Genomic DNA, 127,302 nt, shown 5'->3' with positions numbered 1-127,302 from the left:
CTGCCTATAACATTTAATTTTTAAAAATGTTTATTAGAGGGGCACCTGGGTAGCTCAGTTAAGCGGATGACTTTGGCTTAGGTCATGATCTCACAGTGAGTTCAAGCCTCGCGTCGGGCTCTGTGTTGACAGCTCAGAGCCTGGAGCCTGCTTCGGATTCTGTGTCTCCCTCTCTTTCTGCCCCTCCCCCACTCATGCTCTCTTTGTCTCTCAAAAATGAAGAAACATTTAAAAAAAAAAGTTTATTAGAAACCTATGAAGGTCACATACTAAGCAACTACTTATATTGTGTTTGGTATTTAATGTTTGTTTATTGTCCACCCAATTGAACTAAGTTACTCTGGTTTTTCAACCCCCCTCATCCAAGACTATGCTAAGTAGATGGCAGATGCATAACATTTGTTTCTGCTAAGATTTCTATTTTGAATGACAAATTCTCATAACAAAATGGAGCAAATGATACCTGCCTGTGCTGTCTACCTCACAATGGCATTCAAATGTTCATTAAATACACGGGCCTTGAAAATGGTAAAGCACTAGAGAAGTATAAGGGAATGTATCATGTGTCATACCCTGCATATTAGCAACCTTAACTTCTGGTCAAGATGGCAGACAAGTGCAGGGTGCCTGGGTAGCTCAGTTGGTTAAGCATCTGACTTCAGCTCAGGTCATGATCTCATGGTTCATGAGTTGAAGCCCCGTGTCCGGTTCTGTGCCGACAGCTCAGAGCCTGGAGCCTGCTTTGGATTCTGTGTCTCCCTTTCTCTCTGCCCTTCCCTGGCTCATGCCCTGTCTCTCTCTCCAAAATAAACATTTTAAAAAATCCTCTTAAAGATAGCAGACAAGTGAAAACCTATCCTTCCTCCTCCAAACACACAGAAAGCCCTACTTAAACCAGCAACATTTATTTTACACATGGCTGATTAAGACGTAATGCAGGTAAAGTTCCTGATGATGGTCTAAGAGGATATCTAAAGCAGGGTACAGGAGTTGAAGGTGAGTTTAAGTATTGACAGGAACCAGAATTCTAGCATACACACTAGACAGAAGGCAACGTTACTGTGTAAGGGGCAAGAAGCCTGAAAAGTTTTGTAACAGAAAACACCTTGGCTGCTGATGAGGATAAGGAACTGGTTGTCAGCAATGGGTGGAAACAATCACTGAATCGGTCCTACAGGAGTATGGAATCTGTGGTTACACATAATTGACTTGTACAGGAACCCCCAAACCTTGAAAATGTGAAAACTGGTTTCGAACCTGCAATCACATGAAGCTCTGACCCAACCACAAACTGGCCCTGAGGTTGCCACTCGCACCCCGGGGAAGCTCTGGGATCACTACAGCAGGTAATTCCCACTAAAAGAAGCTTCCAGGCAAAAGTTACAAGATAAAATTGGAATTTTAAAAATATGAAACACAAGGGAACATCAACCTGAAAAATGGCTACTAGATGCACTTCAGGAAGAAAGAAAATGTAACATTCAGAAGTGGCATGTGGGAAACAATGGGGAGCAAAGAAATCCATAAATTGGTGGTTAACTAAGTCTTGACTGTTTAAAAAATATAAGCAAGCAACCAAAAATTTTTGCAAAAACTGGGTTCGGAAACACAGTGGTGCTAAAATGCTGGTATTAACCTTTAAGAGGAATATGATTTGGCTATTGTTGAAAGTGCTGCTATAAACATTGGGGTACAAGTGCCCCTATGCATCAGCACTCCTGTATCCTTTGGGTAAATTCCTGGCAGTGCTATTGCTGGGTCATAGGGTAGGTCTATTTTTACTTTTGGAGGAACCTCCACACTGTTTTCCAGAGCTGCACCAGTTTGCATTCCCAACAGAGCAAGAGGGTTCCTGTTTCCCCACATCCTCTCCAGCACCTATAGTCTCCTGATTTGTTCATTTTAGCCACTCTGACTGGCGTGAGGTGATATCTGAGTGTGGTTTTGATTTGTATTTCCCTGATGAAGAGCAACATTGAACATGTTTTCATGTGCCTGTTGGCCATCTGGATGTCTTCTTTAGAGAAGTGTCTATTCATGTTTTCTGCCCATTTCTTCACTGGATTGTTTTTCAAGTGTGGAATTTAGTGAGTTCTTTATAGATTTTGGATACTAGCCTTTTGTCCGATATGTCATTTGCAAATATCTTTTCCCATCCCATCGGTTGCCTTTTAGTTTTGTTGATTGTTTCCTTTGCAGTGCAGAAGCTTTTTATCTTCATGAGGTCCCAATAGTTCATTTTTGCTTTTAATTCCTTTGCTTTTGGAGATGTGTCAGGTAAGAAATTGCTGTGGCTGAGGTCAGAGAGGTTTTTTTCCTGCTTTCTTGTCTAGGGTTTTGATGGTTTCCTCACATTCAGGTCCTTTATCCATTTTGAGTTTATTTTTGTAAATGGTGTAAGAAAGTGGTCTAGTTCCATTCTTCAGCACGTTGCCGTCCAGTTCTCTGAGCACTATTTGTTAAAGAGACTATGTTTTTTCCATTGGATATTCCTTCCTGCTTTGTCAAAGATTGGCCATCCATTTGTGGGTCCAATTCTGGATTCTCTATTCCATCGGTCTATGTGTCTGTTTTTGTGCCAATACCATGCTGTCTTGTTGATTACAGCTTTGTAGTAGAGGCTAAAGTCTGGGATTGTGATGTCTCCTGCTTTGGTCTTCTTCTTCAATATTACTTTGCCTATTCGGGGTCGTTTGTGGTTCCACACAAATTTTAGGATTGCTTGTTCTAACTTCGAGAAGAATGCTGGTGCCATGTTGATTGGGATTGCATTCAGTATGTAGATTGCTTTGGGTAGTTTTGACATTTTAACAATGCTTATTCTTCCAATCCATGAGCACAGAATATTTTTCCATTTCTTTGTATCTTCTTCAATTTCCTTCATAAACTTTCTATAGTTTTCAGCATACAAATCTTTGACATCTTTGGTTAGGTTTATTCCTAGGTACTTTATGATTCTTGGTGCAATGGTGAATGGCATCAGTTTCTTTATTTGCCTTTCTGTTGCTTCATTATTAGTGTATAAGAATGCAACTGATATTTGTACATTAATTTTGTATCCTGTGACTTCGCTGAATTCATGTATCACCTAAATGTCCATGAATTGATGAATGGATAAAGAAGTTGTGGTTTATATATACAATGGAATACTACTTGGCAATGAGAAAGAATGAAATATGGCCTTTTGTAGCAATGTGGATGGAACTGGAGAGTGTTATGCTAAGTGACATAAGTCATACAGAGAGAGACAGATACCATATGTTTTCACTTTTATGTGGATCCTGAGAAACTTAACAGGAGACCATGGGGGAGGGGAAGGGGAAAAAAAAAGAGAGGGAGGAAGCCAAACCATAAGAGACTCTTAAAAACTGAGAATAAACTGAGGGTTGATGGTGGGTGGGAGGGAGGGGAAGGTAGGTGATGGACATTGGAGGGCACCTGTTGGGATGAGCACTGGGTGTTGTATGGAAACCAATTTGACAATAACTTTTATATTAAAAAAAAGTCATCACAGCTAAAAAAAAAAAAAAGGAATATGAGGCTGATTCAAAGGAAAGTTAAAAGTGTTCAAGTCGTTATTTAGGAAACTAAAGATAGTTTTATATTTAAAAAAATTATAAATTTGTGTCAGTTACTAGCTTATCACCTCTCAGCTCCAAATCAATCCGTCTTTGCCATGCTTTGATGACACAGAGACACCACTGACTTGCTTTTTTGCCTGGCTGGGAGGGGGGCTGTTGCTGTTAGGCTTTGCCAATAGAGGGCGCTGGAGAGACGCTGAAAGGCAGGAGCAAAAGGAAGGGGCTTTTGGTGCTGTTTTCCATGGCAGCTTGCTGGTTGTGGTGTGGAGGCTGTTCCGGGTCACCTAAGCACCCCTCACACTTTACCCTTGGTACATACCTTGGGGTCTGCCCCCATAACCAAGGCCTTCACTGTTTAGAACCAGCCAGCAAGTTGGTTTTGTCTTTTTCTTTTTCTTTTTTTTCCCTATAAGTGGGCTTCTTCCTATGGCCGCCAAACCTCTCCTCAAAGTTTTCAATCTCAGCCTAGTTGGAAGGCATTCTTCTAAATTTCTAAATTCCTTTCTTGTTCACTCTCCTTTATCCCTGGGGGGTAGTAGTACCTGCTTTCTCAAGTTGCTACTTTCTACCCCTTAGAGTCCTCTTTTATCCCCTTTTAGTAGTTAACTACCTTTTACTAACTAGCAATTCTTGTTTTAAATTTTTCCTGTTAGCTACTTACACAATGTGGTTTGTTTCCTGATTGGACCCTGAATGACAAAGTATATATTTAAAATGTTAAGATAATAAGTAAAATAGAGTAACAGTAGACTATCAATAGAGCTGAACTATAAAACTTCCACATCAGTAGTCAAGAAAAAGTAAAAGAGAAAAAAAAAATCAACCCCCCCAAAATAAGAAAAAAAAGCACAGAAAAATTACAAACTATAACAAACAAAAGACGATGGTCAAAAGACCTCTAAATATATTTATAATCATAATAATCCCACTATGAAAGCCTAGAATATAGAATGATGCTGGGAAAACTGGACAGCTATATACAAAAGAATGAAACCGGACCACTGCCTTATACCACACACACAAAAAAAAACCTCAAAATGGGTTAAAGACCAAAATGTGAGACCTGAAATCATCCAAGTCCTAGAAGAAAATACAGGAAGTAATCTTTTTGTCTTTGGATTTAACAACATTATTCTAGATATGTTTCCTCAGGCATGGGAAACAAACGCAAAATTAAATTACTGAGAATATGTCAAAATCAGAAGCTTTTCTTCATGACCCTGAGATCAAGATGCGAGCTGAGATCAAGAATCAGACACCTGACTGAGCCACCCAAGCACCCCAAAATAAAAGATTCTTGCACAGCAAAGGAAACCACGGACAAAACAAAAAGGCAACCCACTGAATGGGAGAACATATTTGCAAATGATATATCTGATAAAGGGTTAATATCCAAAATATAAAAATTATCTATAAACTCAACCAAAACAACATCCAAATAAAAAAATGAGCAGAGGATGCTCAAATCAGGGGTGCCTGGCTGGCTCAGTCATTAGAGCATGAGACTCTTGACTTAGGGGTCATGAGTTCAAGAACCACATTGGGTAGCGATTATTTAAAAAATAAAGATGTTCAACATTAATCATAAGGAAAATCCAAATTAAAGCCATAAGGAGACATTACCTTATAGCTATCAGAATGGCGATTATCAGAGAGAAAAGAAATAATAAGTGTTGGTAAGGATGTGGACAAAAGGGAACCCTCATCCACTGTTAATGGGAATGTAAGTTGGTACAACCACTGGGGTTTCTCAAAAAATTAAAGACAGAAATGCCATATGATCCAGTAAATCCACTATTGGGCATTTATGCAAAGAAGGTGAAAATACTAATTTGTAAAGATATATGCACCCCTATGTTTATTGCATTATTTATAATTATTAAAAGCAAAACAACAGCAATCCAAATGTCTACGATAGATAAATGGATACAGAATATGTAGTATATATACACAAAAGAGTATTACTCAGCCATAAAAACAGGTGAGGTTGTGCCATTTGAGATGTGTTGTGTCTAAAGGATATTATGCTAAGTGAAATAAATCAGGCAGAGGAAGACAAATACCATATGATTTCACTTAGATGTGGAATCTAAAAAAACAAAGGGACAAAAAAAAAAAAAAACAGCAACAGACCCATAAATAGAGAATAAACTGGTAGTTGCCAGAGTGCAGGAGTGTGGGGGGATGGGCAAAATGGGTGCAAGGGAATAGGAGGTTAAGGTTTCTAGTTAGGGAATGTATAAGTCACAGGGATAAAAGGTACAGAATAGGAAATATAATCAATGGTATTGGAAAAACATTGTATAGTGACAGAAGGCAGCTACCCTTGTGGTGAGCGTAACATATATAGTTGTATCCCGATATTGTGCCCCAGAAATTAATCTCACACTGTGTGTCAACTATACTTCCATAAAAAACAAAAAACAAAAAAACAAACAAACAAGCAACAACAACAACAAAACCTCCAGGTATATTAGAATCACTGTGAAAGACAAATATACAGCTATAAGATAACATAGGAGAATAACTTACAACTGTGACCAGGGAAAGATTCCATAAGATACAGCACTGAACTATAAAGGTGAAGACCATACATCTCCCTACTAAAATAGGGTTCTTCAGTTCATGAAACGAAACTACACTTGACCCTTGAAGAACATGGGTTTGAATGGCATCTGCAATCTACTAATATGCAGATTATTTTTTTTATAAATACAGCACAGTACTATAAATGTATATTCTCTTCCTTACGGTTTTCTTAATAACATTTTTTTTTGTCTAACTTAATTTCTTGTAAGAATACCGTATACTATATATATATAACATTAAATATGTGTTAATTGCTTACATTATTAGTAAACCTTCCTTCTGGTCAACAGTAGGCTATTAGTAGTTAAATTCTTGAGGAATCAAAAGTTATACACGGATTTTTGACTGCATGAGGGGCAGGGTAACACCCCCAGTCCCCCATGCTGTTCAAGGGTCAATTGTATAGGAAAATGGAAAGAGAATACAGAATGGTAGAAGCCATTTACTACACATTTAACTATCAAGTGGCTCATGTCCAAAATATGTAACTCTTACAAATCAAATTGAAAACACAGGTAGTCCAACAGAAAAAATGAACAAAGTACATATATAAGCACTTGTAAAAGAAATACAAATGGTCAATAAACAAAGGAAAAAATGCCTAACTTAATTAGTAATCACAGAAATAAACACTACAACCACAATAATAACTCTATACAATGGCAAAAAATTAAAAATCTGACTTACCAACAACTGGTCAAGATGTGGAAATTTGAGAACTCTCATACACTGATGGTCGGAGTATACTCTGGTACAACCGCTGTGGAAAATACTTTGGCATTTTGTCATTTTCTTCTAGAGTTGAAGGTAAGCATTCCCTGTCAAAGTTGCTACAACGTACAACCCTCAAGGCTCCACTGACATCATTACCTACAGGAATGATATCACCTCTAATTGTACAGAACACAGCCTTTGTGGCTGTGTACAGAAGTGTTTTTCCCTAGGGCCCAGCCATTTTACTTCTTAGATATTGTACACAAGTGTACACGGATGCCTACACAAGAATGTTCATAGCACCAATTTACAATAGACAAGAACAATAAACAACCCAAATATCAATTTCCAGTAGAACAAAAAAATGGACTGTATAATTTTCATAGAGGTATATCAAATAGCAATGAAAATAAATAAACTGGACCAACAGACAACAACATGGACCAATAGTACAAAAATAATATTGAAGCAAAGAACAAATATTAAAAATAATATATATGACATGATTCAGCAATTTTATACAATTGAAAAAAAGGTAAAACTCAACTATCTGGTTTAGGCATACACACAAAAATGGCAAAACTATAAAAAAACAAGGAAGTGGCAAACATAAGTCAGACTAATGATTACCCATTGGGAGAAAGGACATACAGTGGGGGCGGGGGAGCATTTTGGAGTGCTGGTGATACTCTATTTTTTATCATTCATTATACTTGACACTATGGTTTATACCACTTTTAGCATGTATTCTACTTTACAATAAAAAAGATCAGTAAAAAAATGAAAAAAAAAAGGAAAAGAAATATCCAACAACTGTTAATTAAAAGGACAAAACTGGGGGTGCCTGAGTGGCTCAGTTGGTTGAGCATCCGGCTTCCACTCAGGTCATGATCTTGAAGTTCTTGAGTTCGAGCCCCGCGTCAGGCTCTGTGCTAACAGCTCGGAGCCTGGAGCCTGCTTTGGATTCTGTGTCTCCCTCTCTCCCACTCTTCCCTGCTTGTGCTCTGTCTCTCAAAAATAAATGAAAATTAAAAAAAGTTTTTAAAAAAAGGACAAAACTGTATTCAAAGTGAAATGAATGAGTAGCAATAGAGATATTGAGAAGATATTACCAACCATGAATTTATAAGTACATGTACATAGACTTGAAATATACAAAACAGGGATGCCTGGGTGGCATCAGTTAGTCAGTGAGTGTCCAACTCCAGCTCAGGTCATGATCTCACATTTCAATGGGTTTGAGCCTTGTGTTGGGATCTGTGCTGACAGCTCAGAGCCTGAATGCTGCTTCAGATTCTGTCTCCCAGGCCCTCTGCCCCTCTCTCTGCTTGTGCACTCTCTAAAATAAAACATTAAAAAAATATATAGATATAGATATAGATATAAATTTTTGACAAATCCACAGAGAAATTTCACTATCTCCCATAAACTAACAAATCAAGCAGGTAAGAAAAAAAATTGATAGAAATGAAGTAGATTTAAACAGTATAATAGCTGGGGGGTTACTCAGTTTTCCTGCTTCGCTGGCATGGATACAGGAGCAGGAGAGCTGAAGGTCAGCTGACCTTGTACCCAGGTTGGACCTCAGTGGCTAGCACACTCGAGTTTACTCTTAAGGATTAAGTAGGGGGACCCAAAGTTCCCTCGTCCCTCAAGCACAGCAGTGTTGAGGCCACAGGACTTGGAATTCCAAGAGTCCGGGCTGCAAAGTGACAGAGACCTCACCGAGGGCCCTGGGGACAACCTGGTAGGCCACACGTGTGGGACTGCGAACTGGGAGAGATAAAATGGGTGGCATAGGCATGGAAGGGAGGGATCCCCTTCTGCAGAGAGACAAAAGGAAGAGGAAGAGAGGCTTTGGAAGTGTAGGATTGTATTTGGGGGAGAGAAAAAGCACAGACTGGGGATCAGAAAAAAACGGAGAAAGATCCAATTTCTAACTGCGGGACTCTCTCCAGACTGGGGCTGGCTGCCCTGTTTGCACACCTGGGGAGGAGGGGAGCCAGCCCCAGCCTCGATAACTAGTTCAGAGGCGCAGTCCACAGTGGGAGAAAGCGATCCTCTCCCCTGAGTGCTGTGGGAAGAAGGTATATAGGTGTTCCAAGGACGAAGATCCCTGCCTGCACTGCCAGCCAGAGACCCTTTATCGACAGGGTGAAGCAGCATTTCCCCAGTACGGGAGAGCACGGATTGGGTTCCTTTTAACACACTGGGCTTTGAATCCCAGACAAGCGCCAGGGAGGTGCGGTGGGGCCGAGCAGGGGGGTGGGGGCGCGGCTGGGCAGCCCTCTCAAGCCCAAGAAGCACTGTGCGGATGACTTGAACAAAGTGGTTTGGGACACCTGGTTGGGGTAGCAAAGACTGGGGTGTCACCATTTTTCTCCCCATCACCAATAAGGTAGGGCTTTCAGGGAACGGACAAGGGGCCACAATGTAGGCGGGACCCACCTATACCAAACCACGCCCCTCACACCTGGTAACTGTGTATCTACTGGAGCAAGATTGAGGCTGACCACACCAGACAGCCCTTCCTCCAGACCAGGGCTGCCACAGGTTCCAAGGCACTGGCAGTTTGGCATTTTCTGATTTAATTCTTGGACAATTCTCATTATATATGCATATATGTATACATATATATGTATGCATATATGTATATATACACATACACACATAAAAAATATATATAATCATATATATATATATATATTTTTTCTTCCTTTTCTCCTTGTTTCTTCCCTCCTCTAGTCTGGTCATTCTGGTCGTTGGTTTGTTTAAGCAGGCAAAATTTAATCTATTCTCTTTACACCTGTTCTAGATCTTCTTTACTTTCCTCTTTCTCTCTGGATTAAGCCATATAGTTTCTCTGCCTGGCCAATTTTCTTGTCTTTTTCCTCGCCCCATCATTTCTCTCTTTGTATGGGATCAGGCCTCTTCCACTACCATGCCCCCTTTTAAAAAAAATTTTTTTCCAGGGTTACTTCAATGAACATATCAAAGCACACCTGGTGGAAGGTCCAAACCATGCCTATAACTAGGGAGATAAAGCAACCAGAGTCACAACAACAGAGCACATGTAACACACTCCAAAAAACACCTCCTGAAGGACCATGCCCTGGACAGTGTATGACCCCCCTTTAATATAGTAGTGCGCGCAGGTGCAGGACACCTAATAAGCTTTTAAAACACATAAGGGACAGAAAACTATCCAAAATGATGAAATGGAGCAATTCTCCACAGAAGAAATTCCAGAAAGAAATGACAGCTAAAGAATTGCTCAAAACAGATACAAAGAATATATCTGATCAAGAATTTAGAATAATAGCCATAAGATTCATCACTGGGCTTGAAAAAAAGCTTACAATACAGCAGAGAATCTATTGCTGCAGAGATCAAGGAACTAAAAACTAGTCATGATGAATTAAAAAATGCTATAAATGAGGTACAAAATAAACTAGATGTGGTGACAGTGAAAATTCAAGAGGCAGAGGGGAGAATAAGTGAAATAGAAGGTAAAATTATGGAAACACATGAAGCTGAGAAAAAGAGATAAAAAAAATTCTAGGGGTGCCTGTGTGGCTCAGTTGGTTGGGTGTCCCAACTTCAGCTCAGGTCATGATCTCATGGTGTGAGTTCGAGGCCCACATTGGACTCTGTGCTGACAGCTCAGAGCATGGAGCCTGCTTTGGATTCTGTGTCTCCCTCTCTCTCTGTCCCTACCTTGCTCTCTCTCTCTCTCTCTCTCAAATAAACATTAAAAATTAAAAAAAAAAAATTTTAGATCATAAGTGAGAATTAGAGAGCTAAGTGATTCAATGAAATGTAATAATATCCGTATCACAAGAGTTCCAGAAGAAGAAGAGAGGAAAGGGGCAGAAGGTTTACTTGAACAAATTGTAACAGTGAACTTCCCCAATCCGGGGAAGAAAGCAGACATTCAAATCTAGGAGGCACAGAGAACTCCCTTCAGACATAACAGGAATAGGTCTTCTCCATGACATATCATTGTGAAACTGGCAAAATACAAAGTTAAAGAGAGAATTCTGAAAGCAGCTAGGGACAAATGGGCCTTAACCTACAAGGGTAGACACATAAGGGTAGTAGCAGATCTGTCCACTGAAATTTGGCAGGCCAGAATAGGGTGGCAGGAAATATTCAAAGTGCTGAATAGGAAAAATATGCAGCCAAGAATCCTTTATGCAATAAGGCTGTCATTCAGAATAGAAGGAGAGATAAAGGTTTTCTCAGACAACAAAAACTGAAGGAGTTCATGACCACTAAATGGGCCCTACAAGAGATCCTAAGGGGGACTATGTGAGTGGAAGGTAGCAAAGACCACAAAGGACCAGGGACATCACTACAAGCATGAAACCTACAGACAACACAATGACCCTAAATTCATATCTTTCAATAATAACACTGAATGTAAATGGACTAAATGCTGCAATCAAAAGACATAGGGTATCAGAATGGATTAAAAAAACAAGACATCTATTTGCTGTCTACAAAAGACCCATTTTAGACCTGAGGACACCTTCAGATTGAAAGTGAGGGGATGGAGAACCATCTATCATGCTACTGAAGTCAAAAGAAAGCTGGAGTAGCCATACTTATATCAGACAAACTAGATTTTAAACTAAAATCTATGCATCAAGAAGAGCTAACAATTATAAATGTTTATGTACCTAATTTGAAAGCACTCAAATATATAAATCAATCACAAACATAAGCAATCTTATTGATAAGAATTGGTAATTGCAGGGGACTTTAATACTCCACTTACAACAATGGACAAATCATCTAAGCAGAAAATCAGTAAAGAAACAATGGCCGTGAATGATATACTGGACCAGATGGACTTGACAGATATATTCAGAACTTCTCATCCAAAGCAGCAGAATACACATTCTTCTTGAGTGCACATGGAACATTCTTCAAGACAGATCACATACTGGGTCACAAAACAGCCCTCAATCAATATAATAGGATTAAGATTATATCATGTACACTTTCAGATAACAATGCTATGAAATTTGAAAAAGTTTGGAAAACCTCCAAATGCATGGAGGTTAAAGAACATCCGACTAAAGAATGAATGGGTCAACCAGGCAATTAAAGAAGAAATTTAAAAAATATGTGGAAGTAAATGAAAATGAAAACATGACAGTCCAAACCCTTTGGCACACAGCAAAGTCAGTCCTAAGAGGAAAATACATTGCAATCCAGGCCTATCTCAAACAGGAAAAATCCCAAATAGAAAATCTAACAGCACACCTAAAGGACCTAGAAGCAAAACAGTAAATAAACCCCAAGGCCAGCAGAAGAAGAGAAATAATAAAGATTAGATAAATAATCTAGATATTTAGATAAATATCTAGATATTTAGATATTTAGATAAATAAACAATACAGAATCCAAAAACAAAACAAAACAAAACAAAACACCCAGTAGAACAGATCAATGAAAGTAAGACCTGGTTTTTTGGAAAAATAAACAAATTGATAACCCCCTAGGCAGACTTTTCAAAAAGAAAAAAGGAGGACCCAAATACATAAAATCATGAATGAAACTGGGCACATCCCAACCAATCCCTCAGAAATACAAACAATTATCAGAGAATACTACAAAAAATTATATGCCAACAAACAGGACAACCTGGAAGAAATGGACAAATTCCTAGACAACCACACACTACCAAAACTCAAACAGGAAGAAATAAAAAAAAATTGAACAGACTCATAACTAGAGAAGAAATTGAATCAATTATCAAAAATCTCCCAAGAGGGGCACCTGGGTGACTCACTCAGTTAAGCTTCTCACTTCAGCTCAGGTCACAGATCTCATATTGAGTTCCAGCCCCATGTTGGGCTCTGTGCTGACAGCTCAGAGCCTGGAGCCTGCTTTGGACTCTGTGTCTCCTCCTCTCTCTGCCCCTCCCCTGCTCATGCTCTGTCTCTCTCAAAAATAAACAAACATTAAAAAAAAAAAAAAATCTCCCAACAAGTAAGAGTCCTGGGCCAGATGGCTTCCCAGGGGTATTCTACCAGACATTTAAAGCAGAGTTAATACCTATCCTTCTCAAACTGTTGTAAAAAATAGAAATGGAAGGAAAGCTTCTGGACTCATTCTATGAAGCTAGCATTACCTTGGCTCTCAAACCAGACAGAGACCCCACAAAAAAGAATTACAGGCGAATATCCCTGATGCACATGGATGTAAAAATTCTCAACAAGATACTAGCAAATCAAATTCAACAGTATATTAAAAGAATTATTCACCATGATCAAGTGGGATTCATTCTGGGCTGCAGGGCTGGTTCAATATCTGCAAATCAATCCATGTGATACATCACAATAGAAGAAAGGATACAAACCACATGATATTGTCAATAGATGCAGAAAAAGCACTTGACAAAATACAGCATCCTTTTTTAATAAAAACCCTCAAGAAAATCTGGATAGAGGGAACATACCTTAAAATCATAAAAGCCATATATTAAAAGCCCACAGCTAATATCATCCTCAATGAGGAAAAACTAAGAGCTTTCCCCCTGTGATGAGGAATACAACAGGGATGTCCACTCTCACCGCTTTTTAACATGGTGTTGGAAGTTCTAGCATCAGCAATCAGACAGAAAAATGAAATAAAAGGTATCCAAATTGGCAAAGATGAAGTCAAACTTTCACTTTCACAGATGACATGATACTCTACATGGAAAATCTGAATGACTCCACCAAAAACCTGCTAGAACTGATACATGAATTCAGCAAAGTCACATACATAAAATCAAAGTCAAATACATAAAATCAATGTACATTGATATAAAATCAATGTACATTGATATACAATCAATGTACATTGATATAAAATCAATGTACAGAAATCGGTTGCCTTTCTTATACACCAACAATGAAGCAAAAGAAAAAGAAATCAAGAAATTGATCCCATTTACAATTGCACGAAGAACCATAAAATACCTAGGAATAAACCTAACCAAAGATGTCGAAGATCTGTATGCTGAAAACTATAGAAAATTTATGAAGGAAACTGAAGAAGACACAAAGAAATGGAAAAACATTCTGTGCTCATGGGTTGGAAGAATAAGCATTGTTAAAATGTCAATACTACCCAAAGCAATCTACACATTCAATGCAATCCCAATCAAAATGGCACCAGCATTCTTCTCGAAGCTAGAACAAGCAATCCTAAAATTTGTATGGAACCACAAAATACCCTGAATAGCCAAAGTAATGTTGAAAAAGAAAACCAAAGCAGGAGGCATCACAACCCAGGACTTTAGCTTCTACTACAAAGCTGTAATCATCAAGACAGTATGGTACTGGCACAAAAACAGACACATAGATCAATGGAATTGAACAGAAAACCCAGAATTAGACTCACAAATGTATGGCCAACTAATCTTTGACAAAGCAAAAAGAGTATCCAATGGAAAAAAGACAGTCTCTTTAGCAAATGGTGCTGGGAGAACTGGACAGCAACATGCACAAGAATGAACCTAGACCACTTTCTTACACCATACACAAAAATAAACTCAAAATGGATGAAAGACCTGAATGTGAGACAGGAAACCATCAAAACCCTAGAGGAGAAAACAGGTAATAACCTCTTTGACCTCAGCCACAGCAATTTATTGCTCAACATGTCTCCAAAAGCAAGGGAATTAAAAGCAAAAATGAACTATTGAGACCTCATGAAGATAAAAAGCTTCTGCACTGCAAAGGAAACAATCAACAAAACTAAAAGGCAACCCACGCAATGGGAAAAGATATATGCAAATGACATATCAGATAAAGGGTTAGTATCAAAAATCTATAAACAACTTACTTAACTCAACACTCGAAAAACAAATAATCCAGTGAAGAAATGGGCAGAAGACATGAATAGACACTTTCCAAAGAAGACATCCAGATGGCCAACAGACACATGAAATGATGATGTCATTCATCATTAGGGCAATACAAATCAAAACCACACTGAGATACCACCTCACACTGGTCAGAGTAGCTAAAATTAACAACTCAGGAAACAATAGATGCTGGTGAAGATGTGGAGAAACGGGAACCCTCTTGCACTGTGTGGGGAATGCAAACTGGTACAGCTGCTCTGGAAAACAATGTGCAGGTTCCTCAAAAATTAAAAATTGAACTACCCTACAACCCTGCAATAGCATGCCTAGGGATTTATCCAAAGGACACAGGAATGATGATTCATAGGGACACATGTGCCCCAATGTTTATAGCAGCACTTGCAACAATAGCCAAATTATGGAAAGAGCCAAAATGTCCATCAACTAATGAATGGATAAAGAAGATGTGGTTTATATATACAATGGAATACTACTTGGCAACGAGCAAGAATGAAATCCTGCCATTTGCAGCAATGTGGATGGAACTGGAGGGTATCATGTTAAGTGACATAAGTCAGAGAAAGACAGGTATCATATGTTTTCACTCATATGTGGATCTTGAGAAACTAAATAGAAGACCATGGGGGAAGGGAAGGGAAAAAATATATAGTTACAGAGAGGGAGGGAGGCAAACCATAAGAGACTCCTAAATACAGAGAACAAACTGAGGGTTGATGGGGGGCCAGGGGAGAGGGGAAAATGGATGATGGCCATTGAGGAGGGCACTTGTTGGGATGAGCACTAGGTGTTGTATGTAAGCGATGAATCACGGGAATCTACCCCCAAAACCAAGAGCACGCTGTACACACTGTATGTTAGCCAATTTGACAACAAATTATATTAAATTAATTATTGAACTTAATTAATAAAATTAAATACAGAGAACGGAGGGTTGATGGGGGCAGGGGAGAGGGGAAAATGGGTGATGGGCATTGAGGAGGGCACCTGTTGGGATGAGCACTGGATGTTGTATGTAAGCTATGCATCATGGGAATCTACCCCCAAAACCAAGAGCACACTGTATACACCCTATGTTAGCCAACTTGACAATAAATTATATATATTAAAAAAAGTACAGGGGCGCCTGGGTGGCGCAGTCGGTTAAGCGTCCGACTTCAGCCAGGTCACGATCTCGCGGTCGGCGAGTTCGAGCCCCGCGTCGGGCTCTGGGCTGATGGCTCAGAGCCTGGAGCCTGTTTCCAATTCTGTGTCTCCCTCTCTCTCTGCCCCTCCCCCGTTCATGCTCTGTCTCTCTCTGTCTCAAAAATAAATAAATGTTAAAAAAAAAAATTTAAATAAAAAAAAAAAAGTATAATAGCCATATATATCAAATAGAGATCAGGCTTTTTTTTAAAACAACTTGTGGAATATGTATAAATTTCATCACATAAAAAGTGACAAAGAAACAACAATTTCCAAAGACCTGATACCAAAAAACAAAACATGTTCTGATTACAATGCAGTAAAATTAGAAAAAAATAATTTAAAAAAATAATAAAAAGACAACCTAAGAACCCTACACATTTTCAGACTTAATACTTCTAAACTTCCACTTTTAACCAGGATGGAGTAACAGAAACCAAATTTACCCTTCCACCTGTACCAACCAGAACCAAAACAAAACAAAGAACAGACAAAATACATGAAACAACAGTTTTCAAGACACTGGATACCAGGTATGTCCACATAACAGTCTGAACATGAATGTTTATAGCAGTTTTATTTGTAGTAGTAAAAAACTGGAAAATAACTAAAATCTCCATCACTAGGTGAATGGATAAACAAATTGTGGTATATTCATACAATGGAATACTACACAGCAATAGAAAGGAATGAACTATTAATAAATGCAACATGCAAAAATCTCGAAACAATTATGGTGAAAGAGGCCAGACAAAAAAAGGAAACAACTTTTTAAAATCAATTTTATGATTCCATTTACATGAAATCCCATAAAATGCAAACGAGTCTATAATGACAGAGAACAGATTAGTTGTTGCTTAGGGGTGGCAAGGGGCTGGGTAAATTACCAAGAGCAAAGAGAGAAGCTTTGGAGAGAGATTGATATGTTTATTATTTTGATTGTGGTGATGGGTTTCACAGGTATAGGTGCATCAAAACTTATCAAATTGTATACTTTAAATATGTTCAACCTACTAATCAATTATTCCATAATTAAAAAGTTAAAAAGGGGCTAAACACTAATTTCAGTACTTTACTTATATTTTAAATAATTAAAACTGGATAAAAGTAGATCCAACAGAGGGGGCCTCAAGTTCTTACTAGTGGCACTGTCCCATTCAGTGATCCTCCAAAAAACTCGTGAGGCCTCTGAGGAAGAGTTTGAAACTTGTTTTAAACTAAGAGCTAAGGGGCGCCTGGGTGGTTCAGTCGGATGAGCGTCCGACTTCGGCTCAGGTCATGATCTCGCGGTCCGTGAGTTTGAGCCCCGCATTGGGCTCTGTGCTGACAGCTTGGAGCCTGGAGCCTGTTTCGGATTCTGTGTCTCCCTCTCTCTGACCCTCCCCCATTCATGCTCTGTCTCTCTCTGTCTCAAAAATAAATAAACGTTAAAAAAAAACAAAAAAACAAACAAACAAAAAACCTAAGAGTCAACCAGAGATTCTTAAACTAGCTAACAAAATTTATTCACATACTTTTTAAATTATATTTTTTCATTTCAAATAACATTAGATTTCCTAGCTGCCTCACAGCAATTTCTTGGAGTGATCTAATCAGCTCAGAGTATTTACATAATTAAATATCCAATTACTTTTTCTACCCAACTCTCAAAAGACACAGGTCCTTTCACAGATTGTGGGCTCGTGTTTAGAAATGTAACTGCAGGGGTGCCTGGGTGGCTCAGTTGGTTGAGCATCTGACTTCGGCTCAGGTCACAATCTCACTGTGAGTTCAAGCCCCTCATCAGGCTCTGTGCTGACAGCTCAGAGCCTGGAGCCTGCTTCAGATTCTGCAGCCTAACAAATCAAAGAATTTTAAATCTAGAAAGAACCTAGGCCTGCTACTTATAACAGAGTGGCAAGGGATTGGTGGGGCGGGGGGGGGGGGGGGGGGAAGTAACACTGGTCCCTTAAGAAACTCAGACTGAATATTGAGAACAGAGAATAAGTAGAAGCAGCAATAAAAGCATTCTTGGTAAAATAAAATGCAGCAAGCCTCAGCCTTGTAAGAGAATATGACTCATTATATGTGAATAATGCAAATAAGTCACTGAGGACACTTACATTTGGAAATTCTTCACAAGAACTTTATTTAAGATTTCATGTCCTTATAAAAAGTACATTACATCAATATTGCAAAAAAGACACTTTGTTCAATGAGAGACTATTATCTACTCCTCTCTATTACCTCATAATTCATTTCCTAACCTAACCCAAAGATAAAACATTTTTTCCTTCTTCCTTTTCTTCCTCCAGCTTTGAAAGGTCAAGTGCCATGAAGGATATCTCAGTAGAATGTGCAATTTCCTTGCCAGGAAAGCAGTAGGTTCCTATTGACTGAATTCAAGACAGCCATTGGCAATCCTTATTCCCAGAATAAAAAAGGTCAGTAAACCCTCAATTTAAATGCAATCTTTCTATTGTTTGCAACCTGTCTCCCTGAGTTTTTCTTTTACTTACACACTATATTTTAAAACAATCTTATAAGCACTCAAGAATTCCTTAAGATTAAAGGATTTAAAGTTAACTTACCACTTTAGCTTCGCAACTATTTTCTCTATAAGAATCTCAAAGTTAACAAAAATATAGATGGGAAGACCCAATATTAAGAAGGGGATGAATTCTGAGAGTAAATACATTTTTAACCCTTGTCTTAAAGCACGATCCTACAAAATACTCAGAATGTTAAGAATGCAATTTACACAGTAAAAATAATTTGATTTGTTTTCAGTATGAAAGTATTTTTAATTTCTTTACTGCAGGTACAATGGCATCCAAGTCATCAATTTCTGTAACAGAAAAACAAGAATAAGAATAGCTTTATCTAGTGATAGGCTCAGATGAAATGACAATCTCTCTGCAAAGGAAAACCTCAAACGCAAAGGCAACACTAGCACTTTGATGCACAAGAAATTTTTATACAATAGTGGTGATAAGAGTATCACTGATTGAAACACAGATGCTTTACAGGGCATCTGTTTGTAAAAGCTACCATATACCTACAAGTATCCTCTGACTCTGATATTAATCTCATTAGCAGTGTCCTCTTATTAAGAGATCATACTGGCCACATTTGCAATATATCATTGCCTCTTTAAATCTATATAATTACATGGGTAAGCCTACATGGTGAAATCCTACGTAGAAGCTGTCTCTCTTCTGGGTACCCATCTGAGGACTTAATGATTTCTTCTCATGGAACATAGTCAGTCCTTTCCTTAATTCTACTGGACAAATTTCTCATTAGTAAGATCATTCTGAGGTCTACCTTTTAGATGAAACAACATATCTACCTAATAAAAAGTGTGAGGCTTCTCAAAGTACAAATCTCAGATGCAATGTACTGCAGAGCTTAGTCTGGTCCACCTTACCAGATAAACTAGCTCAGGTTCTTCTCTGCCAGATTCTTTGTGAATTTGGTTTCTCTTTCTAAGACTGTCTGCTTCCAACCAGCCTGTTAGAATTCAGTCTGAAAGCTCTTGGTCACTGGAGAAGCAAGGTCCTTTTCTCTCATTATCTAGACTCCAGCCCCAAAAGCCCCAGTGGGAGGTTCTCTAGATTCTGACCACTTTTTTCTACATTATTCTGCTAGGCCACTGTTTATAAATTCATTTTCTTTTATGTAAAAATGCTTCCTTAGATTCCACCTCTCTTCTTCCATGTTTAGCTGAATTTTGGTTGTTTTTCCTTTAGCCTAAATATATAGCCTATGCTATTTAAGCTCCTGACTTCACTCAGAATACTTGTCTAGATACACTTATAAAGCATCAGGATATAAAAAATATATATATGCAGATCTACAACAGATTATTTGATTCATACTTTATATCACGGTAAGGTACAAGATCAAGTTATTTCCTGAACCCCATTCTGAAATCACACTTGTTTTTTCACTACATGAGAAATCTGCCTTATAAATAAATCCCACAGAGAAGGATCTTGGTTGATATGAGAATATTCTCAGCTAATCATACCACTTATGTAAGAAAACAAAGTCCTTCTCCATATCTGGTATTCAGTACAACATTCCATAGTTCTAAATGCTTAAAATGACATCTAGTAATAATAAAAATAGTTATGTTTGCCAAACAATTTTAACTTTCCCAATGTTAAGTGTCATATGTAACTCCAGAGTTTCAACTGTGACAAAAATACAGAGTTCATCCGCAGAGAGATATGGCTTATGGAAGTAAATGATGCCACATGAACCATGCTGAGTATCATATCTAAGAGGAAGTTTCTATAGAAGGATTCTGAAATAAGTGTTACCTGTACACCGACTGAAATGTTTATTAATGATGAGAACCTCACTGTTTAACTGCTACCACAAAGCAAGAAAAATATTATTCTATGAAACAAAGCTGTTTGGAATACGAGGCAACACATTCCTATGCCTAAAACACATTCAGTCACTGTCTCCCTTGCTTCCACAGTCTACATAAAATAGGCCACAAAACTTTTACGTTTACTAGGCTAGATATTCCAGTCAGATGTTTCTTTCATTTATTCATCTTCTTACCAAATTTTAATTTACTCATTCCCTTATCTTCTACTAAACCTCATTTTCTCTTCTAATTTAAGAAATTTATTAAATGCCAGCTCTATGCCCAATGTGGGGCTTGAACTCACAACCATAAGATCAAGAGTCACAGCCGGGGCGCCTGGGTGGCGCAGTCGGTTAAGCGTCCGACTTCAGCCAGGTCACGATCTCGCGGTCCGTGAGTTCGAGTCCCGCGTCGGGCTCTGTGCTGACAGCTCAGAGCCTGGAGCCTGTTTCAGATTCTGTGTCTCCCTCTCTCTGACCCTCCCCCGTTCATCTCTGTCTCTCTCTGTCTCAAAAATAAATAAACGTTAAAAAAAAAATTAAAAAAAAAAAAAAGATCAAGAGTCACAGCCTCTACCACCTGAGCCAGCCAGGTGCCCCCTCCTCTTCTTATTCAATTTCCTATGTCAAGGAGGCATTCTTAAAAAAAAAAAAAAAAAAAAAATCTTTCAAATGAGCTATATAAAAAAAAATTAATCACTGAATAAATCACTTTAAACTTTAAAAATGTTCTTAATAGTAAGATAAATTACTTTTATAGCCATATATAATCACACTTAAGAGACTTAGAGGCACCTGGGTGGCTCAGTCAGTTAAGCATCTGACTTTGGTTCAGGTCATGATCTCTCAGTTCATGAGTTCGAGCCCTTTGTCAGGCTCTGTGCTGACAGCTCAGAGCCTGAAGCCTACTTCAGATCCTGTGTCTCCTTCTCTCTCTGCCCTACCCTTACTTGCACTCTCTCTCTCTCAAAAATGAATAAACATGAAAAAAAAATTTTATAAGATAAGAGACTTGGGTCTCTGTTTTGCCTAAAATTCCTAAATAAGTTACATTTTTTCCCTTCAAGAGATAAAACTAACAAAACTCTCAATATGACCAAAAATGCAAATATATATCTTCCCTACTATATATAGATTTATAAATGTGTCTTTCTTTATACAGATGTTTATTTTACATTACTTATCACCTGAGAAGGAAATTTAATTTGTGTATTTAAAAAACACAGTAAGTTCTATCTTAAAAAAAAAAAAAAAAAAAAAAAAAAAAAAAGAAGGAAGAAAAAAAAACAACACAAAACATCTTCCAAGATCATAAATTCTACCACGATTTCTTTTCATTAAGCCATGACAGAGTTAGGGTTAAACTGGGACCAGCCAGAGTAATGCCATTTCTCCTTTTAAGATTTCAAAACAGGGGCGCCTGGGTGGCGCAGTCGGTTAAGCGTCCGACTTCAGCCAGGTCACGGTCTCGCCCTCTGCGAGTTCGAGCCCCGCGTCAGGCTCTGGGCTGATGGCTCAGAGCCTGGAGCCTGTTTCTGGTTCTGTGTCTCCCTCTCTCTCTGCCCCTCCCCCGTTCATGCTCTGTCTCTCTCTGTCCCAAAAATAAATAAACTTTGAAAAAAAGAAACCTTTAAAAAAAAAAAAAAAAAAAAAATAAAATAAAATAAAAAAAGATTTCAAAACAAAGGCAATCCCCAGATCCTTAAAGGATATGTACCTTCTCTGTTCTGTAGACCAACCCTAACCAACTCTAACTGAAAGTTAGGAGTGTGTTTCCAGAACTGGTAGTGCTTTTTATACACTTTCTAACAAAACACTTCTAGGTACAAGCACTAATACAGTGACTAAGGAACACTCTTCCCTCCAACCCAATGATATCTTAAGACTCAAAATTTAACCACCAACAACAAAGATCTTACCTAAGATTTCAAGTAGATCATTAGTAAATGCCTGAAATGCTGGGAAAAATTCCTCATGTTCTTCCAATTTGTTGATAATGCTTTTAAAAAAAATGCACAGTTTACACTGAATTTCCAACTTAAGGTTTGCATTTGATTGACAAGAAAACATTTTCAAAATGTTAGGAAATTTCCTGCTAATTTAAATATAAATGTAATAATCATTTACTGCAATCCTTGATTTTTGAGCTCTGTGTTGACCTTTTACTACGTTTGTAGAGAAATATCTATTATCAGTGTAAACACGTGTTCCAAAGTTAAATTTATGTAACACTCCTGATGTGGAAAACTTTCCATTTAGCTCAAGGATTTTTAAGAGACCTTGCTTTTTAACGTTTTCTAAAAATGGGTTTTTATATCCAGTATTCTTTTTTTTTTTTAATTTTTTTTTAATGTTTTATTTATTTTTGAGACAGAGAGAGACAGAGCATGAACGGGGGAGGGTCAGAGAGAGGGAGACACAGAATCCGAAGCAGGCTCCAGGCTCCGAGCTGTCAGCACAGAGCCCGACATGGGGCTCGAACTCACAGACCGTGAGATCATGACCTGGGCTGAAGTCGGACGCTCAACCGACTGAACCACCCAGGCGCCCCATATATCCAGTATTCTATTCAACATTAAGAATAAGTATCAGTAGACAGTATAAATATGGGAAGGGAAAAAAGACCAATAATGAGAGCTATGCTCCTTTTAAAAGCAGCAAGTATCAGGGGCGCCTGAGTGGCTCAGTTGTTAAGCATCTGACTTCAGCTCAAGTCATGATTTCATGGTTCCTGAGTTTGAGTCCCATATCAGGTGAGCTGGAGCCCTGCTTCTCTCTCCACACCCCCTCACTCCACTTGTGCCCTCTCTCTCAAAAAATAAAAACAAACAAAAAAACCCACTTGTTTTCAGGTACCTGGGTGGTTCAGTTGGTTGAGCAGCAGCCAACTCTTGATTTCAGCTCAGGTCTTGATCTCACATTCCTGAGTTTAATCCCAGCATTGGGCTTTGCGCTCACAGCATGGAACCTGCTTCTGATCCTCTGTCTCCCTCTTTCTGCCCCTACCCCGCTCATGCTCTCCTCCCATGTCTCTCTCCTTCTCTCTCGAAAACATTTTTTTTACTGTTTATTTTTGAGTGAGAGAGAGAGAGAGAGACAGAGTGAGAGCCAGGGAGGGGCAGAGAAAGAGACAGACAGAATGGGAAGTAGGCTCCAGGCTCTGAGCTGTCAGCACAGAGCCTGATGCGGTGCTCAAACCCACAAGTCTTAAGACCATGACCTGAGCCAAAGTCAGGTGCTTAACCGACTGAGCCACGCAGGTGCCCCTCTCTCACTCTTAAAAATAAATAAAAGTTAAAAAAAAATTAAAAAAAAAAAAAAAGCATCAAGTATCAGAAAACTCAAGTGTCAGATTAGGTAAGGATTTTTCTTGGAAAACTTACATAATATATGGAATAGGTGGTTTATGTATATGTTCCTCTTCCCATATGTTACAGTACCAAATTGGGGGGAGTGGGTGGGGAGAGTTGCTTGAAGTATAGCTAGAATGTTTCAATATTTTTTTAAAAAATCAGATCTTATTTTAGAGATGACTAGCTTTAAAAAAAATCCTTAACATTTATCTTTTAATCAAATAATACACTGTTAGTGATTATTAAGTGGTCTATGGTGGTATATTAAAAATAGGACTGGTTTATATATTCTGAACACTTACATGATGTTGCTAATAAGGTCTGAATTTCTCCATATATAATTTCCCCTGGGAACAGGCTTAGAGCAGTAATGCTGGAGTCCTGACCCACCCTATATAAACTTAGAGGCCCTACAATCTATTTTTACCTTGAAAATGGTTGGTATTCTCTCCATCTATCTATAAGGTGTGAGATATTTTAGACTGTCAAATTATTTAAAAGATGCTATCCCAAACAGGAAAGGTAAATAACTTATAAAGTTTTGAAAGTCTTTAATTTCATCACTCCAAGCATTTTGGATAATATTTTGCAAACTTTTTAAAATAAATACCTTTGGAGATCTTCAGGTCCTAATACCTGCATAACCTGCTCATTCATATTCTCGTTAATCAGCCTACACAATTTTCCAACTGTGCTCACCAACACACACAACGAAGTTGAACTATCTGTAAGAAAAAAATAAGAGGGTATTTTAAAACTGAATTTTCAAAATCATTAAATCAAATACTTTATGCTTCCATTATCCTCAATTGTTTACTTAAAAAATTTTAACCTACTTTTACTTGATTTATCAGGAATAATTCTTTTTTATTTTTTTTTAACGTTTATTTATTTTTGAGACAGAGAGAGACAGAGCATGAACGGGGGAGGGTCAGAGAGAGGGAGACACAGAATCTATCAGGAATAATTCTTAAATGGGGGCCAGACAGGGCAAAGAGTCATCACCTAATTCTAAGAGTTCTTGGAGGTTTCTCACAGCATTGTTCATTTCTCCAAGCCTAGTATAAACTTCATTCATTCGAGGATAGACTCCATTTAAAGAAGGCACATCAAATAATTTTTGGAAGTGAGAAACAATAGCTTGCAAAGTTTTTAAGTTTGGTATATTGCTGTCCTGTCCAAAAGAGAAAGAGAAAGATGGTCCACGTCTTAAAATAATCCCAAGGCTTTAATAAAAACTTTAAAGAGACATAGAATTCTAGTAGAATATCAATATCTGTATCAGTATCCGTTTTTAAGATAAGATTACATTAAAATGTGAAAATTTACATAAGTATTAAGCATTACCTTTTCCTTATTTTCAACTTCTTCTAACATGGTATCTACTATAAATAACAGATCTTCAACTCTGATACCTTCATTTTCATCCTGCTTTTTTAAATTATGCCAAGGCACCAGTTCTGCAGACAGTATTTTCAAGGACTTATACAAATCCTTTATAACAAAAGAAACAACATGGTATTATTGATTTTTTTAAAAGTTTCCATAATGATAATAAAATACTGTAAAAACTTGGATTCCAAGTAACTTGTTCTGCAAGTGTCCTGCAAGACGAGCAAACATTTCTAATAAATTTTAAGTTGATAAGCTAGTGATGTCTTGCAGTACAAGTAGTATGTGACGCCAAACGTCACATCATCACAACTGAACCAATGGTCTCTCTCTCTCTCTCTCTCTCTCTCTCTCTCTCACTGAGGGATTGTGGGTGATCAGTCTCCCATGCTCGGATGCTTGGTCTCAGGCCATGGTGTTTGGCAAAAATCAGTGATTTTTCAGAACTTTGGAAGGTGCCCTCAACCAGCACTAGTGTATGTTTCGTCACTTCAAAGCACCTATGGACAGTCCTTTGCTTTTCCATACAAGAGTAAGCTTAGGAATGCATTGCTTCAATGCTAGGTCACTGAATAGGTTCCTTGTTAAAGTTGACCAAAATGAGAAAGATTCCATTTGAGCCAACAGACAGCAGTGATTCTGTTAGTGACAGTGGTATAACCCTCCTCTCTTTTGTCTCTCTCACACCAGCCACAAAGGTTTTCAAAGGTAAGTGCAGGTTAATTTATTTTTCTTTATTACTTTGTATTAGATTACAGTATTGTAATCATTTTTACATGAATATTTCTGGATTGTGGAATGAATGTTCTGAGTTTCCATGATTCCTTATGGGGAAATTTGCTTTGATATACAAGTACTTTGGATTACAAGCATGTTTCTGGGATGAATTATGCTCACAAACCAAGGTTTTACTGTAAAATTATCCAGGCAGGTTTAATATATATATATATATATATATAAAACATTGGGCTCCTGAGTGGCTCAATCGGTTAAGCATCCAACTCTTGATTTCGGCTGAGGTCATGATCTCATGATTCGTAGGATTGAGTCCTGAGTGTCAGGTTCTAGGCTGACAGCGTGGAACCTGCTTGGGATTCTCTCTCTCCTCCTCCCCAAATTGCACTCACACTTGCTCTTTCAAAAATAAACATTTAAAAAATTTTATATATATATATATATAAACAAGAATTGTGTGTATTTATATATATTTTTATATATATATACGTACATATATATATGTACATATATATATACATATATATAAAATCAAACCATCATCAGTACCTTTTTTTTTTTAATGTTTACTTTTGAGAGAGAAAGAGAGACAGCACAAGTGGGAGAGGTATAGAGAAAGAGGGAGACAGAGAATCGAAAGCAGGCTCCAGGCTCTGAGCTGTCAGCACAGAGCCTGATGCCAGGCTCAAACTCACGGACCATGAGATCATGACCTGAGGCGAAGTCAGACGCTTAACTGACTGAGCCACCCAGGCGCCCCAATCAGTACCTTTTTAAAATATCATTACCATTTTAGAAAAAGTCTGTTATATTGCTTTCTCCAGGTAAATATAGGGCTTACACAAAACATGATATATTGATGACCTCCGATCTATTGTTTTTAATTTATTTATTTTGTGAAACAGGGAGAGCACACGCAGGTAGGGGAGGGGCAGAGAGAGAGTGAGGGAGAATCCCAAGCAGGCTCTGCAAACATTTCTAATAAAATTTAAGTTGATAAGCTAGTGATGTCTTGCAATACAAGTAGTACTGTTAGGGCAGAGCCTAATTTCAGAACATTTTCATCACCCCCAAAAGCAATGTCATTCCCATTCACAGCCACTCCCCATTCTTCCCTGTCCCCAATCCCTGGGTCACTACTAATCTACTTTCTGTTTCTATGGATTTGCCTATTCTGGGCATTTCACATAAAATGGAATTATACAATAAGTGTCCTTTTGTGACAGGCTTTCCTTCACTTATGTGTTCAGGACTCATCTATTATAGCATTTATCTCCAGGCAGGTTTTTATCTTGAAAAAAATTAACTTAAAAGATTCTAAATTAAATTAATTCTAGTCTCCATGACAGCCTACTTAATCTTCTTGGCCTAGACAAATTGTCCCACTCTATTTTAATTTTTTTAATGTTTATTTATTTTTGATAGACAGCACACGTGAGTGGGGGAGGGACGGAGAGAGAGAGAGAAACAGAATCCAAGACAGACTCCAGGCTCTGAGCTGCCAGCACAGAGCCCGATGAGGGTCTTGAACTAATGAACCACGAGATCATAACCTGACCTGAAGTCAGACGCTTAACTGACTGAGCCACCCGGGCACTCCTGTCCTAATCTATTTTAAACTGTGCACAAAGGACAAAGCTACTGTAAGTTTAAAACTCTAAGACTGGTCAATTGGTAAGTAAGACTGGTAAATAAACATTTACTGAGCATCTACTATGTGCATGGCACAGTGCTTGGCCCTTTAGAGTACTGCTGTCATCTCTCCCCTCTTTGTATTCTCTCTTTCTCTCTAAAATAAACAAACAAAAAAAGGGGGGTGCCTGGGTGGTTTGGTCAGTTAAACATCAGCCTTCAGCTCAGGTCATGATCTCACAGTCCATGAGTTTGAGCCCCATGTCGGGCTCTGTGCTGGCAGCTCAGAGCCTAGAGCCTGGTTCGGATTCTGTGTCTCCCTCTCTCTCTCTCTCTCTGCGCCTCCCCTGCTTGCACTCTGTCTCTATCTCTCTCTCAAAAATAAATAATAAAACATTAAAATAAAAATACATTAATTAAATAAATTTTAAAAAAAAAGAAAGTGAAGAAATTTTTATCTTCCATGGATAGATATAATAAGTAAAAGTAGTATTGGCTGCTTTTGGACTATTAACTGCTCTACAGAATAAACAAATGTGGACAGTTTTGAAAGAAGGAAAATTATTTCAAATATGAAGAGGGAAAAAATCCCCAATTAAAACGAATGAAGAACAAAATATTACATCTGAAGAGGAATAAGGGCCAGGAAAGGCTGCAGCATGGAGACACCAAAAAGAGGAAGATGAAAGTAGAGTGGGATCTGTATAATGAAGAATATTCAACCCTTTACCTTTAGGGAAGTCAGTTGATCTGCCCACATTTCTATTATAGGAATAAGATGCTCAAATCCACAATCTTGAACAAAATCTTTATGAAAATGTTGGGCTCCTCCTTTGCTCTGTTTATGAATTATCACTGGAGCTCTTGGATTGTGAACAAGTGAATTGATGCTACTCAGCACCTTTAAAAAAAGACAATGTTTTAGTTGAAATGTCTATCATAGTCCTATCCAAGTGATTTAGGTTACAGGAGTGCTTTCTATGTTAATGTATCATCATTTTCAGAATTAATTTTGGACATTAAGAAGCTCTTTAACTGACACCTGTAATGTTTTGGAAGTACAGTAGTTGCATCAACAGAATTAAACATGTAATTCTAATGAGAACTACAGACTTCATAGAAAAGCGAAAATGCATTTCAAATGATTTAGACTTGAAAGTAGTTATGAATGACCTCTTATAATCCACACAGGGAAAAATAATCATCAATATATCCTTAGCTACAGTCTCACATTTCTCTAATTCTATCTCCTCATATTTAAGGTAATCAGATGTTTAAAGGGGTCATTTCCTGTTGTTTGTTTCATAGCTTCAATTAAAGGCCAGAGTGTAAGGACAGTGAATAATAAAGTCCCACACATTCTATACAGAAATCCTGGAAACATCATGCCAATTCTGGAAACCCCAGACCCAATTCAGAGAACTCATCCTTAATATGTTGTTCCTCTACAACCACTCAGTACCAAAATCTGTATTAATGAAGGCTCTAAAGAGAAAGAGAAACAATGTATATGTATATAAATACATCTAAAGAGATTAATTTTAAGGAATTGGCTCACACAATTATGGAAACTGAGAAGTCCCAATTTCTGTAGTAGGCAAGCTGGAGACCCAGGAGAGTCAAGGAAATACTTCTACTTTGAATGCCCACAGGCTTAAGACGCAGGAAGAGACAATGCTTTAATTTAAGTTTGAAGGCAGGAAAAAACTCATGTCCCAGCTCAAAGGCTCCCTCTTATTAACCCTTTTTGTTTTAGTCATGTCTTCAAATGACTGGATGAGACCCATTCACATTAGGGAAGGCAATCTGTTTTATCCATTCTACCAAATCAAATGTTAACCTTATCCATAAACACCCTCACATATTCATACGTGACATATTCAGAATAATCTTTAACCAAATATCTGGGCACCCCATGGCCCAGTCAAGTTGATACATAAGATGAACTATCATAAATACCCACATAATCATTACCTGGATTCAACAACTGTTAACATTTTCCCATATTTGCTCACTCTATTTTTAGCTGAATCATGTGAAGAAAATACAGACATGATAAAATTTTATCCTCAAATACTTAAGTATGCATCTCTTAAAATAGGCATATTCTCCTACAAAATCATAACACCATTGTTATATATAAGAAATTTAACAGTAACTCCCTAATATTATCAATGCCTGGAGTGAATTTTAAATATCTTAACATGTATAATCTGTGACTATACGCCCCCTGTTGACAGTTATGAGTTCTACCTTATATATCATCCAAGGAAAGGAGGAGACCCAAAATAGCACGTTTAAAGGGAAAAGAGTAGGTGTGCCTGGGTGGCTCAGTTGATTAAGCATCTGACTCTTGGTTTTGGCTCAGGTCATGATCTCACAGCTCATGAGTTCAAGCCCCACACTGGACTCTGTGCTGACAGTGCAGAGCCTGCTTGGGATTCTCTCTCTCCCATCTCTCCCTATCTGGTTTGCTTGCTCTCTCTTTCTCTCAAATAAATTTTTTAAAAAAGGGGGAGGAAAGTAATTTCCTTATTTACCACCATCAAGCCCAGATCATTTAATAAATAATTATATAAGCATAAAGACAAGATACTATTTTGATCTCGAATCTTTGTCCCTACTCATACTTCAAGCTATATTCATAGGTCTCCTGGTAATAAAACTTCAGATGTTTGGGGCGCCTGGATGGCTCCATCGGCTAAGCGTCCAACTTTGGCTCAGGTCATGATCTCGCGGTTTGTGAGTTCGAGCCCCACGTCGAACTCTGTGCTGAGCCTGCTTCGGATTCTGTGTCTCCCCATCTCTTGACCCCTACCCTGCTCATGCTCTGTCTCTCTGTGTCTCTCAATAATAAATAAAGGTTAAAAAAAAAACTAAAAAAAAAAAAACTTCAGATGTTTACTTACAAGTTTTTTTTTTTAGTTTAAGAGAGAATATTTCAACATTTTTTTCTCTTGTATGTATGTATGTATTTATTCACATAGCTTATTTATTTTGAGAGAGACAGAGAGAGAGCAGGAGGGGCAGAGAGGTGGGGGAGAATCCCGAGCAGACTCCACACCATCAAGTGCAGAGCCTGAAATGGGGCTTAAACTCACAAACTGTGAGATCATGACCTGAGCTGAAACCAAAAGTCGGACACTAGCCAAGTGAGCCACCCAGGCACCCTCTCTTGTATTTACACATATTTTAATGGAGAAACTAAATCCCCTTCACAGATTTATTACTGACAGCAGAGCATTTCTTATGACTTGACCACAGTCAGATGACTGGCAGAAAAATGTGAATTAACAATGAGAAAATAGTAAAATGACTTAAACAATTACCAGAGAGATGAGAATTAAAACAAAAACAACGCAACTCACAAATAGGTCTTATCTTATTCAGAAACAGTTTGCAGATACTGATAAACTCTTGATATGGATAAAAACTGTATCTTGAAAGTAAACATTAGACAAGTAGAAAAGAATTAAGATAACAGATGTTGTAAGTACTAGAAAATAAAAAGAAGACAAATCTCAACCTAGCAAATTTCAGGGAAAAAAAAAAAGAATGGAACTAGAAAACATATAAATAGAAAACAAAGATGTCAGGAATAAAAGCAGATATATGAGTAAGGTCTCAATATCTATGATGGTTTAATTGCCTATTAAAGGACAAAGCCTCTCAAATTGAATCTAAGAAACAAAATGAAATAAAAGAAATTCAGTTACATGCTGGGTACAAGAGATTTATCAAAAAAAAATCTGTTTTCAGAAAATTGCCTGGAAATGAAAATCAACACAGATATATGAAGAACCAGCAACAACCAATTAAAAAATGTAATAGAGGAAAGGATGCCATTCTCGATAGCAATACAAGTTATAAAATACCTAGGAAATAAACCTAACAAGAAACATCCAAGAGCTAAATTTAAAAATATATAGGGGTGCCTGGGTGGCTCAGTCGGTTAAGCATCCAACTTCGGCTCAGATCATGACCTAGCGGTCCATGAGTTTGAGCCCTGAGTTGGGCTCTGCGCTGACAGCTCAGAGCGTGGAGCCTGCTTCAGATTCTGTCTCCTTGTCTCTACACTCATGTGTATTCTCTCTCTCTCTCAAAAGTCAATAAACATAAAAAAAAAATAGCTGTTTAAAAAAATTGAAAAAATATATACATAAAACTTTATTCAAGGCTATAAAGGAAGGCCTAAAGAAAATTAGAGACATATTTCTGAGATGATTAAAAAATGCAAATGTGTCATCTTTCCAAATATTAATCTAAAAAGTTAATTCAATTTCAGTTCCTCTCAACAGGATCTATTTTTGAATCTGAAAAACTGTTCATCCAGGAGAGTAAATGTGCTAAAAATACAATAAAGGAAAAATTTTAAAAGAACAATGCATAAGATTTTTTTCCTAAAAGGTATCAAAACCTATTATAAAATTACAGAAAGTAAAAGAATATGGGAAATAGTATAAAAATGGAATAGACTAAGGAGTCTAGAAATAAATAAACCTACGCATATGAGTGGATATGACAGAGGTTTCATTTCAGTGAAGTAGAGAAAGAATGTCTATGAGAAACTGCAAACTCAAATGCATCTAGAAGCAAGTTAAGACCATGAGTGAGTGAAGCAAGCATGGCCAGGGGCTATGGCTAACTAAAGAGCACATGCCCATATGTGATAAGAGAAAGGCATAATTCTGCTCTGATAAGGACTATGCAGGAATTTGTTGCCAGATTCTGTAGCTTTTTAAGAGAAGGTAGAAAAAAGAACAAATAAAATATCTTAATTTTTAAAATATTAGTAATTAAATTCAAAGTTTATAAAACCCTGTTTGAGTCCAATAAAATATGAGCACAGGCCCAGTTCAGTCAGTAAACAGGCTGGCTTGATCACTATCTATTCAATAAATGGTATATAAAAATCACTAAGGTTAGGGGCACCTGGGTGGCTCAGTCAGTTGAGTGTCCGACTTTGGCTCAGATCATGATCTCACGGTTTGTGAGCTTGAGCCCCGCATCAGGCTCTGTACTGACAGCTTAGAGCCTGGAGCCTACTTCAGATTCTGTGCCTCCCTCCCTCTGCTCCTCCCCCACTCATAGTATGTCTCTCAAAAACAAATAAACATTAAAAAAAATCACTAAGGTAAGATCTCTACATGACACCACATAGAAAATTAAAATTCAGAGGGACTAAATATCTAAATAAAAACAAAACCATGTAGGACCTTAAGAAAATAAATTTATGTATAATAACAGTCATAATAATAATACCAACAAAAGCAACAACACAAACAATAAAAAGAGAAATGGCTTAAGAGAGGAGAATAGGACAGACCAACAACCAGCAAATGAAATGGGTAGTAAACAAAAAACTCCCCCTCTCTAAGTAAATAAATAAATAAACAAACTTTAAAAAAGAGAGAGAGTGAGAACTACAGGCCAATCTTAAAAATCTTATCAGCTTTTTACTACCCTACTTTTAATTAGGCCAAAGTCTCTCAAGGAGTAAGACAAATTCTAAGTCAAGCTACCTACAGTGTTTTTAGCCAAGAAGACATGCCATGGTAAAACAGGATAAGCACACACAAATACAAATATTCTTTACCACCTGATAACTTATTAAACTGAGATGAAAACTAAAGTTCGAATACAGTAAGAATGGGGAACTTTAACACCCCACTTACATCAATGGACAAATTATCTGAACAGAAAATAAACAAGAAAACAAAACCTTTGAATGACACACTGGACCAGATAGACTTAACAGACATATTCAGAATATGCCATCCTTAAACAAGAGAATATACACTCTTTTCAAGTGTACATGAATATTCCCCAGAAGAGATCACAAATTAGGTCACAAAACAGGCCTCAACAAATACAAAAAGACTCAAATAATACTGTGTACCTTTTCTGACCACAACAGTATAAAACTAGAAATTAACCACAAGAAAAAAATCTGGAAAGACCACAAATACATGGAGATTAAACAACATGCACTAAACAATGAATGGGTCGACCAAAAAATCAAAGAAGAAAATTTTAAAAATACATGGAAACAAACGAAAATGAAACACAATGGTCCAAAACCTTTGGGATGCAGCAAAAGCAATCCTAAGAGGGAATCCCTAAGAGGGAGTTAAATGGCAAAACAGGCCTACCTTAAGAAGAAAAATCTCAAACAACCTAATCTTATACCTAAAGGCACTAGAAAAAGAACAAATGAAGCCTAAAGCCAGCAGAAGGAAGGAAATAGTAAATATTAGAGCAGAAATAAATGATATAGAAACTAAAAAACAATAGCACAGATCAATGAAACCAGGAGCTGGTTCTTTGAAAAGATCAAGAAAATTGATAAGCTTCTAGACACACTTATCAAAAAGAAAAGAGAAAGAACCCAAATAAAGTCACAAATCAGAGAGAAGTAACAACCAACACCACAGAAACACAAACAATTGTAAGAGAATATTATGAAGTATATGCCAAAAAATTAGACAACCTAGAAGAAATGAATAAATTCTTAGAAACATATAAATTACCAAAACTGAAACAGCAAGAAATAGAAAACTTGAACAGACCAATAACCAGCAAATGAAATGAGTTGGTAATAAAATAAACTCTCTTTCTAAATAAACAAACTTCAAAAGAGAGAGAGAGAGAGAGAGAGAGAGAGAGAGAGAGAGAGAGAACTACAGGCCGATATTGCTGATGAACAGATGCAAAAATTCTCCATAAAATATTAGCATCCTAATCCAACAATACATTTAAAAAAAACACTCACCACAATTCAGTGGGATTTATTCCTGGGTTGCAAGCGTTGTTCAATATTTGCAAATCAACCAACATGATACATCACATTAATTGAAAGAAAGGATAAGAACCATATGATCATTTCAATAGATGCAGAAAAAGCGTATGACAGAGTACAATGTTCATTCATGATAAAAACCGTCAACAAAGTAGGTTTAGAGGGAACATAACTCAACATGTAAAAGCCATATGTGAACAAAAACACAGATAACATCATCCTAAATGGGGAAAAACTGAGAGCTTTTCCTCTATGAACAGGAATAAGACAAGAATATCCACTCTTACCACTTTTATTCAACATGGTACTGGAAGTCCTAGCCACAGCAATCGGACAACAAAAAGAAATAAAAAGCATCCAAACAACACAAGAAACAGGTGTAGGCGAGGATGTGGAGAAGAAGGAACCCTCTTGCACTGTTGGTGGGGGTCAAACTGTGCAGCCACTCTGGAAAACAGTATGGAGTTTCCTCAAAAAGTTAAAAACAGAACTACCCTATGGTCCAGTAATTGTACTACTATTTACCCAAAAAATACAAAAATACTAACAGAAAGAGATAAATGCATCTTGATGTTTATAGCATTATCTATAATAGCCAAGTGTCCATTGACTGATTGATGGATAAAGAAGATGTGCATATGCATAATGGAATATTATAGTCATAAAAAATGATGAAATCTTACCATTTGCAATGACATAGATGGAGCTAGAAAGTATTATGCTAATATTTTGTCTCTGAGAGAGAGACAAATACCATATGGTTCCAGTCATATGTCGAACTTAAGAAACAAAATAAGGGCGCCTGGCTGGCTCAGGTGGTGGAGCATGTGACTTTTGATGTTGGGCTTGAAAGTTCAAACCCCATGTTGGGTAAAGAGATTACTTAAAAATTAAAAAAAAATTTTTTTTTTTTATTAAAGAAAAAGAAAACAAATGAGCTAAGGGAAAAAACTATAGAGAACAAACTGATGGATAACAGAAGGAAGGTGGGTGGGAGGATGGGTGAAATTAGTGATGGGGATTAAGGAGTGCCCTTGTGATGAGCACTGAGTATTGTATGGATGTGTTGAATCACTCTATTATATAATTGAAACTAATATTTTACTGTATGTTAACTAACTGGAATGTAAATAAAAACTAAAAAAAAATTAAAGAATAAAAGAAAAACGAAACCAAGGTTCTCTACCAACACCAGTCTCTTTGCCAGCTGTTCAGTACCTGAAAGTATCTCTGGTCAATTAGGGCCTGCTGCTGGTTGTCTTTGCTGGGTTCATCTTGTTTCTCTGGGTCCTCCACCTTTTTTTGACTGAGAAGATCCTTTAATCTAAAAGGGAGAAAATAAATCAAGATAATACAAAATGCTTTCCTAGACACCGGACTAAGAAAACAAACTAAGCCAATGATTCAGCTCCCCTCCAACAGCTTTATATCATTTTACATATACATGTGTGTGTGAATGCGTGCATATGCACGTATAAATTTTTTTAATTTAATTTTATGAGCCTAGACTACGAAGATGGAAATGGAGACGAGGCCGAAGAAGTGGAGGTTAAAACAGGCAAGGAGGGCAAGGGGGAAAGTGCAACTTGCCTCCATCCTAGAGTCTGTCTGATGCTGGGGGTCAAGGAGGGAGTCCTGGGTGCAGTCTCTCATTTTAAATTTTCTTAAGGGGCGCCTGGGTGGCTCAGTCGGTTGAGCATCCGACTTCGGCTCAGGTCATGATCTTGCGGTCTGTGAGTTCGAGCCCTGTGATGGGCTCTGTGCTGACAGCTCAGAGCCTGGAGCCTGCTTGCGATTCTGTGTCTCCCTCTCTCTCTCTGCTCCTTCCCCACTCACACACTGTCTCTCCCTTCTTCAAAAATAAACATTAAAAAAAAAAACTGGGGGGCGACTGGGTGGCTCAGTCGGTTGAGCGACCAACTTTGGCTCAGGTCATGATCTCACGGTCTGTGCATTCAAGCCCCACATCATGCTCTGTGCTGAAAGCTCAGAGCCTGGAGCCTGCTTTGGAATCTGTGACTCCCTGTTTCTCTGCCCCTCTCCAGCTCATGCTATGTCTCTCTCTGTCTCTCAAAAAATAAATAAATGTTAAAAAAATTAAAAAAAAATAAATTTTCTTAAAACAGGGCTGACAGAGCAGTTGCCTATGTACTAGCAACGCTTTCCCCTTCCTGAAAGCTATAATACTACGGCTATTCTAGCTCCTTGTAACTAAGAAAACTCACATAAATAATGTGATGCCCATGTTACACTACTAATCATTCTCTTATTTCCCAATTGCATATGAGTTCATTGATGTTTTAGAAACCTATGCTGTAGGAGAGTAGGCTGTACTCAGAAATATGCTAGGATTGTTTTATTGTATCCAAAGCAGTGAGCAGGACCTAAGGGCCACAAAACCCCTAAGAGCAGCGAAAAGATTCTTTACATACTTAGTGGACACTCATTCCATGTTGCTAGAAGCAAGAGCTGTGTTTCTTTGTGGAGTTTGGGAAACCCAGAAAACTGTCCCTCCAGCTTAAAATATGCGGTGCTGTCTCCTGCTTTCTAGAGCCATCTCTGTACAATAGGCTTCTATGTACAGATACTTTATAGCTTTTAACCATATCTGAAGCCTTTCTATGATCTCATGATGGCTCCCATTCTGGAGATGAGGGACCAGTTGAAAAGTGGAATGCCAATTTTGTTTTTATAGCTCCTGCTTATTTAGTCACAAAGATACAAAATACATGTAGAGACCAATACAAACCTCTCAGAGCTGTATGTTCCCTAAGTTCTTTTCTCTACATTCCTAGGATTTTTTTATATGATTAAGACGAAAAGAGGGTAGGTTTCCTTCAATCTATCAACTCCAACGCTACAACTCTGAAGGTAGCTGTTTGTCTAGGGGAGAAGTCTAGCTCCAGGCAAAAATCCTAAGTGTTACCTTTCAGGCCCAAACCACTGACAATTACAAATGCTTTGTCTGGAAAGCTCTGTGAGAGGAAGTTGCCCTCCCACATCAGACTTGGTGCACAGCCTGGGCACTGCAATCTCTGGAGGGAGTTGCTGTCAAGAACTCAGACCCCGGGACTTCACCCTTCCCTTGTGACCCCTTGGCCAGCCGTGCTCACCAGCATTTCTGCATTAGTGCCTCCATCCAGAAGCTCTTTAGTGGGGTGGCCCTGACTGAGGTCTTTTCACTTCTCCTTGTGGGGAGGAGTCCTGACTAATATACTTTTCTCCACTCTGACTCAGTATTTTCCACTCCAAGGCCTTCCCCAGGCCCATGAAACAGCAGGAGTCTTTTGTGCAGGGCTCCTAGGCAGTAATATGTTTCCTCCCATCTGCACATCATGTCATTCACTGACCCTTGCCTGATACCTTTCCAATGAGAAGAACGGAACACTAAAAACAGAACATTTTTTGGCTGCTTATACTATTGCAGTAAGTGAATAAAGACTTGGTTGTGCATTTCAGTTTGGTTCACTGTCCTCTGATGACCTTGAAATCCATCAGCTCAATACCAGGGTGACAGGATTCTGATTTTGTTTTCTCCTAGCAAAATATAAATACCACTGAAATTAAATGGAATTAGTGTAATACCTTCACTTATCTTGTACTGGCAGACCTATTTGATCACTTCCTAACAACCGAATTTTATAATCAACCTCTTTGTAATATTAACTCAAATAAGAAAAGTCCATGTGTTCCCATGTTAAATAGATTCATTTGCTATTAAAGATTGATTAGCTGAAAGGCAACTACAAATCTAAAGAAAAAAAATTGAATTCTCTCAGGTTCTAAAAGGGGAGAGAGACTTTCCCCTTCTTTTCTTATAGCATTTTTTTTGGAAAACTTGTAAATCCCTTCTCTCTTTAAGAAGTACGGAAATCTTTTTAACATTTAAATAAGGCTCTTGCCAAGTTTACATCCTAGGAATGTCTTTCATTCTTGGGAGACTTAGAACCAAATCTTAGACATCAGGGAGGAAGGTGCCTTGTCTCCCTGTGTCTGCCTAGGCTCCTGGCTCTAGGTTGTTAACTTTCTGCTTATTAAAAACATGGAAAGCTTTATTTTTCCTTAGGATAAAGACAATTCACATGTATGTAATGGATTGTATATGCATGGCTATATAATAGAGATTTCTGTCTTTGTAATTTTTTTGGCAGACTGCCTATAATGTACATCACAGTCTAGTTAGATGTTTATTCAGTAATAAAATTGTTCCTTTTTCTACATATGTGGAGAGAATTCACCAGGCTGACAGGATATTTTATTTTTAATTATTTGCCCAACATTTGTAGTTCTTTGAAAAAATATTCTACCTCTGCCACTGCAGAAAATGAAAATTGGAAAAGCTTTACCTTAAAAAAACGTTTTCATCAGGTGTTTTGTTGGTTCCAATTAGGATGATGGCTAAGAGTCAGAATGATTGGGTACAAATCTAATTTCTTTTCAAGTTCTTCCATATACCACCCATGTGATAGGCAAGTTATCTAACATTTCTAATTCCCTGTTTTCATATCTAGATTCTACAGAAGTTCCAAATTAAAAAAATATATATTAACTTTTAAATTACAAATTTAAATTTCTAAAGCATAAATAATTTCTACAAAATCCAACAGAAAAATATAGCAGGGATTGGTTCTAAATCATAATTTTAAAGGCTAATAGTGAAAAGTCAGAGGCTCCTGGGTGGTTCAGTCAAGCATCTGACTCTTGATTTCGGCTCAGGTCATGATCTCACAGTTCATGAGACTGAGCCCCATGTTGGGCTCTGACAGCATGGGGTCTGCTTGAGATTCTCTCTCTCTGCCCCACTTGCATGCTCATGCTCTCTCTCTCAAAATAAATAAACATTAAAAAAATTTTTTTTTAAATAGCGAAAGGTGAGTTTAAAGACGAGAGCTCAAATGAACAACAAAAATATATACACTCAATTCTCATTATTCATGATAGTTTTATTCTATAATGTCACCACAAACACCACAAAGATTGAACCACTGCTCCTAGGGTTAATACAGAGTCAGATTCCTGCATGCATCTGGAAACATTTTCCTCAACTGATTAATATATAAGCTTATTTTATGTGTGTTAACGTTTAAAGATACCTTATTTACTACTGTTGATTCATTAACACTGAACTCATGGCTAACAGTGGTGTAACTCACACCTAAGTGAAATTTATTTAGCACGTTTATTTTCTCTGTAAGCCTCATGACAGCCTTCTTCCCACTCAGAAGGGACACTAGACAGCACTTCAACACTATGCTTGGTGGCCCATCTTGGGGAAATCACCAACAAAAAGCACAAAAATCCAAAAAAAAAAAAAGTGGCACTAGAACAACACAAAGAATGCTTCTGCACAGCTATGAGAGCTGAAACAAGAGGAAAGACCATCACCTGTTCAACAGCTGCAAATGTGTGTTGGGCATGTCCATACATGATCATGAAAGTGCCACAACTATTCATGTGGGGATTAAAGATAAATTTTAGCAGGTTAGGCAAATTCACAAATATGGAATCTGAATAGTGAGAACTGACTACCTATCTCTATGTATACGTAAGTACATGACAGTGTGTTTATATCTTCACTAATATACTTGCCTTTAAGTGAGTAAAATTCCTTCGAAGGGGATCAGGATATGCCACTTCAAAATATGCCACTTTGACATAGGACATGTTTTAAGCCAAAAGAATTTGAGACACGGCAGGTGCCGGAAGGACTCTCTGACCTCCTACTTCTCTCCTGAAGCAGATCATGAGAGCCTTATGTACTAGGTGCCCTCCCTATACCTAGAGGAAAGGACCATCTTCATCTCTGAAGACAGAGGGATTCCAAGAAAGAATCCGAGTTTTCCCCAGTGTACTTGGTTCATGCTCTTTTGTCCTATTATGTTTTCCACAATTTTCCACTTTATCAAACATTAGTTTAAAAAAAAATGCTCAGCTTAAACTGTTTCTTCAGGCCTTCATTTCCTTTTGAAGACTTTGATATATTCACTATAACATCTATCGACACCTTCTCCTCTTTTTACCTCCCTACATCCTCCTTTTCCAAGTTGCTTCTCAACCAGTTTCCCTATCTCACTGAGACACTAACAACTAGTTGTTGGCCCAAAACTATTCAAGCCTGTAACTGAGGAGTCTTGATTTTTTCCCCCTCAGCTGCCTATATCCAATCCATCACCAAGTCTTGTTCTAGTTCCAATATTCCAAACACTTCTCATTTCCGCCACTACTGCTCCCTGTGACCTTGTCACTACCACCTCTTGTCCAAACACACACAACAGCAACTCATACTATTTCACATTCAGTACTTACACTGTATCAAATTGGTTTTATTTTTTTTCATCATCCTTCTCCTTCCAGGTATCTCCATGAGGGCAGAGACCCTTTCTATTTGACTTACCACTGCAATTCCAGTAACCAGAATACCAAGTACATAGTAGGAAGTACTAAAGGTACCCAAAATATTAAGCAATAGTAGGAAGGGAAAAACATTAATTGAACTATTGGCTGAAGCCTTTCCAAACCTTCCACTTCGCTTTTCTTTTTTTGTTTTCCTTCTGCACTATCTTAATGTAACTAGTATGTCAATTCCTAGATGTCCAAAATACTTGCCTTTCTCTGTGGCATGTGTTGCCATAGAAAGGAAGAAACACAGCTGTCACTGAAAACTGAATCAACTTATGTTAATACAATTGATTTAATACATCTAATGCATATATTAACTCACATAGTTTTCAAAATATTTCCCCCCAATGCTCCCCACACTACCTCCTCAAGTTCCATTCCTTTGAATGAAAGAATACACCTAGATAATCTTCAGAAAACACTACTACTATTTGAGGGCCAACTTTTTCAAACTGCTCTGAGGCAGTTTGAAGCTCTGCTCTGCTTTTCAAAGTCAAGAAAAGTACCGTTAAGTGATGGATGTGAATGGCTCACTGCATTCTTCCTACTACTTTTAAAGTATGATGAGTCTATGTATTATTCAGGCCATGACTAGCACCAACAAAAATCAGAGGCTTGTCATCTCTAATTTCAGTGATTCCCTTGCAATTCCTCTATGACTTTCAAAGACAATTTTCTGGTTAAAATCTTTGCCCTTGTTATATCAGGCAAATGCCTTTTTTTGTTCTTATTTAGCATAAGTATACAGTCAAATACAACACAGTAGCAATTGTTTTTAAACTGTGGAACCAGAAATATCCTTTTGAGAAAATACACCTTAGTAAGAAAATAACTTTTTTTTTTAAAGTAGGTTCCATGCCCAACATGGGGCTTCAACTCACAACCCTGGGAACAAGAAACATGCTCTGACAACTGAGTCAGCCAGCCACCACTCAAAAATATCCTTCTCTGCCATTTTCCCCCATCAGTCTGGTAATTTCAAGCTTAGGCCACTATGAGGTAACCATGATGTAAACTTATAGGTAACAAAAATAATAAAATACAAAACCATAATGAATCTGCAACTTTGGTAAAATATAATTACCTGATGTTTTTCTTAAGGGCTTTCTCCAGTTTCTTCACCTGTTGTTTATAAAGTCTTAATTCATGCTGTGTGGGCCTGTAGAAAGTAAGTCACATTGAATGCATTTAATTTAATGAGTAAAACTACAAAGGTATTTAATAAGATACACCATGTTACTTGTCACAAATATGCTTATTAAAATTCTTACAATATTGCAACGAATTTCTTCTGTGTATTCTCTGTTCAAAACTTTTTACCCATTTTTTATTGTTGTTAATTATTTGTTCTTATAGTGAAATATTTCAAATGTACAGACAAAAAGAGAGAATAGTAAAACAAATAATGGCATACCCACTATTTGGCTTTACCAAAGTTAAATATTAACAGATTTGATTCAAATCCTCTTTTAACTAAAACATTATACATATATTTAATTTCCATGTGTGGCCTTAGTGAGGTAACCACTACCCCAAATCCACTGTTCATTATTTCCATGCATGGTTTAAAATTTTTACTGCACAAATTTATATATTATTATGTGGTAGGTTTTTTAAACTTTACCTAAATGGTTTCAACTGTAGGTATCAGTTCCCTCTCCATTTAAGTATAATCTTTATGAGAACAAGTTATTTATTTTGGTCATGACACCAGAGCTTAGGACAGTGTCTAACTTACAAGAAGTATTCAACAAACTCTTGTTAAATGAAAAAAATCCTGACAATGTTCATTTCTCATTATTCACAGTCAACACGCAGAGCATCATCCTCTTGTGGTAACAAGCTACATAGAAATAGGTCTTGTATGCCATTTACATTTTTTAGTTCTCTTCTTTTACAACACAGGGATGAAATGAGATCATAAGACATTCCAAAGTAATTTGGGAATGGGAAACTCGTTTATATCAATCTGAATCTACTCTGTGTTCCTACCCACTTTTATCTTCTTCAGTGTGGGCTCCTATACTCTCACTTCCTTTGCCCACCTATGTGTTCTCGTTCCTTCTGCCACATGAGATATAACTAAAATGAGTGAAAACATGGTTTCCAGGATTAGTTTTAAAGTAAAGGAGCTACAAAGATACATTTAACACCCCAAATTCCAGGATGTATTTACTTTCCAAAAGTTAAGTAAAAATGATTTAAGTTTCTCTCACCTGGTTTCCAAATCTTTTTGGAGATTCAGCTTTTCACTTAGAAGCGCATCAATCTTGGATTTTGATTCCTTGAGTTGATTCTGTAATGACTTCAACACATTTCATAGAAAAATAGTTAACTTTCCAGATTATTTTACTTCATAAAAAAGTACTTATTACTCATGTAGTCCCCATACCATTAGAAGGCCTTTATAAGTCAGTGAGGCATCGAAACTTCTGTAGTCTTTCTCTTCTTCTGACAGACTTTCATCTTCCTTATATACCCTGTGAAAAGACAGATCGTGTGTACTTCTTATGAAAAATCTATCTTCAATAGAAAAAATATAGCTAACAAAAATCAGTAAAGGCTTGATAACATATATCAATTAAAATTTAAGCCAAATTTCCTACTTGTTCTCAGAGAGAATATTAGAACACACTACCCAGTATTATAGTACATATCTGCTCACTATCACCTTAATTAGAATGTAAAATCCATGTGGACCAGAACTTTGTTTAGTTCACCATTGTATCTCACTGCCTAGAAGAATATGGGGCATAAGAGGTGGTGGAAAAAACACTTTTTGAATGAATAAAAAAACAAAGCATACTGTTTTTTCTTCTACTACTTTTAGGTCACCAAAAATCCTATACAAAAAAAAATGCAAATGCAGAGTGGACATGGCAACAGATTTATCAGTCGCAATTCAAATCTTGATACCATTAACCCAGTGCTATTTGAGTACACCAATCTCAGAATCTGTCTTCTGTCAGAGAAGTATCTGTGACATCTACCTCACAGGACTGGTGTTAAAAGTAAAATAAAAAATACGAAAGCACTCATTTCCAGGAAATAAGAAGTGAACCTCAAAGTCCCTTGCTTCCATTATCCAAGACCATTTTTAAAAATTTCTATCTAATTAGGAATGCAAGCTGGTGCAGTCACCCTGGAAAACAGTGTGGAGGTTCCTCAAAAAACTAAAAACAGAACTACCCTATGATCCAACAACTGCACTACTAGGCATTTATCCAAGGGATACAGGTGTGCTGTTTTGAAGGGACACATGCACCCCCATGTTTATAGCAGCACTATCAACAACAGCCAAAATATGGAAAGAGCCCAGATGTCCATCGATGGATGACTGGATAAAGAAGATGTGGTATATTATATATGTATATATATATACACAATGGAGTATTACTCGGCAATCAAAAAGAATGAAATCTTGCCATTTGCAACTACGTAGATGGAAATGGAGGGGATTATGCTAAGTGAAATTAGTCAGAGAAAGACAAAAATCATGACTTCACTCACATGAGGACTTTAAGAGACAAAACAGATGAACATAAAGGAAGGGAAACAAAAATAATATAAAAACAGGGAGGGGGACAAAGCATAACAGACTCATAAATGTGGAGAACAAACAGAGGGTTACTGGACAGCGTGTGGGAGACAGGATGTGCTAAATGGGTAAAGGGCATTAAGGAATCTACTCCTGAAATCATTGTTGCACTATATGCTAACTAATTTGGATGTAAATTTTTAAAAGGTTAGGGGGGAGGCACGCCTGGGTGGCTCAGTCGGTTAAGCATCCGACTTTGGCTCAGGTCACGATCTCATGGTCCGTGAGTTCGAGCCCCGCATCGGGCTCTGTGCTGACAGCTCAGAGCCTGGAGCCTGTTTCAGATTCTGTGTCTCCCTCTCTCTCTGTTCATACTCTGTGTCTGTCTCAAAAATAAACGTTTAAAAAAAAAAAAAAGTGAGAACAACCCAAATGCCCATCACCTGATGATAGATAAATAAAATACGATGCATCCATGCAATGAAATATTCAGCAATAAGGAATGAAATAACTGATACATGCTACAACATGATAAATCTTTAAATCATTTTGTTAAATGAAGGAAGTCAGTCATAAAAGACCACATATTGTATGTTCCATTTACATGTAATGTTCAGAATATGAAAATCTATAGAGACAAAAAGTAGATTAGCAGTTATCAAGGGCTGGGGGCTTTGGGAAAAATTGGGAGTGACTGCTAGTGGTCAGAAGGTTTCTTCTGGAGTTAATAAAATGCTCTAAAATTCAGATTGTGATGAGGGTTGACAAATGTGAATATAGTAGGATATGTACTGTGAATACTAAGTTGCTGTACTGTGAAAATATGAAAAACCTTTGAATTTTACAATTTAAATGAGTAAATTTTATGGTGTATGATAATGGTGTATATCTCAATAAAATGTTAAATAAAAAAATAAAATAAAATTTCTATCTAATGAGAAAGATGGAATTAAACAAGGGGGCTTCTCCTAACTACTAATTCACTATAGAACCATTTTCCCTGGGGTAGTTTTTCAAATGTCTCTGACATCCCAAAAGAAAATCTGAGTCTAGTATATTTTATTCCTATGCTACCTTCCTTGGCTCTTTAATTGTAACCAAGTTAGGGAAATACTAACAAATAACTAGCAATTTAGGTCATGTAATCTATACTGAATTACTAACACTGGGCAAAGAAAAGTAAAGTTATATAGCTGAACACCTATCATTTTAAAATGTACTTTTCCTCTTTTTCAGAGATTATAGTGTATTTACAGTTTTCTAAGACTTCCAACTGCTTAACTTTTTTTTTTTTTAATGTTTATTTTTGAGACAGAGAGAGACAGAGCATGAACAGGGGAGGGTTAGAGAGAGAGGGAGACACAGAATCTGCAGCAGGCTCCAGACTCCAAGCTGTCAGCACAGAGCCCGATGCGGGGCTCGAACTCACAGACAGTGAGATCATGACCTGAGCCGAAGTCGGACGCTTAACCAACTGAGCCACCCATGCACCCCCCAGCTGGTTAACTCTTACATTTACATTTCTGCTGCCTTGATCGTTGCTTCAAGTTTGCTCGTGTATGGAAACAGAAAGTAACAGTCCATAGTATTCAGAAACTCCCTTCAAAGTCCCTCTGGAAGTCTTTGCACACCTGTGCCCTGAACTAGAGCCCCCACACAGTGTACTGTGCAGAAGGAGTATAGATGTGGTGAGATACTCATCCCCTTCAGGCCTCAGGACAACCGGGTAAGGCTTGGGGTGGTCAGAGTTCTTGAGCCAGGTGCTTCTGACTGCAGCTCTGGGTGTATCCCAGTGTGGTATCCCAACAGCAACTGCTGTCTCTCATAATGAGAAAAACTCTGAGCAACACTGCCCTTAATACACAGGTGTTAAGCAGGGGCTTTTGCCTCTGCAAGAGGCCCCGCCCCACCTGTCTTCTCCCCTTGGTCTTACTCCCCTAGCTCTATAGGTACCTACCTCCTTCCCCTGTGCTTCCTGTTTAGCCCATGTAGGCCTCCAAATTGTAATCTCTCTTCCCTCTTTTTCTCCCCTCTGTTCTTTCATCTTCTTTTCTTCAGTAATAACATACTTGTCAAGTATACCCTTCTTTTACAATACTCCCGCTCCTTCAGGTGATAATAATACCCTATTTATAGATACCAAATCCACCTTGAAGTTGCTACAACCTCACTAGCAAGTGAGTACTCACTCTAAGAAAGCCTGTTGTTTTTTAATTTGAGAGAGAGAGAGTCTGAGTCGGGGAGAGAGGCAGAGGAAAAGAGTCTTTTTTTTTTTTTTTTTGAGAGAGAGAGAGAGAGATAGGGTATAAGTGAGAGACAGATAGGGAGACGGAAGAGGGAAGTAAGTGGAGGAGGGGGGAGAGAGAAAGAAAGAGACAGACAGGAAGAGAGGGAGAGAGGGAGACAGGGAGAGAGGGAGAGAGAGAAGCAGGGCTCAACCCGGGGCTGGTGTTCACCTGAAGCAGGGCTTGAACTCAACAACTGTGAGATCATGACCTGAGCTGAACTCAGATGCTTAATAACTCAGCCATCCAGGCACCCAGAAAGGAGACTATTGGAGTTCATGAAGTCAATGAACCCTGAAAAACCCTCTTCTCTGGAGACTCATCACTGACAAGTTTAAATGACTTCTAATTTTTTCATCTATAAGAAGACTGTTTGTAATGTAGCTCCTATTTTCTTCCTTTCTCCTTCTCCCTTAATGAGAGACATTCCAATCCAAATATCTGGCCTGAGCAACGTTTGTATAGGCCAAACTATCTAATTTCAGCTAGGCCTGTGATGACAGGATTGCTAAGTGAAAAAGTAATTCCTTTCCCCCAAGCTTCTCATTCCTCAACCCTGCATTTTTACTGAAAATTCATGACAACCAAATTCAACACTCCTCCCCACAACAGCCTCAATCCTTTTATCATTTTTAGTCAGACAACCCCAGTTTGCACAACTTCAGAGGCAACTTCTTATACCATATTCCACGTGGCAGATTTCAAATGATAGCTATGCTAAATCTTCTCTACTCTTACTAAAGATCCCAAACTCTATCTATCCAGTCAGCAGTCAGCAAATGGCTGCCTGAGGGGTACATGCAGGCTGTGGATTTTCGAATTAAAGGTTTACATAACACAGCCATGCCAATTCATTTGCATATAATTTGCAGCTGGCTTTGTGCTACAACAGCAGAGTTGAATAGCTGTGAAACACTATACAGCCCAAAATGCCTATATTATTTACTGTCTGGCGCGTTACAGAAAAGTTTGCCAATGCCTGAATCTAGATTATAATTTACTAAAGACAGGGGCGCCCGGGTGGCTCAGTGGTTTAAGCGTCCGACTTTGGCTCAGGTCATGATCTCACAGTTCGTGAGTTTGAGCCCCGCGTCGCGCTCTGTGCTGACAGCTCAGAGCCTGGAGCCTGCTTCCAATTCTGTGTCTCCCTCTCTCTCTGCCCCATCCCCACTCATGCTCTGTCTTTGTCTTAAAAAATAATAAAAATTAAAAAAAACATTTTAAAAAAGAATTTACTAAAGACATAGCTCAAGGGTTGGAAGCGATATTCCGTTTGGACAATATTTTGTTTTTATTTGGACAGTGTTTTATTTGGACAATGTTTTTTTATTTTTTTAATTTTTTATGAGTGGTTGATACATAATGTGTCACAATGATAGTGATTCAACTTCCATGTTCTCTTTCCTCACAAGTGTACCTACCATCCATCACCATAGCTTTTTACAGTACCACTGACTACATTTCCTATGCTTTCCCTATTTTTCACATGACTTATTCATTCCACTACTGGAAGTGTTTATCTCCCACTCCCCTTCACCCATTCTGGCCACCCGTCCACTCCCCTTCCCTCTGGCAACCATCAGTTTGTACTCTGTGGACATATAATATTTTTTTAAATCATTGAGTTAATTGTGAATATAAAAAATCTTATTTATGGGGCGCCTGAGTGGCTCAGTCGGTTAAGCATCCGACTTTGGCTCGGGTCATGATCTTATGGTCCATGGATTCGAGCCCTGTACCAGGCTCTGTATTGACAGTTCAGAGCCTAGAGCCTGGAGACTGTTTCAGATTCTGTGTCTCCCTCTCTCTCTGCCCCTTCCCCACTCACACTCTCTCTCAGGCACGCAAAAATAAACATTAAAAAAAATTTTTTTTAAATTTTTTTTTTAACGTTTATTTCTTTTTGAGACAGAGAGAGACAGAGCATGAACAGGGTAGGGTCAGAGAGAGGGACACACAGAATCTGAAACAGGCTCCGGGCTCTGAAGCTGTCAGCACAGAGCCTGACGCGGGGCTCGAACTCACGGACCGCGAGATCATGACCTGAGCTGGAGTCGGCCGCTTAACCGACTGAGCCACCCAGGCACCCCTAAAAATTTTTTTAAATAAAATCTTATTTATAAATATAACCTTGTAATTTTTCTCAAAACACTCCTAGGCAAATCTAGCCACACTGAGCTCACATTCTTAAAAGGTATCAAATGGCTAGAGTATGTAGTAATGGCCCCCTTTAGAAAGATGGTACATAGCTGTCCAATTTGCCACAGTCCTCACCTAACCTGCTTCCCTCAATTTCATTATTTTCTTGATTGTGTAAGCTTAAGTTTGCAACCTCTCAAGCCATTAAAATCTTCACCTTCCTTCCCTTTACTCTTACATACTATGACCGTACATTTTAGTGTCAAGTTGGCTAGGCCTTGGTGCCCAGCTGTTTAGTCCAACACCAGTCTAGATAATGCTGTGGGGTATTTTTAGATGTGATGAACATTTATAAATCAACAGACTTTAAGTAAAGGAGAACCGCTGATAATGTGGGAGGGCCTCATGCAACTAAATGCCTTAAGAACAAAGACTGAGACCCACAAGAGGGAATTCTTTCCTGAATCTGCAGCCTGCAGGCCTGCCTCAAAAGCACATGAACCGATTCCTTTAGTTATTATTTTTAAATTTAATTCCAAGTTAGCATACTATAATAATGATTTCAGGAAAAGAATTTAGTGATTCACCACTTACATACAGTATCTAGTGCTCATCCCTTAACAAGTGCCCTCCTTAACACCAATCACCCACGTAGCCCATCCCCCACCCAACACCTTACCAGCAACCCTGTTTGTTCTATTTAAGAGTCTCTTATGGTTTGTCTCTCTCTCCATTTTTATCTTATTTTTGCTTCCCTTCCCCTATGTTCATCTGTTTCTTAAATTCCACATAAGTGAAATCATATATTTGTCTTTCTCTGAGTGACTTATTTTTGCCTAGCATAATACATTCTAGTTCCATCCATATTGTTGCAAATGGCAAGATTTCATTCTTTTTCATCACTGAGTAATATTCCAGAGAGACAAAGAGTGTGTGTGTGTGTGTGTACACAACACATCTTTATCCGTTCATCAGTTGATGGACATCTGGGCTCTTTCCATATTTTGGCTACTGTCGATAATGCTGCTATAAATATAAACATTGGGTGCACATGCCCCTTTGAATAGACAGTTTTGTATCCTTTGGATAAATACCTAGTAGTCCAATTGCTGGGTTGTAGGGTAGTTCTTTTTTTAATTTTTTGAGGAACCTCCATACTGTTTTCCAGAATGGCATTCCCACCAGCAGTGCAAAAAGGTTCCTATTTCTCCACATCCTGGTCAACATCTGCCGTTGCCTGAGTTGTTAATTTTACCCATTCTGATAAGTGTGAGGTGGTATCTCATTGTGGTTTTGATTTTTATTTCCCTGATGATGAGTGATATTGAGCATCTTTTCATGTGTCTCTTAGCCATTTGGATGTCTTCTTTGGAAAAGTATCTATTTCTTCACTGGATTATTTGGTTTTTGGGTGTTGAGTTTGGTAGATTTCTATAGATTTTTGATACTAACCCTTTATCCAATATGTCATTTGCAAATATCTTCTCCCATTCCATCGGTTACCTTTTAGTTTTGCTGATGGTTTCCTTTGCTGTGCAGAAGGTTTTTATCTTGAAGAGATGCCAATATTTCACTTTTGCTTTTGTTTCCCTTGCCTCTGGAGACATGTCAAGTAAGAAGTTGTTGCGGGCCGAGGTCAAAGTGGTTGTTGCCTACCTGTTTTCTCTAAAATTTTGATGGCTTCCTGTCTTACAGTTAGGTCTTTCATCCATTTTAAGTTTATTTTTGTGTATGTTGTAAGCAGTCCAGGTTCATTCTATGTCGCTGTCCAGCTTTCCCAACACATTTGCTAAAGAGTCTTTTTTCTATTGCATGTATTTTTTTAATGTTTATTTATTTTTGAGAGAGAGACAGAGTGTGAGCAGGGGAGGGGCAGAGAGAGAGGGAGTCAGAGAATCTGAAGCAAGCTCCAGGCTCTGAGCTGTCTGCACAGAGCCCAACATGGGGCTCAAACCATTAACTGTGAGATCATGACCTAAGCCAAAGTCAGACACTTAACCAAGTGAGTCACCCAGGCACCCCTCTATTGGACTTTCTTTTCTGCTTTGTCAAAAATTAGTTGGCCATATGTTTGTGGGTCCATTCTCGGGTTCTTTATTCTGTTCTATTGACCTATGTGTCTGTTTTTGTACCAGTACCATACTGTCTTGATGATTACAGCTTTGCAATACAGCTTGAGGTCTGGAATTGTGATGTCTTCAGCTTTGGTTTTCTTCATCAACATTACTTTGGCTATTCAGGGTCTTTTGTGGTTCCACACAAATTTTAGGATTGTTTGTTCTAGGTCTGTGAAGAATGCTGGTGCTATTTTGATAGAGATTGCACTGAATGTGTAGATTGCTTTGGGTAGTCTCGACATTATAATATTTGTTCTTCCTATCCAGGAGCATAGAATATTTTTCCATTTCTCTGTGTCCTCTTCAGTAGCTTTCATAAGCTTTCTATAGTATTCAGTATATAGATTTTTCACCTCTTTGGTTAGGTTTATTCCTAGGCATTTTATGGTTTTGGTGCAACTGTAAATGGGATCAGTTCCTTGATTTCTCTTTCTGCTGCTTCATTATTGGTGTACAGAAATGCAACCATTTTCTGTACATTGATTTTATATCCTGAAACTTTGCTGAATTCATGGATTAGGTCTAGCAGTTTTTTTGTGGAGCCTTTTGGGTTTTCCACATAGAGTATCATGTGGTCTGCAAAGAGTGAAAGTTTGATGTCCTTCTTGCCGATTTGGATGCCTTTTCTTTTGTCTGATTGGTGAGGCTAGGACTTCCAACATTATGTTAAATAACAGTGGTGAGAGTGGACATACCTGTGGTGTTCCTGACCTCAGGGGGAAAGCTCTAAGGTTTTCCCCACTGAGGATGATATTACCTGTGGGTCTTTTGTATATGGGTTCATGATCCAAGATGTGTCACATGAACCAATTCCTTTAAAATAAATCTTTCTATTTACATCAGTATATATCCTATTGGTTCTATTTCTCTTGAGAACCCTGAATAAACCTGAAAAACCCAGTTTTTCTGTATTAAAGGAAAAAGTATCTTCCTTCTTCCCAAGGCAAATGATGCCTTCTCATTCATTTTTAGGTTACTTGGGACTGTATGTGAAAGACTACTCTCTATAGGTTACTACAAATCCCTTGAACTCCAGCCAAATTGGCTTAATCACAGTGACATTAAAAAAAAAAAAAAAAGAAAGAAAAAAAGCCTACACTCTTATACCTATGCACTTTTGCCCATAGCATCCAAGCAATCTAAAATGACTACCTTTTTGGCCTTTCTGCTTTCCCAAATTTTACTTTTAAGCTCAAATACAACCCTCATCTGCTTTGTAAAGACTTCCCTAGTCACTCTATCCAAAACTATATTGTTCTTGTTTTAAATTCCTCTATTACTGTTTTACTTTAGTGATTACTTTATTATTACATTATATGTATTAGTGTTTTTTAATCTCTTATTATTTTTAATTATTAATGTGTTTACATTTTATCTCCCTTACTAGATTGTAAAATCTTACAAGGTAAGAACCATATCCAAATCATCCTATCTCTGTAGAATCTAACACCATCTAAAAGACACACTCTCACTTGGAAATAGGGAAGTCTCTGAAGTTACTTGATATAATGCTACTTTCTGAAAAGAATGAAACTAGGAATTGCTCTATCATTAGTTGTTCTTGTCTTTCCTTCCTTCTTTTTTCTCTCCATCCTGTCCCCCCCCCTTTTATTTTTTTTACACTGCCCACAGTGCTAGAAGGAATCAGCAACCAGCACAGCTCTGCTATTGGCTGAAGTGTTTCTGGAGTCATTATTCTCGGGGCAAGAATGTAAGAATGGAGTAGATAATTTATCTGCATGTTTTTTAAAGTATATCAAGTGCCTAAAACAATACGGCACAAGGTAGGTGCTCAAATATTTGTTAAAAGAATTATTCTATCTATGAACAATGAAACAAGGGCCTTAGATAACCCTCAGTTATTTTATGTTAGTTGAAGACCATTATCTTTATCTTTACCCTTATTATTTTTTTTTTTTAATTTTTTTTTTTAACGTTTATTTATTTTTGAGACAGAGAGAGACAGAGCGTGAACAGGGGAGGGGCAGAGAGAGAGGGAGACACAGAATCTGAAACAGGCTCCAGGCTCTGAGCTGTCAGCACAGAGCCCGACGCGGGGCTCGAACTCACAGATCGTGAGATCATAACCTGAGCCGAAGTCAGACGCTCAACCGACCGAGCCACCCAGGCGCCCCACCCTTATTTTTTAAATCAGAGGTGGTAAGTGTGTTTTAGTCTATATGTTTGATTTTTCACTATGACATTTTACCTTTATCTCCTTTAAGTCTGTATACTAATTAGTTTGGACTTTGTTAGGCAGCTAGTCAAATCTTATGTACCCTGTGGATACACTCAGTAAGTGTTCAGTGGCTACATGACATAGAACAAATTATAATACTTCAACAAACTAAATACTGTTTCTTCTGTCACCAATATTTTGGTGGCTGTTAAATACACATATCTTAAAATAAATGCAATAAATTTTAACATAAAATGTCAAATGCAGTCTTCAAGATCTTTATAGTTTTTTTTTTTTTTTTCCAACGTTTATTTATTTTTGGGACAGAGAGAGACAGAGCATGAATGGGGGAGGGGCAGAGAGAGAGGGAGACACAGAATCGGAAACAGGCTCCAGGCTCTGAGCCATCAGCCCAGAGCCTGACGCGGGGCTCGAACTCACGGACCGTGAGATCGTGACCTGGCTGAAGTCGGACGCCTAACCGACTGCGCCACCCAGGCGCCCCTCAAGATATTTATAAAAAAAGGAAATCATAGTTATATTAGGAAGATTTCCAAAATATATTTAAAATTTCATGAGATTATAAAAAATTTTGGTGTGATTCATGGCTAGGTAATAACTTTAAACACTGTAATACGGGGCACCTGCGTGGTTCAGTTGGTTGAGAGACCAACTTTGACTCAGGTCATGGTCCCATGGTTCATTGATTTGAGCCCCACGTTGGGCTCTGTGCTGACAGCTCAGAGCCCGGAGCCTGCTTCAGATTCTGTGTGTCCCTCTTTCTCTGTCCCTCCCACTTGCGCTTTGTTTCTCTCTCTCTCCAAAATAAATAAACATTAGAAAAAAATTTTTAATAAAAAAACTGTGATACATGATTAGTCTTACCTTTGTTTATGAAGTTTTCTAATTTTAGATTCATAATAATCAATTAGGCAAAGCAACCTAGAAAACAGAAGATAGACTTAATTTTCAAAATTTGGTATTGGAGCATTTACTACTATTGTCTCTATATAAGTTCAAATTACAATGATAAATGTACCAGCAAGTTTGTTTAAAAATGTGATTTTTTTACCTGAAGCATTATATTAAGCCATATATTTTATATTAATTTCAAAGTATAGGTTTTAAAATAACCACAAACTTCCTATCTCGACATATTAAATGAATATTTTCCTTGTCCCAGCAGTTCTACCTTTAGCAACTGCTCCCACAGACATATGCTTAAGCTTGGAACTCAAAATGAACAAAGTTATCCAATGCACCATTATTTACAAGAGTAAAAACCCAGAAATAATCTAACTGTTCTTCCATAAGGAAAAGTTAAATAATGACACATCTGCTCTATAGAAAACAATGAAGCACAGAAGAAATGATGTAAATTTGTATGTCCTAATAAAAATTGATAAGGAACAAAAGTAACGTTGCATAGCCAAATGTAGAGTATCACTCTATTTGTTTTAAAAAGAAATAATTTTAAGTGACGTTGTCTTTATCTTGAATAAGAACTCTGTGGGTTGTTTTTTTTTTTTTTTTTTTGAGAGTACATATCGGGGAGAGGCACTGGGAGAGGGAGAGAGAGAATCCCAAGCAGGCACAGGCACAGCGTAGAACCTGATTCAGGGCTTGACCTCATGACCTGAGCTGAAATTAAGAGTCGGTTGCTTAACCAACTGAGCTGTCCAGGTGCCCAACTCTATGGGTTCTTAAGAGGGGGATAATACCATAACCTAGGGGATGGTTCTAGTTGTCACACTAACTAGTTGGGGAGAGGGAAGGATCTTAGAAGTTCATCAATGAACTGACAGCCCTACTACACAATGAACCAACCTCTGCAAAATGCCAATGGCACTCCTGTTGTTAAACCCTAGGAAGGACACAAACTAAAGTATTACAAGTGATTATCTCTGGAATGTGGGAATTAGGAGGGGTAAGCAGATACACAGTATTTTACTTTACACACTTTTATACGGTTTGAATTTTTATAAACGTGCTGCATTTGTAATTTTTTTTTTTATTTTTTATTTTTTCAACATTTATTTATTTTTGGGACAGAGAGAGACAGAGCATGAACGGGGGAGGGGCAGAGAGAGAGGGAGACACAGAATCGGAAACAGGCTCCAGGCTCTGAGCCATCAGCCCAGAGCCTGACGCGGGGCTCGAACTCACGGACCGCGAGATCGTGACCTGGCTGAAGTCGGACGCTTAACCGACTGCGCCACCCAGGCGCCCCAACATTTGTAATTTTTAAAAACCCGTAAAAAAATAACACTGTTTTCACATTATTCTTTTTTTTTTTAATTTTTTTTTAACGTTTATTTATTTTTGAGACAGAGAGAGACAGAGCATGAACGAGGAAGGGTCAGAGAGAGGGAGACACAGAATCTGAAAAAGGATCCAGGCTCTGAGCTGTCAGCACAGAGCCCGACGTGGGGCTCGAACTCACAGACCGCGAGATCATGACCTGAGCCGAAGTCAGCCGCTTAACCGACTGAGCCACCCAGGAGCCCCACATTATTCTTTTTAAAGCAAGAATTCATACTTTTTTTCCATCTGAAGAAAATTACTCATCTCTTTTTTTCAGAGCTTATTCAACCAATTGTGCTTTTACTATACAACTTTCTGGGTTATTCTTTCTCTTCAATCTTTCTCCGTCTCAACACATACCAGCTTTCCTATTACCCTGCAAAAATGCTTTAATTTCTTTTATATCCTTCACAAACCCCCTCACCCCCTACTTCTCCCTTATGCTACCACTCCATCCCTCTTTTTCTTCATAGGAAAGTTCACTCATTCTGATTGTTACCAGATACCTTCAATAAACTTTTCAGGAAGACTTACTGTGTGTCAAACTGAGAATTCTGAGGAAGACAGTGAGAAGGCAAACACATAAAATGATTAGGCAGCATATAACACTTCTTATCACCTCTCTTTCCTGAAATACTTTTTTTTCCTTAGTTACCCTGATGCCCAAAGGTAACTCCTCTTTTCCCTCTTCTTTCTTCCTCTATCTGATATCTGGAAGGTCTCTGGAGTTCGGCCCTTCTAATTGTAGGCCAAGTATCTCTACATGGCTGATGGAAGGTACCTAAGCACATGTCCATACATGAATTCATCATCTTCCATCCCTCTTCCCCAAACCTAGCTTGAAATTGGGCTATTTTTGTTTTTTGGTTTTTTTTTTTGTTTTTTTTTTTTATGAAATTTATTGACAAATTGGTTTCCATACAACACCCAGTGCTCATCCCAAAAGGTGCCCTCCTCAATACCCATCACCCACCCTCTCCTCCCTCCCACCCCCCATCAACCCTCAGTTTGTTCTCAGTTTTTAACAGTCTCTTATGCTTTGGCTCTCTCCCATTCTAACCTCTTGAAATTGGGCTATTTTTGAATCCTCCTTCTTTCAGTATCTGCGGCCAGTTAGTCTGGACAATTCCTGTCCATCTTTGCCATAGTTCTCCTTTCTTTTGGATCTAATGCACGCCTTTGCAATCTCCAACCTAGACTACTACAGCTGATTAGTAACTTGTCTTTTTGTCTCTGGGTTTAATTTCTTTGATCAGAAATCCTGAGGGGGGGTGAGGGGGGTGGTTCCTGCTATATAGTAAGCAGAACCCAAACTCTTCAGCCTGGAGTTTGAGTCCTTCACAAAGTTCCAGCCCACCCTTCCATATTGTCTCTTAAGACACTTACCATCATCATTTTGTGCACTCTATGCTCCAGACCTCTTGGACTACTTGCTATTTTCAAATATATTCCGTTTTCCTGCCACCATGCTTCTCTAACTAAAATACCTTTCCTTCATCTCTACCTATTAAAATTCTATAAGTTTATAAGTTACCTCCTTCATGAAGCCTTTTTGGTCATCCCCATCTTCCTCAAAGGAAACTAATCTCTTCTTCTATCATGCCCACTTGGTATCCTATTTGCCCCACCATTACAGCACAGACCACAATCTGCCTTCTATTTTCTATGTATGTTTCTACCTACCCAGCTAGATTATCAAGTCCATAGTGGCAGGAAACATGTTTTTACTCATCTGTGTATGTTCTATATTGTTTTGCCCAATGCCTTTGTAACTTTTAAAAACAGCCATAGTGGTTCCAACTCATGTATTACTAATAGGGTTAATTCACAATTTTTTAAGCTCTGTATCTCAAACTGAAAATTAGCTTTATTAAAAATCCAACAGAGAATTTTCAGGTCATCAAATTCACACCTGAATTAGCTTGACTTCGGATGGCACATAAATTCTCCCAATACTTCTCTCTCTCTTGCCCTCTTACTCACTCAAATTGGCTGGTTTCTGTTCTTGTCTTCATTCCCCTTCCTCCTTCATTCCTCTCTTATATGCCTCTTTCTCCCACTATAATCATCTCCCTTTCCTTCTTTTAGTTCTTCCTTACCCCTATTTTTCTTTCTTTGCTTCTCTCTTTTTTAAGTTTATTCACACCTAGGAGAGCCTTGGTGGCTCAGTCGGTTGAGCATCTGACTCTTGATTTTGGCTCAGGTTGTGATCCCAGGATCATAGGACTGAGCCCCACATTGGGCACCATGAGCCTGCTTAAGATATTCTCTCTCTCTCTCTCTCTCTCTGTCTCTCCCATTCATGCTCTCTCTCTAAAATAAATAAAATAAAATAAAATAAAATAAAATAAAATAAAATAAAATAAAACAAAATAAAATAAAATAAAATATTGGGGTGCCTTGTTTGCTCAGTTGTTAAGCATCCAACTCTTGATTTTGGCTCAGGTTGTGATCTCATAGTTCATGACATCAGGTCCTCCATCTGGCTCCATGCTGACAGCAAAGAGTCTGCTTGGCAGTCTCTCTCTCCCTCTTTCTCTGCCCCTTCCCCATTCATGTGTGTGCGCGCTCTCTCTCTCAAAAGAAATAAACTTAAAGAAAAAAAAAAGTAGGGCATCTGGGTGGCTCAGTCAGTTAAGTGTCAGACTTGGGCTCAGGTCATGATCTCACGGTCCATGGGTTCAAACCCCACATCGGGTTCTCTGCTGACAGCTCAGAGCCTCAAGCCTGCTATGGATATTCTGTGATTTTCTCTCTCTCTGTCCTCCTCTGCACTCTCTCGCAAAAATAAACATTAAAGGGGTGCCTGGGTGGCTCAGTCAGTTGAGCGTCCGACTTCGGCTCAGGTCATGATCTCACAGCTCTTGAGTTCGAGCCCCGGGTCTGAGGCTGACAGCTCAGAACCTGGTGGCTTCTTTGGATTCTGTGTCTCCCACTCTCTCTGCCCCTAACCCACTCGCATTCTGTCTCTGTCTCTCTAAAAAAGAAATAAACACTCAAAAAAATTTTTTTAAATAAACATTAAAAACTTTTTTAAGTAATAAAATAAAATTTATTTACACCTATCTCTATATATTTATGGTATCTTAATTTTAATTTTTAAATTTTTGTCCTTTTTATTCCTTCAAAAGGATGAAAATTATATATATGTATTAGCTCTTAAATAATTATCAAAATAATCTAGTCTTAACTCATTTTTAATTTATATGAGAACTCATTTATTTTTATAGTAAAAGAGAAATATAATTCTATTATGTAAATACATAAGACTAGTTAAAATTTAATTCATTTATCCTATTAAATGAAAAAAAAAACATGGTGCTACCTTTCATACAAAAAGATGAAATATGGGGGTGTCTGGGTGGCTCAGCTGGTTAAGCGTTCAACTCTATTTTGGCTCAGTCATGATCTCACAGTTCATGAAATTGAGCCCCACATCAGGCTCCACGCTGACAGCATGGAGCCTGCTTAGGATTCTCTGTCCCTCTTTCTCTCTGCCCCTCCCCTGCTTGCACTCTCTCACTTTAAAAAATAAACTTTAAAAAGGTAGGGAAAAATGAACATAATAATGATACTGCTTGTATTTGCTAAAAATAACACTAAACATTTAAAATTACCCATAGGGGAAGTAAGGAATAGGCAAGGGGACAGAAATGAAAACACAACTTTCTGAATACGAATAATTAGTTTTGACTTTGGAATCATATTGATGTCTTACATATTCAAAAGTAAATCAAATATAAAAAAGCAATCCCTAAAAATTGAAAACAAATTTAAATAAACCTAACTGTATATTAATCTGGTGACACACACACAAATATTTCAAGGTATTTTACAACACTGTATTTGACTGCATCCTAGTAGAATACATTACTGGTGTCTAAGATAATTGCAAAGAAATTTAAATTTCATAAGTAGGCTTATTGTTAGCAGTAATTCTGGTATTATTTTGAAACCATTTTCATATATTACACAATAAAGCAAATGAATAAGTATTATATTATTGTTAGGAAAAAGGATTTCTAGCATAAAAGAAAGTTACAAATGTAGAATCAGACTTTCAATCCTGTAATGTTAACTTTAGATGGAAAAAAAAATTAATGATTTGTTTTCTCCCCAGAAATATATATATAATTCCCTGCACTCTTCACTAAAAAGTCCTAAAATCAGTGACAACATAATAAACATTATAAGCATGACGAGCAACCCCAACATCCAGACTGTGGTCTCTAAAAACCATTCCTAACTAAAAGAAATGTCTAATTAATTAATTTTAATTTTAATTTAGTCAATTCTAAATGTTTAGTGTTAGCTTTAACAAATATCTGAGTCCACTTCACAAAAGCGCTCTGAGGCAAAAAAAAAAAAAAATTAATTAAATAATAATAATGATAATAATAATAATAAAGCACAGAATGTGCCTTCCGCCTAAAAATAAGAAATTTAACAAAGATTAATGCGGTTGGGTCAAAAGGATATAATACCAGCAGGAAAAAGTTCCCACTGGCTGAAGACAGAATAATTTTATTATTAAAATACTTGAGTTAACAACTTTAGAAAGAAGAGAGATAGCCACAAACAAAAAAATCTTACTGCTTATCACTGGAAATCATAACAGCATCAACTTCTTATGCTAAAAAGTGAGAATTAAGGGGCGCCTGGGTGGCTCAGCTCGTTGGGCATCTGCCTCTTGATTCCAGCTCAGGTTATGAAGATCTCACATTTTGTGAGTTCAAGCCTCTGCTTGGGACTCTGTCTCCCTCTCTGCCCCTCCTCTGCTAGCTTTCTCTCTCTCTCTCAAAATAAATAAACTCTAAAAAATTTTTTTAAAAAGAAAAAGTAGGAAGTAAAATGAAAGAACTGAACATTAATTCTATCTTCCCTATAACAAACCACATAGGGCAACTAAACAGCCCCTAGTCAATAGGAAAGATTCTTTTTTTATGAAAGAATTAAACAACAACAACAACAACAACAGAATTGAAAAATCACCATTTTGCAAAATCATCAATTGGGTGAAACCATTAGATGAAGAGATGATGGGGAATTTTATAGTGGAAAGATTATATTACTATTTAACCCCAACAATCTAGTATCCCTAAGAGTAAGTCAACAAGACAGTATGTGCCTAATATGTTACAATTAGAAGCAATTACCACCTATGGAAGTATTTTGCCAAAAATATGTTTTCTTTTTTTTAAAGTTTATTTATTTATTTTGAGATAGAGTGAGTTTATTTATTTTGCAAGACAGAGAATCCCAAGCAGACTCTGTGCTGTCAGGGCAGAGCCTAACACGGGCTCCATCTCACAACTGTGAGATCACAGCCTGAATAAAAACAAAGAGTTGGATGCTTATATGACTGAGCCACCCAGGCACCCCTGCCAAAAATATTTGTATCTAAATTTAGGCCTAAATTCCAGTTTAGAGGAAATACAGGAGACAGAAGAGTAAGTTAAATGACATAATAAGAAAGCAAATCTAGCATAAACCAGTTTCCAAAACAAATGACCAGTTTCTTCAACAAGTCAATGACATTTTGGGGGGAAAATAAGCAGGGAACAAAAGGAGGAAGACTCCTCTAGTTTATAAGAGATATAACCACTCCCAAGATAAAATGTGTTTTAAAAAGTGATAATGAATAAAACTACACATATGAATTTATGTAGGAAACATTACTGTCTATCCAAGATGGTATGAGGAACTCTTTTGCAGAGATAAGCAAACACTCTGTTTTGAGTGACAATGCGTTCTTCCTCCTCTTTTGTTAATCTATAGATATCCTTTTGCAAAGAAGCAATGGTCTCTTGTTGCTCCATTTGTTTTTTCTTATAATGCTGACATTTTGCCTGTAAGAAATTTTTCAAAAAACATAATCACAATATGTACCTCTAGGACATGCTGCCCTAATAACATTGTACACAGCTTCTATCAAGATGCTTCATTCAAGAACTTTTAACAACTGTTTTCACATGGGTACAAGCTCCAAGGACATTAATAAGTCATAAACAGAAAAAAAAAAATCAAACAATAGGGAAACTATAATTAATTGGGTCTATTCAAGTTTGGGTATTAACTAAAGGAACTCAAGTATGTCCATAAAAATGATATAATTTCATAGATGAAAATAATAATCAGGAAACAACCAATATTAACAAATTGGATTTAACAAAAACCAGGATTTAAAATTTAGTTTTCTTTCTTTTTTTTTTTTTGAGAAAGAGCATACATGCACACGTGAGCTAGGGAGGGACAGAGGCAGGAGGAGAAAAAGAGAATCTTAAGCAGGCTCCACACCCAGCACAGAGCCCAACAACAGAGCCTGAAATGTGACTTGATCACATGACCTTGAGATCACAACCTGAGCAGAAATCAAGTTGGATAGCCACCCAAGTGCCCCTAAAATTCAGATTAAGTGATCAATGATAATTCAAGATTTCAGATAATTTGATCAATTTAGGCACTCGTGCAATATGAGAGGCAACAAACTCAGAGGAAGTCCCTAACAAGGATTATTAAGAAATAATATATACCCCAAGATTTGTTTTTTTAATTTTTTTTTTAACATTTATTTATTTTGGGGACAGAGAGAGACAGAGCATGAACGGGGGAGGAGCAGAGAGAGAGAGACACAGAATCGGAAACAGGCTCCAGGCTCTGAGCCGTCAGCCCAGAGCCCGACGCGGGGCTCGAACTCACGGACCGCGAAATCGTGACCTGGCTGAAGTCGGACGCTTAACTAACCGACTGCGCCACCCAGGCGCCCCTATACCCCAAGATTTATACAAAGGAATATAAATCTTGGACACTCTCTTGCTTGTCTTCAATGAAATATCACTGGCCTGGTTTTCTCTTACTCCCTACCTTCAATCCTTCAATGTCCTTTGAAAGCTCATTATCAACAGCACTATCATTGCTGTTATTAATACACTTTTCATTAAACTCAGTGAGAAACTCCATCCCCACCTATGCCTATAACTAAGACATACCATTTTCAAAAGAGAATGACTTGTCTAAGCACATGTTCACCTGCCCATAGTGTCAAGTTTACTGAGACTTAGATAGCCTCAAGGGGAAAAGGGGACTCAGCTTCTGATACTACAACATCTCCCAGGAACCAGTGATCATCTGCCTCAGCCCCCAACTGGAAGTCAGGCAGTTGCTTTAGAGCCAAGTGATAAATGTCCCAGTTCCACCTCTATCTATACATTAGCAATGAAACCAGAACTAATCATCAGTTTTGCAAGGTTGCAGGTGTTAAGAGCAATATACAACCATGAACTATATCTCTCCTAAGTCATTCTATGAGGCCAACATTATCCTGATACCAAGCAAGACAACACAAGAGAAGAGAACCACAAACCAATATCCATTATACACACTAATGTGGATAATCTCCAACAAAACTCTAGCAAACCAAATTCCTTAACATATATTTTTTTTTAATTTTTTTTCAACGTTTATTTATTTTTGGGACAGAGAGAGACAGAGCATGAACGGGGGAGGGGCAGAGAGAGAGGGAGACACAGAATCGGAAGCAGGCTCCAGGCTCTGAGCCATCAGCCCAGAGCCTGACACGGGGCTCGAACTCACGGACCACGAGATCATGACCTGGCTGAAGTCGGACGCTTAACCGACTGCGCCACCCAGGTGCCCCAAATTCCTTAACATATTAAAAGGACTGTATACCAGGACCAAGCCACATCTATTCCTAGAATGCAGAAACGACCCATCATATGAAAAATCAATGTACTACACCACATTAACAGATTGAAAGGAAAAAAATATATATATGATCATCTTAATTGATGTAGAAAACGCATTTGACAAAATCCAACACCCTTTCATGATAAAACACTCAGCAAACCAGGAACAGAACGAAACATTCTCAACATAATAAAAGCCATTTATGGGGCACCTGGGTGGCTCAGTTGGTTAAGTGTCCGACTTTGGCTCAGGTCATGATCTCACATTTAGTGAGTTTGAGCCCTGCACTGGGCTCTGTGATCACAGTTCAGAGCCTGGAGCCTGCTTCAGATTCTGTGTCTCCCTCTCTCTGCCCCATCCGTACTCATGCTCTGTCTCTCTCTGTCTTAAAAGTAAATAAAACATTTTTCGGGGCGCCTGGGTGGCTCAGTCGGTTAAACGGCCGACTTCGGCTCAGGTCACGATCTCACAGTTCGTGAGTTCGAGCCCCGCGTCGGGCTCTGGGCTGACGGCTCAGAGCCTGGAGCCTGTTTCTGATTCTGTGTCTCCCTCTCTCTCTGCCCCTCCCCCGTTCATGCTCTGTCTCTCTCTGTCTCAAAAATAAATAAACATTAAAAAAAAAAAAAGTAAATAAAACATTTTTAAAAAATTTAAAAAGCCATTTATGAAAAACCTAGAGTGAACATCATACTCAATAGTGACAGACTGAAAGCTTTTCCTCTAAGATCAGAAACAAGGCAAAGATGCCTGCATTCGTTAATTGTATTCCACATAGTACTGGAAGCCCTTATCAGAGTAATCAGCCAAGAAATGGAATAAAAGGCATCCATTTTTTTTTTATTTTTTTTTTCAATGTTTATTTATTTTTGGGACAGAGAGATACAGAGCATGAACGGGGGAGGGGCAGAGAGAGAGGGAGACACAGAATCGGGAACAGGCTCCAGGCTCTGAGCCATCAGCCCGGAGCCCAACGCGGGGCTCGAACTCCCGGACCGCGAGATCGTGACCTGGCTGAAGTCGGACGCTTAACCGACTGCGCCACCCAGGCGCCCCAAAGGCATCCATTTTAGAAAGAGGTAGAAGTATGTTTGTAGATGATACGGTGCTATATGCAGAAAACTTAAAGTGTGCACAAAAAGAAACCTGTTAGAATAAACGAATTCAGCAATGTAGAAACATACAAAGTCAACACAGAAAAATCAATTGCATTTCTTGTTTTTTGTTTTGAGAGAGAGAAAGAGAGAGAGAGAGAGACAGAAAGAGAGAGCGTGCGTGCGAAGGAAGGGCAGAGAGGGAGGGAGAATCCTAACCAGGATCCAGGCTGTTGGTGCAGAGCCCCACATGGGGCCCAATCTCACAAACCACGAGATCGTGACCTGAGCCAGGACCAAGAGTCAGATGCTCAACCGAATGAGCCACCCAGACACCGCTCAATTGCATTTCTGTATTTACAATGAACAATCCAAAAGGGAAATTAAGAAATCAATTCCATTTACAATAGATTGAAAAGAATAAAATAGAAATAAACCAAGAAGACAAAAGACATACATTGAAATTATAAAAAGTTGCTGAAGGAAAGTGAAGACAACACAAATGAATGTCAAGACATTTCTATATTCACAGATTGGAAGACTTAATATTGTTTAGAGGTCAATAATACCCTAAGTGATCTAGAGACTCAATGCAATCACTATCAAAATTCCAATGACATTTTTTTTGCAGAAGCAGAAAAATCTGTCCTAAAGTTCACATGGAATCTCAAGAGATCTTACACAGCCAAAACAATCTTAAAAAAGGAACAAAGGTAAGGTTCTTAAACTTCCTGATTTCAAAGCTTATCACAAAACTATAGTAATCAAAACAGTGTGATACTGGTATATACCAACAGAGTAGAACAGAGAAAGCCCAGAAATAATCCTGTGGATACATGATCAAATTTTGTTTCAACAAGGGTACCAAAACCATTCAAAGGGAAGAGAACAGGCCTTGTTCAACAAATAATGTTGGGAAAACTGGGTATCTACATACTAAAGAATTAAGTTGGACCCTTATCTAACACCATATACAAAAATTAACTTAAAATGGATCAAAGATCTAAATGTACAAGATAAAATTATAAAATTCTTAGAAGAAAACATAGGACAAAAGCTTAGTGACACTGGATTTGGCAATCATTTCTTGGATAAGACACAAAAAGCACAAGAGAAAAAAAACACTGATAAATTGACTTTCTCCAAACTTAAAACTTTTGTCTATCAAAGGACAACCAACAAAATAAGAAAATATTTTCAAAAAGTACATAGGATAAGAGTCAGTATCCACAATAAACAACTCCAGGGGTGCCTGGGTGGCTCAGTTGGTTAAGCATCCGACTTCGGCTCAGGGCACGAACTCGCGGTTTGTGAGCTCAAGCCCCGTATCAGGTTCTGTGCTGACAGCTCGGAGCCTGGAGCCTGCTTCAGATTCTGTGTCTCCCTCTCTCTGCCCCTCCCCTGCTCATGCTCTGTCTCTCTCTGTCTCCCAAAAATAAATAAATGTTAAAAAATAAATAAATCAATCAATAAACAACTCCAACAACTCAACAACAAAACCCAATAAAAAAACAAGAAAAGGACTTGAATAGACATTTCTCTAAAGAACATATACAAATGACCAATAAGCACATGAAAAGATGCTCAACATCACAGACCATTAGTAAAATGCAAATTAAAACCAGAATAAGATACCACTTCACACCAATTAAAATGGCTACTATTAAAAATACAACAAAAATAAAAAATAACAAATGTAGGTAAGGATGTGGGGAAATCTTGTGCCTTGCTGGTAGAAATGTAAAATAGTGTAGCAACTTCAGAGAATATATTGCAGTTCAAGAAAAAATTAAACATAAATTTACCATATGACCAAGCAATTCCACTTCTGGGTATATAACCCAAACAACTGAAAGCAGGGACTTGAATAGACATTTGTACATCCACATTCATAGCGGGATTATTCACAATAGCCAAAAGATGAAAACAATCCAAGTGTCTATTGATGGATGAATGGATAAACAAAATGTGGTATATACACACAACAGAATGTTATCAGGCTTTAAAGAGAAAGGAAATCCCAACATGCTACAACATGGATAAATCTTGAAGACATTACGGTAAAATGAAATAAGCCAGTCACAAAAGGACCAATACTGTATTATTCCACTTATATGAGGTAACTAGAATGGTCAATAATAAGACAAAGTAGAATGATGGTTGTCAGGAGCTGCAGGGAGCAAAGAATGAGGAGTTACTGTTTCATGAGTATGAAGTTTCAGTTTGGGAAGATGAAAAAAGTTCTGTAGATGGATGGTGAGGACAGTTGCACAACAGGAATGTATTTAATGCTACTCAAGTGTATACTTTAAAATGGTTAAGTTTTATGTTCTGTATGACGATATATAACAAAAAAAGGGCGAAAATCAATTTATCTCTATAAACTAGCAATGAACATTAATAAATTAAACAGAAAATCGGGGTGTCTGGCTGGCTCCATCGGAAGTGTGTGCAACTCGATCTCAGGGTTGTGAGCTTGAGACCCAAGGTAGGTGTAGAGATTAAGTTTTTTATTTTTATTTTTTTAAGATTTTATTTTTTAGTAAACAATCATCTACATCTATCTACAATACAATCATCTACAATACCATTAAAATATTGGATACTCAGAGCTAAATCTGATAAAATATGTGAAAAGCCAGAGTACCCCAAATTACAAAACACTGCTGAGAGAAATTAAAGACTTAAACAAATAGAAACAGCACGTTCATGGATCATAACATTCAATACTGTTAAGATGCCGTTCTCCCCAAATTGATCTATGTATTCAATCCCAGCAGGCTTTTTTTCTGGAAATCAACAATTAGAAAATTCACAAAGAAATGCAAAAGACCTAAAATAGTGAACACAACATTGACAAAGAAAAATGTAGAAGACTTACAGTGCCTGATTACAAGAGTGACCATCATCAAAACAGTGTGGTACTTCCATAAAGATAGATACATACATTAATGAAACCAGTGTCCAGAAGTAGAACCACACATAAAACAATTCATTTCGGCTAAAAGTACAAAGGCAATGTGGCAGAGGCAGGATACTCTTTCTAAAAAATGGTGGTATAACAATTAGATATTATAACCTTGAGCTAGGGATCATTTTTTAAGATACAAACCAAAAACATAAGCTATTTTTAAAAAACCTGATAGAATTAAACTTCATCAAAATTTAGAACTTAAGCTCTTTGAAAACTACCAAAAAAATGAAGACAAGTCACAGGCAGTTTCTTACAAAGTTAAATATATGCTTACCATACAACTCAGCAATTCTAGTCTTAGATATCTACCAAAGAGAAATGAAAGCCTATGTCCACAGAAACACTTGAACACAAATATTCATAAGCTCTATTTTTAATAGTCAGAAATTAGAAACAACTCAAATACACACTAACAGGTCAATACACTGTGGTATATCCACACAATGGAATACTTGTCAGTAATAAGAAGTAATAAACTATTGATACAACCAGCAACATGAATGAATCTTGAAATAATTATGTTCAGTGAAAGATGATTACATTTCAATGATTTTGATAGGGTAGTTAGATATGAGCTGGAGGTAAGGATGGTGGTAAACAGTGCTTCCAGTTTCCCCACCTTCCAGGGCTATCAGATCAAGAACAGCAGGTGCTCTCCTTGTGAGTCTGTGGCCTGCAATAACCTAGAACTTCATTATACTATATTTTAACTGCAGTTTCAGCACCCCTCACTCCCATGAGGGAAAACAGCCATGACAGTTCTGGCAAGCACCCTGTAGGACCAAAAACTTCCCCTCCCTATTGGAGGAGTCCCTTAAATGACTGGAAACCTCAGTCAGAGACCACCATAGCCACTACCCGTAACCTATGCAACCATAAAAAGAAAAGATAGCCCTAACTCCAGTGCCATTGCCACCTTGGGCCTGCCTGCTGTCCCATCTTGACAGCATATTGTCCTATTTAATAAACTGCTTTGTGCTTGCTACTTTCTTCTGGCTGTCTTTATTTGAGTGCGGATTCTTATATAAATCTTTCATGGGGAACCCAAGAACTAGACCTCCATTCACACAGCACACAATCTCCCACCAAGAACAATTTTAATAGCCTGTGCCACATGAAATGTCCATTTCCTTCCTATCTCTTTCCTCCCTATTTAGATTTTAGTACATATAACCCAGTTATGTATTCTGCATGTCTTGCTGACTTTAAAAAAGTTTAGGTCTACAGACCACCACCAGAAACTCCCAACTCTACATGCGACACAATGGCAATAATTAGTATCTTTCAGTACTCACTCTAAATGTCAATGGACTCAACGCTCCAATCAAAAGACACAGGGTAAGAAAATGGATAAGGAAACAAGATCCATCTATATCCTGTTTACAAGAGACCCATTTTAGACCTAAAGACACCTTCAGATTGAAAGTAATGGGATGGAGAACCATCTATCATGGAGTAGCCATATTTAGACAATCTAGATTTTAAAATAAACATTGTAACAAGATGAAGAAGGGCTTTATAGCATAATTAAGGGGTCTATCCACCAAGAAGACCTAACACTTATAAACATCTATGCCAATGTGGAGCACCCAAACATATAAACCAATCACAAACATACAGAAACTCAGTGATAATGATACCATAATAGTAGGGGACTTCAACACCCCCACTTACAGCAATGGACAGATCATCTAAACAGAAAACCAAGGAAACAATGGCTTGAATAACACACTGGACTAGATGGACTTAACATACATTCAGAACATTTCATCCTAAAGCATTGGAATACACATTCTTCAGAAGTACGCATGATACATTCTCCAGAATAGAGTACATACTGGGGCACAAATCAGCCCAAGTACAAAAAATATCAACATCAACAAGTACAAAAAAGATCAAGATCACAATGAGATACCACCTCACACCTGTCATAATGACTAACGTTAACAACTCAGGCAACAACAGATGTTGGCAAGGATGCGGAGAAAGAGGATCTCTTTTGCATTGTTGGTGAGAATGCAAACCGGTACAGCCACTCTGGAAAACAGTAGGGAGGTTCCTCAAAAATTAGTGCAATTACACTACTAGGATACAAAAATGCTGATTCGAAGGGGCATGTGCACCCCAGTGTTTATAGCAGCGCTATCAACAATAGCCAAATTATGAAAGGAGCCAAAATGTCCGTCAACTGATGAATAAAGATATGGTATATATATATACAATGGAATATTACTTGGTGATCAAAAAGAACGAAATCTTGCCATTTACAAAAATGTGGATGGAACTAGAATGTATTATGCTAAGCGAAATAAGTCAGAGAAAGACCAACATCATGATTTCACTCACATGTTAAATTTAAGAAACAAAAGGGAAGGAAAAACAAAGGAAGATAAAAACAGAGAGGGAGGAAACCATAAGAGACTCTCAAATAGGGGTGCTTGGGTAGCTCAGTTGGTTAAGCAGCCAACTTTTGACTATGGCTCAGCTCGTGATCTCATGAGCCCTGTATGGGGCTCGGCACTGGGCTTGGAGCCTACTTGGGATTCCCCTCTCCCTCTCTCTCTTCCCCTCCCAGCACTCGCCCATGTGCTCTCTCTCAAAATAAATAAATATTTAAAAATAAAATAAAATAGGGGCGCCTGGGTGGCTTGGTCGCTTGAGCGTCTGACTTCGGCTCAGGTCATGATCTCACAGTTTCTAAGTTTGAGCCCTGCATCGGGCTCTGCGCTGCCAGTTGGAGCCTGCTTCAGTTTCTCTGTCTCCCTCTCTTTCTGCCCCTTCCCGGCTCACGCTCTTTCTCTTGCTCTCAAAAATAAATAAAAAAATAAAAAAATTTTTTTAATAAAGTAACGATTTCTTAAAATTGGGAAATTAAGCATTCAGTGTTAAAATACTGCTATTTTTATAAAAAGAAAAGTAACCAAACAACTTATAATAATCACAAAGGATATTCCATAAAAACATTACATAAATTTAATTCAGTACCAAATATTTGAGCATTTACTCCTACTAATAATAGGTACTCTTTTAGCCTAAACAAAATAGACAAAAATATTTGCCTTCATGGAGCTTACATTCTAACACAGGGAAATATATAAACAAAACTACTTGTTTATATATAGTATGTTAGGATGTTGGACAGCGGTAAGAACTATGGATAAAACATAAATCAAGGAAGGAGTATGAAGTGTGGTGGATGGGATTGGCAACTGTAAGTAAAGTAGTCAAGGAAGGAATTCCTGAGAGATGGTAACATCCAAGAAAGGACAGAGAGAACAAGCCATGCAGCTAACTCTTGGTGACACTGAGAAAGGAGAGAGAGAAGAGCATGCAGGGCAAAGGGAAAAGAAAGAACAAAATGTACAAAGGCCCTGAGGTGAGGATGATCAAGGAAAATGTTCAAGGAAGAACAGGACCATGAGTGTGGCTGGAGTAGAAATAAACAAGGAGTACACTAGATGAAATCAGAAAGTAACAGGTAGCCACATATGGAGGACCTTAGAGGCCATGGTAAGACTTTTTGATTCTCCTCTAAAGAAAAAGGAAAGCCATTAGGGTCTTCTGAGTTACTATGTTCAAAAAGACACTGAAAAAGGCAAGGGTGGAAACAAGAGAGACCAACAGAGGGGTAGAAGAGAAATGAAGGTGACTTGGACCGGAGTGGAGACTAAAAAAAAATTAAAAGTTTTGGGAAGAAATCCAGGAATACATTTTTAGACACATAAAATTCTAGATATCTATGAGACATCCAGTAGAGATATCAAATAGGCTGCAAGGTATCAGTCTGGAACTAAGGGAAGATGCCTGGGCTACAGATTTAAATTACAAATGAATTTACGCTATGAATTAGGCTGAACATCTGAGTCAGAATATATAGGAAATATAAAAGATCTAAGAAATGAGTACTGGGGAGTCCCAGCACTAAGAGGATAGAGAGATAAGAACCAGCAAAGGAACTGAAGAATGACCAAAAGGAAAACCAGAGGAGAGGACATTCTGGAAACCAAAGAAAGAAAGAATTTTAAGAAGGCAACAGTGATAGGTCAATAAGATAAAGTCCACTGAATTAAGCAACAACACAGAGGTCACCTTGACCTTAATGAGCCGTTTTAGTACTATCATGTAAGAAAACACAATTAATACCTGTAAAGCTTTATGCTCCTTTTGAAGATCTTTTATTTTATTCTGTTGTTGGCTAACCCTGTTTATGGATTCATCCTCCAATTCACCAATTTTGGATTTCACACACTCCATAATTTGTTCCAAGTCATTAGCTCGTTGTTCCTGATCGGCTGCTCGGCTCTGTTCTAGCTGAAGTTCATTTCTAATAACAGACACACAATTCCTTCCCTTAGTTATAAAAGTAAAATCACATCAGCAAACATACCCATCTAACAACATAATGAATTTCTAAAATTTCTTTGCATTCTTAAAATTTCCATCATATAACACAAACCAATATAAGAAATATAGGACACTATTACACACCTAAGCTAAGCTATTACTGAAAGAATTATCTATTAAAAATATTAAAATATAAAAATATTTAAACTTAACATTTATGTCAAAATAGAAAATTAAAGGTCTGGATTCTTTTCAAAGCAATTATTTTTAGAATGCATATATCACTGATATACAAACAATTCAAAAGAGACATTTTTCCATTTTCTTACTTAAGCTGCTGATTAGTTTCTATGAGCTCCTGGATCATGTTCTGCTGACGCGTTGTTTCTTCCATCAATGTTTTCAAATTCTGCCTCATCTTCTGTGATGACTGTTTATCAAAAATGATGAAATCTACATTTATGGAATGTAACACAGGTAATAAAAATAAAAAGCAAAAAAAAATTTTTAGGATAAAAAGTTTTGAAAGGAAAAAGACATTTTTTACCATAATGAGCAAGAATAGGATCTGATTACCTTTAAGATCAGTTCTTTTGACTAGAAATAAAGGTTTTAAGCCATGCATCATCAAAAGCACATTTATGCTTTCCCATTCTGCTTCTTCCTGCTATGATTACAAGGAGAGAAAAGAATCAACTTTAACATATAGAGAGAACAAACACCCTCTTGAACATAATTTCCTTGTCTTCAGAATAATGGAACTTTTTCTCCAAAAGTTTTTTAATATGAATTTTTATGTACATATAATAAGTAAAATTAAACTTATTTCTGACAAAATTAGCAGACTAAAAAGAATGCAAATGAGCATAATTATATAATTCCAGAATACTCATACATAAGGCCTTAATGGATAGAGTAAAACAAAAACACCAACAAAAAAAATACCTTGTAATTTCAGTGAACCAAATAGACCTGAGTTTTTTTGTTTAACTGAACCAGACCAGGCTCTACTCAAAAGAAACAGCTGCAAATTAGGTCATATTAACTGAATAGTAAATTAAATTTGAGCCACTCAGAAACAAGTATCACTTAATAAGTAGGGTCACAAAAATTTTTTTTTAAATCTGACTGCTCAAAGCCAGTAATTTAATAGTCTCTTGTATAATAGACAAGGCCTAATTATAAAAAGGAGTCTGTCCATCTAGATAACTGATTCTAGTAGAATCACTCTGAAAGATATTCTCAAGCTTTGTATCCCTCATTCTTAAATATGTATTTACAACACAAACCTGAGAGGGGAACCCTAACTCTCTAGAGTATGTAAATAAAAACATGATAATGGGAAGAAAAAGGTAATTAAGAACATACAATACAGATAAGAATGAAAAGAGCATGGGGCATCTGGGTGGCTCAGTCAACTAAGCATCTGCCTTCAGCTCAGGTCATGATCTCACAGTTTGTGGGTTCAGGCTCTGCATCAGCCTCTGTGCTGACAGCTCAGAGCCTGGAGCTTGTTTCAAATTCTGTGTCTCCCCCTCTCTCTCTGCCCTTCCCCCACTCATGCTCTGTCTCTCTCAAAAGTAAATAAACGTTAAAAAATTTTTAAAAAAGAATGAAAAGAGATTTTTTAATTATACATTTATATCCATGACATTAACAGTTTATAACAGTCTTTTGATGTAAATCCAATGATCAATTTGGAATCACTGTATGAGGTGATTTACTTGCTTTTTAAGTTATTAAAGTAGGGGTGCCTGGGTGGTTCAGTCAGTTAAGTGTCCAACTCTTGATTTCAGCTCAGGTCATGATCTCATTTGTGAGATCAAGCCCTGAATCAGGCTCTGTGCTTACAGCATGGAGCCTGCTTGGGATTCTCTCTCTCCCTCTCTGCCGCTCCCTTGCTCACTCACGCTCTCTCTCTCTCTCCCAAAATAAACAAACATTTAAGTTACTAAAGTATATTTAAAAAGGTAATTTGAGTGAATTTTCAATGTTAAAATGCTTGAAAAAATAGAATTTATACAATAGTTTTCACTGGTGGAATAGTATTAAATATTTTAATAGCTTAAAGATTAATAATTTAGGCAACAGACAAAATACATATAAAAGGATTAGTCTCCATATCCAAATCCCTCTAGATATGAAAGAAATCTCTCAAGACAAAAAAGGAACAAATTACCCTGATAACTATGATAGCACTATCAATAACAGTGCCAAATCTTTCTTTTTGACTGCTTTCCTCCCCTTCTCTATCCTTTCTGTACTTCTCCACCCTCCCACAATCTTTTCCCTTATTATTTTTTAAGGTCTTCTGGTCACAAAGATTCATGACTCAGAATTTAAATTATTAAACATATCGGTTTTAGGGGCACCTGGGTGGCTCAGTTGGTTGAGTGTCTGACTTTGGCTCAGGTCATCATCTCACAGTTCTTGAGTCCCAGCCCCGTGTCGGGCTCTGTGCTGACAGCTAAGAGCCTGAAGCCTGCTTTAGATTCTGTGTCTCCCTCTCTGTCTGCCCCTTCCCCACTCATGCTGTCTCTGTCTCTCTCAAAAATAAACATAAAAAAAAAAAAAAAAAAGATATGTTTAGGAGCCAAAAGTTCTGGGTGGGCATCTCAGTGGATGTCTACTATGACTCGCAAAAACAAAGTACTCTGTAAATAATGCCACACATTTTAAATGATCAAATTATACATATTGTTCCTGGATACCTCTTTTAATGGAAAGAATAACTGCAAATTCTGAAAAGAGCTAAGAATGGCATTTGCTTAAAAAAAAAAAAAAAAAGAATGGCATTTTCTAAAGTATGTGGTACAGAACACTAAAGAACTGTTCGTGAGACTAATGTGAAATAAGTAGGAAATACTGTATACTAAAGTCTCTTTTTGGATAGTATTGTGAAGTCTTACAATAACAAAATCATTAAATAATCTTTAACCCAACATTTCCCAAAGTTATTTTACTACAGAACCCTTTTAAGAAAGATTTTTCAGGGGCGCCTGGGTGGCGCAGTCGGTTAAGCGTCCGACTTCAGCCAGGTCAAGATCTCGCGGTCTGCGAGTTCGAGCCCCGCGTCAGGCTCTGGGCTGATGGCTCAGAGCCTGGAGCCTGTTTCTGATTCTGTGTCTCCCTCTCTCTCTGCCCCTCCCCCGTTCATGCTCTGTCTCTCTCTGTCCCAAAAATAAATAAACGTTGAAAAAAAAATTTAAAAAAAAAAAAAAAAGAAAGATTTTTCATATTTGTAAATGCAGTATTCTTTGGCACGTACTTCACGAAACACTGGCTTCAAATATTTTAAGTTTACCTGTTTTTCAGTCATGAGTCTGTTTGATGATTTACTAGACTCCTAGGCTTTAGGGGCTGCTGGAGATTTGGTATCTTAAGTAAAATCCGAAGAAGTAGATTGGCAGTAAAAAATACTGGAGTTGCCTAAATTAGAAAAGAAAAAATGCAATAGGTGTTAAAGGAAATTATACTTAAAAGAACCAATAACTCTTTGGCAATTTAAGCCATTCCTGTGTCAAAAGTCATATGACTTGTCAGAAAACTCATTTTAAGAATGATTAGAACAGGGGCACCTGGGTGGCTCAGTTGGGTAAGTGTTCAACTTCAGCTCAAATCATGATCTTGCAGTTCGTGAGTTTGAGCCCCTAACAGGCTCTGTACTGACAGCTCAGAGCCTGGAGCCTGCTTCAGATTCTTTATCTCCCTCTCTCTCTGCCCCTCCCCTGTTCATGCTGTGTCTCTGTCTCTCAAAAACAAACATTTTTCAAAAAAAAAAAAAAAAAGAATGATTAGAATAAACCCTAATTTGGGGATGCCTGGCTGGCTCAGTTAGAAGAGCATGCAACTCTTGATCTCTGGGTCCTGAGTTCAAGACCCACATTGGGTGTAGAGATTGCTTAAAATTAAAAAAAAAAAAAATCAATGTAAAAAAAGAATAAGCCTGATCTTATGATGTTCTCTTCTAGAAATAAAACATCATGAGGTTTGACACACACACACACACACACACACACACACACACACACACACACAAACTATTAACTAGCTAATGTACAAAGCACATGCTGCTGATAAAGTTATCTTTTGTAAGCTGATTCCCCAAAACTGAAAGAAATGTGCCTGGCCAAAAGTTACACGTCAGTCTAACAATTCACTTGACTAATGCCAAAGGTAAATGCAGTGCCACCTTCTTAGGTGGTCTTTATTTCTAAATAGATCAGAGGCTAGCAGCGAAGGGTTCTGTTTGGGAGACAAAAAAGTTTTTATTTACTCTACCCTACCATCACTTCCTCTTGTTTTCTAAGACTCTATCATCCTATAGGAAAAAATTTTCTTGTATTGGTTGATATATAGGTAGAATTCCTCCTCTCCAGAGGCACAATCACACACATTCATTAGCATCATGAACTTTTAGACCTTGAGAGGACCTTGGAAATTGTTTGATCCCAAATCTCTAGCTGTTTGTAGCTGGCAGGGAGGCATACGGGAGAGTTGTACCAGTGTAGCATATACTGGTAACCATCTGGTGAAATGATCTTCTAAGGATTGATTAGGAAAGAAGCAAGCCTCCTTGCTACCAGGTCGTATTTCTTCCAAAGCACAATTCTACCCTTCTAGGTCTGCTTCAGATAATGAAATCCAACTAGACAATTTACCAATCACCCTTATGTGTCTACAGGGTATAGCTTTCCAGTTTCAGATAAACTCAGTAACGTTATAAATTTTCAGATTCTGCCACTTTTGCTGCTGGACATCAACTTTGGTCTCTTTTACCAACTCAATCACCCACTATGTTAATCCCTCCTGCCTTTACAAATCTTTCAGCTAGTTTTTAAACTTTTCATTAGAAAAATTTTCAGAAATACATAAAAAAAGAATATAATAAACCCATGTTTTAAAAAATGTCTTTTTATTTTCCAAATCAGGATCCAAACAAGGTCCACATGTAGCCCTCTAAAGTTTTTTCTCATCTATAACAGTCCCATCCCCCCTCCTTTCTCTTTTGACATGCATTTATTTGTTGAAAAAATAGGTCGTCTATCCTGTAAAACTACCCCTATTTCAGATTTGGCTTACTGTATTCTTGTCATTTAACATATATCTCTACCCCCTATATTTCTTGTAAACTGTACATCTAGAGACTTTATTAAATTCAGGTTCAGTATTTTCTGGCAGGAATACCTCAGAGGTGGTACTATGTTCATCCTGTTGTATCACCATCAAGAGTCGGCCAGGGGAGGGAGAGAAAACATAAGAGACTCTTAAATATGGAGAACAAACAGAGGGTTACTAGAGGGGTTGTGGGAAAGGGGGTGGGCTAAATGGGTAAGGGGCATTAAGGAATCTACTGAAATCATTGTTGCACTATATGCTAACTAACTTGGATGTAAATTAAAAAAATAAAAGGAAAAAAAAAAAAAGAGCCAGCCAGAATTTTAAAGTGGGAAGAATACATCCTTGAAGATCAGAAATAAGGATGTAAGATAATCCCCCCAAGAGTGAGAAGGTACATATTCTGACAAGTTTCCTAACTACTACACTGGACCTCTTTCAAATCTTCAAAATGTCATTCCTCTCCATATTCAAGGCCTGGCTACTCTTAGCCTGTTCTTCACTTAGTTAACTCATACTTGACCTTCAGATCCTGGCTCAGATTTCTTTCTTCAGGGAAATCTCCCCTGATCCCATGACTAGATTAGGTCCTCTTGTTAAATGTTCTTGTAGCACTATAAAGAATAAAGCATAGAGGTTCAGCATTCAGAGTCAGATGGTGACTACTGAAGTAGTCACTGAGTGACTACTAGTTTAACTATTAAATTATATGACAAAGACAAATTCATTAACATCTTTGAGCATTTTTTTCTTCATTTGTAAAAGACAACACAGTAATATACCTCATAGATTAAATTAAGTCATAAAACATATAGAAAGTACTTAGAACAAGAACCTGGGATATAGAAACTTATAGATTAGTAGTACTTATTGTTATATAAAAGTATGCTAGGGGCGCCTGGGTGGCTCAGTCGGTTAAGCATCCAACTTCAGCTCAGGTCATGATCTCACGGTTCGTGAGTTCCGGCCCCGCGTCAGGTTCTGTGCTGACAGCTCAGAGCCTGGAGCCTACTTTGGATTCTGTGTCTCCCTCTCTCTCTGTCCCTCCCCTGCTCTCACTGTTTCTCTCTCTCTCAAAAATAAACATTAAAAAACTAAATAAAAGTATGCTAAACAAAACTAATCTTACCATCATATATTAGCTTAGATTTTCTTCTACAAATTACTCAGATCACTATTTCATACAAGTTGTTTTACATAAGTATGTCTAGATTTAAGACTAAATTTCATTAGGGGCACCTGGATGGCTCAGTCGGATGAGTGTCCGACTTCAATTCAGGTCATGATCTCACAGTCCGTGAGTTCGAGTCCCGCATAGGGCTCTGTGCTGACAGCTCAGAGCCTGGAGCCTGCTTCAGATTCTATGTCTCCCTCTCTCTCTGCCCCTCCCCTGCTCATGCTCTGTCTCTCTGTGTCTCAAAAATAAAAACATTAAAAAAAAATAAAAAATAAATCAAAGTGTTTAAAAAAAAGGCTAAATTGCATGAGACAGGTAGTCTACTTTTGGTAACGATAGAGTAGGCAGCTCTATCTCTAAAGTCAAGTAAGAAAGCTGAATAAAATACACTAAATTTGGGGCACCTGGCTGGCTCAGTTGGTACAGCATGCAGCTCTTGATCTCAGGATTCTGAGTTCAAGCTCCACACTGTGTGTATCAAATAGGTTAAAAAAAAAAAAAAAAGGCGGGGGTGGGGGGACAAAAATAGAACATACCAAAATTCATGGGACTCAGTGAAAGCAGCGCTAAGGGAGAAATTTATAGTTATAAACATTTATATTAAAAAACAAGAACAGGGGTACCTGGCTGGCTCAGCCAGTTGAGCATCTGACTTCAGCTCAGGTCATGATCTCGCAGTTCGTGGGTTCGAGCCCCAAGTCAGGCTCTGTGCCGACAGCTCAGAGCCTGGAGCCTGCTTCAGATTCTGTGTCTCCCTCTCTCTCTGCCCCTCCCCTGCTTATGCTCGCTTGCTCTCTCTCTCTCTCTCTCTCTCAAAAATAAACATTAAAAAAAAAAAGAACAATCTCAAATTAACAACCTAACTGTACAACTTAAGGAACTAGAAAAAGAAGAACAAAAAGCTAGCAAAAGAAAGGAAATAATAAGGATTAGAGCTGGGGTAAAGGAAAGCAATAGAGGAAAATCATTGAAATAAAAAGTTATTTGAAAAAAAAAATCAGCAAAATAGGCAAACCTGTAGCTAAATGGACAGAAAAAAAGAGAGAAGACTCAAAGTACTAAAATCATAAATGAAAGTGGGGACATTAATCGCAATTATACAGAAATAAAAATTCTAAGAGAGCAATACAAAGAAACAGAAAATCTGAATAGACCTATAATTTACATGAAGATTGATTCAGTAATCAAAAATCTCCCAACAGGGGCACCTGGGTGGCTCAGTCGGTTAAGCATTCAACTCTTGATTTTGGCTGAGGGCATGACCTCACAGTTCCTGGGTTTGAGCCCTGTATCAGGCTCTGTACTGACAGTGTAGAGCCTGCTTGGGATTCTCTCTCTCTGCTCCTCTACTGGTTGTGTTAGTTCTCTCTTTCTCTCTCTCTCAAAATAAACGAACTTAGGGGAAAAATCCCAACAAAGCAAAGCCTTGGAAATGATGGCTTCACTGAAGAATTCTACCAAACATTTAAAGAACTAACACCAATTATTCTCTAACTTTTCCAAATACTGAAGAGAAGGGAATAAATATTTCCTAATTCATTCTTTTTTTAATGTGTATTTATTTGTTTGTTTTAGAGAGAGAGAGAGAAGACAGAGAGAGAGAGACACACACACACACACACAGAGAGAGAGAGAGAGAGAGAGAGAGAGAGAGAGATTCTCAAGCAGGCTCCATGCTTGGCATAGATTCTGACACTGGGCTTGATCTCATGGGCTTGATCTCACTGTGAGATCATGACCTGAACAAAAATCAAGAGTCAGACACTTAACCAACTGAGCCACCCAAGCGCCCCTAATTCATTATTTTTTTTTCATTTTTTTAAAATAGTTATTTTGAGAGAGAGACAGATCATCAGTGAGGAAGGGACAGAGAGAGAGGGAGACACAGAATTCCAAGTAAACTCTAGGCTCTGAGCTGTCTGCACAGAGCCTGACGTGAACCAAAAGATCATGACCTGAGCCGAAGTCAGATGCTCAACCAACTGAGCCACCCAGGCACCCCAACCCCTAATTCATTCTTAAAGGCTAGCATTATTTTAATACTGAAGCCAGATGAAGACAATACAAGAAAACTAAAGACCAACATTCCTTATGCACATTGATGCAATTATCCTCAACGAAATACTGGTAAACCAAATTCAACAGCATATTAAAAGAATCCCACAACCAACTGGGAGTTATTCCTGGAATGTAATAATAGTTCAACATATGAAAAACAATTAATGTAATGGACTGCATTAATGGAATAAAGGATAAAAAAAACCACATGATCATCTAAATGGATGCAGAAAAAGCATCTGACCAAATTGAACACCCTCTCATGATAAAAATACTCAAACTAGCAATAGAAGGAATCTACCTCAACATAATAAAAGCCACATATGAAAACATATAGTGAACATCATACTTCCATGAAAGATTGAAAGTTTTTCCTGTAAGATCAGGGACAAAGCAGTCGCCACTTCTATTCCATATAGTGCTGGAAGGTCTAGCCAAAGCAATTAATCTAGAAAGAGAAATAAAAGGCATCCAAATCAGAAAGGAAGAAGTAAAATTATACCTGTTTGCAGACGATATAATCTTATATGCAGAATATGCTAACGAGCCCACCAAAAACCCAAAAACCTGTTAGAATAAATGAATTCAGCGAAGTACTAGGATGTAAAGATGTAACACACAAAGATCAGTTGCCTTTGTTCACACTAACAAATAATCCAAAAGGGAAATTAAGAACACAATTCCACTTACAACAGCATCAAAAGGAATAAAAACTTAACCAAGAGGTCAAAGGCTTGTATAATCAAAACTGCAAAATATTTGTCAAAAAAATTAAAAAGACAAATAAATGGAAAAACATTCTATGTTCATGGATTGGAAGACTTAATATTAGAATGTCAATACTGCCCACAACAGCCTACACAGCCAATGCAATCCCTATTGAAATCCCAATGACATTTTTTACAGAAATAACAAAAATCATTCTAAAATACATAAGGAATCTCAAAGGACCACAAACAGCCAAGACAATCTTGAAAGAAGTACAAACCTGGAGGACCTACACTTCCTGATTTCAAAACCCACTGCAAAGCTACAGAAATCAAAACAGTGTGGTACTGGCATAAAGATATATAAACCAATGGAGTAGAATAGAGAGGCTAGAAATAATTCCTCACATATACTGTCAAAAGATTTTCAACAAGAATGCCAAAATCATTTAATGGAGAAAGTACAGTGTCTTCAACAAATGGTTCTGGGAAAACTGGCCATCCACATGGAAAGAATGAAGTTGGACCTTACCTAACACCATATAAAAAATTAACTCAAAATGGATCAAAGAACTAAACTTAAGAGCCAAAACTATAAAACTCTTAGAGAAGAAAACATAGGGTAAGCTTCATGACCCTGGATTTGGTAGTGATTTCTTGGGTATGACACCAGAAACAGGCAACACAAGCAAAATCAAATTGGACTTCATAAAAATTAAAACTTTGGCACATCAAAAGCTACTATTAACAGAGTAAAAAGGCAACCCATTGAATGGAAGAAAATACTTGCAAATCATTTATGTGATAAAGAGTTAACATCCAGACTACATAGAGAATCCCAAAACTGAACAACAAAAAAATATGTATCTGCTTTAAAAATGGGCAAAGAGGGGCACCTGGGTGGCTCAGTCAGTTGAGCGTCCAGCTCTTGGTTTCAGCTCAGTCATAATCTCACAGTTTGTGAGTTCAAGCCCCACATCAGGCTCTGTGCTGACAGTGCAGAGCCTGCTTGGAATTCCTGCTCTCTCCCTCTTTCTCTGCTCCTCCCCCTTCCTCTCCCTCTCAAAATAAATAACTAAACAAACTTTAAAAATAAATAAACAGGGGTGCCTGGATGGCTCAGTCAGTTGAGCAAACAACTTCAACTCAGGTCATGATCTTGTGTTCATGAGTTCGAGCCCCACATCAGGCTCCCTGCTGTCAGTGCAGAGCCTGCTTTGGATCCTCTGTCTCCCTCTATCTGCCCTCCACAGCTTGTTCTCATTCTCTCACTCACTCTCTCTTAAAAATAAACATTTAAAATTTTTTTTAAAAAGAAAAAAATACATAAAAATTAAAAATGGGCAAAGAACTTGATATACAAATGACCAATAAGCACTTTTCAAGTGTGTGTAACATCACTACCTATTAGATGAATGCAAATTAAACTACAAAGAGATACCACCTCACATCCATTAGGCTACTATCAAAAAAAAAAAAAAAATTCCAAAAAAACAAAAAAGTACCAAGCACTGGCAAGGGTGTGGTAAAACTGGAATCTTTGTGCACTACTGGTGAGAATGTAAAATGATACAACCACTGTGAACAACAGTAGGTAGTTCTTTAAAAAAAAAAAAAAAAAAAGAATATTCATATAACCCAGCAATTCTACTTCTAGGTATATACTCAAACGAATTAAAGGCAGGATCTTGAAAAGATATTTGTACATCTGTGTTCACGGCATTATTCACCATAGCAAAAATGTGTAAGAAACCCAAGCGTTCATCAACAGATAAATGGATAAGCATAATGTGGTATATCCGTACAATGAAATATTATACAGCTTTTTAAGTGTATTTATTTTGAGAAAGACAGAAAGACAGAGAGACAGAGAGACAGAGGACAGGGCAGGTGCAGAGAGAAAGGGACACAGAATCCCCAACAGGCTCCACACTGTCAGTATGGAGCCCCACGTGGGGCTCAAACCCACAAACCATGACACCATGACCTGAGCCAAAATCAAGAATCAGACTCTTAATGGACTGAGCCACCCAAGCATCCCAAGGAATGTTATTCAGCTTTAAATAGAAAAGAAATTTTGATATATGCTACAACCATGAGGACATTAATCAGTCACAAAAAGGTAGGTGCTGTAATGACTCCACTTACACTCCTTGGAGTAATCAAAATCTTAGCAACCAAAAGTAGAATGGTAGCTGCCGGGCAGGGCCTTGAGAAACAGGGGCCCTACATCTAATAGACACAGAGTTTTAGTTGCACAAGATGACAAGTGTTCTGGGGCGCCTGGCTGGCTCAGTTGGAAGAGCAAGTGACTCTTGATCTTAGGGTCTTGAGTTTGAGCCCCATGCTGAGTGAAGGAAGGAAGGAAAGAAGGAAGGAAGGAAGCAAGCAGCAGCAGCACCACCACCACCACCACCTGGTTGGCTCAGTCAGTTAAGCATTCAACTTCAGCTCAAGTCATGATCTCACAGCTCGTGAGTTCGAGTCCCACGTCAGGCTCTGTGCTGACAGCCCAGAGCCTGGAACCTGCTTCAGATTCTGTGTCTCCCTCCCTTTCTCTCTCTCTCTGCCCCCCCCCCCCACTTGCACTCTGTCTCTCAAAAATAAACAAACATTAAAAAAAAATTTAAAGAGTTCTGTAGATGGATGGGGGGGCAACGATGGCACATTATTAATGTATGTAATATCAACGTTTTTTTATTTATTTTTGGGACAGAGAGAGACAGAGCATGAACGGGGGAGGGGCAGAGAGAGAGGGAGACACAGAATCGGAAACAGGCTGCAGGCTCCGAGCCATCAGCCCAGAGCCTGACGCGGGGCTCGAACTCACGGACCGCGAGATCGTGACCTGGCTGAAGTCGGACGCTTAACCGACTGCGCCACCCAGGCGCCCCTAATGTATGTAATATCAATGAACTATACACTTAAAAAATAATTAAGATGTCGTAGTGTCAGTTCTAACAGTTTTTTGTGGGGATTTCTTGGTTTTTTTGGGGGGGGAGGTGTTGTTTGTTTTTGTTTTTGTAATGCAAGTGCCTGACTTAAGCTTTGATCGTGAAGGAATCCATTTCAAAAAGGCATCCACTTCAAAGATGGCTCTCTCTAATAAATACAGTGCCAGCCTTAAGACTAGATAAAGAGCCAGCCCACCTCCCCCAACTGAGGCTCATTTGTTTTAGAAATCTTGGTTGATTATGATAACTGACCATTTGGTTTTTTGTCCTTCCACATTTTGAATTCCCTCTGTTATGTTTTAAATGCACAAATAAAGAGTGAGCCTGTGGACCCATGACCTACATCTGAGAATACAAGGGAAGGTGGCAGAGGAAGAGGATCTGGAATTCAACTTGTCCCACAGAAACACTGAGGCAGCAACTAGAGCTTTGCAACTAACTCTGAAAATGACCTGAAGACTTCTGCAGCTAGTCATGGAGAGAACGTCACATAGAAAAGGGTAGAAAGGGCAGAGACACAGTTGGGAACCAACCCCCTGGTACGAATAGCCACAAACAGGAGAAGCATGGAGAAGGAAGAGGATCAGACCCCACACTGGGCAACCCCCCTGAACTAGGAACCCACACTGGGAAGACAAATCGAGTAATATCTGGCTTTGAAAACACCAGGGCTAACTCCGGGAACATTAAAAATCAGCAGGCTTACCTCTAGGAGAGCCAGAGTGCTACAGGGAACCCAGTCCCCACCATTAAAGAGACAACCATACTAAATAACTCAGACACAGCACAGGAGTAGCAGCTTGAAAAGCACCTTGAAAAGTATTTGTGAAGGAGATTTATTAACTAATCTTAGAATATGTCCAGGAGGTTTCTCTGGAAGCAAAAGCTGTAACAGGTGCCATGTTTCCTTGTCTCCTGCAGCCTACATATCAAGATGCTTCTGGGAGCCAGTTCTAACAGTCTCCATCTACCTTGCTATCAATGAGTGCCATGGCCCCACATTCTCCTGCAGACCATCCCACCCAACTTGTCCACCTTGGCAGCCATCCCTCCAAAACAGCTCCTGCCCTACCACACCCAGAAGGCAACTCTGCCAGTACTGTGCCACTCCAAAATGACTCCCGCCCTTGGGAGGGGAGGAGATAACCCACACACCAGGGTGTCCGCAGTTCCTGCAGCTGAGCCTCTTAGCTGGCTGTTCAGAGAGCAAGTCCTGCCCTTTGCTGTGCCTGCAGGTGTGGCAGACACTAACTGCAGGCCACTAGCTAGGTCAAATGCCAACACCACCTACCAGTGAGCACACGGGCAGTAGCTGGGCCTCTCAACATCTCAAGGAGTAAACCATGCCCAGTACACTCACAGGAGGCAAAGCAAGTCATTGCAGCCAGTCAGGTGAGGAGCCGACCGCCCCCACCCCAGCCCCAGCATGCCCACAACAAATGCAGCTCAGCCACAACAGAAGGGTGCACACAGCCTACACAGGGGACACACTGGAGTGCCTGGTTCTGGTGACCAGGGGGACTGCACTATACAGCACCACAGATATTTTCACGAGGCTGCTACTTTCAAGACCAGGAGATGTAGCTGACCTACCTAATATTTGGAAATAAATATAGAGAGACAAAATGAGGAGACACACAAACATGTACCAAATGAATAGAACAAGACAAAAATCACAGTATAAAACACAAATGAGAGACAGACAAGCAATATATCTGACAAAGATTTCAAGATAATAGTCATTAAGATCATTGCTGGACTTGAGAAAGTGAATGAACTCAGGGAGAACGTCCACAAAGAGAGAGTAAATAAAATACAATAGATGTAATCAATAGTAGATTAAAAGACACAGAAGAACAGATCAGCCATCTGGAAGACAGGATAATGTTAAGGAACCAAACTGTATAGCAAAAAGAAAAAAGTTTAATAAAAAAATAGAGGAAGGAAACTCTGCAATATAATCAAACACAGTATCATTCACATAATAGGGGTCTCAGAAGGAAAAGGAAAGAGAAGGGGGCAGATAATTTACTTGAAGAAATAATAGCTGAAAACTTCCCCAATTTGGGGAAAGAAACAGACATCCAGGTCCAGGAAGCACAGAAAGCCCCTAACAAAGTGGACTCAAGGAAGTCCACACCAAATACATAATAGTTCAAATGACAAAAAGTAATAATAAAGAAAATTTTAATACACTAAAATGGGACACCTGGGTGGGTCAGTTGTTTAAGCTTCTGACTCTTAATTTCAACTCAGGTCATGATCTCACGGTTCATGGGATCAAGCCACACATCTGGCTCCACACTGACAGCATGGTGCCTGCTTGGGATTCTCTCCCTCCCACCCTCCCTCTCTCTCTCTGCCTCTCTCCTACTCGTGTTTTCTCTCTCTCAAAATAAATAAACTTTAAAAAAATAAATAAAAGCACCAGAAGTTAACAGTTACATACAAGAAAAACCCCATAAGGCTATCAGCTAATTTTTCAGCAGAAACAATGCAGGTGCTAACACTCACCACCTAACCTGCTTACACCAGCACCTCTCTCCCATACCAAACTTGAGTGGATCCGCCCCTCCCAGTCATGCTTGCCTCAGTCCCAGCACTGAGGGTCCCCTCCCCCAGAACACCAGTGCAAACCTCACCAGCACATGTCCCAATTTGTGGGTTTTGCAGAACCTCGACTACAGCAGCAGCAGTGGCAGGACTCATTTCACAAGCAGAGCACCACACACCTTGTTAAAAAACGCCCAACCTGGAGAGGGACCAAACGCTGCCCACAAGAGGCAAAGAGAGCCTCTGCAAACAATGAGATTGAAGGAAAAAGCAATCAGGACTCAACAGCAAAGCACGCTCAACACACACAGGAGACACTCCCTGAAGCACCAGGTCCTAGGGAACAGGGGACACTGCACTACATGACACTACAAGACCTTTTCTTCATAAGGCCATTACCTCAAGAGCAAGAGATATAGCTGACTTTCCAAACACAAAGAAACAGACACAGAGTCAGACAAAATCAGGAGACAGAAAATATGTTCCAAATGAAAGAACAGGACCAAACCACAGCAAAAGACCTAAGTGAAACAGATATAAGATAAGATGCCTGAGAGAGAATTTAAAGTAATGAAGATACTCACTGGACTTGAGAATAGTGAAGGACATCAGTGAGACCCTTAATAAAGACAGGGAAAAAAAAAAAAAAAAACAGAACCACCAAACATCTTCAGAGATGAAGAACTCAATAAATGAAATTAGAAATACACTAAATGGAATAAATAGCAGGCTAGAGAAAACAGAGGAACAAATTAATGACCTGGAAGTAATGGAGTAATGGAAGTAACCAAGCTGAGCAAATGAGAGAAAAACACAATATGCAGATTGAGAGAACAGTCAGGGCACTCAGTGACTCCATCAAGCACAATAATATTCACATTATAGGGATCCAAGAAGAAGAGAGAGAAAAGGGGGCAGAGAATTTATTTGAAAACATAACAGGTGAAACTTCACTAATGTGGGGAAGGAAACAGATATCCAGATCCACGAGGCACAGAGATTTCCCCAAATATTCAATCTGAGAAGATCCACACCAAGACACATAGTAATTAAAAGGGCAAAAAGTAGTGATAAAGAAAATTTTTTAAATCAGCAAGAGAAAAGAAGATACTTACATACAAGGGAAACCCTGCAAGGCTTTCAGCAAGTTTTTCAGCAGAAACTGCATGCCAGAAGGGAGTGGCATGATATATTCAAAGTGCTGGAAGGGAAAATATGCAGCCAAGAATAGTCTATCCAGCAAGGCTATAATTCACAAAAGAAGGAAAAATGAAGACTTTCTCAAACGAATCAAAACTAAAGAAGTTCATGACCACTAAACCAGCCCTACAGCAAATAAACACGACTCTCTGAGTGGAAATGAAAGAGTATGAAAAGTAAAAAATACAAAAGGAGTAAAAATGAATATTTCTGTAAAAACAATTCAAGGGATTAATAAAAGGATGTAAAATATAACACTGTATACTTAAAACACGGGGAGGAGTAAACAATGAGTTCAAACTTAAGCAAACATCAACCTAATATAGACTACTATATACAGAAGACATTATATACAAATCTAATGGTAACTACAAACCAGAATCCAGTAATAAATATGCAAAGGATAAAGAAAAAGGAAACCAAGTATATCATCAAAGAAAGTCAACAAACCATGAAAGAGAACAAGAGAAGATCAGAGAAAAGCTACAAAAAAACCCACAAAACAAGTAACAAAACGGCAATAAAGACATATCAATAAATATTTTGAATATAAATGGACTAAAATCAATCAAAACACATAGGGTGACAGAGTGAATTAAAAAAAAAAAAATAGGGGCGTCTCAGTGCCTCAGTTGGTTAAGTGTCTGACTCTTGATTTCGGCCCAGGTCACGATCTCACGGTTCTTGAGTTCAAGCCCTGCATCAGGCTCTGAGCTGACAGCACGGAGCCTGCTTAGGATCCTCTATCTCCCTCTCTTTCTGCCCCTCCCCTACTCTGTCTCTCAAAAATAAATAAACAAACATTAAAAAAAAAAATTCACCAAAATAAAGTGAGACTTATTCCTGGGATGCAAGGGTAGTTCAATATTCACAAATCAATCAATGTGATATACCACATCAACAAGAGAAAGGATGAAAACCACATGGTCAATAGATGCAGAAAAAGCATTTGACAAAGTACAACATCCATTCATGATAACAACTCTCAACAAAGTAGGTTTAGAGGGAACATATTCCTCAACATAATAAATGCCATATATGAAAAACCCATAGCTAACAGCATACTCAATGGGAAAAAACTGAGAGCTTCTCCTCTAAAGTCAGGAAGAATAGGGATGTCCACTCTCACCACTTTTATTCAACATAGTATGAGAAGTCCTACCCAAAGCAATCAGCCAACAAAAAGAAATAAAAAAGCATCCAAATTGGTAACAAAGAAGTAAAAATTTCACTATTCCCAGCTAATATGATACTATCAATAGAAAACCCTAGCGACTCCACCAAAAAATTACTAGAACTCATAGATGAATTCAGTAGTCGCAGGATACAAAAATCACTATAGAGAAATCCATTGCATTTCTATATGCTAATAATGAAGCAGCAGATAGAGAAATGAAGAAAACAACCCCATTTACAATTACATCAAAAATAATTTTAAAAACCTAGAAATAAACTTAACTAAGCAAATGAAAGACCTGACCCTGAAAACTCTTGTCAGATGAAAGACACTGAAGACAACACAAAGAAATGGCAAGATATTCCATGCTCATGGAGTGGGAGAACAAATATTGTTAAAATGTCTACACTACCCAAGGCAATCCACAGGTTTAATGCAATCCCTATCAAAATACCAACAGCACTTTTCACAGAACTAGAACCATCTTAAAATTTATATGGAACTGCAAAAGACCCCGAATAGCCAAAGCAATCTTGAAAAAGAAAAACAAAACTGAAGGTGTCACAATTCCATACTTCAAGTTATATTACAAAGCTGTAGTCAACAAAACAGTATAGTACTGGCACAAAAACACATAGATCAATGGAATAGAGTAGAAAATCCAGCAATAAACCTGTAGTTATATGGTCAATCAATCTTTGACAAAGAAGGCAAGGCTATGCAATGTGAAAAAGGGAGTGTCTTCAATAAATGGTGTGGGAAAAATGGGACAGGTACATGCAAAAGAGTGAAACCTAGACCACTTTCTTACACCATCCACAAAAATACACTCAGAATGGATTAAAGGGTAAAGGACCTAAATGTGAGACCTGAAACCATAAAAATCATAGACAAGCACAGGCATTAATTTCTCTGACATTGGCCATAGTGATATCTTTCCAAATAGGTCTCCTGAGGCAAGGGAAACAAAAGCAAAAATAAACTATTTGGACTATATCAAAATAAAAAGCTTCTGTACAGCAAAGGAAACAACCAACCTACTTAATGGGAGAAGATATTTGCAGGTGATCTATCTGGTAAAGGGTTAGTGTCCAAAATATATAAAGCATTTATGAAACACTCATAAACAAATAATCCGAGTAAAAACTGGGCAGAAGACACCAACAGACATTTCTCCAAAGATGACATACTGACAGCCAACTGACACATAAAAACATGCTCAGTTTCACTCATCATCAGGGAAATGCAAATCAAAACCACAATGAGACATCACTTCACACCTCTCAGAATAGCTGAAATAAAAAACTCAAACAAGTGTTGGTGAGGATACGGAGATAAAGGAATGCTTGTGCACTTTGGTGGGAATGCAAACTGGTGCAGCCACCATGAAAGACAGTATGGTGATTCCTCAGAAAATTAAAAACAGCACTACCCCACGATTCAGTAATCACACTACTGAGTATTTACCCAAAGAATATGAAAACACAAGTTTTAAGGGATATATGCACCCCTATGTCTATAGCAGCATTATTTACAATAGCCACACTATGGAACCAGCCCAAGTAAGATGCATGGATAAAGAAAAGATGGTATATATATTTAATGGAATATTGGCTGGCCATTAAAAGTGAATAAAATCTTGCCATTTGCAACAACATGGATGAACCTAGTAGGTATAATGCTAAGTGAAATAAGTCAGAGAAATGCAGATACCATATGAACTCACTCGTATATAGAACTTAAGAAACAAACAAGCAAAGGAAAAAAAAGAGACAAACCAAAAAAACCAGACTCTTATCTATAGAGAACAAACAGATGGTTCCCAGAGGTGAGGGGGGGGGGGGGAGAGTAAAAGGTGAAGGGGATTAAAAGTACACTTAACTTGACGAGCACTGAGTAGTAATATGTGTAACTGTTGAATCACTATATTGTAAACCTGGAACTAATGTAACACTGTACGTTAACTACACTGGAAAAAAAAATTTTTTAAACCCACAAGGTGAAACCACAATACACCTATTTAAATGGCTAAGACTAACTATACTAGTGTTTATGAGAATATGAAGGAACTGGAACTCTGATACACTGTTGATGGGCATGTAAAATAGGACAATCAGTTTTTATTTTTAATGTTTATTTATTTTTGAGACAGAGAGAGAGCGTGAGCAGGGTAAGGACACAGAGAGGAGACACAGAATCCAAAGCAGGCTCCAGGCTCTGAGCGGTCAGTCTTGACGTGGGGCTTGAACTCACAAACCTAAGATCATGACCCGAGTTGAAGCTGGACACTTAACCGACTAAGCCACCCAAGGTGCGCCTAGGACAATTACTTTGGATAACACTTTGGCAGTTTCTTAAAAGGTTAAATAGACACCTAAGACCCAGCCGTTCCATTCCTAGGCATTTACCCAATAGAAATGAAAGCATATGACTACACAAGTCCTATATATAAAAGTCCTTGTAATACCCAGGAACTGGAAACAACTCAAATGCCGATCAATAGCTGAATGGATACAAAAACTGGTAAAAGCATACAATGGAATCTCTCAACAATAAAAAGGAATAAACTATTGATACATGCAACAACACAGATGAACCTGAAAATACTTATGCTGAGGGAAAGAAGCCAGACAAATAAAGACTACATACTGTTTGAATCCATTTATATAAAATTCTAGGAAACAAAAACTAATCTACACTGACAGAATGTAGATCAATGGTGGCTAGGGGAATGAGAGGCTAGAAAAATGGATTGCCAAGGGGAACAAGGGAATTTTAGGGGTGATAGATTCACAATCCTAATTGTGTGATGGTTTCACAGGTGTATATGTATGTCAAAACTTATCAAATACTACACTTTATTTTGTTTTCATAAAGGGAGATGATGAAGGGGAGACTACAGTTTTATTTCATTTTTGAAGTTTATTTATTTTGAGAGAGAGAGAGAGAGAGAGAGAGCATGCACATGCATGTGTTAGTGGCGGAGGGTCAGAGAAAGGAGGAGAGAATCCCAAGCAGGCTCCACACTGTCAGTGTGAAGCCAGACACGTGGCTTGATCTCACGAAACCATGAGATCATGACCTAAACCGAAATCAAGAGTCAGACGGCCAAATGACTGGGCCACCCAGGCGCCTCTCAAATAGTACACTTTAAATATATGCAGATTATGTATCACATATATCTCAACAACGCTGTTTAAAAAAAAAAAAAAGCTTTCCTGAAATGAAAAGAATTATACATATGAAATTACACATGCAAAGAGTCTATCACATACTTGACAATACTGACCCAGAAGACACATCCTAATAAAATTACCGGATTCTAGGGGTGCCTGGGAAGCTCAGTCTGTTAATGATTTCGGTTCACGTCATAATCTCATAGTTCATGTGACTGAGCCCCGTGTTGAGACTGAGCTCTGTCAGCTAAGAGCCTACTTGGGATTCTTTCTCTCTCTCTCTCTCTCTGCCCCTCCTATTCAGGCACATGCATGCTCTCTCACTCTCTCAAAATAATAAATAATAACTTTATTTATTTATTTATTTATTTATTTTTTTATTTTTTATTATTTAAAAAAAATTTTTTTTTCAACGTTTATTTATTTTTGGGACAGAGAGAGACAGAGCATGAACAGGGGAGGGGCAGAGAGAGAGACACAGAATCGGAAACAGGCTCCAGGCTCCGAGCCATCAGCCCAGAGCCTGACGCGGGGCTCGAACTCACGGACCGCGAGATCGTGACCTGGCTAAAGTCGGACGCTTAACCGACTGCGCCACCCAGGCGCCCCAATAAATAATAACTTTAAAAAATAATTCATTAAGTTACACATTTGGCTTGTGTTCTTTTCTGTTTGACTTCATAATAAAAATTCCTTTTATAATAAAAGAATTTTCCTAACAATAAAAACAAAAGCAACAAAACATGAACCAAAGAAAGCTGGTATACCTCGGTAGCCAGGCTACCTGGGATCAAACCGTGGACTCTGCCACACAGCCAAGAAAGCAGTAATACCTCTGTGCCTCAATCTCATTTTCTTTTTTTTTTAATTTTTTTTTAATGTTTATTTTTGAGAGAGGGGGAAGGGGAAGAGAGGGAGGGAGACACAGAATCTGAAGGAGGCTCCAGGCTCTGAGCTGTCAGCACAGAGCCCGAAGGTGGGCTCTAACTCACAAATCTTGAGATCATGACCTAAGCTGAAGTAGGATGCTTAACCGACTGAGCCAGCCAGGTGTCCCCCCTCAATCTCATTTTCATACAATGAGGATAATCAAAGTACTTAGCTCATAGGGTTGTTACCGAGATCAGGAGAGTTAATATAGAAATAAAATAGAACAGCACCTGGCTCATAGCAAAACAGGTGGTGATTAGACTTGGTGACCAGCTAAGTGAGTTAGTGTAGTTACTTAACCTCTCTGGGCTTTAGTTTCCTTACCTGAGTTTCAAATATCTACCTGACCAGATTATCAGGAGATCAAAAGGAAATATATGCAATGTATCTATTACCGTATTCAATAAATAACAGGTCTTCTCCATGGCCTCCCAACATCCAGAGTTATCTGTCACAGCAGACATACCTCAGTCATAGCACGTCCTTCTTGCGCTTTTCACCTGGTCGTTCAAGTTGATCTCAATGAAATGATCACCCAGTGAGTCTCACGTCCGAAACTGGATCTTCATCTAGATTTCAAAAAGATAAAAAAACCAAAATCTTAAAATGTTTGACCTTCTAGTACGAACGGTCCTGTGTTATTCCCAAAGCAAGTATCCATGGTACCGGTAGCTCCTGAAGGGGGAACAACTGAAGCCACAGCTGATGGACCCCGATGCTGCCACCTTAGCTGAGAGTCCAAATCTATCACCACCTATCATTACTTCTGACCTCTGGCCGCAAGGGTAGAGCATTCTCATTTGCAAGTGTACTAAAATGAAGCACTTTCAGATGGACAAATACCACTAACCACAAAAGGCAAAGTCAGGAAGAAAAACGATCCCCTCAGTTCCACCGTGACCAAGCCCTCCTTTTCAGAGGCCCACGATAATGTGCTGATATTTGCACCAGCCTTTTCCCCCATTAGAAGCTGTGATAGGACATAGACCTGGAGCCTTGAGTCACAGGTAGAGACCAAATGCTTCCCAAGGCCAAAGCAGAAGCTATAGCTTTATTCAGTGTCATAACACACCTAAATTAAGACTGTGGGATTAGGGAAGGCAGGATAGGAGTTGGTTTGTACACGGCATAAAAAGCCAAATGCAGAGAAGCCAAGTGTAGTTGTACCTTCTGGCACTGTCCAGGTTTCCAAGAGCCCTTTGCTAACTTACCCTTCATACGTCTGAAGCCCCACTAATAAGCACTGTCCATTGAAATACAATTGTTTTTAGGGGCGCCTGTGTGGCTCAGTCCGTTAAGCGTCCGACTTCACCTCAGGTCATGATCTCCCAGTTTGTGAGTTCGAGCCCTGCATCTGGCTCTGTGCTGACAGCCTGGAGCCTGCTTCTGATTCTGTCTCCCTATCTCTGCTCCTCCCCTGTTCATTCTCTCTCTCTCAAAAATACACATTAAAAAAAATTTTTTTAATGTACTTGTTTTTCACCCCTTTTGGAGGGAAAAGCTGTAAATAACAAACCATGGCCTGTAATGATTCTTTCTCAATTGAGTCACGTCAAAATCTGTAATTAGCTTTCTCAAAAGCAAATATCTCACATTACTGCAATAAATGGAACACGCAATGCTTTCGAAGTCTCTGGTCTCTATTAAATACAGTATTAATTAGATAAATGCTTTCGAAGTCTCTGGTCTCTACTCCAAAAACATGCCAACATGCTGCTTAATTTTCTTAGGAAGGAGTGAATCTATCACAAATAAGGAAATGGGAGTGGGGATTGGATGTCATCTCCACCCAATCATTCGGCCCCAGAAGAAGGTACACAAAGGGCCAGAACACACCTCTCCCGCCTTTGAAGCAGAAGCTGTGGACAAAACCCTAGTCAGCCACCTCTTCCTCAAGGGGCGGGGGGAGGGGAGGGAGGCCGGAGTGCACTTGGCAATACAGAAAGTAAAAACAAACTCACCCAGAAGACTGGAACCAATATGGGTAATGCCTGCACACTGCTTAATATTATTATGGTCAGAAAATAAGCGGTAGTAGAAACCCTTCCTGTGTGGTCCCTAGGTGACGGATCTCAGCCTTCTGACATTTCCACCTAATTTTCTTAACACAATCAAATTAGACTCCGCAGGGAGATAGCGGTCCTCCCAATCTGGAATGAGCATAACGAACCGTTCCACTCACCGACCCCTTCTTGTATTCTCCTTTTGCTCCCTTCTCAGACACCTGACACTGACAAGTGAAGCGGGTCGGCCCCGGCCCACTCGTGTAGATGGAGGAAATTACCTAGGACTTATCCGCAACCCGGATCCGCCAGGTACCAATACCCGCGCCAGTATCAATCTAAGCCTTACACTTAGTGCCTCACTTTACTTCTCAACCACCACGTAAGGCAAGAATTACCAGCTGTAGGCTACGAATGAAGAAGCTGAAGCGCGGAGACGTTAAATGAGCAGCCAAAGACGGCAAGGGCCGGGGAGCCAGGGCTCGAACCACGTTTGTCCTTATACTGGTATACTTGTGACTGGTGTGCTTTCTGGGGGGACCTGACAAGGGTCGGTCTGGCCACTCGGCGGCACCAGCGGCGGCCGATCTCAGGGGTGCTTTCGGGAGGGGCTCCGACCGATGAGTCCGCGATACCCCTACGCCACTCACCTTCCTCAGCCGCGGCCTCCCACCAGCAGCACGCCCGGCCCGGCCCGGTTCGGCTCAGCCCTCTCCGGCCCCGCCTCCGCGACCGTTACCGCGCCTTGGGAGACCAGCCAATCGAACTGGAGCGCGGTGAGGGGCGGGCCTCGGCTACGCCTCCGAACGCCGCTAGCTGTTTCCTCCCGCAACCGGGGGAGGCTAGGCGGGCCCAGCGCCCTGTTGGCTTCGCAGCTGGAGGCGGGGCTTATATTCGCGTAGACCAGAGTGCGCCGCGCTTGCGGTCTGCGCCTGCGCACCTTCATTGCTCTTTCAACATTTTCTGGCTTCGCAGGTGCTGGTCGCAGCCACCTGGAAACTCATTTGTCCGGGAGACCGCAGAAATACATACTTAAGGCAGTTGGTGAAAGTGAGGCCGGGGCGAGGTGGCCAAGGCACGCTGTCCTCCATACACACAGTCAAGCCGTGACTGCGAGCTCTTGCTGCAGGACTAGTCAGCCTGTTCTCCAGGTTACAGACCTGGCTGAGCACAGCAGCACCTGGCATTTGGAGAACCCCCGTGCGTGTTTGTTGATGACATTTTACCCTTGTATTCAGCATTTTCAAATCCCCACGAAGCGTCAGGCCCTACATCAGGCTCCAGAAATGCAGAGGTGGACGAATGGAGATGCTCAAAGTTTAGTTAGGGAGATGGATATATGCTCTGAAATTCAGATACAGAATGATAGGCATAATCCGAGGATTTTGTGTAGGGCGCAGAAGGGAAAGAGAAGCATTACCTAAATCGGTTACTGAAGTCTTCCTAGCTGTCTGCATTTTAGAATTTCCCGGGGAGCTTTGAAAACTTGGTGCTCAAGCCCCAGACCGCTTAAATCAGAATCTCCAGGGTGGGATTCAGGTGTCATGGTTTGTCGGTAGTCTCTCCCCAGGTGATTCCACTGTGCAGCCAATCTCAAGAACTGCAAACCTAGGGCGCCTGGGTGGCGCAGTCGGTTAACCGTCCGACTTCAGCCAGGTCACGATCTCGCGGTCCGTGAGTTCGAGCCCCATGTCAGGCTCTGGGCTGATGGCTCAGAGCCTGGAGCCTGCTTCCGATTCTGTGTCTCCCTTTCTCTCTGCCCCTCCCCCGTTCATGCTCTGTCTCTCTCTGTCCCAAAAATAAATAAATGTTGAAAAAAAATTAAAAAAAAAAAAAGAACTGCAAACCTAGAGAAATGGTTCTGAATGGTAGGAGTTCTCCAGCAATACAAAGGAAAGACAGAGGAAACTTCCTGTGCATATTAAATAACTCCAAAGCACATTATTATAATGCTCAGGTTACAAGTGCACAGTAAACCTTATTATTATTTTTTTGTCATTAAATCTGGGCCCCTTCGGGACCGTCCATATCTGCTCTCGCTTAAAACCTAACTCCCAAAGCTTTTACAAATATAATGGAACTTACTGAGAGCTTTCTGACAAAACTGAGTAGTATGTTGCATCACTGGAGATGGGGAGGAGGAATGCCTTGACAGGTGTGCTAAAAAGCTGGGACTTTATCCAGGGGATGATGGGAAACCATAGACAAGTTTTCAAAGAGGTAATAAAATGGAAATGTTTTTGTTTGGGTATCTTTAGGCCTAATTTTCATGCATCTTGAGAATACAGATAAAAACTGAAGGGCCAGTCGGTTGAGCATCAGATTCTTAATTTCAGCTCAGGTCATGATCCCAGGATTGTAGGATCGAGCCCTGTGTCAGGCTTCATGCAGAGCCTGCTTAAGATTCTCTCCCCCATTCTTCCCCTTTCCCCCACCCGCGTGAACTCTCTCTCAAATTAGAAAAAAAAAAAAATTTTAACCTGTAGGAACAGCTCCACCATATACAAACATGATCACAGCTTTTTTCCCCCACAAAATGAAATCACCTCACTATTCTATTCCCAGAATAATAAATTCAGAATCTAAAAATAGGTCCCTTCCTTACTACCATTTTCAAAAACTCATAGCGGGTTAAGTGATCCAAAAATTCCTAGTAGAAAATACAACTTCCACACACCTGAAGGGAAGGCTTGGAGTCTCATCGGCCCAATATAGTCGTTGCACGTTACAGCCACATGGTGTCGCTGTTTGATGATCTGTAGTTACCAGGTCTGTGGTGTTGCAGGTCCCACACGGGCCAACAAGGATCTCCAACAGAAGGCATTAATCATTATGTGTCTCACAAGGAAGTCTCAGGGTCATAGCTTTTAGGGTACAATACTTTCAGGCCCATATTTAGCCCTCTTCTAGGCAGCTGGGGCCATTATGAGTTTGAGCTCTGGGTCTGCTCCATGCAAACATGTTCTCACCCCTGCCCCAACCCCTTTCCTTACCTGCCTATTCACACTAGCAATAGTTAATAAATAGATTTTCATCTTCAACCCTTGAAACAGAGTCCCACTGCTTGCCTTTTCCAAGACAATAGGGTGATTTTCCCACTCTTCTGAGTGTAGCTGCCTTAATTGTAGCCAGGAAACCAAATATCACAGGTTCATTGGGATCATTTTGGCCTCAGATAATAGAAAACCCAATTCAAACTGTTTACTTAAAAAATAAGGAAATTTATTATCTCACATAACAGAAGGTCCACAGGCAAAACAGACTTTAAGCCTGGTGAACTCAATGGTTCAACAAGTTATCAAGGACCCAATTGCTACCAGGCTCTCTGCCCTGCTGTAAACATGGTAGGTTTCAAATTCCTACTAAAGTGATTTTCCAGATGTCTACCAGGAGCAATCAGGACCCTATACTTTTTTTTTTTCCATTTATAATCTTTCCATCCAGTTTTTTTGAGTCAATTAGGTCTCACAGGCCCATATGCTGCTTCCCAATCAATATCTGTCTAGCAAATGTGAAGATGGAGTAACCCTTTTCTGGAAGGGGAAAAGGGTTACCATAATTGGAATTGACATGGGTGGGTGGTCATTGAGTCACATAAATTGCAAGGTGGAGGTATGGCTATTTGAGTAAAACTGCTGTCCTGTAAGGGTCAAGAGGTCAACGGATGCTAGATGCATAATCACCACTATCTTTTACAATCTTCAAAGCACAAGAAGGCTGATTACTCTCTATTTCCTAACAAGAGAGCCTCCTCTTCATTACTCCTGGATTTTATGTGTATCAAGTGGAAGGGAGGAAGCTCTACAGCACTGTCCTCCAAAGGAATTTCTTTATTACGACCATCAAGGCCTTTTCAGCACCTCTCTTTGCTAGAGAAGTAAAAGGCTCTGCACACAAGTTGTCTTAGCATTCTGCTGCATTGGTCTCAAGTTTTCTATGAGTCTTCATTGACCCACCAGAATGTTAATGGTTCTAAACACTCATTTAACATTTATTTACAAAAATGTATTAAGCACCCATTATGTGTCAAGGACTAATCTAGATGCTGAGTTTACAGTGGTGAGCGAACCAGATGTGATTCCTGCCCTCATGGTGTTCATGATCTAGTTGGGAAGAGAAATATGAAGGAAAAAAACCCTCAAATAAGCATTAGTTATGATAAGTCTATGAAGAGAACAGAGGTGTGTGGAGGAGCCTCTCTCAGGAAGTGACATTTAAGCTGAGATCCAAAGGCTGTCTTCATTTCAGCTTACTGCTTTCCTCTGTGCTTTGTCTTCCCAGTATAAATTACAGCCTTCGTTAACAATTAAAACAGATCTTTTCATTTTGAAACTTCTAAACTGATTCTCAAATTTTTCCCCTAAGCATAAAACTATCAATGTTATTCCCATAACAAAGAGTATACCACATACGAATGGCATTTGGTGATGAATTCTTGAAGAGTCTTCAATTTACAAGTCTTGTAGACTTAGAATCCTTAATTACACTAATACATTTGTTTCTGCCTCTCCTATGAGAATTTGAACTCTGGGGACACGGATCATATCTTACCTTTTCCAGCACCTAGCAGAGCCCCTGGAACATAATAGATACTTAGTACAGTGTTGAGTGGCATTGTTAAATTTGAGTCGGTTTTATACAGGGGTCTTTCACCTTTAGGAGCCATTTTCCATATGAAAGACCATAAGCAAACAGCTCAAACATATTAACAAATGCTCAAGAATCAATACAGATTAACAATAGTTATATTAATTGAACCTTTAAAATGTATCAAGCTCTGGGCTAAACACTTTTATTTTCTAATTTCTTGACTCTTCACAGCAACCTTAAAATAAGTACTGTTGTTATCTTCATTTTATAAATGACCAAATTGGAAAATAGGAATAAAAAAAAAAAAAGACTTGCTAAGATGACACAGCTAGTATGTGGCAGAGCCAGGATCTGAAACCAGCACTCAGCTCCAAGGCCAATTTCATTAACCACTTTATCAACCACTTCTCTTGATGGGCATCTGCTCTACCATAAGATGGGTATGCATTTATTGCAATTCAAAGTTATTTCATCTGTGCATTAGTTATCTATTGGTACATAACAAATTATCCCTAAACACAGCCCCTTAAAACAAAAACGTAATATCTTGACATGTCTGTGGCTCAGGAACACAGGGGGGCTTAGCTGGATGGTCTGGACAGAATCTTTCATGAGGTTGCAGTCAACCTGTTAGCCTGGGTTGGTCGTCTCAAGGTTCAACTGGGGCCGAAGGATTCACTTCCAAACTGACCCATGTGGGTTACTGGCAGGGCTGTTTGTTCCTTATCAAGCGAGCCTCTCCACAGCCTGCCTGGGTACCCCCAAAACATGACAGCTTCCCACAGAGGGAGTGTCCAAGAGAATGTGTGAGCACCTAAAACGAAAGCTGAAGTCTTTTTTATAACCTAATCCAGGATGTCACATATCATCACTTCTGCTATATCCTATTAATCACACAGACCAACTATAGTAAAACATAGTAGAGGACTATACAACGATGTGAATACCAAGAAGTGAGGATCCTTGGGAGCCATCTTGGAAGCAACTTACCACAATCTGTTTCCTCATTTTTTGTGAGTGTCTCCTCCACTAGAATGTAAACTTCAAAATAACTTTTTATTTATTTATTTTTTAAAGATTTTATATTTAAGTAATCTCTACACTTAACACGGGGCTTGAACTCACAACCCCGAGATCAAGAGTTGCATGCTCCGCTGACTAAACCAGTCAGGCACCCCTCAAATGCCCTCAAATAATTTTTCAAAAAAATTATTTTAATGTTTATTTATTTTTGAGACAGAGAGAGACAGAGCATGAATGGGGGAGGGGCAGAGAGAGAGGGAGACACAGAATCGGAAGCAGGCTCCAGGCTCCGAGCCATCAGCCCAGAGCCTGACACGGGGCTCGAACTCACGAACTGTGAGATTGTGACCTGAGCTGAAGTCGGACGCTCAACCAACTGAGCCACCCAGGCGCCCCTCAAATAATTTTCCAAAAGCAGGGCTCTATCATACCTAAGAACATTACTTATATAATTTTTTTTCTTTTTATACTAAAAAAAAAAAATAATAGGGGCACCTGGATGGCTCAGTTGGTTAAGCATCCAACTCTTGATTTCAGTTGATGTCATAATTTCACGGTTTGTGAGATCAAGCCCCACATAGAGCTCTCCACTGACAGTGTGGAGTGTGCTTGGCATTCTCTTATCTCCCTCTCCATCCCTCCCCTCATTCGTTCTCTCTCTCTCTCTCTCTCAATATAAATAAACATTTACAAAATAATAATAATTTCCTTTCTGGTTTTCCAGAAAGCAAATCTCAAAGGAGATGAAACAAAATTTTGAGCTGAACCCAAAGCTATGAGAGATACACATATCGAGAGGAGTGTTACCTATACATAAATACCTACTCAGCACAGTCAGGAGCAAGTCAGGGGAAACTGAGCCCAAGATTCCTGCATTGACTAGGACTCTGGAAGCATGTTAAAGTGGGTCCAGATCAGTGGATCTCCCGAGCTCCCAGATACAATTATCTCAAAATAAAATTTTTAAAAAATCACCAATAGACCTACACTAAAAGAACTTCTAAGTATGTACTTTAGAAAGAAGACAAGTGATCAAAGACAAGTCTGAGATGCAGGGATTGTTGAGAAAAAATGATAAACAGGTAGACAAATCTAAACAAACATCATGTAATACAGTATAATGATCATGAAGGCAAATCTGTGGGCTGAAAAAAAGGACAGACTAAAATGAAAATGGGGGCAGCCATTAGAGTTAGAGTATTCCAAGGTCCTTGTGTTGTTTGTAAGAAGAGGTGGGATGTTTAGGCCTTGTTAAGTATGCAATGTAAAATTTCAAGGGTAGCCATTCGAAGAAGAGGAATAGAGCCAATGACTTCTAAGCCAGTAGACAGAAAAAGTGGAATAAGAAAACAAAACCTAAGTCTACTTTTAAGAATGCAAGAGGGGCGCCTGGGTGGCGCAGTCGGTTAAGCGTCCGACTTCAGCCAGGTCACGATCTTGCGGTCCGTGAGTTCGAGCCCCGCGTCAGGCTCTGGGCTGATGGCTCGGAGCCTGGAGCCTGTTTCCGATTCTGTGTCTCCCTCTCTCTCTGCCCCTCCCCCGTTCATGCTCTGTCTCTCTCTGTCCCAAAAATAAATAAACGTTGAAAAAAAAATTTAAAAAAAAAAATAAAAAAGAATGCAAGAAAGGAGGGGTTTCTGGGTGGCTCAGTTGGTTAGGTGTCTGACTTCAGCTCAGGTCATGATCTCGCGGTTCATGAGTTTGAGCCTGTCAGCTCAGGTCATGATCTCGCAGGTCATGAGTTCGAGCCTGTGTCGGGCTCGGTGCTGACAGCTCAGAGCCTGGAGCCTGCTTCTGATTTTGTGTCTCCCTTTCTCTCTGCACCTCCCCTACTCACACGCTGTCTCTCTCTCTCAAAAATAAACATTAAACAATTTTTGAAAGAATGCAAGAAAGGAGAATAAAAAGCAGAACAAAGGTGGGACAATTGGAAAGCTAAAGGTAAAAGAGTAGAGACAAGCCAAATACACTAGTAATAATAAATTGACAATATATAATTCAAAGTGGGATAGTTCAAAACACCCCTCTTCATTATTATTTTTAATAAATTTATACCCCCTCCACCCATTTCTCCCCCCATCAACCTCTGAAGGCCACCAATCTGTTCTCTGTATCTATGAGCTTATTTTTGCTTTTCTTTTTAGATTCCACCTATAAGAGACGTATACATTATTTGTCATTCTCTGTCTGACTTATTTCACTTAACATAGTGTCCTTGAGGTCCATCCATGTTGTCACAAATGGCAGAAGTTCCTTCTCTTTTACAGCTGAATAATAATAATAGTGTGTGTGTGGCAGGGTGGGGTGGGGGTGGGGGTCTATACCCAGAAATGAAGGTGCTGGATCATAGCATAGTTCTATTTTTAATTTTTTTTAAACCTCCATACTGTTTCCACAGTAGCTACACCAAATTACATTCCTACTAACAGGGCACAAGGGTTTCCTTTTCTCCGTATCCTTGTCAACACTTGTTATTTCTTGTCTTAGATAATATACATTCTAACAGGTATAAGCTATTCATGTATATAATTTCTATATAACTACAGAGGGTGACCTTGGAAGGAAACACTAAATTTATGTTCATGTTGGCCTTTGGGGAAGAGAAGCAAGTAATGGTGCTGGAGTTGCAAATCAAATAGGGTTTGATCTGCAATGTTTTCTTCTATTAAAATTTTTCACTGAGCCAATATTTAATGATGGTCAGTCAATTCTAGGTAGCAGCAATATGGGTATTGTTCTATACTTTTCTATGCTTTTTAAATTTTTCAAAATAAACATGATACAAATTTTTACAAATCTTTACCAACTGGAATATGTGTCTGTACCGCCTTCCTTTGGCTCTTTGTTCTAATTAAGGGTTTATCTACAAACCCCAATCTCCACATGACTCAAACCAAAACCTACTTTCTCCTGAAATTTTCAAGCTTCTCTTGAAGTTCTACAAAATCACCCTGTTGTACTGCTTCTCCACTTTCTGTGTTTGTGTAGGGAGAGCCACAGCCTCCTTGGGCTGAGGGGAAGATGCCTAAGCCCCAGCAGCCTGGCCAGCAGCAAGAGACTGTTGTTACTGGCACTGGTCTGGACACACAACCCTCTGAGGCCATAATCCTGGGCCCTACGCTTGTTTCTCAAGCACTGGTGCCTCTTTCTTTAAACATATCACCAGCGGTTGGGCTGTACCAATACTGGAAGGGCATATGGAAAATTTTCAGTCTTGTAGGTATCAGACTAGAAAACTTTTCCCTTTTATTTTGATCTCTGTTCATACTGTGTAAAAAATTCAGGAAATCAGTCAAACTCATGAACAATTCCCTTTTCAGGGCGCCTGGTCGGTTATGCGTCCTACTCCTAATTTTGGCTCAGAGCAGGAACTCATGGTCCCTGAGACGGAGCCCCGCCTCAGGCTCTGTGCTGACAGCTCGGAGCCTGCTTGGGATTCTCTCTCTCTTTCTCTCTGTCTCTCTCTGCCTCTTCTTCCCTCCCTCACCCCCCCCCCCAAATAAACAAACATTTATAAAAAAAAAATTCCCTGTTCAAATGGAGGCCCAATGAAAACATGGAGAATGGTGAATGAAAACATTTTTAGCTGCTCTCCTAAAATACATCACTGATGAGGTGTCTGGCTGGCTCAGTTGGTAGAGCACATGATTTTTTTTTTTTCTTTCTTTTTTTTCATTTTAAAGTAGAGCATGTGACTCTTGATCTTGGGGTTGTAAGTTCAAGCCCTACATTGGTATAAAGATTACTTAAAAATAAAATCTTTTTTCCCATCCCCTTGAGAGAGAGAGAGAGAGCAAACACACAAAAGCACGGGAGGGGCACAGGGAAAGGGAGAGAGGGACAGAGGGACAGAAGGATGGAGGGAGGGAGGGAGGGAGGGGGAGAGGGAGGGAGGGAGGGAGGGAGGGAGAGAGAGAGAGAGAGAGAGAGAGAGAGAGACCCAAGGAGGCTCCATGCCCAGCACAGAGCCCAATGTGGGGCTCCATCCCATGATGGTGAGATTATGTCCCAAGCCAAAATCAATAGTAGGACACCCAACCAAATGAGCCACCCATCCACCCCCAAAATAAGATCAAATTAATAATCTGAGAGTGATAATAAGTCAGAAGCATGGGGTACCTGGTTGGCTCAGTCAGTAGGACATGTGACTCTTGATCTTGTGGTTGTGAGTTTGAGCCCCATGTTGGGCATAGAGATTAGTTTGGGGCGGGGGGACGTAGAGTCAAAAGCAGAATCAGCTTGAATTAATACATTTATACTCAAGTTCAATACCTTTCACCGTGTTTTCTTCAGACTTTCTTTCCATAACAATCCTGTCTGGTAACAAGTGACTGTTGCTACCTCTACTGTCCTGGGCCCCTGGGAATAAGTAGGTGGAAAATGCAGGCCAAACTGATATGTTCCTTAATGCCAGTTATCTGAGAAATTCTACCCAAAGAGAAAAGAGGGGAACAAGCCAGCGGAGGAATCAGACGGCACTGCCTATTCGTGGTGCAGACTTGAGTGTACCTCATGAATGTATTCTGCAGCCCCTGGGCAGAGGAGCTTCGCAGGCCTCTAAGGACAGGCCCAGATTTTTCTTCAAGCACAATCAACACTTTTCTATTAACAGGCCCTGTTAACACGAACTTCTTGCATCCCACAGGCCTCATCCCACATGCCGGCCCTGCAACTGCTGAAGTGCTTTGGGTCTGTCTGTAATACAAGCACTGGACTATTGTGAAAATTGACAGACGACAATATATAAGGACATAGCAAGCATTCAACAAATTATACCTTTCTGATCTTGTAGAGGATATCCAGATTTCTAAAGTTTTACCAGAAAATACGATCCTTCATTAAACAGTATCACTGAGCTGCTTCCCAACCAAGGTTTCCTGGTCCTAGCCCAACAACTCACTAAGGACTAAGAAAAAGTAATTAGGGAGGTGCCTTAGTTAGCCCTGTCCCATCCCTGAAAATTTCCACTCTGGGCCTTTTATCTGCCGCCCCTAACTCATTCTTTCAACATTTATTGAAAACTTTCTGTTCCAGACACTGATTTAGAAGAAAATTACAAATATGAAGAGTCTTTGTCTTAGAAGAGTTTTCAATACAAGGTAGCAAACAAGAAATCAGTGCTCACTAAGCAGAATCCTTGTAACATAATTTGCTTAAGAATTCAATCATTATGACTTTGCAGACTGATTAATCTATTAATACATTGTTTCCTATTGTCTCTCAACTTCCCTTTCACTCACGCACTTGCTCAGCATCTTGCACTGTGCTGATGTGGGAGATGCAAGAGTGAGAGCCAAGCACCCATTGCCCCTGCGTTTAAGGACCTCAGTCTACTATTAAATTACACATTAAGCAACAATTACACAAGTAATTACACACCCTGGCAGGGACTAAGGAGAATTCCAAGTGCTGCAAGTCTTCAGGGCCAAGTCAGTTTTCCTTAAGAAATGATATCTGAAGAGCAAGCTCAACAAGAAAGTGGAGGATAACTAAGGGAAAAAGCAGGGAGGAGTGCCCAGCAGAGGGAAGAGCATCCGCAGAGGCCCGCAGGGGCGGGGAGAAAGAGCTTGCATCATCTGAGAATCTACACGGGGCTTCATGCCCGCTTAAAGAGTTTGGGTCCTTATGGAAGCGGCCAGAGCCATAAACAGATTTCAAAGAACGAAGGCCATAATCAGATTTACCTGCCCGGTGGCTTCAGAGAAGACACAGGTTCTGTTTTGGCCACCAGGTTATCCCGGGCGTCCAGCCTCGCGCTGGCTATCAGCGGGGCTTACCAACCTCGGCTGGCGGGACGACTGGACGCGGTGCGGGACTTAAGGTTTGGAGCGGGGAAGGGCGGGGAGGGGTGCTCGTGCAGAGAGCGCTAAGACGTCCTCTGAGGCAGCGGGCGGGGCTGGGTCTGCGGTGCGCGGGGGCGGGTGGCGGCCCGCGCTGGGCACCTCCGGGGACCTGAAGCGCCAGAGAGTCGGCGCGCATGGGACTGGCGGCTGCCGAGCTTTCAGGTTACGCGGAGGAGGCGCCCGGTTCTCGGCAAAGGGAACAAGCCTACGCGGCCTAAGTGGCAGAGCCCGAACCCGCGCGTTGCGGGTCCACGACGCAGAGCCTCCCGCGGTCCACGGCGGCCAGGTGAGCCCCGCGGCGCAGGTGAGACGGCCCCCAGAAGCCTCTGCGCTGGAGCGCGGCGGCGGCGGCGGCGGCCATCTCGAGGCGGCGGGGGCGGGCGCTGCTAGCGGTGGGCGGTGTTTACGCGGACCGTGAGACGCCGCGGGTGAGGCCTCAGGCGGTGCTGGGGTGTTCCGGGCGTGTCGCGTCTGCAGGGCCGAGGGCAGAGGCGGGACCGAGCGGCAGGCCGCGGGTCTCCCCTGCCCGGCCAGGCCCTGCGACCTTAGGATAACACACTTCCTGCCGCTTTTTCCATGGACGCACAAGCAGACCGTATTTGTGCAGACCCTAGATCGTGAGGTGCCGTAACGTGGCTTCTTGGCCAAAGGATGCGTTACGGGCAGCTACCCGTGGCTTCGCGTATTTTCCTGCGTCCTTTGTATTGGCCACACTGGACTGCGTTCGTGTGCGCCAGGCTGACCGCCGCATCCATCCCCGGGGCCTGGCCCGGGCCGTACGTGCAGTTTGTTGAGTGACCGGACTGTGATTTACTTCGTGGATGCCGCGCCGCGCCCGGCTCCCCAGCTGTCGGTGAACTTGCAGGTGGTTTTCAGTTTGTAGCTATTACAGAAAGCAGTTCGTTGAGCCCCCTGGTTCACGAAGCTTCCTGACTTTTCTGGAGGTCCCAGGGCTTCACAAGGTTCTGGGCGTACAGTGTCAACACCTACTTGTTGAAAAGTGACCTCCCTTGTGGCTGGCCTTACCTAGAGCTTTTGCTGAAAAGGGAACTATGAATGTGTTAGTAATTTAAAACTGACTTGGGTTTAGCTTGGACATACTATTACAGTACCCAGTACACTTAAAACCCAATTTAAGGCAAAATTCAATCTGGGTTTAGATGAACAGTGGAAACGTCTTAATGTTTGAAGCATATTCTGAAACATGACTGTTGGATCGCTAGGGAAGAGACTTTAAAAGATACGCTGATGTCTAGATACTTAAGTTTTCTTTGAAGACATGTAAAAAGTGTTGAGTGAGTGACATCATCTTCATCAGTGAAAAAAATGGAATTTGTTTTTCCATCCTTTTCATTTACATTTTTAAAGTTTTGTTATTAAATAGAGGGAATTTTCTTTGTAATGATCATTTTCCAGTGTGGTCACATGATCCTGAAAATTAAGTGTATGTATAAGAGTTTATTTTTTAAAACTTAAAAATTTTTTTTTTTTTTGAGAGAGAGAGAGACAGAACGGCGGAGGGGCAGAGACAGAGGGAGGCACAGAATCTGAAGCAGACTCCAGGCTCTGAGCTGTCAGCACAGAGCTGGATGTAGGGCTTGAACTTACAAACTGTGAGATCACGACCTGAGCCGAAGTCGGACACTTAACAGACTGAGTCAATCAGGTGCTCCATTCTCTCAGGTTTTAAAGCCAAATCTCGGGGCGCCTGGGTGGCTCAGTCGGTTAAGCGGCAGACTTCGGCTCAGGTCATGATCTCGCGGTCCATGAGTTCGGGCCCCGCGTCGGGCTCTGTGCTGACAGCTCAGAGCCTGGAGCCTGTTTCAGATTCTGTGTCTCCCTCTCTCTGACCCTCCCCTGTTCATGCTCTGTCTCTTCCTGTCTCAAAAATAAATTAAAACGTTAAAAAAAAAAAAAAAAGATAAAGCCAAGTCTCTTCTCTCTCCTTACCCACTTAGCAGGCCAGTATCCTTTCTCTGTGGGCCCATTCTGTCCTTCACTGCTTCCCTTTTCAACGACACTCCTATGGTTCTGTTGTAGTCATCTTTTGGTCTCTCTAGAGCCCCTCACTCTGAGCTTAGTGTCCAGCTGAGTGCCTGGCACATAAGTGACTGATAACTATCAGCAAGGTGAATGAATTTAGAATATGACATGTGTTTAAGTCCAGTTTGTAACTTAGAGATGTGTGACAGATATTTATCATTATTCAAATGAGTAATGGAGATATTGGGAACAAGGACAGTTGTGATCATCTTTCAGTTATAGATATAATCACATTTCAAGAAACACTACCAGAAGGGCACCTAGGTCTTTTTTTTTTTTTTTTAACAATTTAGTTGAAGTATAATTCACATACCATACAATTCACCCATTTAAAGTATACAGTGTCTTTTTGTATATTACACTATTAATTTTTTTAAGTAGTGGCAAAATACATATGACATAAAATTTGCCATTTTAGCCATCTTTTTCTTTTAAATGTTTATTTTTGAGAGAGTGAGAGAGTAGGGTAGGGGCAGAGAGAAAGGGGGACAGACGATCTGAAGCGGGCTCTGTACTGACAGCAGAGAGCCTGATGCGGGGCTCTTGAACCATGAGATCGTGACCTGAGCTGGAGTTGGATGCTTAACCAACAGCCACCCAGGTGCCCCAGCCATTTTAACCATCCTTAAGGGTACAATTCAGTGGCATTAAGCACATTCACAATTTGGTGCAACCATCACAATTTCCAAAACTTTTTAGCACCTTAGATAGATGCTCCATAAATAAATGAATGTATAAATAAATGTTGATAGTTTAGGGGAAAATTTCAAAAAATAAATGTGATTTTGATTTTTCACTTCCCTTCTAATTTGTTGTGTTTTATACTTCTATATGAAAAGTTATTGTAATTAAGATAGTACTATGCCTTTATGTTAGTGTGATAATATTAAAGTCCCTTGTCATGGAAAAACTGGGCAATTCTTTCAAGTTTGAATGCTGAATTACTGAGCTTTATAAGGTCTTTAAAAGTTATAAAGCAAAATTTGAACGATATCCCTAAGCCCACTCTGATGTGCAAAGGATGGCTTATCCAAGTTTATATTCTGTTTGGCTTCCTCTATTGCTATGTATTCTCTTTGCTTTTATAGGTGCAGGATACCCTCCACTTTCATAGGAGATATCTTAGGGCTTCTAGAAACACTAGAAAATTTCACAAATTGTTAAGGTGCTACCAAAAAAAAAAAAAAAAAAGATTTATTCTAGCTACAAAGTGTTTTGAAGTTTTATCTAATTTTTATTCTAAAATTTGTATGTTTTCTTTGCCTGTTGGAGTGCTTTTATCAGTACTAATTTCTTCTTTGACATCCTTTTAAAAACAATTTGTGGCTTCTAACTGTTTCCAGCTAAAGAAGTTGGGCAATCTCCCATTTTTAACAAGGAGGGAGCACCCTTGGGCAACTATAAGGAAAAGGCTAGGCCAGAGTAGATTTTGGAAGCAAAAAATAGTTGAGCCTATTTTTCAGTAGGTTTGGCAGGGGTACAGGCTGTTAATCTCAAATCTCCAAATGTGGAGGGTTTCCTATGCATGTGTGAATATGTGTGCTTTTGATTTTAGTAAAATTTAATTAGTATTATAGCCCAGTTAATTCTGTGGTATTTGCATTGGAGTACTGGGCTCTAATTCTGGCTCAGGCCCTACTAGTGACCTGAGCAAACCACATAACTTTTGTGGATTCATTATTGGCACTAGTAAATTAAGTGGGGTCGAGTAAGTGGATAAATTAAGTTTGCTGTTGGGAAACAGCACTAGCATATCCTTGGCTGCTACCTGCAAACTTGTCATTTCTTTGAAGTTCTCTAAAAAATTTTTTAAAAATTTATTATATTTTTTATTAAGTAAGCTCTATACCCAATGTGAGGCTTGAACTTATGACCCCGAGATCAAGAGTTGCATGGTCTACTGGCTGAGCTAACCATGTGCCCCCCCCCTCAAAATTTTTAAGTTATATATTCCGACATAATGTATATTCTAAAATTTAATGTTATGATTGCATTTAAATTTGTTACTACCCTGTAACATTGATGCTTCCTGAGATGCATTCTGTGTATCCTGGAGTTTTATGTATTCCCTGACCTACACCTCACACCCTTGGGGCTTCTTATACCTTGATTTGAGGAGCACAGAACCCAGAGGACCTCTAGGTCTCTTGCAGCTCTGATGTGGTATAATATTTGGAATAAACTAGAGTTTATTCTCTAGTTTTAGGAAATTATACATTTATAACAGGGAAAAATATGATTGGCCAATGTGCATGACTTAATTTCTTTTCCTGAAATTGGAGGTTGCAATTCTATTGTATGTAAAAGCTGGTTTCATCAGAAACTGCATGCAATTTAAGAAATGGATTGCAAACTTAGAAAAAACCCTTTGCAGATGTTATCTTTGTTGCTCTCAATCTTTCTTTGCTGCAATTCTGCTTTTTTCTTTCCTGGCTGCTAATTGGATTAAAGGCTATTTTGCCAACCATGGCATCTGGAGATGACAGTCCTATCTTTGAAGATGACGAAAGGTAAATGTCTTGCATGGCAGTAAAACTAGGTTTTGAAATTTTCAAGATTGTTTTAATCACTCAAGAGTTATTTATCCAGGCTACTTTTGTTAAGCACACATTTTGTAAAGTTGCAGAATGCTTGGTTTTGCTTTTCTGTGATTTAGAGCAAGGGTAGTAAACACTTGGCATGTAGGTGGCTGCCTCCTACATGGCACGTCTTTTCCCGTAGGGCCTGATATAAGGTCTCCAAACCCATCTTAGCACAGAGTTCCTGGCAGTCACTTCAAAATGACAAAAAATCCATTTACCATTTCTGATTTAGAGCACACAAAAGACATTAGAGTGAATAAGGAGTAAGATGTAGTTAAAAGAACAGGCTCAAAAATATTTTATGTATGTCTTATATAACATGTCATTCACACAGGACTCATATAGGATGAATGTTATATATTTTATATTAACATATTAATATCAAACATATGTATTTAATTTGTGCCAGAAACTTATGACAAAACAGAATCCTTTATTTTTTAAATAAGATTACAATAATAAGGACAAGAATTACCATTTTCCATTTTTTTCTCTCTTATTATAGGACATTTCTTCTATGACTTTTATTTTTCTTAGTATAATGAATTAGAACCCTTTTTGTTAAAATGAATCCTAATTGGTTTAAGTATGAAATTTTGGAGAGTTTTTGTTTTGGAGTGAATGGATCTGAGGAAGAAAAACCAGAATCAAATACTGTGCTTTCTAAATGGGGGTGCAGGGGAGAAGTAGGGACTTTTTACTGACCTTTCCAAGCATTATTCTGTAGCCAAGCTTAGAATACTATCCTGGATAAACTGATCGGCTCTTAATCCTATTAATATTAAGGTGACTTTGTTTGGAATTATCCGACTACATACCCATATATAGTAGTTTCATCTTAAAGGAAGAGTGCACAAGAGGGAGAAGATAGTTATATGTACTGTGAGTAGAATTTCTCAGTTACTATCCCTTTAATATTTTCTAATTTTATGGGTTAAAAAATCTGATATTTTTACCTGGAAAGATAAATTACTGTTTTTGGTCTATTATAATTGCTTCATTTTATTCCCTTAGCCCTCCTTATAGCCTGGAAAAAATGACGGATCTCGTAGCCGTTTGGGATGTTGCTTTAAGTGATGGAGTCCATAAGATTGAATTTGAACATGGGACCACATCAGGCAAACGAGTGGTATATGTAGATGGGAAGGTAGGGAAAAAATGCTTGATTTTGTTAATATAGATTCTTCATGTATGAATTCAGGGGTTTTGTCTTAACAGTGGTTATCTTTATATTTTGGCCTGTATCATTTTGCTGGACAAAGCAAACTATTTATAGTTACAGAATCCATAGACTATATAACATTTAAACTTCAAGTGCTTTTATTTTGTAAAATATTTGGATGGTGAAAGAATAAAATTATACCTAAATAGCACTGCTATTTACTCACTTTAATTATACCATTTCTTGGGGCGCCTGGCTCAGTCAGTTATGCATATGACTCAATTTTGGCTCAGGTCATGATCTCATGGTTTGTGAGTTCAAGCCCCTCATCAGGCTCCTTGCTGACAGCACAGAGCCTGCTTGGGATTCTCTCCTTCTCTCTCTACCCCTTCCCCACAATCACTTGCTCTCTCCCTCAAAATAAATAAACTTAAAATTTTTTAAATTATAGCATTTCTATAAATATTAAATTTTCTTCCATTTGTGTGTTTTAAACTTTTATATTTTATTGCTTAGGAAGAGATAAGAAAAGAATGGATGTTCAAATTAGTGGGCAAAGAAACCTTCTGCGTTGGAGCTGCAAAGACAAAAGCAACGATAAATATAGATGCTATCAGTGGATTTGCATATGAATATACTCTGGAAATTAATGGGAAGAGTCTCAAGAAGTATATGGAGAACAGGTCAAAAACCACCAATACTTGGGTATTACATTTGGATGGTGAGGACTTTAGAGTCGTTTTGGGTGAGTGCTGTTTCTGCAGAATTCATTGGCTTTTTATGATGGTTGTTAATTAGTCCCTCTTGTGAGAGCTTTGAATAGACAGAGTGTAAGGGTAGGTATATTTTTCTTTTTTTTTTTTAATGTTTGTTTATTTTCAAGAGAGAGAGAGAGAGAGAGAGTGGGTACACTAGTTGGGGGGAGGGGCAGGAGAGGGAAACACAGAATTGGAAGCAGGCTCCAGGCTCAGAGCTGTCAGTACAGAGGCCAGTGTGGGGCTTGAACTCATGAACCATGAGATCATGACTCAAACCAAAGTCAGACCCTCAACTGACTGAGCCACCCAGACACCCCAGCGTAGGTGTATTTTTGATGTGTCTTGTGTGAATGAAGTATTCATTTAATTGATATGTGAGAACCAGATTTTATAGTGACAGTTTTGAGGATGATAAACAGGTTAAAAAAAAGAGAAATATTGATGTAGACATTTGCTATTTATTATTGATATTTCTATTATTTAATATTATTATATTTCTCTTTAAAAGGATGTGTAAAGACAGTTGGAGGGGCACCTGGGTGGCTCAGTTGGTTAAGCATCCAGCTTCAGCTCAGGTCATGATCTCATGGTTCATGAGTTTAAGCCCCACGTCGGGCTCTCTGCTGATAGGTTGGAGCCTGGAGCCTGCTTCCAATTCTGTCTCTCTCTCTCTCTCTCAAAAATAAATAAACACTAAAAAAAAAAAAAAAAAAGACCGTTGGAAATCTAAGATTGATTAGTAACCAGGGACTTTTTCTCTAGGTAGCAATAGGTTTAGTACTGCAACAGATCAAAATTGTCAAAGTCCAGATAAAGTAGATTAAAAAATAAAACATAGTAAGCCATTGATCTTTAAACTAAGTTTTTTTGTTACGGATTGCCATCTGTGTTGTTTCTACCAGGCCTACAAAACTTAAGAGACAAATATTTACCAGTTACTATCTTTTCTCTCTTCTGGTACTCCAAGTATTTCCTGCTTCTCAAATCATTAAGACCATTTGGATCATCTCATTAATTCATTGATTCACTTATTTAGATGATATCGAGTACCTACGAAATACCAGTTAGCATATCAGTCACTGAGGATACATAGATGAAGAGATGTTGTCCATACCTGTAAAGATTTTGCAGTCTAGTCAAATGCTAGAAAATACCTTTTTATTTTTTTTAAGTTTATTTATTTACTTTTGAGTGAGGGGGAAGGGGCAGCGAGAGAGGGAGACAGAATCCCAAGCAGGCTCTGAGTTGTTAGGGAAAAGCCCATGCGAGGCTTGAATTCATGAATGGTGAGGTCATGACCTGAGCCAGAATCAAGAGTCAGGTGCCTAACCGACTGAACCACCCAGGCACCCCTACAAATACCGTTTTATAAAAATTTTTTTAAGAATGAAAAATGTTGCTGGGGCGCCTGGGTGGCTCAGTCAGTTAAGCGTCCGACTTCGGCTCAGGTCATGATCTCATGGCTCGGGCTCTGTGCTGACAGCTCAGAGCCTGGAGCCTGCTTTGGATTCTGTGTCTCCCTCTCTCTCTGCCCCTCCTCCCGCTCATGCTGTGTGTGTGTGTCTCTCTCTCTCAAAAATAAATATTCAAAAAAAAAAAAAAAAAAATAGAATGAAAAATGTTGGGGCTCCTGACTGGCTCAGGATTTTGAGTATGATCTCAGGGTTGTGAGTTTGAACCCCATGTTGGTATAGAGACTACTTAAAAATAAAGTCTTAAAAAAGAATGAAAAATGTTTGGAGCACTGGCTGGAAGTACATGGATTTTGTGGATTGCATTTCTGTGATGTTTCTCTGTTTCTTTTTCCTTTTTTAAAAAGTATATATATTTTTTAATGTTTTATTTTTAAGTAATCTCTGTTACCCAGTGTGGGGCTCAAACTTACAACCCTGAGATCAAGAGTCGCATGCTCTACCAACTGGGCCAGCCAGGCACCTGCATTTCTCTAATATTTCCTATACACTGGTAGTTGACTGAAGAATTGGTCAGATTTAGCTTTGAATTTTTTTTTCTGGCAACACTACTTTATAATTTCGTTATATCAAGAGGCACATGTTGTTTCGTTATATCAAGAGGCACATGTTTTTTTTTTATGTCGCCAACCTTTAATACCTAATGTTTGTGTCCATTAATTCATTAGCAGTTGCCAAATGGTGATATTCTGGAATATTTCTAAAATAAGAAACTTCCTGTCATCTGTCTGGTTGCACAGAGTTACAATTTGTATAACAAATGCAGAATAACACTTGTTTTGCCTTTGCCAGTTTTCAAAATACTGAATTGGAACATATTCTCCTCTAAAGGTGATTGTTTACGGTTTTTTGGTCGTTATTAACTCATAGATTTAAATAATTTGGTGTGTGTCACAACATATTGAAGTTATTATCCTTATTGACCCTCACATTGTCCCAGTTTTGGCCAATGGTGTATTGTTTAGATTTACTCCTGAATCCTTTTGACACATCCTTGGTAGACATTGAAAGCTTCCTTGCAATCTGGTATGACAAGATGTCTTAGGCTCATTTGAACATTTTCTACTCAGACATGAAATCACCCATTTTTCCAAAATGACCTGGTTTCTAGTAGAGGCAAATGGTATTTCAGGAGCATAATCTGGGCATACGATAAAGATGCTCATTATTTTTAGGAAAGCTGCAGGCAGGCAGAGGGAAGAGGCTCCAAGATGCACATGCTCCAGGACCTCCTATGACTCACTGAATCCACTTCTGAGCAGCAATGACTGAATACTTTATCAGATAGATATGTTCTTTTTTTTAACATACATACTTGAATAGGTGCTATACTTATATGATTCAGAAATCATAATGATGGGAAAAGATATATGCAGAAATTTCTTTCCACCCCTATTCCCATCCACCCTGTTTCCTCAATAAAGATAAGCTTTTTTTTTTTTTAATAATGAGCCCTTCCAGTGTTTCATTATTCAGAGTCAAGCAAATACAAATATTTTTCTACTGCCTTATTTCATAAAAGCCTCTTGTTTTATTGACTTATTTGTATATTCGGAGGATCCTCTTCTACCAGCACATAAAGAACTTTCTCATACTTGTTTTTTATAGCTGCGGAGTAAGTCTCAGTAGTCAGTAAAATAGTTTATTTAACTCATCCCTGACAGATGGGCGTTTGGGTTATTTCTAACCTGCTGCTGTTAGAAGCAGTGTTGGATGAATAGCTTTGTTCACCTGCCTCTTGGAATTTGGTTCACATATCCCTTTAGCATAAAATCCCAGAAGTGGGAAAGTAGGGTCGCTGGGTCCAACATCACTGCCCTTGTTGTTTGAGGAGATGGTGCCCGGTTGTCTCTCCTGGTGCTTCTACTGGTTTGTGCTCCCAAGTACCCATTTCCCCACAGGTTCTCCAGCTGAGCATGGTGTCAGATTTTGTTATTTTTTTGATATTCTGCTGCATGAAACGTGGTGTTTCAGTGTTGTTCATATTTGCCTTTTTCAAAATTAAGTGAAGTTGAGCATCTTTTCATGTTTGAGGTCCTTTTGTATTTCTTTTCTGATAATGTATCTTCGTGTCCTTTGACCCATTTTCTTTGGGGCTCTTGGTCTTTTTCTCAAGATTAGACTTTTGTCTGTGCTGTGAGCTTCACTTCATTTTTCCCAGTTTGTCATCTATTGTATGAGTTTGCTTATGTGTGTACATGGTTTTTTAAACCATGCAGAAATATTCTTTTATGTAGTCAGATTTATCCCATTTTTCTTTTATGGTTTCTGGATTAGCAGGTTTCTTCAGAGGTACATTAATAATAGCTTTAGAAGGAATCTGCGTGCAAGCACATGTCCAGCAAGCACACTAAATAAAATTCCAGTTTTCACCACCACCATGCTTATTTTAGCACTGTGCGCTCTGATCAGCTGTTGGGACAAGCTCGGTTTCCCTGCAGCTGCGGCTGGTGATGCCTCCTGCTCAGGAGGCCACTAGGGCAACATCTGCCCACATCTTTTGGGCCCCTCTGCCTCTGTCTCCCTTTAGCCCAGCTCAAAGGCCTCCCTCCACTCTCTGAGGTTCCCATCTCAAGGTGTGGGGAGAAAAGGATCCCTGGTAGACTGTGTTCCTGGAGTAGATGGCCTGTCACAATTAAGCCCCTGACTGGCACCTCAGCCTTGACCCCCAGGCAAGTTTTTGCCTCCTGGGCATCCCGCGCACACGGGTCACGATTCTTTCTAGCCTTCGCCATAACACCTACAGCTCGTCTTCTGGCTGCTTAATGACTGCAGTCTTCTCTCCTGCCACCTGCCAGCACACTAATATTTACAAGCAGGCCTGGGGATCCTCTCCCAAAACGCACATATATTGTGCACACGTGCACACATATACATGCCTCCCGAAGTGAGCTCTGGCAGCTTAACCAACAGCCAAGCGTATCGTGGCAGCACTTGCCTCCATACCCAGCGCATACCCAGTAGCACCGTACCCAGCACAGCCACCAGGTATACCTGTGTTGTTGGTTTTTTATGATCCAATAATTTTCCCCAAAGTGAAACTATCGCAAAAAATGAATAGAGATTCTTGTGCTATCCAGTAGGAAATTAAAGGCTAAATTTCTAAGCCTGACGTGCTGTCCAGCCTGTGTGAACCTCGTGGCAGCCTTTCTTGGTGGCCTTTATGTGCCATCATCCAGGTGGCTCAGTGTGACAGGGGAGTCATCTGGTCACGATGACAGTCCATGTGAAAAGCTCCTTCCTCACATTCATTTCTGTGCATCCTCTTAAATACTGAAGTTTGTGCTGCGGTGTTTATTTTGTTTGACAAGGCTTCATCCATTTATACTGAGACCATGATTTTCTCTTAAAAGAGCATTTTGTTTCATTTTTGTTTTGTCTGTGAACCGAGAGTAAACATAGTGTCTTCAAATTTAGGAGAATTTGAAAGCCATGAGTACATTTCAAAATCTAGTATATCAAACTTTTCTTAAAATAATGAAGAGTTAACTTTGAGTCATAGAGTATAATTTTTTTTAATTTGTTACTTTTACAGAAAAAGACACTATGGACGTATGGTGTAATGGTAAAAGAATGGAGACAGCAGTAAGTTGACCCTCTGATTACTCTTAGCACCATGAGTATAGTTGCCATTGAAATGTTGCTGCATTTCCTAATTGTGGAGATTGATAATTAACCAAGGTCATCTCGGTTAAGAACAAGATGAAGTACCCTTGACTCCAAATTCTGAAGACCTTTCCCAGACAGCGCCTGGGGACAGGAAGGGTATTGAAACACCTTATGTTGCGAGCTGGCATCAGCTCTCACCAGCTGGCACCTTTCCTCGCCTGGACCAGACTCTGTCCTAAAAAGCATCCACACATCAAAAACTGCCCCCCCCCCCAAAGTTTGGCCTCCTCCTGTGTTTTTCCAAGTTCAGGTGGGGCTCTATACGTCCACTTCTCAAATCTGCATGCATAGGAATCACCTGGGATCTTGTTAAATGCAAACTGTGACACTTCCCTTGGTGCTGCCAATGCTGCTTGTCGGCCCACGGGTCACACTTTGAATAGCAAGTCTTTACATATACCATACTCAAAGCAGATAGTACTTCTCTAAAAGAAAAGTTTTTGAAAAAGAAGTGCTGCACACGGTGTCGGATGACATAAAGGCAGAGAGGAAAGGGCACTGTCGCAAACCCCAGAAGACAAGTGGAATTTGTAGACCAGCAGTGCCAGGAGGGTACACCACTCATTGAGGCCAAGCACGACATCCCCGTCACACCCCAGAGTGTTGGGCCCCTGCCGTCAGCTGCTTGCATTGTTATGTGGGATGGATATTGGGATGAATTCGGTGAGGATGAAGTAATAGCGGTGTGCACAGCACAGGGAGCAAGTGGAGACAGAGGAGACCAGCATGGAAAGCACAGAGTGTGGGACTGGGAGCTCACGTCCCTGGGTGGACATTCCGGAGGGCTGTGGGGTCTTCTGGCCAGCAGGGGGCGCCATCCCTCGTACCCACCTTTCATGCTAGCTCAGACGTGGCCTTCTGGGCTAGAGGTGACAAGACTCTGTTGTTACGTTTTAGCTAGTTGCACATTGTAGTTGCTGCCATTGTCTCCTTGTCTGTTGTCGGGATAGGAAAGTGGGGAGAGATGCTGGGAAGGCAGGAGGTCCGGGATGAATTTATTCAGCAGGCTACCGAAGACCTGCTGGGCCTCGTGGCTGTCTGCTTCTGAGGAAGTGCCCACGCCAGAAATCAGAAGTTACAAAGATAAATGCCTCTCTCTTTCTTACTCCTGGTATGAATTCTTGAAGGGATATTTAACCAGGGCTCACTCAATGATCCCCAGAGCTTGAGCCACTCACTCTCCAAGTTAAATCCACTGTTAGAGACTTCTTTTATTCAGAGAGGCTTGGTGAGCACTTCAGTGTTTCACGGCCCCTTGTGGAATCCATTAACGTAGATCAGGCACCTGCTGTGTACCTAATGCCACACCTGGTGGTTCTTGCTGTTCTTTCTTTCCTACCCTGGAATTCTCTAGATGCTCAATCATCAGTTTTTAATCCCCTTCCCTCCCACCCTCAAGGAATTCTCCAGTGCATATGTAAAGAGAACATTGTTTTGTGGTGTTAAGAATGTGATCTGTGGTCGTAAATAAGAACTTAACGATAATGTTTATCCACAATGTTTTTGTTCTTCAGTTATTAACAGGGAAGCACAAGTGTTTGGACAATAGCCCTTTACAACCCAGTTGCTTCCTTATTGTAACTACAACCTAATTTGCAGTGTGGTGTTGGCAGCTCTGTGTCTGGGCAGCCTTCCCCAGCACAGTGCACACCTGAGTTAGTTTATTTTCTCCTTTTTCTTTTCATCTCAAAGCCTCATGACCAAGATTATGTATCTGTGAGATTGTGCCCCCGCAAGGTGTCAGTACACCTCCCATAAAGAGCCATTGGCCAGAATCTTCTCAGAGCTCAGAAAAAGCTCTACCCAGTGCATCCCATGCTTTCATTGGTTGGATAATATCAGCTACGGGACCTTGCTCTGTCCACTTTGGCTGCCAGGAAGCTCATAGCCAAGTTTTAAGTCTGCTTGTCATTTCTTTGCTTTCTGGCAAAATTCACATTTATCCTCCAAGCCTCCTGTTCCTTCCTTCTCTGTACTACTTGGCCCCGATCTTTTTACTCTAGATGTTCAGTAGAAATACAGTATGAGCCACAGATACGAGTTTCTTGTGTAACTTTTCTAGCAGCCACACTAAAAAGTCTTAAGATGAAATTCATCTTAATAATATATTTGGTTTAAATCAGTATATCCAAAATATTATCATTTAACATGTAATCAACATAAAAAGTTTTTAGAGTTATTTTACATTCTCTGTTTCATTCTCAGTCTTCCAAACTCAGTGTATATTTTACGTTTAAATAGCACGTTGCATTTCAGAGTCCCCACATCTCACGTGCTCAATTGCCACCTGTGGCCGGTGGCTACTGTGTCTGGAAGAACGGGTCTAGACTCGGTAGTGTTTGCTTTTATGTGACCTGTGTGTTTTACAGTAAATCACCTTACATTCTGAGGAATCAGGTTTTCAGAGTGGGTAAGAACATCCCATCCCTTCCTGAAGGGGGCCCTCAGCAACTATTTCACCACTCTGTGCCTCAACCTCCTCACCTCTGCAGTGTGGATAGTAATAATACTTCTAGGACTATAGTAATAGTACTTCTAGTCTGTAGACGGGGCTATGCGAGGACACCCTGAAATAATGCATGCGAGCTGTTCTTGATATAGAACAAGTAACTTGGTATAAAGTATGTGTTTGCTATCATGTTTATCATTTTTACTTTTAAAAATAGTTGATACTGTCTACATAGAACATGTTATAGTCACCTAGCCACGCAGTGTAAGGGTTTTTTTTTCCCCCTGAAACATAAGATTCTATAATCTTGAGGGGTACAGGTAAGAAATTTTCGGTTCATAGCAGAGATGTAAAAGCATCTAGCAATACAAGGTTCTAACTTTAATTTTCCAAAGTTTAACATTTAGCTGATAGATACTCCATTATACTACACTGTTAGATGGTGTTAATGCTCTAGATGAAGATAAATGTTTCTGGAACACTAATTCCTCCTTCTTTTGTTGGCCTAGGGTGAGTTTGTAGATGACGGGACTGAAACTCACTTCAGTGTTGGGAACCATGACTGTTACATAAAGGCTGTCAGTAGTGGGAAGCGGAAAGAAGGGATTATCCATAGTCTCATTGTGGATGATAGAGAAATTCCGGAGATTCTTGAATGACTTCATGATGGTGCATTTTAATCTTAAAAAGTAAAGATCAAGACGTTTAAATTACTGTGGTAATTAAATATGTTCAAGATGTACTTTTTAGTACACTTAGTCTCCCAACTGTTTATTTTTTAGTTACTTAAAACTGTAATATTCCAAGGGTCAAAAAAAAATTATGTACAATCATAAAAATTGCAATTTATTTTGTAAATAATGTAAAGTGTTTTAAAGCCAAATGGAAAATAAGATATGGACCAAAATCACTAATGTTTTACAAGAGGAACTTTAACTATAATAAACACTATAAAATAAAATGGGTGCTGCTTGATTTGTGTTTCTAAAAATGGATGTCTTTGTATATTTTTAACCTATGCAGATAGATAGTCTCTTTAGTTTAAAGCAGTTGGTACATAATGACATGATTAGTTTAACTGGAGAAAATCAGAAACATTTTCTGTCTGGAAACTTAATGTCAAGTCGTGTCACAGAAGAATTTAATTAAAAATGGGTTTCTGGAAATGTAGTCATTTTGTTTAATCAGCACAGTAGGGACAAATTAACAAGAGAAAGAAAACAAACTTCTTTACACCAGCCTGCCTCACTTGCATCCTCAGGCAGTATTTACTAAAGTCAGAGTTGCTGGCGCACCTGGGTGGCTCATCAGTTGAGTGTCTAACTCTTCACCTCAGATCACGATCTTATGATTCATGAGATCGAGCCCCACGTTGGGCTCCACACTGACAGTGCAGAGTCTGCTTGGGATTCTCTCTCTCTTCCTATCTCTGCCCCTCCCCCTGCTTGCATGTGATCCCTCTCTCTCTGTCTCAAAATAAATACATAAATATTAAAAAAAAAAAAGCTGCATATGGTGTGGGGAGATAGCAACAGCGGGAAGCAGGGCCACCCAAGCACACTCAGAGAGTGCCTCGTCAGGACAGTGAGTGCTTGAGAATTCATTCAGTACTCTTATGGTCTTTCAAGGCAGGATATGGTTTAATAGTAGGACCCTTCATCACAGTATCTCCTGTCTATTCTCACATGGTAATCCTCTGTGAGAGGAGGGATTGATTCTCCGTTTTCTACACTTGCTCTGTCTGATATGGGAGCCATTAGTCATGTGGCTATTTAAGTAAAATTACATACAATTAAAAATTCAAGTCCTTTATTACACTAGCCACATTTCAAGTGCTCAATAGTCACCTGGGGCTAGGGGCAGCCATATTGGACAGTGTAGATACAGAACATATCCATCATCCTACCATATTCTGTGGGGACAGTACTGGCCTGGATACATTGTCTCAAGTATAGTGAGTTGCTCACTAGTGGCGCTGGCAGGATGTAAACCCAGGTTTTTCCTGACCCTGAAGCCCATCCCTTTGTATCTCCCTGCCACTAACCTATTTCTAAGAGATTTGGGGCAGAACAGAGGCACAACCAGGTTCAAGTACCAGGAACAGGAACTAAGGGGAGAACAGAGAGAGGGAAGGTGCTGGCTCCACCAGGTCTGGGGTAGGCAGGCGACATGCTAGGTGGCAGAGCAAACGTATTAAAATTAGCCTTTGACTATTTGCTTCCTCTTTTTTTTCAAGTCTTCACAACTGGCGGGTCATTTTACTACCTTCACAGAAATGATCCCCTGTTCTCCACCCCCACTTTGCATCACAGCCACTGGAAAACTAGGAGGGGAACTAAGAGAGACTCTTCCAAGGCTTCTTCAACTCACTTTTGGGTTTGCTTTCAAGTGTTTGGGTATTTTCTTTTCTCTTAAATAATGGGCTTCTTTTAATGGCCGTATTTTATCTGGTACCAAAACAAATGTTTTATTTATTTATTAGAGAGAGAGGGCACAAGTGAGTGAGGGGCAGAGAGACAGACAGCAGTGGGGGTCATGCACACCCGAAGCAGGGCTCCAACTCACGAACCTTGAGATCATGACTTGAGGCGAAGTGAGATGATCGACTGAGCTGCCCAGGGACCCCCCAAAACAAATGTTTTAGACTTAAGTCCAAAAGCAAAGCAAATGTTGAGGTGCCTGCGTGGCTCAGTCAGTTGAGCGTCCAACTCTTGATTTGGGCTCAGGTCATGATCTCACAGTTCATGGGTTTGAGTCCTGTGTTGGGCTCCGTGCTGACAACGCAGAGCCTTATTTGGGATCCTCTCTCTCTGCCCCTCCTCATTTGCTGTCTCTCTCTCTCTCTCTCTTTCTCTCAAAATAAATAAACTTTAAAAAAAAAAAAAAGCAAAGCAAGTGTTTTTAGGCACCTTGTGTTGAACTCTAATTATTAGAGGTCAAAACCTGTTTTCAGTGTGCGTCATGTCCCACATCAAATACTTGGGCATACAGTTTGATTTAATCTTTGTGGAAATCAAACCTGGGGACAGGGTTTTGCCTTTGACTTGGTGAACCGATGTTCTGTGTTGTTCATTTGAAGCAGCATGGTAATATAACAGTGCAGCCTGGATTTGAAGTTAGGCACAGGTCAGGTTCCTGAGCCTCAGTCTCTTCATCTTAAAGATAAGAGGCTATTTGTTTTGTTGTTTTAGTTGTTGAATGAGGTATTTCAGATGTGCAACATATAGAAAATAATATAACAGACAGTTGTATTATTTAACTGGGTTATACCATTTACCCAGTTTAGTAACTAAAGCATTACATTGCAACTGAATTGCCATGTACCTTCCCAATTCCCAGTCCCCTGCCTTGCCCAGATAATCACTGCCGTAATTTTCTTTTCTTTTTTTTAAAATTTTAATGTTTATTTATTTTTGAGAGAGACAAAGTGTGAGCAGGAGGGGGCAGAGAGAGAGGGAGACACAGAATCTAAAGCAGGCTCCCGGCCCTGAGCGGTTAGCACAGAGCCTGACATGGGGCTCAAACTCACAAACCGTGAGACATGACCTGAGCTGAAGTCAGATGCTTAGCTGACTGAACCACCAGGCGCCCCTGCCATAATTTTTAATCTCTACACCCAATGTGAGGCTTGAACATACAACCCCGAGATCGAGTCACATGCTCTACTGACTGAGCCAGCCAGGCACTCCTCACTGTTGTAATTTTGATATTTGTCATTCTCATGCAAGTCTATATTCCTTTCCTATATAAACATATATCCCTAAACAGTACACAATACTATTTAAAATTTTAAATATCCTCTTCATGTATCCTTCCTGCAACATGCTTTTTTTCCCACTCAACATTGTTTTTGAGATTTATCTAAGTTGACATGTGCAACTCAAGTTTCTTTTCACTCTTGCATTCAACCATACGAATTTAGTCATCCACTCCCCTCAGTAGTTTTCAGATGATCAGTAATACCATCAGTGCTCTAATGAACATCTCTGTGTATGTCCCTTGAGGATATGCTTAAGAGTTTCTCTTGGGCCTTGCTATTTAAAGTGTGTCATTGAACTAGCAGCAACGACATCATCTAGGAGCTTGTTAGGAGTTAAGAATCTCCCGTCCTTCCCCAGGCATACTCAGAGTCTGTGTTTTAATAAGCCCCCGTGGTGACTTATATGTATGTCAAAGATTGAGAAGCACTGCCCTTAATACACTCAGAAGTGGGATTGCTAAATCAAAGGTAGGTGTATCTTCAGTATCACTAGATATTTGCCAAATTGTTCTCATAGGTGGTTGTGCCATTATAAATTTTGACCAGAAGTTCTTTTCTTCATATCTTCAACTGGAAGTTGTCAAGATTTTAAAATTTTGCCAATCCAATGTTTTTTTTTTTAAGTGGTGCCTCATTTTATTTTTATTATTTCTAACGTTTTTATTTATTCACTTAAGAAATCTCTACACCCAACATGGAACTCAAAATCATGACCCTGAGATCAAGAGCCGCATGCTCTTCTGACTGAGCCAACCACGTGCCCCCCTAAAAATGGTATCTTATTTTCATTTTTCTCTGATTACTAGTGAAGTCGAGTCTCCTACGTGTTTATTGGACACTCAGGTTTTCTTTTCCAAGAATTACCTTTTCATTTCTTTTGCATGTTTTTCTACTGAGTTGACATTTTCTAATAGGTTTGTAAAGTTCTACATATATTCTGGAGCTAATCTTTTACTGTAGCCTTTCTCTTATAGCAGTACAAAATGTGCAAGATATCAACAAGTCTCCCAGTCATCCCTCTAAACTAACACAGCTATCTGCTTCGTCTAACAAGCTTGGAGTGCAGGGACCACATACTGCTGGATCCCCCAGGAGCTAGCACACTCCCCACTGACGATAGACAGATTCATGTTACTGCGGTTCACAGGTCTGGCCTGCAGCTATACATGTGGGCAGCAATGGGAATGAATGGCATCAATGAACAAGTGTGTAGACCAAAAAAAAAAAAAAAGAAGGGAGTCTAAGATTAAATCCTGAAGAGCTATAGCATCTGAGACTGGCTAAGGGCAAAGAAGATCTTAAGTAAGGAAATCACGAAGCTATAAAATAAAATACAGACACATTTGACTATGTAGAAATTTTAAAGTTGCAAGGTAAAAAAGTACCATAAAAAAAGGTAATAAACAATATGGGGCACCTGGGTGGCTTAGTCGGTTAAGCGTCTGACTTGGGCTCAGGTCATGATCTCACAATTGGTGAGTTCAAGCCCTGCACTGGGGTCTGTGCTGACAGCTCAGAGCCTAGAGCCTGCTTTAGATTCTGTGTCTCCCTCTCTCTGCCCCTCCCCCACTTGCATTTTCTCTCTCTCTCTCTCTCCCCCTCTCTCCCCCCCACCCTCTCTCTCAAAAATAAACATTAAAAATTTTTTAAATAAAAATAAATGCTCAAATTAATTTATAGTTAGGGAAGTTATTTTAACAATGAAAACAGCCACAAAAAACCCCACAAAACAATGACATATTGCTGTCTGAGATGTGGAAGGGTACCCCTTTATACTATGAGGGTGAAATAAGTATTTTAAGTTCTTGGTAAAACAATCTGACATTTACTAAATTTAAAAATTCAATTTACAGGTGAACCTAGGTGGTTCAGTTAAGCAACCAACTCTTTATATCGCCTCAGGTCATGATCTCACAGCTCATGAGATCGAGCCCTGTGTTGGGCTCCACACTGAGCATGGAGATTGCTTGGATTCTCTTTCCCCTCTCTCTCTGCCCCTGCCCCACTTGTGTGTGCGCTTGCTGTCTCTCAAAATAAATACATTTTTAAGTTTATTTATTTGAGAGAGAGAGAGAGAGAGAGAGCGCGCGCGCACAAGTGGGGGAGGGGAAGAGAGAGAAAAATCCCAAGAAGGTTCCACCTATGGTCCGTGTGCAGAGCCCAGCACAGGGCTCCAACTCATGAAACTGCAAGATCATGACCTAAGCCGAAATCAAGAGTCAGCAGCTTAACTGACTGAGCCACCCAGGTGCCCCTCAAAATAAATAAATAAACATTAAAAAAATTAAAATTCCATTTACATAAAGTTCAAAAACTTTTAGAAGTCCATATAATGCTCACCATTTAACCCTAGGAATGTTGACTGATTCTACCAGAGGCCAAGAGACTAAATAGCATTTTTTATAGTTCAGCAGGTCTGGGGGGACAAAACTTGGGGTCCAGGAATGCCAATGTTGGGGGGCAACTCTAGCAAAACTCCCACATTTTGCGCTGGAGCCCCAAAGAGCATAACTTAAGAAGTAATAAAGACTTGATTTGTTCTTGAAATTAGTTACCTTGGAGGTGAGTATCCAGCATAAATAAATACACAGCAAATGAGACAGGACAACATGAATTGGTGTTAGCAAAAATAATGCATCAATAGAAACAGACCCATAGGGGCTGCGATTTAAGAGTTCATTAAAGATGTAGAGCTTAACATAACTATGTTTAAAATGTTCAAGATAACAAAAGACAACTCTGAGAATTTCAAAGGGAACAGGAAAAAAAACCAAAATACTATGCAAAATTTAAATAGAACCAAATAGAAATTGTAGAATTGAAAAATATACAATGAAATTAGTAACTCAAAATCAGAAAAATACAAAACTGGAAGAGATGTAAGAAGAAAATATCTAGAAGAAAAATACGAAGAGATTACAGAGAAGGGAGTAATAAATACAGACTGCACAGTTAAAGGTCAAATAAATATAAATGGAGTTGCAAAAGGAGAGAAGTATGCAGAAGCAGATTAGAAGAGAAATTTCCAAATGATGTAAGGTAGCAAGCTATAGATTCAAGAAGTTCTGCAGACTATAACCAGGGAGAATACAAAAACAAAACAAAGCAACAAAAGAAAACAAAACAACCACCCAGGTATATCATAGTAAAAATTAAAACTTAAAACTTACTATGATATACCTGGGGTGGTTGTTTTGTTTTCTTTTGTTGCTTTGTTTTGTTATCTCCCTGGTTATAGCCAAATTATGGAAAGAGCCTAAAATTCCATCAACTAATGAATGGATAAAGAAATTGTGGTTTATATACACAATGGAGTAGTGCATGGCAATGAAAAAGAATGAAATATGGCCCTTTGTAGCAACATGGATGGAACTGGAGAGTGTTATGCTAAGTGAAATAAGTCATACAGAGAAAGACAGATACCATATGTTTTCACTCTTATGGGGATCCTGAGAAACTTAACAGAAGACCATGGGGGAGGGGAAGGAAAAAAAAAGAGAGGGAGGGAGCCAAACCATAAGAGACTCTTAAAAACTGAAAATAAACTGAGGTTGATGGGGGGTGGGAGGGAGGGGAAAGTGGGTTATGGGCATTGAG

General features: G+C 39.2%; 2 protein-coding genes across 22 annotated transcripts; one reads left to right on the top strand and one right to left on the bottom strand.

Moving 5' to 3' along the window:
• Positions 1 to 18,054: 18,054 nt before the first annotated feature.
• CEP70 (centrosomal protein 70) lies at positions 18,055 to 105,764 on the bottom strand. Of its 11 annotated transcripts, none has more exons than XM_043595291.1 (21): positions 95,005 to 95,135; positions 92,818 to 92,920; positions 79,956 to 80,102; positions 76,943 to 77,033; positions 76,489 to 76,512; positions 74,606 to 74,730; positions 71,878 to 71,968; positions 71,631 to 71,754; positions 71,101 to 71,281; positions 60,865 to 61,034; positions 53,767 to 53,823; positions 43,016 to 43,103; positions 42,840 to 42,928; positions 41,708 to 41,782; positions 35,443 to 35,548; positions 28,156 to 28,326; positions 25,014 to 25,160; positions 24,672 to 24,840; positions 24,277 to 24,391; positions 22,233 to 22,312; positions 18,055 to 18,778 (listed from the first exon to the last, which is right to left on the bottom strand). In XM_043595291.1, exons 6-21 carry the CDS (start codon positions 74,618 to 74,620, stop codon positions 18,717 to 18,719), a joined length of 1,740 nt encoding a protein of 579 aa, XP_043451226.1. In that variant the 5' UTR covers positions 74,621 to 74,730; positions 76,489 to 76,512; positions 76,943 to 77,033; positions 79,956 to 80,102; positions 92,818 to 92,920; positions 95,005 to 95,135; the 3' UTR covers positions 18,055 to 18,716. The 11 variants fall into 11 exon arrangements, with proteins under 11 accessions (XP_043451226.1, XP_043451225.1, XP_043451219.1 ...); XM_043595290.1 differs by having other exon boundaries at positions 80,004 to 80,102; XM_043595284.1 differs by lacking the exon at positions 76,489 to 76,512 and having other exon boundaries at positions 80,004 to 80,102.
• FAIM (Fas apoptotic inhibitory molecule) lies at positions 105,548 to 120,906 on the top strand. Of its 11 annotated transcripts, none has more exons than XM_043595296.1 (7): positions 105,683 to 105,788; positions 110,305 to 110,363; positions 111,450 to 111,582; positions 112,114 to 112,342; positions 114,620 to 114,658; positions 117,363 to 117,412; positions 120,455 to 120,906. In XM_043595296.1, exons 2-7 carry the CDS (start codon positions 110,320 to 110,322, stop codon positions 120,602 to 120,604), a joined length of 645 nt encoding a protein of 214 aa, XP_043451231.1. In that variant the 5' UTR covers positions 105,683 to 105,788; positions 110,305 to 110,319; the 3' UTR covers positions 120,605 to 120,906. The 11 variants fall into 11 exon arrangements, with proteins under 11 accessions (XP_043451239.1, XP_043451237.1, XP_043451231.1 ...); XM_043595294.1 differs by lacking the exon at positions 105,683 to 105,788 and adding an exon at positions 105,936 to 106,096; XM_043595295.1 differs by lacking the exon at positions 105,683 to 105,788 and adding an exon at positions 106,166 to 106,675.
• Positions 120,907 to 127,302: the final 6,396 nt, after the last annotated feature.

This window comes from Prionailurus bengalensis, chromosome C2, assembly GCF_016509475.1.
Source record: "Prionailurus bengalensis isolate Pbe53 chromosome C2, Fcat_Pben_1.1_paternal_pri, whole genome shotgun sequence".
Taxonomy (NCBI): domain Eukaryota; kingdom Metazoa; phylum Chordata; class Mammalia; order Carnivora; family Felidae; genus Prionailurus; species Prionailurus bengalensis.
The sequence above is the reverse complement of the archived record's forward strand: the minus strand, read 5'-3'. Positions and strand labels throughout refer to the sequence as shown.

Excerpts from the sequence above, each read along its gene's own strand:
- FAIM (XM_043595296.1), top strand. The coding sequence starts at position 110,320 with ATGGCATCTGGAGATGACAGTCCTATCTTTGAAGATGACGAAAG. Across the intron at positions 110,364-111,449 it reads ATCTTTGAAGATGACGAAAG|CCCTCCTTATAGCCTGGAAA; the intron begins GTAAATGTCTTG and ends TTATTCCCTTAG. Across the intron at positions 117,413-120,454 it reads GTAAAAGAATGGAGACAGCA|GGTGAGTTTGTAGATGACGG; the intron begins GTAAGTTGACCC and ends TTGTTGGCCTAG.
- CEP70 (XM_043595283.1), bottom strand. Across the intron at positions 35,549-41,707 it reads GCCCTTAAGAAAAACATCAG|ATTAAAGGATCTTCTCAGTC; the intron begins GTAATTATATTT and ends TCTCCCTTTTAG. Across the intron at positions 24,392-24,671 it reads CCAAGAACTCTTAGAATTAG|ATAGTTCAACTTCGTTGTGT; the intron begins GTGATGACTCTT and ends TTTTTCTTACAG.